This window comes from Adiantum capillus-veneris, chromosome 5 (genome assembly GCF_014529385.1).
Source record: "Adiantum capillus-veneris isolate H3 chromosome 5, ASM1452938v2, whole genome shotgun sequence".
Lineage (NCBI taxonomy): Eukaryota > Viridiplantae > Streptophyta > Polypodiopsida > Polypodiales > Pteridaceae > Adiantum > Adiantum capillus-veneris.
In genome coordinates this window covers 16,666,149-16,810,327 of record NC_140935.1, presented here as the reverse complement: position 1 = coordinate 16,810,327, position 144,179 = coordinate 16,666,149, and the positions used below count along the sequence as shown (strand labels likewise).

At 42.3% G+C, this 144,179-nt stretch overlaps 2 protein-coding genes across 3 annotated transcripts; both read right to left on the bottom strand.

Moving 5' to 3' along the window:
- Positions 1–63,643: 63,643 nt before the first annotated feature.
- Positions 63,644–135,999, bottom strand: LOC147456936 (uncharacterized). 2 transcript variants are annotated; one of them, XM_086512010.1, is made up of 8 exons: positions 135,649–135,999; positions 113,139–113,294; positions 112,823–113,005; positions 112,518–112,597; positions 112,373–112,437; positions 112,198–112,300; positions 64,101–64,208; positions 63,644–63,945 (listed from the first exon to the last, which is right to left on the bottom strand). In XM_086512010.1, exons 1-8 carry the CDS (start codon positions 135,731–135,733, stop codon positions 63,817–63,819), a joined length of 909 nt encoding a protein of 302 aa, XP_086368136.1. In that variant the 5' UTR covers positions 135,734–135,999; the 3' UTR covers positions 63,644–63,816. The 2 variants fall into 2 exon arrangements, with proteins under 2 accessions (XP_086368136.1, XP_086368135.1); XM_086512009.1 differs by having other exon boundaries at positions 112,518–112,606; positions 135,649–135,996.
- LOC147456937 (uncharacterized) lies at positions 97,208–98,963 on the bottom strand. The gene has a single exon (XM_086513481.1). It carries the CDS (start codon positions 98,851–98,853, stop codon positions 97,657–97,659), a length of 1,197 nt encoding a protein of 398 aa, XP_086369607.1. The 5' UTR covers positions 98,854–98,963; the 3' UTR covers positions 97,208–97,656.
- Positions 136,000–144,179: the final 8,180 nt, after the last annotated feature.

Sequence of the window (144,179 nt, the reverse complement as noted above, 5' to 3'; positions counted from 1 at the left end):
TAGGGGGCTTTTCCCATATCTTCTTAAAAACCCTCAGCTAGCTAGTCACTGGGCTAGGTGAGCCAAAAAAAATAAAAAAATAAAAAAATAAAAGTATATTATGGCCTCTTTGTGTGTAAATATTTCATTGTATATATGGCCTAAATATAGGGATTTTTTATAATTATTTTGGTATTTTATTTAAAATATTTCTACTTAGGTGTGTGTTTTATTAAACCTATGTACACCTTCTTTCATCCTCTTACACCATAATTATATTTTTTGCCAATATGTACATACTCTAACCTCATATTTTTCCTTTATACAAATCACTCCCACATTTTCACCCTCACCCTCGTGAAAACAAAAAATTGATTTCTACTCATTGGTTACTTTTATTATATTATTTACTTGCATACCTTTTCCTCTTTCACCCAAAATAATTCAAGGAGGGACCATATCATATGATTCCAATATCTTTCCATATCCATAACTCCTCCATATTTTTATTATTATTTTTACTCATTATTCTAACACCATGTGCTCATTGAGCTAAAGTCCATGAATAGTCCATACACTAGTCCCACCATGTATATATTTCTTATTTCACCAATAATCCTCCTCCATGCATGGGTCAAGGGCCACTTGACTGCTTTGTATTATAATATGACAAAGGAGGGGCTCACTCTTGGATGCATTGTATAAATTCAACAAAGGAGGGGGCCACTAAAAGACTTTTGCAGGCATAAAAAACAGGCTTTTTGGTGAGAATTTTGGCACCTATCTCCACTCCGAATTTGGAGAGGTGGCCAAAAGAGAAAATGTAGCCCACGCTCTGATTAATCACCTCAAATTTTTTTATTATTTTTGGAGGTACCAGCGGTGAGCTATGATTTTTTGAGTGGACCCCAGTCTGCCCACTTTTCTCACAAGTAGCCCTTAGTCTTCTCTCACCCTTCCACACACCTACTCACTCTTACACATCCCTCCCTCTCCTTCCCTCACTCAAACCTGCAATTTCCATGGCTTCTCCCACCCTCTTCACCATTACCCTTCTCTCTCATCCCTATAGTTCTTTTATGAACCTCTACATACATACACCCTCTCCATGTCTCTCTCTATTGCTTCTATGTTACAATTTCATTTACCTCTCCTAAAAATATCTAAAATTCAGCATCTTAACCATGATAACTTCTGCAAATTGAGGATTTTTCATCAACAAATCCTCTTTTCATCGTGGTGATCAACCATGGCGGCGGTGGCATAAAGAAGAGAAGACGAAGAAGAAGATCGATAGTCATTTTGAGAACCTACACAAGTGAGTTCAAGCTTCTTCAAAGCTTCACTATCTCAATGATTCTCTTTTAATTCACCCGTCTTCCTTCATCAAATCAACTCACTCTACCCATTGTAAATGTAACATTAACTTTCTAGTGATTACTAACGACTAACATACTAACACAAAATAGCATTGACCTAACCATAAAAGACACCTCACCTCAAGACATGTATAGTAACTCTAACTCTCTCTCTCTCTCTCTCTCTCTCTCTCTCTCTCTCTCTCTCTCTCTCTCTCTCTCTCTCTCTCCCCTTCTTTAAAACTTACTTTCACCTTATCTACCATCAATAATGCTTTCTTTTGAGCCCACACCCATGACTCAAGCAGACAAAGAAGGCCCGCAATGTTTTGATATTAAAAAAAAATCATAATCCTGATTTGTTAGCTTGTAAATTAGGATTTCCAATAATCTTAATGAGGGGTCTTCAACCTATAAATAGACCCCTCTCCTTCTTGTAAAACAACCTCCAACATCTCACATAGCACCCCAACACTCTATGCGTGAGGAGAGACTTAGGTGTAACAACCACTTGTGAGCTTCACTCTTGGTGTGAGAGAAGCCTTCAAGCTACACATTGCAAGTGAGAGAGCGTGAGTTCCACAAATCTCAAAACCACTATTGTACATGCTCCTTCATCATCAATAAATCAAGGTTTGGTGCATCAAAGGCGTGATTCGACGTTCAAATCTTCGTCCTTCCATTTGTGTAATACGGTTTGGTGAATTCAAGGTGACTTGTGTATTTTGAGTTTCTATCGGTTGATCTTGATTTTAGAAAGCGTTTTAGTGTGTTTTTTCATTGCCAGTTTTGTGTCCATTGTAAGAGGGTATTGTGGTGAGAGGTCTCCCACACCCTAAGACAGTGTGTGTGTGTTTTGGCAATGATTAGCAATCACTAAGCATTGAGTTTTGTACAAGTTCTACGATAGCATCATAACGAACCATCTCCATTTGCAAGTCACAAATAAGGTATTACGCAAGATCCTTTCCTCTCTCTCTCCCCTTTGCTCTAGCTCTCTTTGTTCCATTTCATGTGTGTCTTGGTGTGAGGTTGCTTGTGTGTGTTGTGTGGTGCATCTTCTTGGTTGTGCCAAAATCTCTCTTGCGTCCTAGTTCGCATACCATAACTAGGTGGTGCCCCTATCTTGTTTGGGTTTGGCTGTGGGTTCGTTTTTTTGTTGTGCTTGTGGTTGCCCCAGCCCCAATTGAGCAGCACGGGAGCCTTGAGGGGTGTTTAGAGGTCGCCTCTCTTGTTGCCCGCCCCGGACCGCCTCAATTTTGGTGCCCCCACGGAGGACGGCTTGTGTATTTTTGTGTAGAATCAACCTTTAGCATAGTCAAGTAGTTTGCATGAATCACGAAGATTTGTATGATCCCTTCATTCCTATTGCAAGGCAAAAGGTACACATAATTGTTAGTACTAAGTTGCAATTTCAATGTGTCATTCGTAGAATTTTAGGTCCTCTTAGGTTGGCCGAGATAAACGCTTCAGTAAATCCTTTTATTTTTCCTCTCATTAGGTACGACCTTAGTTTGGACGTCTATATTTTTGTTTTGTTTTACGCATTAGGACATGCATAGGCCATCGATAATGGCCCAGGAATAGAGGTTTTTCCCTTTCATTCTACTCCACACATTAGAATAAACGTTGCAATTAGTAGAAAGATCCATTTTCAACAACGAATGGTGTTCATGTTTGGTGCCCAAAGAGCAGGAGAAATTCTTGCATCACCAAACCCTGTCATTTTACCTCTCATCAACTACCACACTTCTTTTGATGTACATGTGTTCATTTTATTTTAAAATGAAGTGCAGCCCGGCAAAATAGTGTGTATGTTTGTTTTTTCTTTGTCCAAGTTGTTACAAGAAACAAAAAAACGATCATTTGTTCTAACTGGGAATGTGTGTGCAGTGAAAGTTCAATCCTTAGAGATCTAGCTCTATTACCAATTGAGTTGCAGGAGCAAGTAGTAAGGCGTCTCCCTCATAGCAAGAGGGTGGTGAAGTTAAGACGAAAGGTCCTACGCGTGGATTCCATTTTCCTCTTGTTGTTGGGCACTAAGGAAGACCGCGCATTCATCCAACTAGTGTGTGCCCTAAGATTGGTAAATAGAGTAAAATTTGGCGTTTGGCGAGTGCATTTCACCATTGAGGAAGACTCTTCAGGAAACTTGCGGCCAGAGTTCATGCTTCATAGACTCACATTTGGTGAATTTTTCCCTCATTTGCGTCTTATTAATAGTCTTCCTTTCGCTTTCAACAAAGGAGATAGGGAGCTATTCAGAGCTTGTCTTAATAAAGAGAGCATAGAGAAGATTGCAAATTTGTATAAATTCTCATCCTTCTCTACTTTCTATGACACTTTGTTCATAGAGACATTGTAAATCTCTTTATGCTTTTGAATGATTTAACCATAATCCTAAGGAGTTTTTGTCCAGGAATTTTGTAGCACAAGTGGAGTCTTTAAATCTTGCAAACTTGATTGGACTTGATGAGGATGTTCTTTATGAAATTGTGAGAAGGTTGCCTCACTCCGACTGTGTGGAACTCGAAGGAAAGGAGCTCCTAGTCAATTGCTACTTTCTCACGGCCTTCGACGAGCATGAAGATCTAGTTTTTATACAAACCGCTTGTGCATTGGGAATTGTAGAGCAAGTGCAATTTATCACTTGGGACGTGGTTGCTCTTTTGGATCCAGAAAATGAAGTTCTAGAGATTTCTGTTTATCGCCTTAGCTTTGAAGAATTTCAACCCTTCTTAGAGCTCATCAATAGTCTACCCTTTTGTTTTGATCAAACAAATCGAGACCTTATTGAAGCTTGGATAGCTGAAGAAGAAAACCTAGAGTGGTATTTTCTCACTTCTTCATTTGCAGGCGAGTGGTTCTAAATCTCTATTGTATCCCTTATTGTAACTCGTGTTGTAATCTTTCATAGTAATGGAGAGCCAACGCCAAATGTCTGGATATCCTCTTTTCTTTGGAGAGCCTGGAGAGGATGCAGAATTATTTTTAGCAAATTTCAAGATGTCTTGCCGTATCAAGAGGATAGTAACCGATCAAGAACGTGTAGAAATGTTTGAGGTGGTCCTTAGGAAAGATGCTAGTACTTGGTTTGACTCTTTGCCTGAGGAAGTTAAGGGGAATTACACAGAAGTTTTGAATCGTTTTAAGAGATACTTCTTTGATCCCCAAAACACTCAAAAACTATGGCAAGACATTGTTTCTCATAAGCAAAAAGACTTAGATGACTACTACTTGTACGAGCAAGAGTTTCTACGTCTTTGGGCTCTATGGATACGAAATGTTGCTAACCCTGGTGATGGTGCAGAATTTTTAAAGAAGGAGAGGTTCATAGCCGGACTCTTTCCTGACCTTAAGGTAAAAGTTGAGGCGGGTGCACCTGCTACTTTTGATGCAGCTGAAACTAGGGCTGCTGAGAAGTATAGGAAACTCAAGTGCTTAAGGGGAGAGGTTCCAATAGAAGGTCTTAGACCCAAAGGTAAGTCACAAGCATCAACATCGAGGGAGCTTCCTGAGGTAACGGCGAAAGTAATTGAGAAGTTAAACGAATCTTTAAGCAGCCTGTCAATTCACCTTGCACAAGCTATAGGTCCAAAGGGACAAGCAAAGAAGTCTGAAGAGCGAGATCCACGACCTAGGAGAGTCTTGCAATGTTGGAATTGCGGAGAGTCTGGACATGGGATGTATAATTGTCCTTGGCCCCGTGGAGAGCCAGGGAGACCTAACTTGAATTACCCATTGATGAATGCAGGTGAAGGAACTGGTCAACAACCAAGGCTTCTACAAAGGCCAAATGGACCAAGACCGCCTCCACAAGGGGTAGAAGGAGTTCCACCTTTGCCAGATCCAAATGTGCATGTGGTAGAGGTGACAAATTCAAATGAGGTTGACATGGAAGCCAATGGAATTAAGCGTGGCCGAGGAAAAGGTAAAGAGAAAGAAGGAGTCACATCACAGAGTGACCATGGACGAGGCAAGAAGGCAAAGGAAACCAAGGAAACCAAGAGGACTCGACGTCATATCAACCTCCAAGACTTCCCTCTTGGACATGGTATGGCTCCGTACAACTTGTTGGAAGACATGAGAGGTAAGGGTCCTGATATTTCATGGCCTCAATTTCTTGCATTATTTCCACAAGTTAGGAGGGATTTAACAAGGGCAGTTCGCACTAGGAGAAAGGTAAAAGAGAGTGTGCCTGTTGTAAAAATTGCACAAGCTGAAATGAATGAGGACATTACACCGGTGCTAGACTGTTACATCAAAGGAAGATTGGTTAGGAAAGGTCTAGTGGATGGGGGTGCACAAATTTGCATCATGACAGAGGGACTCATGCAAAGACTAGGCATGCACATCCAGGAGACACCTGAAATCAAAGTCAAGATGGCAAACAATAGCAAGGCTAGGTGTGTAGGCATTTGTAAAAATGTCTTTGTAGAGGCCTTTGGCATTAAGAAAGCGGTGGATTTTTATGTTATGTCGACCAAGGGAAGTGGTTATCCATTTATCCTAGGAAGACCATGGCTAATGAAAATGCGAGCTTTACAGGATTGGGAGAGTGGGAAATTAATTTGCAGGAATGACAATCATAAGAAGGTTGTATTTGACATGAAGGAGCAACGCCAAGAGGAGCTCCATGAAGAATCATCTCAAAGTGAGACGGAAGAAGGTTGGACCGATAGCACTTCAGAAGAAGAAAGTAGCGGCAGCATTACTGAAGAGGAGTCTTCCATCGAAGTCATGGGGGTAAGGTTTAAGCCAAGAAACCAAGAGACCTCTTGTCAAGGCTTGGAGGAGGTAGGTCCTCAAGAGAACGAAGGTGTTCAAGATGAAGGGATGCTGGAAGGTATGCTATCAACAACACTTACAAAGGATGAAAGAGAGGAGTTCAAATGTGTGCTAAGGAAGTTTCCTAGGCTTTTTGCTAAAGACTACACCGATGTGCGTGGAGTAGATGCTGTTCAACACAAAATTGAGTTGAAGCCAGAGGCCACACCTAAGGCTCAGAAGCTACGAAGGCCAGGAGTCATCAAGGAGCAGGCTTTACTCAAGGAGGTAAGAAAGCTTCTAGCAGCAGGTTTCATTTATCCAGTGGAGAATTCAGAGTGGGTCTCTCCCGTTGTTGTCACTCCTAAGAAAAACGGCAAGTGGAGGGTGTGTGTGGATTATCGTCCACTTAATGAGGCAACAAAAAGAGATCACTTTCCCCTCCCATTCCAGGATGAGATACTAAATGAGGTAGCTGGTCATGAGAAGTACACTGTGTGCGATGGTTACTCAGGTTACTTTCAAATAGGGATTGCACTGGAGGATCAATTGAAAACAACCTTTATCACTCCTTGGGGATGTTATGCTTTTAGAGTCATGCCATTTGGTCTGACAAATGCTCCTGCAACATTCCAATGTTTCATGAATATGGTGTTTCAAGCATTCTTTGGAAAGTCAATTAGGGTGTTCATTGATGATTTCTGTATTTATAGCTCAAAATCATTGCATCTACAAAGGGTAGAAGAAGGTTTAAAGAAGCTCTACGACATGGGAGGTCAACTCAACCCCGACAAGTGCCATATAGGTGAGGATGAAGTAATCTTGCTTGGTCATAAAGTTTCTTACAAAGACATTGAAGTGGATCCTTCGAAGGCAAAGGCTCTTATTGAGCTACCATCACCCAAGAGTCTTAAGGAGGTCATCTCATTCATTCAAAAGGTAAAGTATATGTCACGCTTCATTCACTTAGCCTCGGAGTTACTTCACCCTTTGCAAAAGTTGACACAACAAGTAGAATTTGCATGGTCTGATGAGCTTGAAGAGTACTTTTGTAACATTAAAGTCATTTTTTCAGAGCTACCAACACTCATGCCTCCTTGTTGGGAGTACACAATCTTTGTTAGCTCTAGTGCTGGGAAAGAAACAATTGGTGCTGTGTTGCTACAACAAGATCCCCACAGTACAAGGATGCGACCCATCTACTTTGCTAGTAGGGTCATGAATGCTTTGGAGAGAGACTACACAGAAGCAGAACTCATGATGCTTTCTCTCATGTTTGCGGTGAGAAAGTTTAGATCCTACCTGCTACCAAAACCTTTTGTAATTCTCACTGCAGAAAATTTGTTCCCTTGGGTGTCATCTCAAATGAATCTTAGTACTAGGATCTCAATGTGGATTATGGAGTTGCAAGAGTTTCAATACTCTTTCAAGGTAGAAGATAGTGTGCGTGCACAATTGGCAGGGATTCTCACTTATAGGGTGCACGAAAAGGAGATTAAGGTGCCTGAAGTAAAGACCTACCATTGCCACCACCAAAAAGTATTCCTAATGCTTTTACCTTGTTCTTTGATGGAGCTTTTCGTCGAGCCACAGGAAAAGCAGGGGGAGGGCTAGTGTTGCTCAACCCAAGTGGAGAGGTGGTCATGAAAGAGAAGTTCAATCTACCAAGTTCAGCTAGCAACAATGAAGCAGAATATGACACTCTACTTCATGGTTTGAAGATGTGCATTGGCCAAGGGATACAACGTCTCATGGTAAAAGGAGATGCACTTCTCATTGTTAAACAGATTTTAGGCATTTGGGCATGCAAGAATGAAAGCTTAAGGACAAAAGTTCATACCATCCGTAGGCTATTTAATCAATTTGAGGAGGTGCAATTATATCATATTCCTAGGAAACAAAATGATGATGCTGATTTACTTGCACAACAAGCCGTTGCATGTGTAAATAAAGAAGTGCAAGTCATCATGGTGGCAGCAACTGTCAAGCAACCGAGATACCAGGGATTGGAGTCATTGACTCCCATTATTAGCTACATTTTGGAGGGCGAGTTTCCACAAGACTTCACGAAGGCTCAGAAGAGGAGACTCATGAAGAAGGCAAGCACATATCTCTTCCTAGAAGGCTCCCTCTATCAAAGAGGGAGGGATCAAGTATGCAGAAGAGTACCAACTATTGAGGAAATTCCAGCCATTCTAAAAGGTTTGCATGAAGAAGCATGTGGTGGTCATTTTGCCCAAGAATTAACTGTGAAGAAGATTTTGCTTGCGGGGTATGTTTGGCCAAGTCTGCATGTGGATGTCCAACATTGGTGTAAAAGTTGTCACAATTGTCAGGAAAATGGGAATAGAAGATTGGTTTATGGTCCAAGGCAAATCGTGCTTGCAAATGGACCGTTTGAAAAGTGGGGCATTGATGCTATGGGTCCTCTGCCTAGGACAAAAAATGGTAAACTCTACATTCTAGAGGCTGTAGACTATATGACTAGGTGGGTGGAAGCACAAAGTGTGGCAAAGTTAAATGAGAGGACAGTGAGCAAATTCGTCTACACTCACATTTGTTGTAGATTTGTCACGCCTTTGGAGATTGTTTCTGATAATGGTCCAGGGTTTAGAAAGGGATTTCTCACAGAAGTCTGTGAAGAACTTCACATTCTGCATCGTCATAGCACACCATACTACCCACAGTCAAATGGTTTGGTGGAGAAGGCTAATGGTGTCATTGCAGGAATCATTAGAAAGATGGTGCAAAACAAGACAAAATTATGGGATGACTTCTTGGATGGTGCCTTGTGGGCATATCGAACCACATATAGGGAAGCCACGGAGTTCACACCATTTCACTTGGTCTATGGTCAAGAGGCTTTGCAGCCTATCGAACTAAACATTCCAACAATGCGACTTCATGGCAAATCAGCACAAGATGATCAAGAAGCATGGATGGATCGACTTCTTACCTTAGCTGAGCTTGAGTGGAAAAGAGAAGCAGCATACGAGTGCTACAAGAGGAAAGCTACGCAGGCGAAGGAGAAGCTTGACAAGAAACTAAAGGACAAAGGCATCAATGAAGGAGATCTGGTGCTAAGGTATGACAATCGACTCGATAATCGTTTTGATGCCAAGTTTGAAACTAGATGGCAAGGGCCATACATAGTCAAGAAGTTTTTCAATTCAAGTTACTATCAGCTTATGGACTTGAATGGTAAAGAGCACTCCAGGAAAGTAAACGGGTATCGCTTGAAGCCCTATTTGAGTCGCCTTCTACCAAAGGATCTACCAAGGATCTGTCCAAAGGCCGTTGTCTCATGTAAGTATTGTTACATGAAGCATGAGTGTAACTCTAGCCAAACTTCTGAGGGGCCAAACAATGAAGATCTTGTCAAGGACTCTGAAGCACTCTCTTTGGAAAAGATGCTCTATGATGGTACATGAATATACCATCATCCAGGGGGAGGGCTAATGATAGCCGTTTTTCGGCTCTTTGTAATTACCACAGTGAGTTACCTCACCCTACCAAATTCACCCAAACGCTATGGCTATCCCTAACATTTCACTGTACATAGGCGTGTGTGAGTTAGGGGGCTTTTCCCATATCTTCTTAAAAACCCTCAGCTAGCTAGTCACTGGGCTAGGTGAGCCAAAAAAAATAAAAAAATAAAAAAATAAAAGTATATTATGGCCTCTTTGTGTGTAAATATTTCATTGTATATATGGCCTAAATATAGGGATTTTTTATAATTATTTTGGTATTTTATTTAAAATATTTCTACTTAGGTGTGTGTTTTATTAAACCTATGTACACCTTCTTTCATCCTCTTACACCATAATTATATTTTTTGCCAATATGTACATACTCTAACCTCATATTTTTCCTTTATACAAATCACTCCCACATTTTCACCCTCACTCTCGTGAAAACAAAAAATTGATTTCTATTCATTGGTTACTTTTATTATATTATTTACTTGCATACCTTTTCCTCTTTCACCCAAAATAATTCAAGGAGGGACCATATCATATGATTCCAATATCTTTCCATATCCATAACTCCTCCATATTTTTATTATTATTTTTACTCATTATTCTAACACCATGTGCTCATTGAGCTAAAGTCCATGAATAGTCCATACACTAGTCCCACCATGTATATATTTCTTATTTCACCAATAATCCTCCTCCATGCATGGGTCAAGGGCAACTTGAATGCTTTATATTATAATATGACAAAGGAGGGGCTCACTCTTGGATGCATTGTATAAATTCAACAAAGGAGGGGGCCACTAAAAGACTTTTGCAGGCATAAAAAACAGGCTTTTTGGTGAGAATTTTGGCACCTATCTCCACTCCGAATTTGGAGAGGTGGCCAAAAGAGAAAATGTAGCCCACGCTCTGATTAATCACCTCAAATTTTTTTATTATTTTTGGAGCTACCAGCGGTGAGCTATGATTTTTTGAGTGGACCCCAGTCTGCCCACTTTTCTCACAAGTAGCCCTTAGTCTTCTCTCACCCTTCCACACACCTACTCACTCTTACACATCCCTCCCTCTCCTTCCCTCACTCAAACCTGAAATTTCCATGGCTTCTCCCACCCTCTTCACCATTACCCTTCTCTCTCATCCCTATAGTTCTTTTATGAACCTCTACATACATACACCCTCTCCATGTCTCTCTCTATTGCTTCTATGTTACAATTTCATTTACCTCTCCTAAAAATATCTAAAATTCAGCATCTTAACCATGATAACTTCTGCAAATTGAGGATTTTTCATCAACAAATCCTCTTTTCATCGTGGTGATCAACCATGGCGGCGGTGGCATAAAGAAGAGAAGACGAAGAAGAAGATCGATAGTCATTTTGAGAACCTACACAAGTGAGTTCAAGCTTCTTCAAAGCTTCACTATCTCAATGATTCTCTTTTAATTCACCCCTCTTCCTTCATCAAATCAACTCACTCTACCCATTGTAAATGTAACATTAACTTTCTAGTGATTACTAACGACTAACATACTAACACAAAATAGCATTGACCTAACCATAAAAGACACCTCACCTCAAGACATGTATAGTAACTCTAACTCTCTCTCTCTCTCTCTCTCTCTCTCTCTCTCTCTCTCTCTCTCTCCCCTTCTTTAAAACTTACTTTCACCTTATCTACCATCAATAATGCTTTCTTTTGAGCCCACACCCATGACTCAAGCAGACAAAGAAGGCCCGCAATGTTTTGATATTAAAAAAAAATCATAATCCTGATTTGTTAGCTTGTAAATTAGGATTTCCAATAATCTTAATGAGGGGTCTCCAACCTATAAATAGACCCCTCTCCTTCTTGTAAAACAACCTCCAACATCTCACATAGCACCCCAACACTCTATGCGTGAGGAGAGACTTAGGTGTAGCAACCACTTGTGAGCTTCACTCTTGGTGTGAGAGAAGCCTTCAAGCTACACATTGCAAGTGAGAGAGCGTGAGTTCCACAAATCTCAAAACCACTATTGTACATGCTCCTTCATCATCAATAAATCGAGGTTTGGTGCATCAAAGGCGTGATTCGACGTTCAAATCTTCGTCCTTCCATTTGTGTAATACGGTTTGGTGAATTCAAGGTGACTTGTGTATTTTGAGTTTTTATCGGTTGATCTGGATTTTAGAAAGTGTTTTAGTGTGTTTTTTCATTGCCACTTTTGTGTCCATTGTAAGAGGGTATTGTGGTGAGAGGTCTCCCACACCCTAAGACAGTGTGTGTGTGTTTTGGCAATGATTAGCAATCACTAAGCATTGAGTTTTGTACAAGTTCTACGATAGCATCATAACGAACCATCTCCATTTGCAAGTCACAAATAAGGTATTACGCAAGATCCTTTCCTCTCTCTCTCCCCTTTGCTCTAGCTCTCTTTGGTCCATTTCATGTGTGTCTTGGTGTGAGGTTGCTTGTGTGTGTTGTGTGGTGCATCTTCTTGGTTGTGCCAAAATCTCTCTTGCGTCCTAGTTCGCCTACCATAACTAGGTGGTGCCCCTATCTTGTTTGGGTTTGGTTGTGGGTTCGTTGTTTTGTTGTGCTTGTGGTTGCCCCAGCCCCAATTGAGCAGCACGGGAGCCTTGAGGGGTGTTTAGAGGTCGCCTCTCTTGTTGCCCGCCCCGGACCGCCTCAGCGTATGTGAGACTTTCCAAGTGTGCTATTTATATATGTGTTTTTATATATGTGGTTTTATACCCACCTATGTATGTGGACTCCAATAAGACCGCTTGTGCGTACTTATGGCCATGACCAACCCTGTTTTACATTTCTAGTTGTGTTAGCCTTGATGGTGGTTCATATCTTTTATCTGTTTTTCTTCCTATATGTGTTCCTATGTTTTTGAAACTACATCCTTGTACTGCCCAACCGTGTGTGTGATTATTAGAGCTTTTGTCACCAATCTATATGCACAATAAATGGAAATAACCTATCCCTATTGTGTGTGTGACTGCGTATACAGATGCCTTATGTGTTCTACTCATTTGCGCATGTGCTTTATTTTAAAAAAACACAGTTAATTATGCATGCAGAAAAAACCAAAACCGTATTACTATCTATGTTTGTCCATTTTTCGAGTACTCGAAGGTATCCGGGGTTGGTGTTTCCAACATTCGCAGGGCTTGAGTGTTTGCGCAATAGGTATCAAACCTGTGGCAGTGTGTAGAGTGCGCAGATGATGGAGAAGGTAGGAAAGAAGACTACACACACACACACTAACACACATCGAGACACACACACACACACACACAATCGTTACCCTGCAGCAGCAGCCATTCAACTTGCCTCTTCTCTTTTAACTATTATCCATAGCTGACTCCCATTCTAATTTTTCAATTGCCTCTTGAAAACATATAGGCTCTTCATGTTGCACACGTGAAACCATGTATGCATAATGTGTACGCATGTAACCATTGTATGTCAATCTATCAACTGGATAATGCATCCTCTCTAATCTTCTCAACTGTGATGCACTCTTCTCTTCAACTCTTGCATATGGGGGTACATATTTCTCAATATGCTTACTACCAGGTCTCCTCAAATGTGGTAAACCATGCTCTTCATCGAAGCTTTCATCTCAAGAACTCTCTTCAACCACTTTCTTCTTGCCTTTCTCATCTTGCTTCTTATCTCACAAACGACCACTCCATGGGTTGACACTTCCTGTACTCTCCTCTGCCATATGTGGTCCTGAAATAGTTCTTGTTGATGGTCCTGGCTTATCAACAACATGACGCACATTCTCTTGCTCTTCATAATCATCTTCTATCATCACTGGCTTTGGTTTATACCATGGTTCATGCTCACAAAATCTGACATCTCTATTGACATAAACTTGTCTTGTCATAGGATCATAGCACTTGTAACCTTTCTTTTCAACTGGGTAGCCCAAGAGTATACACATCACTGCCTTTGGCTCCATCTTCTTTCTTGCTTCATTTGGCACATGAACATAGCAAACACATCCAAAAACTTTCATGTAGGAAACTGTTGGCTTGATCCCATAAAGTCTCTCATAAGGTGAAATTTCATGAATGGCAGCTGTTGGTGTTCGATTCATAATGTGTACTGCTGTATGAACTGCTTCAGCCCAATATGTTAATGGTATATTCATCTCATTCATCATGGCTCTTGCAATCTCTGCTATGACTCTATTCTTTCTCTCAGCAACTCCATTTTGTTGTGGTGTGTCTCTGCAAGTAATCTGTCTTCTTATGCCTTGTTCATGTAAGTAATCATCAAAAGTATGTGACATGTACTCTCCCCCTCCATCTGTACATAGGCATTTAATTTGACAACCATTCTCTTTCTCAACCATAACTTTGAACTTCAAGAATACCTCAAATGCCTCTGACTTTGCCTTTAGAAAGTAAACCCATGTCATTCTACTGTAATCATCCGTGAATGTGATAAAATATTGACAACCATTTGGTGTAGCATGATCACAAGGTCCCCAAATATCTGAATGAACAATTTCCAAAGGACTTTGGTTAATTCTCCCCCTCTTTGAAAATGGCAAACGAGATTTCTTTCCAAATTGACAAGCTTCACAAACATTATCAAAATTCAATCTGCCAAACTTTGGTAATCCACGTACAATTTGATTTGATTGCATATGCTTTAGTCTTCTAAAATTGACATGACCAATCCTCTTATGCCATAACTCTGCCCAATCATCTTGAGTGGCTGATTTGTTTGCATACATACCACTGTGTTGAAACATGGATCTCCAGCTTCCAATGAGAACAAGCGACCTTTCTTTCTTCCACGTGCAAATATCTTGCCTGGTCTGCCTTTGTGAAACTCCTCTATGAAGCAGCCATAACGATTAAACCGGACTTGCAACCCTTGATCTGTCATCTGTCCAACTGATGCTAAATTCTTTGTGATTGAAGGCACATATAGAACATCTCCCAATGTGTTGTATGTCCCGTCTTTTTCTAGCAATGGAACTGAACCAACATGAGTAATCCGATGCATAGTATCATCACCTGTAGCGACAAACTCATCCTCTTCTAATTTCTCTTTTCTGTCAAACCATTCACCATGATATGTCATATGATTTGTGTCACCACTATCTAAATACCAATCATCTGTATGATGTGGCTCCACCATGCTTCCAACAACATGCTACATAGGAAATAAATGTCCACTCGATCTATTGTCATATATATTTTGATCTCATGAGTATTGTATCCAACAAAGTTTCCTCCATGTCTGCCATAACCTCGGCCTCTTCCACCACGATCACGATTTTGATTTAGCCTTGTGTAACATTCTCTTTCAAAGTGACCATAAATGCCACATCTATTACAATATCCATCTCTTTGAGGATGTACAAATCCTCCACCTCCACGTCCACGAGGTCGGGCTCTCCCCCTGCCTCTTTGGGTGTAATCATTGTAACTTTGACTTTGTTGGTTTTGTCATTGACCTCTTTCAGCATTGTTTCCACGACCATAGTTTCCTCTTCCACCTGTATTGTTTCCACGACCTCTAGAGTAAAAAACCTGATCTCTGGAATTGTTATTTGATGTAGAAGGACCTGACTTGCCTAACTTCACCTCTTCTTGCAAACAAAGGTTTACTAACTCTCAAAATCAAGCATGTGTCCTCGAACAGATATAGATGTATCCAATGACTTGTATTCCGTCCCAAACCATTCAATGTCACTGAAACTAAGTCATCATCTGGAACTTCAACATTAATGCTCGCAAGATCTTCCTGTATTTGCTTTATCTCTGTCACATAATCTGATATGGATCTACTTCCTCACCATACACAATGTATCCTTTGCTTCAAGTGAACTTTTTGTGGTTCTGTATTGGAGTTGTTCATTCTTGCTAGTATCTCCCATGCTTCCTTTGGAGATTGAGCCTTCTTCGCATGTGGTATAAAGAAGTCACTAATGCATAGTGAAATCCAATGCATCACTTTCCTTGAATTCTCGATCCACTTCTTGTAAGCTTCTACTCCTGCTTGCCATGTTTTATGTGCTTCAACATTCTCTCCGTTTGGTTCCAAACCAACCTCAGGACATTCTTGTTCACCTGTAATGTAATCCCATAAACCTTTGTCCATGATAAAGTTCTCCATCATGTAAGACCATATGTTGTAGTTCTCTCTGGTTAGCTTCTCTCTAACAATTTGTGTGACTTGAGTTGAACTTTTTGCCATCTTCACTCTCTCAATTTCTTCCAAAGGATTTTGATAAAATTTCGGCAGAGTTTCGTTTGTATTTGGACAATATCTCAAGTGACAATCTCAACCAGAGTGCTCATAAACACTAACAGAAAATCTCTCACTGCCAAGGGAAAACCCACTGACTCACTTTGCCACAGACTGACTCAATACTATGCATAAATACTCTAAAAGAATGTCCACATGGACATCTATGCAAATGCAATCCATACGCTGTCATGTACCACATATCCATACATCCACCTTCTTCCCATAGTCGTAAACGACATATGAGGTCTTTCGCAGGGCCAGTCCATGGTTCACTCTAGTACCTAATCCACCTTGCCAAGGTACCAAAGCTCCCAGGCAAGGCTTCAAAAAAACCTCACTTGACCCTCACAAAGGCTGCAGTTTTCCAAAATATATTAACTGCATATCCATACATAACCACAAAGTACTCAATCTAACAATATAACCGGCTCAACTTCTTCCCACAACCTTTCTTACATAGGCGGCTGTCCATAACGGACCCACAACAACCAAACATAATCTTCGATAACACAATATCATGATGCAAAAGCTCTATGTTGCTCTCCAAAACCTGTGTAAATGCTGAATTCTTCACCTATAACCTGTAAATCTACTGCCGAGTGCAAAACTGTAAATCTCCTATGCTTGTGTGAGTTGGCTTCGGAATGCCCAAAAACATAAAGATAGACTCCTGGATCACTGTATTCCGAGTTCGGGTGAGGGAGTTATGACAAAAAAACCTCTCTTTTTGGCTGTTTTCCAGAGCTGCGGAAATCTGTGTATTGACTGTAGCTCCTTAAACTGAGCTCTGATACCACTTTGTAGAGTGCGCAGGTGATGGAGAAGGTAGGAAAAAAGACCACACACACACTAACACACATCCAGACACACAGACACAATCGTTACCCTGCAGGCAGCCATTCAACGTGCCTCTTCTCTTCTTCTCTTTTAACTATTATCCAAAGTATATTTACAACATAGTATAGTCAGTGTCCGGCCACCCATAGCACAATGGACATATTCTTTAGCATCATATTCTTTAACACAGTGGTGTATGTCGTAGATGATTTAATGGCGCTGCTTGCCTCTTGTTGCATGTTAGAGCTATTGCTCAGAATATTATTACAACTCAGTAATGTATTGCTTATCAGCAACGTGCAGTGTAGTGTTGTAACTTGCGATAATAGCATGCGCCGTCTGTGAAATCTATTGTATGCGCTACAAAAATGTGGCCTTTGTGCTTCAAACGCCTCTACGTAGGCTATTTTATAGCCTCTTCTGGGTTTGGGTCTTGTATTGCTCGCATGCTGGTTGCTTTGATTTATTCCAGGCAAGTGGCACCACCTACTGTCATGCTTTAAATGGTGGCTTGACCATGCTAGAGTATCACCTTAAAAAAGCTATTATATCTTTGAAAATTGTAACATGGTATTTACCTTTACCATTTATCCCTACTTTTGGTAATGATATCTTATCGTCTTTTTTTAGAAAGACGCATATTGTGCTTTTAACTTGAAATTTTTCCCTATTTGGGCAATTATCTCTGTTGAGTGAAAAAACCAATTATTAAAAAAACCCAATTGCCATTGAAAATGAGGGATTTGTTTGTCTTCTACTCTACACAATTTTTGCTATGCTTGTAATAATAACTTTTGCATGCTTTTCCAAAAAGCCAACACATGGCAAGGGTTGCATTATGCAGTGCATATACAGTTTGTGTTCGAGGCATTTATAAGACTTTGAATTCGGTGTCTTAAGTGGCCATGTGATCATAACTTCCTTAGTGTAAGCATGGCCACTCATTGGCTTGCTAAAAATAACACCTTATTTTTTTAGGGTCATCCCTTTTCCGCTAATTCAAAGCCAGATGAGATAATATCTCTAATATTGAGATTTTGCTTTATTAAAAAAAGGGGGGTTTGTACATATTTTCCATAGAACCTTGTTCCGTGCAAGAATTTATTATACAAAAAACGTATGGCTTTATTAGCAAACTTGATGTACTGCTTGGAGTCTCCATCCACTTCCGGTCACTGTTTGTCATTCGTCTGCCAATGAATAATTGCATGTTGTCAAGCTAGCTGATTAATAAAATTGTGGTATCCTGTCCTCAACCTATGTGTCATTTTATGTATTAGTTGTATATCTTTACTAGTATAGTATGTATGCATAAGCGTGTGTGTGTGTGTGTGTGTGTGTGTGTGTGTGTGTGTGTGTGTGTGTGTGTGTGTGTGTGTGTGTGTGTGTGTGTGTGTGTGTGTGTGGCCCTCCCCCATCTTTACTAGTATATCTTTACTAGTATGCATAAGCGTGTGTGTGTGTGTGTGTGTGTGTGTGTGTGTGTGTGTGTGTGTGTGTGTGTGTGTGTGTGTGTGTGTGTGTGTGTGTGTGTGTGTGTGTGTGTGGCCCTCTCCCATCCGTGAGGAAAGGTACACTTGGTGGAGGATAGGCCACCAAGTGGACCTATCCTCTACCAATTCTATGTTTTAAGGTATTGATGGTAAATCTAATGCCGGAAAATTTGTTTTCTTCAATGAATTTGGTAATACATGGAACAATCTTTTCTTTTTTGAAACCATTCTCTACAAACATAGAAATAAGTTTATTTAAATCCGTTATAGCATATGATTCTTGACATGCATTGTACAGTATGGGAAGATCTTGAGATATGCATACATTATACGCCATTCTTTTTGGCCGATTACTAGTAGCTGCATGAATAAATGAAACATTAGGACATTGTAATTTGTCTTTTTTCCATGCGATGTATGTAACATATTCTTCTTCTATTGGTTCACATAATTGGACAAATGTATTTAAATATGTAGCTTGGTTTTGCTTGTGTGTGGATTTTATCCCAATAATTTCTAAAGAGTAAATTGTAAAGGGTACCTCATGGGACAAGGGATTTTTGTGGTCAAGACATTGCACAATAAAGGGATTATTGGCAAATAACAGATCATCCATACATCTCCATGAATATAAGAAGGCTTTTAATATATCATATCATGCAAGGCACAATAACTTTTTATGTATTAAATTGCAAACCACGCCAACTATAAATTACACCATAATGGAGATCAATTATAACCCATTGGTATACCTTTTTCTTGGCAATAAATATGTTCTCCTAATTTAGTAAAGCAATTGTCAAAGACAAATTCATCAATATTGTGTAAGTATTCAAATGTCCATATTACTTCATTTTTCTTTTTGATAAGTACAATTTGCTTTTGGCATATTTTAGAGTTTATATGAGCTTAATAATGTTGTCAATTACATTAAGTGATCCATGATGCGTGCCTTTATGAGGGATATCTTCATAACAAGATGTTACGTCAAATGAATGATTGTTTGTGATATGTTTTGGTAGATTAATCAAAAAATCATATTGATTATTGATCGTCCAATACCCATTGGTTTGTGTACCAGAAATAGTGTGCAGCTTTTTATGTATGATTTCGGTGTACTCAATAAATCCTTGCATTACTCCTTTGAGTAATTTAGTGATTATAGTTGTAGCAGGAGTAAATACACAAAAATATGCATTACTGATCCATTTAAAATCCATTTTGTGAATTTTAAAATTTCCCATCAGATATGGGAGAGAGTACTCCAATGGTGTGTCTAACCCAATTTCTTGGGTATAGGACCCTATGGCTTGACAAATTTCTTCTTCATGGGAGGAAAGAAGGAAAAATTCAGGTGTTTCTAATCTTCTTCTTGCTGCTAGTTGAATAAGTTTTTTACATATGAACACCGGAGTTTGTGTGGATTTATCTAGTCCACAAATAAATAAATATTGTAAAATATATTGAATTCCATTCATTAAGTCTGTGTTTTTGTACCATGGAGTTTGGTTTTGCCTGTGATAAGGAAGTTTTTGGGAAAAGGTCTCATTAACTAAAATATGGATATAATTGTGGTGAGCTTTGCTATCCTCACATCCCAAGATGGTACATAAGGCCTTCCATACTTTGTTAAGTTCTCTGACTATTGAGGTAGGGTTGACAGGTACTAATGGAATGTGGTTTAATCCTTTTCTGATAAATTCCTGCAAAGTTTTATGTCTAGCTATGATAGGGTCTGTGGTGATTACATGTTTTCCAAATGGTTCTAAGTCAATTAAAGAATTAGAGAACCATTTATGAGTTAAGCACCCACAAGGTTGTGTTTCATCAAACTCATTGGCAAATACTGAAGTTGATTTATAAAACGTATGGTTCAGGTTATTGGTATATTTCCAACCAAAACAAATCCTTATCTTAGACAAATCCTTATTTATGTGAAAATCGTTTATCATTGTTTGAAAAAAAACCTTAGGGTTGATAAAATCCATATATTTGTTACAAAAGAAAATGTGAATAAATCTCCCATGCATCTTAATATTGCACTCAAGATGTAACAAACCATTATTTCTTGTATTAAGTGAGCGTACATGGTCTTTAGAATTTGAGTATTCAAGTGCCTTGGGAGTGTCTCCGTAGTCCTCGGATCCTTTGAACTGCCTTGGTTTCTCACTTGTTGATGCCATGATGCTTGGTGTATGTGTGATCTTATTTAATTGCTCCTTACCTTTGGGAGGTTTGAGTAATGTTCCAATTGTGTTGGATACTGGTGTGTTGTGTAGCTTTTGAAGCAGTGGAGTCCCTGGTGTGTATAGGAAAATTCCTTTAGCTGCTTCCATTATGTGCTCATGAAACTGATAATAAATGATCACAACATGCCTTAATTCTGTGGGAAATGAGGCTACCCAAGCTATAAAGGCGTACACTTGTGCCGATCCTGACAAAAATTGAAGAAACCTTGGTAAATTCACGAATACATACCACAAAAATTGGTCAAACCAAATGATAGAAGAGGAACAGTTGGAATTTGCATCACCCTTTTACATTGGCACTTGAGGAAAGGTCTATAGGAATTCCAATGGTTTCTCAGAAACCGTTTTTTATCCTTTGCCCAGTCCATAAGAGAAAGTCCCTTGGTGCGAGCAATGATTGAGGATCTTGGACATTTTTTACCATCCACATCAGATAATTTGACCTGCTTAAGCTCAAAGAGAACATATTGTGATAAAAGATGTTTAGAATGTAAAGCAAGGGATTTACATTTCTCTACAATGTTCGTGGGTATCAATCCTAGAGAGGAAATTGTGAAAGGTGCTCGATGGTTCAAGATTTCATAATCCAAGAGCTTGTGTTCAAGTCAAATAGCATCCAAATCCACTTGCCTGGGTGGTAGTAGTGGGATAACTTCTGAAAAGAGCTTAAAAATTGCTCTCTCTGGGGATACACTGTTTGCATCTGCTAAAAAGTTGAGTGCTTCTTTCTTCTCTTCTCCAAGAAGGTCTAGGTCTAAAAGAGGATTGATAACTTTTTTTGAGTGCTTGATTTCTATAGGGACAGCAGGGAGGTTATTGATAAAATACAACTTGTTTACAATAGTGGGTAGAGAAGTGAAATAAAAATCAAGACCTGAGCTATCTTGTGCATCAATAATGGTAGTTTAGCTAGGAAGGCGGTAAATGCTTCCAAAAGCTTATCTTTCTCTTTTTTGGAGAGAATCATTAAATAAAGAGAGCCAGTCATTGACAGAAGTTGTGTTTAAGACAGATATAGAGTGGGTGATAATAGCTTGTTTCTCAAAATCAAGCAATTTTTTGTGGAATTCCACTCCTTTGAAACAAGAAATTATACATTGGGTACCAATTGGTGGAACAGGAATGCCTTCTTCTATACCATATCCCAACTGAGTGAGAGATGGAATCCATAAAGCCTACATCAATCACCATGCATGTATTAAACAAACCATTTGAATTGTTATCATACCAGTATTAAGTATCCTCACTATATGATGGATACCTGACCAAAGGTATCCCTGGAAATTTTATGTGTGCTTGAATTTAAAATCCCATCATTTAGAATCATATACTGAAAGACTTGAATACTATTTGAAAAAACTTTTTGTGTAAAGAACAACACAAAGAAGAATTTCTTGATGTAAAATTCATTACAAAATACTCTGATACATGACAAAGTAGGAGCTTAAGCCGTAACTTCTATCAAATGAGAGTTGGGATCTTTACCTGCCAACCAACCACAAGTACAATTAATTAGAATTAATTTGCACTAAATGAGTGACAGGTATATCAAGCAATCCCCACTGCTTGTTATTGATGTCACACCCCAGACCCCAACCTTACTCCTAGACATATCTTATGTTTTCTTTTTCTCGTCTATGTAAGTAAGGTCTATTGCGGTCTCTAAAAAGTTTTTATGGGTTTACACGGCTTGGAGATAGTGTCCCTATTGGCTTGGTTTTCTTTTTCCCATTATGTGTCGCCATGAGCTTGTCCTGAATCTCCTGTAGCTTAAATATGTCCCAAGTGATGCTCATTCTAGCCGTCTGCCTGTATCCCTGTTTTCCAGCAATATTTACACACATATGGTTAATATTTTTATGTACTATACCTAATTTTTTCCCAATTATTAGTGTATGACTCCCACCTTCTATGGTATATACAAATTAATTGTCTTTATAAGTGGTTTTATTTTTAAATTTCAGCAGCATTTTGTTCGTAATACCACTCATTTTTCAAAAAAAAAACTTCTTCACTTTTGACTTATGCCCTCACAGGAGGTTGTCATAAAAACTCTTTCATATCTTGACCCATATTAAAAACCCTTTGTTACACTTAAAGGGAGTTCTTTTCTCTTCAAGAAATACTTTAAAGGAACTTCATATCCTAACACCCTTTTTTTACTACTTTCAAAAAGGTAACTCGTAAGCAATTTTTATGTATTAATTTACTTGGTTACTGTTTGTTGTCGCCATTTGTGTTACTCTTCTTGTATAGGCTTATTATCGAAGGGAATGTACACCTCCCCTGCTATTCCCTTCAAGTGACACACTTTGTTAGCAGCCTTATGATGCTACTTTTTTATCACTTATGATGTTTCTTTTTATCATGTACGCTATATATTCTTAATGATATACTATTTGTATTCCCTTTTTCATATGCGTATGTGAGACTTTCCAAGTGTGCTATTTATATATGTTTTTTTATATGTGTTCTTTTATATATGTGGTTTTATACCCACCTATGTATGTGACTCCAATAACACCGCCTGTGCGTACTTATGGCCATGACCAACCCTGTTTTTACATTTCTAGTTGTGTTAGCCTTGATGGTGGTTCATATCCTTTATCTGTTTTTCTTCCTATGTGTGTGCCTATGTTTTTGAAACTACATCCTTGTACTTCCCAACTGTGTGTGTGATTATTAGAGCTTTTGTCACCAATCTATATGCGTAGTAAATGGAAATAACCTATGCATATTGTGTGTGTGACTACCTATACAGATGCCTTATGTGTTCTATCCATTTGTGCATGCACTTTATTTGAAAAAAAACACAGTTAATTATGCATGCAGAAAAAACCAAAACCATATTACTGTCTGTGTTTGTCCGTTTTTCGAGTACTCGAAGGTACCAGAGGTTGGTGTTTCCACCGTTCACAGGGCTTGAGTGTTTGCACAATAGGTATCAAACCTTCGGTAGTGGTGTATGCCATAGACGCTTTATTGGTGCTGCTTGCCTCCTGTTGCATGCTAGCGCTATTGCTCAGAATATTACCACAACTCAATAATGTATTGCTTATCAGTAACGTGTAGTGTAGTGTTTTAACTTGCGATAATAGCATGCGCCCTCTGTGAAACCTATTGTATGCGCTACAGAAATGTGGCCTTTGTGCTTCAAATACCTCTGCGTAGGCTATTTTATAACCTCTTCTGGGTTAGGTGCTTTTATTGCTCGCATGCTGGTTGCTTTGGTTTATTCCGGGCAAGTGGCACCACCTACTGATATGTTTTAATTGGTGGCTTGACCTTGCCAGAGTATCACCTTTAAAAAGCTATTATATCTTTGAAAATTTTAACATGGTAATTACCTTTACCATTTATCCTGGCTTTTGGTAATGATATCTTATCGTCTTGTTTTAGAAAGACGCATGCTGTGCTTTTAACTTGAAATTTTTCCCTATTTGGGCAATTATGTCTGCTAAGCGAAAAACCAGTTATTATAAAAACTTAATTACCACTAAAAATGAGGATTTTTTTTGCCTTCTACTCTACACAGTTTTTGTTATGCTTGTAATAATAACTTTTGCATGCTTTTCCAAAAAGCCAACACATGGCAAGGGTTGCGTTATGCAGTGCATATACAGTTTGTGTTCCAGGCATTTATAAGACTTTGAATTCGGTGTCTTAACTGTCCATGTGCTCGTACTTCCTTAGTGTAAGCGTGGCCACTCATTGGCTTGCTAAAAATAACACCTTATTTTTTTAGGGTCATCCCCTTTCCACTAATTCAAAGCCAGATGAGATAATATCTCTAATATTGAGATCTTGGTTTATGAAAAAAGGGGGGTTCGAACATATTTTCCATATAACATTGTTCCATGCAAGAATTTATTATACAAAAAAACATATGGCTTTATTAACAAGCTTGAGGTACTGCTTGGAGTCTCCATCCACTTCCGGTCACTGTTTGTCATTCATCTGCCAATGAAGTAATTGCATGTTGTCAAGTTAGTTGATTAATAAAATTGTGGTATCATGTCCTCAACCTATGTGCCATTTTATTTATTATGTGTATATGTTACTGGTATATTATGTATGCATAAGCGTGTGTCCATGTGTGTGTGTGTGTGTGTGTGATTGACAAAGAGTGATATATGTACACTATATTGTGTGTGTGTGTGTGTGTGTGTGTGTGTGTGTGATTGACAAAGAGTAATATCTGTACACTATTTTATGTGTGTGTGTGTGTGTGTGCGTGTGTGTGTGTGCTCCTTTTCTCACATGAAGATTGCCCTTCATTGTGGCATAGCTCCTCCATAGGCCAAGAAGCTCACCTCATAGAGTTAACCATTCGTGTTGCCATGATTAGCTCACTAATTATGTGAGTGTTTCCATGCCCTAGCCGGGTAGCCCATCCCTCCGGATTGATAATTTTGTTGGTCATTGGAGCTATGCAACAATGAAACCCCCAACATTTGGTGTCGCTCCTGAGGACGATGGCCTACGCTAGTGTAATTGTGGCATAATCAGATGTGTTTCCTCACTCATAAAATTAAAAATTAAAACCCTCATAAAAATTTCATTGGAAAAAAATTTCCCAGACAAATCCCTAAAAATTGTAGAAAAAACACAAAAGCACAACAAACACTGAAAACTTTATAAATTGCCCAAAAAATTCACAGATAGAACAAAGAAAAATTGTTAAAAAATCATAGAAACTCAAAACAAATCCATAAAAAATCAAAAAGTGATCGAGAAAAATCCCAATAAATCAAAAAATTCATAAAACCTTCAAAAATTTGATAAAATTTGTAAAACTCACAGAAAGAAAAAACCAAAAAAATCTTTAAAAATCAAAACTTTTCAAAAAAATCATAAAAATACCAAAAAAGTCATAGATATAGACGAGAGTCTAGCATCTCTAATGCCTTGGGTCATGAAACCACAGAAGCTCATGTCATAGGAGACCCCTCAGATAGACAATATCAGGGCAAATATAAACATATCTATACAACTTGACATGGGGAATAATTTGTCATGTTTCACGGAGATACATAGGAAACTATGGAGAAAGTTCACAAATGCCAAACATCAACAATGCTACCCAAAGTGTGCCTTCACAGTCCCAAAAGGTGAGACTAAGCCAGAGCAAAACAATGTTGCACTCTTACAATGAAGCAGGCTATAGCAGGCTATAGGAAGGGTGGAGTTGTAAATCCATCAAGCTCAACTTATGTACCAGGAAATACTACACCAGTTAGAAGCCCTAGAGCCTCTAGTCAACAGATCCCTTCAAGTTAGAAAACTTTGAAAGATCATATGGTTGTCGGAAGTTTCCAATTGACCCAACCACAAATCTCACGAGGATACATAACAAAGATAAATCTCAAAGAATCTTCCTCTTAGACAAGGATTCTACACAGATGTGGCTACCAATCAACCACAAGACAACTGCAACTACACCATACCTGCATGAAGATACTAAAAAATCATCAAGACCCAAAGTGAAGCAAAGTCAATAATGAAGATACAAAGGTCATCAAGAAATTTGGATTCCTAAGTCTTCCAATGCTCCTAGTCAAAAGCCAAATGCCGACAATGAAAAAAGGCCTACAACAACATGAAAGACTCCTATCAACATGCCTAATTGGAGAATCAAATAGATAATGGAGTCTTCACAGTCAAAGAAGGACAACCCAACCAATGCAATTGCAGATTCAAAGATGATAAAATAGGTAGGGCAAAAGAAACCTTCAATGCCAACTTGGTCCTTCACTAATCCTCTTTTTGAGAATTTAAGCTTACTTTTTACCTGAAGAAATGTTTGTAGTAAGCACAAGAATGTAAGAAGTCAAGTCGCCAGGGTGCAAAAAACACTCGTTGGCATAGTCAGAGTCCGTAGTCAGTGTCCGGTTGCTGGGCCATTAAATGAGCAAAGCACTAGTCCCAAAGCTTCAAGTCATATTAAACTTTGTGCTCAGAGTCATAGTTATTAGGCTTACACTCAAAGTGGAAGATTTGAGCATATCTAAGTCATGTCGCTCATGTTGGATGAGATGAGCATAAGAGTCGAAGTCTATTAACTTACAAATGGTGGAGTGTCATAGAGTCCAACACTCACGCACAATGCACAGTAAGGTGAGATCACATATCCTTGTCAACGAAACCATTCTAAAAGGGGTGCTAGCTTGCAAATCCATGTCATATGCTTTTATAGCTACACCATCTTTTTGAACAACCCCTCAAAATCTTTCTTGCACAATATATTGTTTTCCATGCATTTTTGTGTATGCATATATATGATGTCCCACCATTGGACATATGCATTACTCTTTTTTGCTTCCACCTATGCACCTTGAGTGGACTACAATGGGCAAACCAGTGTTCCATCATGCTACCCTCTCATATTTGTTGTCTCTTTAATTCCATATCCATCAACAAATAAACCCTTGAGTACTTTATTAATATTTTCAATGCTAATAAGTACCCCAATAATGCGTGTATCCCAAAGGCACTTTTTTCCCACTGGGTTTTTTTCCTTTGGTCATCCAAGTATTAGACCCTAATTTAGAACCCCATCATTCTACTTCCCTTGTGCATACTTATCATAAATAAACAAAAGCCTCATCATTATGCTATTACAACAGACAAATGCAACATCATCTCTCATATTTGACATATTCAAACCAATGAAGATGCTGCAGCAAATTGAACCTCATCAACAAATTCAACGACAAATGAAGACAATCAGCCCATCAACAACCAATCAAAAACCTTCCACAGCCTCCACGGACATTTTCAACAGTGCCCGACGAGGACGGGCACTAAAATTGGAAGGGGGAATGTTAACTAAGTCAACGCCAGTTAACAAAATCTGCTAAAGACCAAAGACATCACAATGCACATCGAGGATGAATACAAAGAAGCAGTAAAGATTGGAGTTACACATTTTTCATGTTTTCCCAAAATGGTCACGTACAATGTAAATTCCCAATTTATTTCAAGCCATTGTAATATTTTAATGTGTTACGGGCTCAATGGGAGTTCCAAGCTGTAAAGAACAGGTCAATTAGTGTGCCTAGGTTGTAGATTCAGTAAATGGTGGAGCCCTAAAGGCCTTGGGCGCTCGGACATTGTATATTTTTACCCTAGGTATATAAGACAATGTGTAAAAGAAATTAGGTTTCTCAATCTCATTTGTTGAGAGCACTCTTTGGTGAGAGCTCTTGAGGTGTGTGGCTATGGATTCCTTGAGCTTCTCCTTGCTCATGTGACTTGGTTAATACTAATCAATGCTTAATTCGCTTTCACTATGCCTCTCGCATGCTTCTTATGATTGTCTCTGATTCTTTGATTAGCTAGATCGTAAGTAATTAGTGGTTAATACCCCTCTAATCTTGTGTCACTGCCCTCTCTTGCTTGTGTGTGCATGGAGGTTTGATTGTAGTGTGGTGCTTGATAGATCTATGTGTGTGTGCTTGTGATTAGTGTGTTGCATGATAGGATTAGTGTTGTGTGCGTCTTGCAATTGTTAGTGTGTGTGATTGGGTTGATTAGAGGTGAAGAGAAGTGGATGTGGAGATTGCCCGTCACTGTGGCTTGGCTCCTCCATATGCCAAGAAGCTCACCTCATAGAGTTAACCATTCATGGTGCCATGATTAGCTCACTAATCGTGTGAGTGTTTCCATGCCCCCTCCGGGTAGCTCATCCCTTAGGATTGATAATTTTGTTGGTCATTGGAGCTATGTAATGATGAAAACCCCAACACTCCTACACCTCTCATTGTTTCAACAACCTATGCTCCACAACCACAACATCCAAGCTCTTATTTCAATGGAACGATACAGGCTAGCATTAGCATGTCACATCCAACGTCTACTATGCCTAGGGGCACACATATGAACTTTGGGCCACCACATGGCACAACACCTACCAAACTTGGAACCCAAGGGCTTCCTATGTGCCAAGCCCAACGCCAATACCTACTCCACATGTAGTCTCTGGAGCACCTTCACCCATGGTGCCTGCTCACTTAGGTAACTTGGCAACATTTACTCAAGCTATCGATCGATCTATTGCTGAGAATATGAGTAACATGCCTGATAGAGAGCCTAGAAGTAAGGAAGTACAAATAGCCAAGCTCACACAAAACTTTAATGGAGATGGGGATGTGAGAAATCATATCAGAGTGTTGGAACAAATATGTGATTCCCTAGGAGAACACAATGACCTACATAAGAGTAATGTTGTGGGATGGGTGTCTAACCTCACTCCTATCTTATTGCAGACATAGCGAGAACCACAAATATAATTGTCAATTCATGGGAAGAAGCTGATTCGACTAGTCTATAGAGGCTACAAAGAGGTTGTCAATCTCTTAGAAAACAACAAACAACTTGCATCTAACTCAAGCTACACTCAAATGACAGAAATCACCAAAAGCTAATCACTCATCAGCAAACAAATCACATCTATTACAACATCCAAACGTCATGAAACTTCTAGAACATTTTTTTCAAGACCTAAGAACACATGATTATCGTCTCAAATCTCACTTTAAGTCGTGCAAAAATTGTGATTATTAACAGCAATGAGTTTTTGACCTAGTCATTTTTGACCCAGAATGCATCAAAATGCTTAGCAATGATGCCCCAATACCGAGCTTATACTTAGTTTTGATTTTAAGGTGTAAATTCCTAATTATGATGAAATTAGGTTGCGGGTCGGTGACGCCAAAAGCTACAAAATGTCGTAAAATTCTTACGTCAATGCGTAGAGCTCTTACCTGTGGTTGCAACGCAACAGACACAACTGCAATGTGACAACCAAGGAGGGATCCCGTAGGAAGCACGAAAAGGAGAGAAGTGAGCGTCGTTAGCTCACACTGTGTTTCATTATCCAAAAACTTATAGAAAACTTACAAAAATTTGCTTTTATACCTTAGCCAAGGTTTTTGGTGCTCAAAACTAATAATCTGAGAGCTCTAACTAAAGACAGCAGTCTGATACAATCTGGAAGCTTGTAGTCCCGGCTCATCAGTTACAAAGTTTATCTGGAAAGTAGGAGTTACAATATTCTCGATTAATCAAAATAATAAATGTTTTTACAATGAGAGCTCCAAAAAATGGTATCTGGGTTAGCTTGCTGCTAACATTCCCCCCCTCCTCACATGTGTCGTCCTTGACACAACTTTATGGGTTGAAGTAATCTTCGGGTTGAAGGCTGATGAGGCGGTCTTTCAGTGCATGTAAGGCTTTCTCATATATCTGATGTTTCTTTCTTTGTCTGGAACCTGCAAGAATTGCATGGTGACCCTGTTCTTGAGCTCAATGGCTGAGTAGCCAACAAATCTGGAGGTTAGGTTGTTGATCACTAGCCCAAATATCTTCGTTTTCCAAGTGAATAAACCTGTGTAAAATGCTTCCTCAAACGCCAACATATTGCTAGAAGGTAAGAACATGCATCGGGCGTAGAAGCCATAAAGGACTGCTTCAGAAGGTTGGCCGCATAGGTCGTAGCAAAGACCCTTATTGCCCTCGAGGAATGACATCCACGGTGCTCCTGCTTGCTCTGGCTCGTGAAAATCTTCAGTGCATGTGAGTAGCATTCGGCAAATTTTGTAAAGCATGGCGCATGAGAGATCAGGGAGACTTTTGAAGATTGTCATGGTGCCCGTCAGGGTTTTCACCATGTATTCCTCTGTCGGTGTTCCCTGCTGTAGAACTGGCAATCTTGGATAGTTGAGCCATGTAGGCCGCTTCTTATTCAGTGCTTCATGTGCTTGCCATGTCCTTACCCGTGGTGGTATAGGACAAAAGGTTGGGTCTTTCTGAAGGGTTGCAGGTGCTATTGTGATCAAAATCAAATATCTAGGATTCTTATTCAACCAAGCTCTTTCTCCACTTGGGGTGGACTACCTCTATGCCTTCTTCCTGCATATCTTTATATAGTCGTTCTTTTGCCTGTAAAAGCTCTACCTTGATCAAAGGATATGGCAATGATTGTTGATGCCATTGTGCATTGATTTGGTTGGGAGTGAGTTGAGTGACGTTGACTGAATGGAGAACCCTCAACTCCCAATCCATTGCTGCTTTCCATTGCTCATCTGTCTCCTGAGCAACCTACTCCTTGAGTGCATCTTCTTCAGCTTTAGACAGTTGGACCATTGGCACTTGCCAGCATCTATTATTGGTACCTGGAAATTTTTCTCTCCTCCTAGCCCTTTTGCCGGCTGTGTTTTCATCTCAACCAAAGAGAATGATGGAATTTCAACATTTGGTTACTCTGAGGTACCAGCTTCTTCTTGAGTCTCTAGTTGTCCCTCTCTCAGCAGTTGATTGGCCCTCTTTAGCTCGGCTATCTCCTTGAGCAGTTTTTCTTCTCTTTGTACCCGCATTAGTGCAAGGTCTCTTCATTGTGACTGCTCTAGCTTTAGCTTGAGTTTAAGATCTTTTATTTTCTTTTCTAAAACCTTGTATACTTCATCTATACCTTTGATCAAGGCAAATGCAGGATTTTTTCTTATCTGTCTCAAAAAGGTTGCCTGATCATTGATCCTTTGCTCTGAATATTGTAGTAAAGCATTCACTACGTCGAGCTGCACTTGGATCTTTTGTACTGACATAGTTGTGGTTAAGGGTTCATTGGTTACCTCTGTCAGTTGTTGGTCTTTGGTCTTGCAGACATCTGTTAACTTGTTGAGAAGTTCACCATGTTCCTCCATTTCCTTTTGTTGCTTCTTTTTTGCTAGCTGGTGTTGTTTAGCTTCAGCTCTCAGCTCTTGGATTTGTCTCTGTAGATATGTGATGACATTCATCTTGTCCTCTAGCTCTCCTTGGAGAGCGTCAATGACCATCTCCAACTCTCTAGCCTTAGCACTGTGACTAAGTGCTGATGTTTGCATTTTCTCTATCATCTCTTGCATCTGCTTGTTATATTCATTAACTTGCAGAATGACTTCGCCATTTGTCTGCCAATCTTCATGCTCTGTGGGCTACCTAGATGTTTCAGTAGTGTCTGTGTGTGGCTCCTTGGGTGGGGTTGTGGTTGCTTATGGTTGCGTCAGGGTCTCTACCTCTCCTTGAGGCTGTGTGGTTGCCTCGGCTATTTTGTCTTCTTGAGGCTCATGGATGCCTCGGCCATCTCTTTTTGGGTGGTTGTAGAAGGAGTGGTTTCTGTTTCTGTTGACTTGGGTTGCTCAAACTTTGTAGCCTCCTCTAGTTCAAGCTCAGGCTCCTTTTCTTTGGCTTGCTCACCCTCAGTGGGTCTAACTGTTGGTGAACGTATAGGGCTTGGTATCGGGTGGTCTTTTTGATGGTCTAGGAGACATCTCTCCTTGTTCGTGCTGGGTTTCACTATGTTGGGCCACTTCAGCTTGTCTCTACTGCTCCATCACATCTTCCCTTGCTTTTCTTTCTTCTTCTTGAGCGTCTTTTTTCTTTAAGGCTTCTGCTTTCTCATACATGCATTCAAGAGAATTCTTGGGATCTTCTGGTTTGGGGGCCTCTAATATCTCTTGGAATCCACCTTGCCAGGTTCTCACCTGGGCTTGGTGTCTTCTTTTGTAAGTATTTTTTTCTCATTCAAACCTCACTTTATTTTGTTGAGGTTATTCCTTATGTGAAGCCACTACTTTCTTCTTCATTTCCTCTATTCTAGCTCTTCTCTCTTCATTATCTGAGCTTTCACTGCTATGCGCTTCATGAGAGCTCTCAGTAGACTCTTCATCTGACTTGTAAACTCTCTTTGACGATCGTGTGGTTCTTAATGATGGCTGTGCAGACACAATCCATGTGTTCTGATATGGGGCACGTGGAAAATTTTTTGTCATGCCAATAGCATGGTATGATATTTTTGTAATACTTCAGGTGCACCCAAATACGTGATCTTACCCTCCTTCTTGGTGCCCTTTAGTGTTGATAGCACATATTGAGCGTGGTCAATTGGTTTCCTGGTTGTCGATTTCAACACTAGGTAAATATAGTCGTAACTGCATGATTAAGTGTTATGTACCTTGGTGGTCTCTTTGCTAGGAAATGGAAGTGTTGATGATACAATCGTGCTGGTTCTTCCACTTGCTTTTGGATGGGGTCGGCAAAGGTTGCCGCAGCACTCTCCTTGGTGAAGGTGCCTGTTGTCCTCATTGTCATCCCTTCTGTTGGCACTTCAAAGCCTTGGCCACAATTTCCTTTGTGATCACTACTTCGACTTTCTGCCCTTGTTGGTCAGTAATTTGGGTTGATCTATCTTTTCTTAGTTGTAGACAAGAGCTCATAGGCTTTCTAGAAGTCTACACCATACTGTTCTTGGTCGTAGAATTCTCTGAGGCTGGGCCTTTTGTTGGCCTCCTTTGTGTCTGGCTTTACCGCGACATCATAGATTTCTTTTGATAGTAGTTGCAGCTCTACTTGATGTCCTTCTTCACTTTTAAACCTGCCTGTGAAAACAGTGGTGTTGTTCTCTTCAAGCTGTTCTCTGGACAGATATGTTTCTTTGGCCGTCTTCACTGAACTGGGTTCCAGTTGGTATGGTGGCAACTCTTGCAGCTTCTCTTTTTGGGAGACCCTCTTCTTGGCCTTCTCCGCACCTTGCATTGCTCCTATTAAGTGAATAGAGTGCCAAAGTTAGAAAATTTTTGCAATTTTCACTTTGAAATGCTCTTCGGTCTGAATTGCTGACAAATTGAGTCCAATTTGCTTCAAATCAATTTTGGAACATGCATAGAGGCATAAAAACATGTAAAGGTCAAATTCATAAAGTCCAAACAAAAATTTGCAACAAAAGTAAATAGTCACGATTATTTACAGCTAGGAATTTTTTCAACTTTTTGCATTTTTGGCATCATAGGCCTGAAATAATTAGCAATTAGATACTCTGAGTGAAGTGTGGGCTCATTTGAGTGCACAGGGTGGAAATGGTGACAGATTTAGGCTTTCCGTCTCTAAAACAGTAGATATAAAGGGATTTTGAGATTTTGATCGAGATCCAAATTTTCTCAAACTTGGTCATTGGGCTTGGGACATCATTTTCTTTGGTCCCATAAGGTCAAAGTTGTAATTTTCCCCCATCTTGGCAAAATAGTAAATAATCACGATTATTAACTTTTTCATCAAATTGTGCATTTTTTGGTGCAACTTGGTTCTACGCATGATGTAGACCATGTGTATGAGATATGGTGTGATTTGGATCAAAAATTGTGACAGATAACTCAAAATTTGGATTGGAAGAACTTCTTTGTATTTTTTGATAATTTTCCAAGTTATCATTGATCATTTTGGCTCATACATGTGGCATGTAATAGGTGTGTACAAATGATAGGTGAAGTGATGGTACCATTTTCAAACCAAAAAATTCAAAAGTAAATAATCGTAATTATTTACAACAGTCAACGTTTTTTGCTAAACTTGACAAATTTTGACCTAAACATATTCAATGCACCTAAGACAAGTCCTAAATTGAATTTGGAAAATATGTTTTTCATGTCGGCATCACCTCTTGCTTTGTCCACTCTGAAATCATTGTTTTTTGTGACTACATGGCTTGTGGAGTTTGTTAGTCACTTTTGAAGCTATGAACTTGTCCGCTTCATAGTCCTGAAGCAACTCATTCAATTTTGGCCCATTTGGAGTCAATTTGACTTCATATGTCAAATTTGACGTTTTATAGCCTTCAAACTGTTTTCTGCTTTTTGAGAGCTTGCCTTGATTGTTTTTATGAAACCAACCATATACATTGTGTATAGACCCATTCTACAAGTTGTCTGTGGTGTCAGAATCCAATTCTGGCATCTGCCAAAAACCTAGCTTTTCTACTTCATACCCCCCTTGACCCCTGTCGAATGGTCAACTGTTGATATAGAAGTGTTCTATTATATAGGGTCATGCTATAGTTCAAGTCTCGTCCGATTTGGTTGAGCTGACAGGCCACTATGGTAAATTTTTGGTCGTAGGACTTCGTGCACTGCTTGGATTCTAGGGTTTTTTCCAGGGGTTTATACTAGCTACTGGCCATACAAGATGGATCATTGATAAGTATACAACTTACCCCTCATGTCTTGTGTGAGATGGTGCTATAAACGGGTGACTGTGAACTTTGGCAATCGTGCACGAAGAAGGTCGAAAGCTCTCTCTCCAAAGGCGACAAGTGGAAATGAGGTAATTTTAGGCTACCTTGAGTATCTATACTCGGGCTTCCCGAATTACTTTTCCCCAAATTCCCCTGTTAGTATTACTAGGTCATGAAATCTCTGTTAGACTCAAAAATTTCTTGAATCGGATTCTTGTAGCTCATTCTGCAAGAATTCTGCAAAAGTAAGTCTTGGTCGCCTAATTTAGGCTTCCCGCTTCCATCTGCCGATTTGAATGAAATTTTTTGTGTCTGTCTGCCTTGTCCTTTTGATCATCAATGTACGTTCAATTTTTCTATCTGAGCTCATTTGCTATTTATTATTACTTTTTGACCTGTTTATTGAAAAAATAAAGAAAATAACAAAATACGCTAAAAAAGCAAAGTGAAAATCCAATAATTAAGAAATCCATTGAAAAACATAGTTTTATTGTTTTCTGTTGGATTTCTCCATTTTTAAGTCCCAATATCAAGAAAAATAATGAAAAATAACCAAAAAAACTATTTTTTATGCTTTTCTCATAGTATATACACTATTTACACTCATCGGGGAGATGTTATCAATTAAATTTTCCTTGTTGATGACTTGTAAGGGCATTACTAGGTAATTTTGCAAAAAATCGCATGTTAACATCAAAGTTTTTCCTCCCTCTTCAAACATTGCCCCTAATTACTTAGTTCCCTTCCACCCCTCCTAGATGGCGTACTCCGGGACGACTGTGTGCATGGGTTGAACGATCATGTCTATGATAGCCTTGGTTGGCTCTACCATGCTTTGAAGATCAATGCAGTTAAAACCATTATGTTGTGCAAGAGTTGGGTCTTGAGTAATTAACTCAAGGGTCTCTCATGTCGAGGTTTTCTTTTGTTGCCTTCCAAAGAGCAAATCTTGTAGCTTGTGTGCTCTTTGCTTCATTGTCCCATCAAGATGCTTTGGTATGCTGATTTCCTAAGTTATGGGTATTAATATTGGCTGTTGTTGAGCTTTTACCGGCCATTGGTATCTTGGTTTGCTTTGGTCATAATGTCATGGTTGAGTCTTTTGAGTCTTAACTCTCCATTGCTTGATTTGTTTTACAGATTTCGGAGAAGATAAGTGCTCCTTTTTCTTCCAAATTCATTTCGTATTAGGTTCCTTGTTTGGAGATGCTCCTCTTGTGTTTTGAACCCTGGAACCGTCTTTGGTAAAGTAGGTGATGTTTTGGGCACCCATATTTGAATCAGCTTGTCCTTAAGTTGTGCTTTTCGTACCCAAATTTGCCTGACTCCTTGCATGCTACTTGTAGCATGACAGAAAAGATTGATTGCTTTGTGGTTTTCTCTGCTGGTAACCTCCTTTCCATTCCTCTTTGCTTAGTGCAATTGGAACAATGATTTGTCCACCTTTAGGTGATAGCTTGAGCTAATTGGTATCCTAATCCAGTACTGCCTTGTACGTCCGCATCCATGAGATTCCAAGAATCATTGTTTTATTCATGTGTTCATCTGGTAAGCATAAAAATCGATGAGAGCATGAACATCCGTGTACTATCACATTTAAGTGTTGCTGTTGGGTTCTTGTTGCATCATTTAATAGTCGATATTCCTGTTGTCAAAGACTGACTTGTTGCTTTCTTGTATGTGGAATAACTCATTGCATTTACTCAAGCCCCTGTGTCGATCAATGCATTCGTGCTATGATTGTTTAGTTGTACTTTGATGTGAAGGTTCATTCCATCTAACCATTCATCGTCTGCTGACACTGCATCCTTCTATAATTCCCATAGTCGGTCATCTGGTTCTAGAGTGTTGATGGGAATAGGTATTTGTTGATTTTTGAGTGCAGCTTTCCCTTTGAGTACTCAAAGCCGAGCTTCTTCTTGGGCTTCATCAATAACCTGCTGTCGTTTTATCTTTCATTGTTTAGCTGCATGCATTCTTTCTAGCAATTCATTGGTTAGTGGCAAATTGTACTTCTTTAAACAACATCCAGTAATCCAGTTAGCCATAGGTTCACCATCTAGGGTCGACAACTTAACTTCTCTACTTGGAGATACAACTTCAATAATAACGGTCCGTTTTCCTTTTTCTTAAACTTGGGAATGTGTTGCTTAAGGGAGTAGACTAACACTAAGTCCTCTTTCTTGAAGATTTTTGTTATGAGATGAGAATCAAAAAACTATTTTTTTTTTCTCTTTTGTGCATAGATGTGAGCTACACCAATTAGCCTTTTCTCATCAAGGTTTTCTAAATCTTCAAGTCTCTCTAACAGTTTATGTTCAGTCCACTCAAGATCCTTAGCTACCCTTAGTATCGGCAATAGAAATTCTATCGGCGCCATGGCATCAAGGTTAAAGGGTGTAGCATTTAAAGCTATTTTGAATGAAACTCTATAAGCCCATAGAGCAGCATGGAGATTCATTTCCCAATCTGTCCTTCCTGAACTAACCACTTTAGTCAATACCAAGCTAAGAATTTTATTCGTATGCTTATCTTGGCCATTTGCTTGTGGATGATAGGGAGTCCATTTGTTATGGATGACCATAAATTCATTAAGCAAATACTCAATTACCTCATTGAGGAAATGCATTCCCCTATCATGACAATTTATATTGGTAGTCCATATCTTGTGAACACGTACTCATACAAGAATGCGGCTGTGGTTGTGGCATCATTCTTTTGAGTTGCTTTAGCCTCGGCCCACTTGGTCAAATAGTCTGTAGCTACAATGATATATTGAGCTTGGGTTCTATAAGCAGGTCCATCATTGGTCTTAGAGGCATGCTATCCACGTGGGTTGGCATTTTAGCTCGTCGACAAGAATCACACCTTCAAACATATTCCTTGGCATCTCCAAAAAGTTTTGGCCACCATATGCCTGCCATTAAGATTGCTCTTGTGGTGGTCTCACTAGAGGAGTGACCTCCAGCTAATCCAGCATGTGCTTGTTCTATAATGGAAATATATTTGTCTTCATTTGCACAAAGATGCAATTGTTGATCCTTACCTCTCCGATACAATTGGTTTCCAATAAGAGCATAGTCTCTTGCTTCAGTTTCAATTGCTCTTTGATGGAGTTTGCTCATATCCTCAGGAAATGCTCGGCTTGATAAGTAAGTAACTAGATAGGTACTCCAATTAGGAACAAGTGATATTTGGAACAATGTCACATGAGGTATGGGTGCTTGTTTTTTAATTGAGGATAATTTTTTACAAATGAATGAACATCCCTCCTCATATTCGGCCAAAATACTCCAAGTCTCAAGATCCATCGTATAGTTTGGTCTTCCTCAAAGTGAAGTCCTACTATAGTAATATGTGCTTGACTTGTGTATTGGGTTTTCTCCTCAGGATTAATGCATAAAAGCAATATTCCATCTCGATTTGTTTTGTACAACCTTCCATCTATTAATTGATACACAACCGATTGCTCAATTAGTCCGATTGTAATAGGAAGTGGTATTTGCCAATCCACTTGAGATATGGTCATCAAGGATACCATGTTTTCCAACCATCGAGGTATCATTTCAATGGATAACAGATACGCATCTGGTAGATCATCGTCTACTCCCCTAAGTGGTCTTCTAAAACAATCCTTGACAAATGATCTGCTCTTTGATGAATGGTGCCTTTTTTCACAACTACAGTGAAATCAAATTCCAGAAGAATGATGAACCATCTTACTATTCTTCCTATATTGCATGGCTTATTGACCAAGTACAATAAGGCTTGGTGGTCCACAAAGAACACAAATTTGTTAGCCAATAGGTAATTTCTAAACTTTTTCACGGCATAGATCATTCCTAGTCCTTCGCTTTTGGTGGTGGTGTAGTTTTTCTCTGCCTTATGCAAATGTCGGCTAGCATAAGAAATAGAAAAATCAATTTTGTCGTCTCTTGGTTGAGCTAGTATACACCCGATGGCAAAATTGGAAGCATCTACATGTATGTGGAATATCTTAGTCCAATCTGGAGCTTTCAATATTAGAGCTGAAGTGAGAGCTTGCTTAAGCTTCATGAAGGATTCTTCACACTCATCAGTCCATTCAAAGTGTGTAATCAAGATGTACATGGGTTTTAAAATTATAGCGTACATGTAAATGAACCGTCGGTAACAATGTCCCATGAATGCTTGAACCCTTTTGACTGGAGTCGATCTAGGCAAGTCAGCAATAACATGAATTTTATCCATGTCAGTAATGTCATTTTTAGACACTATATGTCCAAGAATTTTTCCTTGTCTACCCATGAATGTACAATTTTCAGGATTTAGGCCAATCCTATAATGTCTACATTTTTCAAATACCTTTTTGAGGTGTTCAAAATGATCAACCCGGATTGATGAATATATATTAGATCATCCATATATACTTCCAAGAAATTCCAAGGATATTCTTTAAAAGCATGGCTCATTAATCTTTGAAAGGTGGTTGAAGCATTAGTTAACCCAAAAGGCATAAAGCAATAGGCAAAAATACCCCATTCAGTTGCAAAAGCAGTTTTATGATGATCTTTGGGATCAACCAAAAGTTGATTGTATCCCAAAAATCCATCTAAAAAGATGTAAACCTCTTTTCCTGCAACTCGTTCTAAAACATGCTTAGTGATTGCAAGAGGAAAGTTGTCTCTAATGGTAGTTGCATTCACTTTCTTGCGATTGACGCACACTTGTAATTTTCCATTTTTCTTGGGTACTAACACAATTGGAGACACCAAATTCGTGTGTTCAATTTCATAAATGAATTTGGCTTCTTGTAGCTTTTCTATCTCTTCTTTGATCTTCCTGGCAAATGTCTCATTATACGTGTATGGCCTTTTTCTACTTGGTTTCGTATCATCTCTCTTGGGTATGGTATGTTGACAGATTTTTAGATCAACATCCTTGAGATCCTTATAAGACCAAGCAAAGATATCTCGGTACTCTTTCAGTAAGCTTAACAAAAGCTCTTCTTTTTCTTCTGCTAGGTCGTTTGCAATGTAGGTAGGTCTAGGCTCTTCTCCTGGTTTGGCAAGATCTATCTTTTTTGCATTTTCAGGTCCTTCATAGGACTCACCTTGTTCTAGGGTCGTATGCTTCTTACTATACAATAAAGCATGAAGTTCTTTGTTTAAGAGTTCCTTTAGAAATAATGATACTAGTCTTTCTTCTGCAGGTATCTCTAGCTCAGGGCATCTTGCAATGTATTGCTTCATTCGAGTTGCACAATCCCTACCAGACTCACCTTGTTTCTATTTGAAGCTATAGATTTGAGCTATTGTATTGTGTTTGATCTCCATTTTGGAACATGCAGCTACAAATCCTTGGGCTAATGTGTTTTAAGTCCATGATCGACCTTGGTGGAATGTTTTGGAACCATGTCAGTGCTTTTCCTTCTAATGCCATTCCAAATCCCTCAAATTGGGTATGGAAATCAAAAATGTGTTCTACTTTTAGCACTTGCTTAAAGCTTGCTAAGTGGTCATATAGATCCCCAGATCCACTGTATTTTTTGACCCATTTCTAAAAATCAGCTGGTCTGACACGTCTATTTGGTTCAACTCTCGATCTCCTGGCAGTTGGTCATGTTCCAAGTCCTTCAAACCAGCCTATTGGAAATAGTGACTCATGTAGCCCTGGACTGGCTTTAGTGTCACCCGGTTTTCTTTGTGATGAGGTGGTTTCTGGTTTCTGGTTTCTTAACATTACTCTCAAAAGATCTCTTGTGGAGTTCTTCTCGTGGAATAGTTTTTGGTCCTTGGCCCAATATTCAATCCCTTATGGAATACCCTTGGTATTTGGTTTGTTCCACCTCCTCAGGAGTCATCATAGCAAAGTTATTGTTATAAAAATCCCTAAACAGGTATCTTAGTAGATCTGTTGATCCCTTGTCTTTGATTTTGAAGATGTAAATGATCTTCATGGGCGTTAGCTGTCCTGATTTGGTATGAGGAGTCCATAGGAGATCTTTGACGTTTCTATTCTCCCGACCATAGACTCCGATTCTAGGATTATCCGTACTAAGCCGTTTCAAAGGATTCAAATCAACTTGATTGTATCCTTTGAATTTTAAATTTGGTGGTCCCTCTTTTGCTGCCATATCTAGAATTATGGTATTTACTTCTAACCCCCATTTGTCTATCACGTCAGGGTTTTTGACTTGTCAATACTGAGTTCCATTTCTATCCATGTACATTTTTCCTTGTTTGTTTTCCCTGATTTCCTCTTAAAACTCTATGTCATGGTCATCAATGCAAATGGCATACTCTTCATTAGGATTCAGGTAAACCTAAGCTCCATGGCAATTAGTCTTATAAAAAGAGAGTATGTGCTTATATCGCACTATCGTTCTGGTTTTTGAGTGAGTCGAATAGGAAGACATTTCATATGTTAACTCTAAAAAAGTGTCTGAGACTTCTTAAGGATAGTGTGCAAGGGATCGCCTTGATTCACACTTTCTTCGGTGGATACTCTACTAGCGATATCTCCAAATATGCCTTGATTTGCTAGTATACAACTAGATCTAAGGTCCATATAGACTTGTGAAGCCCTAGATAGAGTACTTACCGTTGGATCGACTTGTTGTCAATTTCTATCAAGCTTTCAATTCCTTGTCGGCAACCTAATTCCCATATCAGTTTTAATCAAGTTAGCTGTTCTTTCACAACAACTATACATTCTTACTAACTATTGTGACTGGTCTATGTGTATCACTTCAAATCAAGCTAAGTGAGTCAGCAATTGAGAATTTCAGATTCTACTTTTGCAAAAAGTCAAAGGACTAATCTGCAACCTGGAAACTCAGTGAACATGTACTAATTTGGATCCTATTGAACCCAAAATTTCCCGATGGCCTTGTATTATGTTGGCGTAACACTGTACAAGTTCAAAAGTCAAAAATGGTGTCTCTTTGTAGCACTAGTAAATAATTGTGATTATTTTCTTTTCTCAGTTTCTTGCACTTTTTGGCTTGATTTGCCAAGTATGCAACTTGTTAAGGTCTCTGGACAAGTTTTATTAAGTTTGAACAAAATTTGTTCAAGTTATCAACTGTTTTGTGTCCGCAGACTTGGTTTTCAAAATCTGGTTTAAGTCTCACTTTTGTGATCCAAATTTCACCAAGATTGATTTGTGTGGTCTACTTGATATGCTTGACCTTGTGGTATGCTCAAATGTGCAAGAATATCAATTTTTGCTGCAAATATAAATAATTGCGATTATTTACTCTAGCTATTTTTTGCAAGTTTTTGCAACAATCTTGACACAAATCTGTTAAGCAGCTTAACTTAAACTCCCTAGCCAAGTTTTATCAAGTTTGAAAAACTTTGTTCAAATGGTCAACAGTTTGGTTTCTGGAGACTGACTCTACAATTCTTATCAAATTTGGTTTGTGGGCTTAATACAACATGCTAAAGCTAGTGGTATGATGACTTGGTCAAAAAAGTTGTAAATGGGACAAAAGTAAATAATCGCGATTATTTACTTCTGATAAATTTTTGTATCTTTTTGGTCAACTGAGCATGTACACTTGTCTATCACATCAATATAAGCCTATAAGTCCAGTTTCATTGAGTTTGAACAAAATTTTCTCAATTTACACTAAGTTCTCGTAAGTCAGTATAGAGTCTAGTTTTTTTCCAGTTTTTAGTCAATTTGGTGATTGAAATTCTATGAGCCTTTACAAAAGTTGTTTGTACACATGCGTAGAGTCTTTGGTATCAACCTTGGTCAGCTTTGAGCTGAAAGTAAATAATCATGATTATTTACTTTAAGCCTAAAATGAACAATTTTTTAAACTTTTTCACTAGACAATCTTTTCATGAGCTATTTTAAGCGTTTGAGTCAAGTCAAAACTTAATTTGGCCTAAAATGTCAAGATAAAGGAAATAATCTGAGTTTTTGCAAACTCTTGAAATTTTTACCTCAATGTGTCCTTGAGCTTACCCACTGGTTCATACAACGTTTAAGCATACTCTCCCGTCCGATTGGGTGGTTGACAGTCTTCTGGTGCTATTTCTAGCCGTAGACCTAAAATTTTGCAACTTCACATAAACACTCACAATTGATTTTTTTGGAGAGAGCAATGTTATGAAATCCACCTTGGATTCTACTTACCCTACTCCTAGGTTCTACTGCAATGGGGTTGTGGAAAGTGTCCACAAACACTTGTTTTCTTGTTTTTTATGGTTTTTTGAGCCTTGATCTTAAGACTTGTCTTGTCCATCAATCATTCTCAAAATCCTAATCTAATTCTACAATCCTACAATCCTAAAGGTACTTAGCAAGTACACTTACTTCCAAGCTACCTCTAGACAGCTACAGATGACAATCTTAAGCTATGAGATTTAAAAAGAGAGTTTTTACTCTATGAGATCCTAAAGGAAGTTAAAGGATAACTTCACAAGACGCTCATGTTTTTCCCTAGTTTAGGTCTCTTCGATCCCCGGCAACGGCGCCAAATGTGGGATAGGTGTCTAACCTCGCTCATATCTTATTTTGCAGACATAGCAAGAACCAAAAATATAATTGTCAATCCATGGAACGAAGCTGACTCAACTAGTGCATAGAGGCTACAAGAGGTTTTCAATCTCTTGGAAAACAAAAAACAATTAGCATCTAACTCAAGCTACTCTCAAATGACAGAAATCACCAAAAGCTAATCGCTCATCAGCAAACAAATCACATCCGTTATAGCACCAAACGACATCCAAACGTCACGAAACTTCTAGGACATGTGTATAAGAACTAAGCACACATGCTTATGGTCTCAAATCTCATTTTAGGTCAAGTGCAAAATATCACGATTATTAACAGCAGTGTTGATTTTGACCTAGTTGTTTTCGACCAAGAATGCATCAAAATACTTCGCAATGATGTCCCAATACCCCGCCTATACTTAGTTTTTGATTTTGAAGTGTAAATTCCTACTTATGATGAAATTAGGACGCGGGTGGTCGACGATGCCAAAAGCTACAAAATATCCTGAAATGCTTACGTCAATGCGTAGAGCTCTTACCTGCGATTGCAACGTAACAGACGTGACTGCAATGTGACAACCGGAGAGGGAGTAGGAAGCGCGAGAAGGAGAAAAGTGAGTGTTGTTAGCTCATGTTGTGTTTCATTATCCAAAAACTTACAAAAATTGGCTTTTATAGCTTAGCCGAGGTTTTTGGTGGTCAAAACTAATAATCTGGGAGCTCTAACTAGAGACAAGTTGATACAATCTGGAAGCTTGTAGCCCTAGCTCATCAATTACAAACTTTATCTGGAAAGTAGGAGTTACAATATTCGTGATTAATCAAAATAATAAATGTTTTTACAATGAGACCTCCGAAAAATAATATCCGGGTTAGCTTGATGTGCTAACAAATGCTTTAAGTCTGACCTTAAGTGGGAAGGCTGGGGATTGGTATAGAACCCTAAGATTGGAAGAAAAAAAGATTTACCCAACTCTTAGGAGACTGTTCTTGAAAGAATATATACAAGAGGCAGTGCTTTGGGGTGTAGCATCTCAGCTCCAGAAAGCCCAACAAGAGGAAGGAGAGTCCGTGAGAGACTTTATTAGTCGCTTGAAGCATTTATATTCTCGTTGTTATCCAAACGAACGCTTCAATAATAACCAATTGCTTGATAGATTCATTAGGGGATTACAACATGAGGATATCTACAATGGCCTAGTCATTAGAGATATCACCACTTGGGAAGCAATCACCATCAATGCGATCCAATTGGAGGATAACTTAACGATTCAAGGAGAAAGGGTTTCTGTTGAGCCCAAATCTACTAGCACGCAAGCATCACGGCATTAGCCAATGACCCTAAAGCCTATTCCTAAGGAGACAAAGATATACGATATGACTTTATCAGATCTCGCCAAGGCCATTCAAGAGAGTCTTAGAGACAATCGTGCTCCACAAACCAATCATATGTATCCAAGAAGGGAGCAACAATGGTGTTCAGTTTTCTATGATCCGCATAGTACCAGTGAATACCCTACTTTTAGAGTGAAATTTAATGGTAATTTCAATGCATGTGGGAGGTATGGTCATCAAGCTAAGGATTGCATAGTATTTAAGTGTGCGATGGCCAATAGACCAACATTAGCATGGATGTACACACCTCGAGTGCCTACATTGATGCCAACCCCACCTCTTGAACAAACGTCACAACACACTACATGGAGGAATATTGGGGACAAGTCAAACATGCCTATCAAGTATCTACTCTTGCTACAAGAGGCAAAAATATCGATTACATTTCCAAGAGGCCACCTCTTCAATGCTATGAAAGTGGAGGTCCACATCGTGTAGCCACACGTCGTATTAGGCTACAAAAGAAGCTACACTAATGCAAACCAATCAAGCCAACATGTCTACAATTTTGATACTCATGTGTAATCAATGTGGCATAGATTATTTGATTGCCCAATGTTCGAATAATCCAAATGCCTCGAAGAGCGTGCCATTAAACTTGATTGAGGTTACCGAGGAGCCATCACAAAGTACACCAGTGGTACCAGTAAATGTACTCACACGATCGATGCTCCAAAAACAAAATTGTATTCTTGAGGAAAGAGACATGGCATCAATTGCCCAATTGCAGAAGAAGAAGAAAACACGAAGGAAGAGATCACAAAAAGCAGCGAAGTCAGACCCCATTTCAAAGACCAATATAGGGACTCGTGACGACCCCGTTTATATGAACGACGTTGAAGAGGATTCTGATTCAGGTGAAACCATGGAGACCAAAATTAACACTAGGAAAGAAACCAACAATGGAGATCGTCATGAGCCACAATGGCCAGGACCTAAGAAGAAGATAGGAACTTACCCAAAACCCTACAGAGGAGATCGAGCGAGTCAAGCAATTAAGGAGTTTGGTAGAAGATACCCAAAGGGATCTAGAGCCAACAACTAGGCAAATCCATATTACAGACACAGTGTTCCCTACTCAACAACAACCTCACAAATTCCATAGATCCCTAGCCATACCTAGTGTCATCCAAGAAGAAAGTGACTTAAAGTCATGGGAAAGTGGGTGTACTCATTTCTTGTTGGAAAGAATGTTTATAGAGGGACTACCTGACCCTATCGAAGAAATGGAGATCCCATATTCCCCAGGTCAAGGGACTGAAGCCCAAAAGGTGACGTTAAATATTGCCAAATTGATGGATTTCATGGCTTCAGAAGTTAGAACCACCATCATGTCCAAACTATATAAAGACCCCGAGCTATTCTTAGCTCTTTAAGGTTTCCTCAATGAAGAACTGAAAGTTGGGCTACCACAATTTGCACAAATGGATGGAGCTAGGGAGATGCCAATAGAGGAGAAACACTTAGATCCACAACCCAACCTAGATGAGAACTCTATTATAGAAATACTTGTTAGCAAGTTGGGACAATACTTGAAGGCGATGAATCCAATGCGACCATATCAATCACTAACAAGGGATTATCTATGAAGGTAATCCTTGATGGTGGAACTGGAGTTAGCATTGTGACTAAAAAATGTTGGGAAACTCTGGGAAGATCTCATCTTGGGACCACAACCATAATAGTAAATATGGCCAATGGGTCTATTATTAAACCTATTGGGATGCTAGAAGATCTCAAGATCAAGGTCTTTGGACACAAAATAAGAAATACCTTCATTGCTATGGATTTCTCCAAGCACGCTATGACATATGAGATGATCTTAGGACGTCCTTTTATGAGGGAAGCAAAAATGGTGCATGACTGGTCTAAAAACCATGTCTACTTGCAATTCCAAGATTCTGTCATTCAAGTGGATCTTGTAACTGGTCGAGCACATCCTCTATGAAACGGGTTTATAATTGATCATAGATCTGACACCACAATTCACTCGGCTTCATTGCAGTATTGTTACACATGTAAAGTGGACACTGATGTTGGGGAATATTCTCTCTATATGAATGCTAGACTACCTGGGATGACTAATCTGACAATGTGGACTGGATCCACCTAGCATTAACCATAGACACTTGGGGAAATAGGGACGACCTGGGTAACACGTGAGGGGGATGAAATGCCACAACTCGTACCCTTAAATATGCTAGAAGCAATGCATATAGCTTTTGATGACCTATAGGATGAAGGATTGACTGACATTGGAACCAGTAGCATCTCACAAGACTATAGCCCACATGATTCAAAGTCAGAATTGAAATTGACTTTGAGGACAAAGAATATGAGCTAAATCTTAATGCAAATGTGGGGACAAACCATTCAGTAGTGGTACCCTAGATGACAATCTAGTAGGACAGTAGAAGACATAATTAGCTTCACTAGATATCAGTCGTAATCAAAAATTAGACAAGAAGAGAGAGATATAAGAGGCAAAGTTATCGAGAAAATGTGCGTGCTAGAATAAATAAAAAGAAATCTACCATAGACTGGCTTAATTATATAGGGGCATGTGATGCTCATCGAAAGTTGGTAGATAACTAGGGTGAATACCTTCAAAGAATTATGTGGTGTAGTCCATAACCCATTGACATCACACAGCTAGAGGATATAGAGAAGCCAAAGTTGAGTCGTACCGTAAGGAGACAACAAAATTGAGAGTTATCTCAACAACAAAAGGAACCAGAAGTGAAATCACAGTCCACAGCACAACAAGATCCCACAGACTTACACCCTCCACCTGATCATTTCAAATCCTATGCCACGGAGGAGCGTAAGTTTGTGTATACAAAGGCTCAAAGAAAACCTATCGATGGAAGCAATGGATTTTATGATGGTCTAGCAATAGTTAAGGAAATAGAGTTAGCATACCTAGGAGACGAGTCCAAACATGTTTTCAGTGCCTAAGATCTGACAAAGACTGAGGAGTATGTACTTAAAGGACTTCTCAAGGAGTTCAAGGATATATTTTATTGAACATATCATGATATGAAAGGTGTTCCACCTTTTGTGGTGCAACACATGATTCCCATGAATAGCATGGCAAAACCAGTCCACCAATGACCCTACCCAATGAATCCTAAGTATGCAAAGGTTTTTCAAGAAGAGAGTGAAAAGCTTATCAAATGTGGATTCATATACGCTGATGAGCACTCATAATGGGTTTCTCTAATAGTGATTGTGTCAAAAAGAATGGGAAAATCAAAGTGTGCGTGGATCTCAAGAAGGTCAATGCTACCACTAGGAGAGACCATTACCCCTTGCCATATTCAGAACATGTTCTTGAAAGAGTTGCAAGAAAGAAAGCTTATATTTAGATGGGTACTCTGGATGCAATCAAATCACAACTGCACTAGAGGACCAAGCTAAAATGGCTTTTATAACCAAATTTGGAGTGTTCACATTTTGTGTTATGGCTTTTGGCTTAACCAATGTTCCTGCTACCTTCCAAAGATCAATAAACGCCGCTTTTAGAGAATATTTGAGGGAGTTTTGTGAAGCTTTTTTAGATGACCTTTATGTTTATTCTTCTTGGAAAGAATATCTATCATGTTTATGAAAAGTGTTTGAGAAGTGCAAATTATATTGCATCTCCTTAAACCCTTTCAAATGCCAATTTTGGGTTAAACATGGAGTCATTTTAAGGCATATAGTGTCCAAAAATGGGATTTCCACGGATGAGGGCAAAATTAAAGCCATTGCTGAATTACCACCACCTACAAACTATAAAGGAGTTCAAAGATTCATGGACCATGTTGGTTATTACCGACGGTTTATTTTAAACTTTGTCGAGATAGCTCGTCCTTTGTACAAGCTTCTTATTGAGTTCCACTGGACCGCGGAGTGTGACCATGCTTATGAGCCATTGAAAAAAACCTTGACAAGCGCTCCCATTCTATGAGTGCCCGATTGGAACGTAATCCCATGTGCATATTGATGCATCGAACTTTGCTATTGGGTGTGTTCTAGCTCAAACAGGCAAACATAAATTGAACTACCCCATTAGCTTTGCAAGTCGTGAATTGAATGATGCCGAGAGAAACTACACCACTACAGAACGGGAAGGTTTAGCTATGATATATGCAGGGAAGAAATTGTTTTACTACCTTATTGCCAACAAATTTGTTTTCTATGTGGATCATCTAGCCTTGTTGTATCTAGTAAATAAACCTTGTTCCATGCGAAGAATTACACGATGGTTGTTAATTCTCCTTGAGTTTGATTTTACCATTGTTGTGAGACTTGGTAAAATACATATCATGGCGGATCATTTGTATCACATACCCAATGGTGAATCCCCTACTAGAGTTGATGATGAATTTTTTGATACTTCCCTATTCCTAGTCGAGACCATGCTTGAATGGAGTGAGAAGATTGTGAACTTTCTAGTTGATGGTTTTCCACCCAAGGAGTTGTGTAAGGATATAGCTCAAAAACTGTTAAAAGAATATGAACCTTATTCTCTCATTGCAAGAACTCTCTACAAGCTAGGGAAGGACAATATTCTTGGATGTTGTGCCCATGAGGATGAGTATTTATACATACTGCAAGAAGCCCACATGGGTATAGCCGAAGGACATTCTCAGGGGAACTAACTGCTACAAAGGTGTGTCAATCAGGCTATTGGTGGCCTACCTTATTCAAGGATGCATCACTTTTTGCAAAAGGATGTGATGAATTCCAATGTTACATGATCACACAATGAAAGAATAAGATGTCCTTACATCCTGTTAAAGTGACTCAACCATTTGAAAAATGGGGTTTAGACTTTGTAGGCCTGGCAACTCGTAGCACTCAATCTTGATATATTATCGTTGCCACTGAACATGTGACAAAGTGGGTGGAAGCAAGGGTGACAGGCCGAGGCTGATGCAAGGTCAACTGCCAAGTTTCTCTTTGAGCACATTATTACAAGATTTGGTTGTCCCTTTGAAATTGTGAGTGACAATGGTACTCATTTATAAATGGAGTGATAAAAGAACTCACAACAAACTTCATGATGGCTCAACAACCATAAGTCTACACTGTATTACCCACAAGCAAATGGCCAAGTTGAGAGCACTAACAAGACCTTAATTTCTATCTTGGCCAAAACAGTCGAAGCTCATTGCACAGATTGGGATTTGAAGCTGACATTAGCTCTATGAACTTACTTCTCTTACAAAGTTTCTATTAATTGTATACCATTCAAAATGGTATATGGCCAAGAAGCAGTTATGCCATGGGAGTTTATAATGCCTAGTCTGCGCGTAGCTTCACAACAAGGTTGGGATGGTAACCCTTAGTTGAGCGTTTATATATCCTTGAGAGATTGGATGAAGAAAGACAATTGGCTTTGCAAAATGCACTTGTGGAGAAAGATAGGAAGAAGAAATGGTTAACCGTCATCTAAAGAACAAAGATATCAATGTTGGTGATAAAGTCCTTATGTATGGAGTGCAAAACGAGAAGAAAAAGTTAAAATAGGACCATATAGAGTATGCGAAATCGCCCCACAAGATACCATTCATGTGGATAATCTTAATGGAGTTGAAACCATTAGATTCCTCAATGGGAGCATATTTAAAAGATACTATGATCCTTTAAGTCAAGAGGAGCTACGTGCCATCCATTCAAAAAAGGCAACCAAGACACAAATAGAATTGAAGAAGATACAAGTGCAAGCTAAGGCTAAGGAGCAACAACAATGCATAAGACGCCAACAACAGGCCAACCTTGGAGTTACACATGCATTCCACATTGAAACACAGGATGATTGGTTGGACTCTGACACACCTCTAAGATACCCTATTGAACTAAATAGCGCCTATGGGAAAGTTCTATATAACGCCTTGTTAGACACCGGTGCTAAATATAATCTGTTTTCAGGGCTAGTCTAGCAGGTATTCTTACTCATCGTCACTACGAGAAGAAGAAACACAGAAGGTAAAGAAGTGACACTAATGGTAGAAATTCCTAAGCTAGAAAGAGCTCATTCTCTTTTCTTTGATGGATCTTACAAAAGAACAGTGGACCAGTCAGCAGAGCAGGCATTATCATTTTTAATGAGAAAAAGGAGAAGGTCTTCTCTATTGGACAGTTGCTACACTCCCACTCCAACAAACAAGTAGAGTACGCGGCCCTAATTCTTGGATTAGAACAATGTGTTTTGCAAGGGATTCAACACCTAAATGTGTTTGGTGATGCCATGCTCTTGATAAAGCAGGTAAATTGCACTTGGATTTGTAAATATCAGGTTTTGCTTGGCCAATTACACCAAGTTAACGATCTTTTAAGGAAGTTTGAAGCAGTGTAGTTATTTCATGTCCCTAGGGCAGAAAATCAAGAAGCTGATGCTCTAGCCAAGGAAAGAATACAAGATGTTCCCATAGGAGCAATCAAACTGAAGCTGCCCCTCTCTCAGGGTAGTGATGCTATGCCTGATATTATCAGCTTCTTAGATACAGGAGAATGTCTTGAAGGGCATACCAAGGGCCAAAAACAATGGCTTGTCTGAAAGGCAACAAGATACCGCCTTATCAACAGCACCTTATGCTACAAGGGCAAAGACCAGATCCTCATGCGAGTGCCAATCTCCAATGAAATCACGAAGGTAATCTCAAGTTGCCATGATGGTGTTTGCGGTGGCCACTTTGCTCTAGATATTACCAGTAGAAAGATTCTACAGGCAGGATTTTCTTGGCCTTAGTCTGAACAGGGATGTGCATCATTTGTGTAAAACATGCAGAGCTTGTCAAGTATCCAGTGATCGAACACTAACCTATGAGCCACAGAATCCTATCATCTCATATGGCCCATTTGAGAAGTGGGGAATGGATGCAGTTCGTCCTTTACCAAGGGCCCAATCAGGTAAACGTATATTCTAGTTGGTGTAAACTACATGACATGATGAGCGGAAGCAGCAGACACACCACATGCATTACAACCCAAGAAGTGGCAAAGTTCATATTTGAGCACATTTGTTGCCGCTTTGGCACACCTTTGGAGATAATATTTGATGGAGGACCAGATTTCAGAGGCGACTTGGTGGGAGAACTGATGAAAAAGTTAAGCATCACACACCGACACTCCACCCCATACTATCCATAGTGCAATGGTCTAGTGGAAAAGGTAAACGGCATGATCTGAAAGATCATTACAAAGCAGGTGAATAACCAAAGAAGTGATTGGGATAAGCATATCATGGCCGCTCTTTGGGCCTACCGCACGACATTCTGAACATCACTAGGTTTCACCCCTTTTCATCTAGTATATGGAAAGGAAGCCATTCTACCCATTGAGGTACAGATAGCCACTTTGTGAGTCATGGCTAGTCAGTTACCAATTGCCCATCTCCGCAACCACGTCTTGGATCGAGAAAGGCTTCAGCTAAATAGGGAAGATGCGATCAACCACTATGCAACCGAAGCAGAATGGCGTCAACTCACATTCAATCAAGGGCTTAAGGAAAAGGGTATGAAGAAAGGCATGTTAATGTTGAGATACGACAATAGATTCGACACTAGGAAAGATAAAAAGTTTCAGCCCAGATGGGAAGGGCCATTCATCGTCAAAAAGCGATACACCAATGGCATTTACAAATTGATGCAAGCAGATGGGCGAATTCACAAGACCACAGTCAATGGATGGAGGCTAAAAAGGTACTTCTTAATGTTTGATCCAGAGTTCGTGCTAGATATTCCAGAGGAGGGAGAACCCTCCAACTCTACTGCTAGGGAATCAGAAGCAGAGATAGAGGCATGAATAACTCTAGCCATAAGGGGAGGGCTAATGATGGCCGGCTTTCACAAGCCGTGGCTGCTCTGCAAGAACCAACCCCAAAAAGGGAGCTTGGTAATATAAGAAAATATGCATGCGCCCACAGGACCGCCTCCCTTGGCATCACCTTCCACCCCTCTCCTCCATTATTCTCCCCTCTCCCTCCTTCATTATCACATGCAGCCAAAAACCCTCTCTCTCCCTCTCGTTCATCAACCCACAGGGGGCCGCCATGCATGGGACAACTCTCTCTCTCTCTCTCTCTCTCTCTCTCTCTCTCTCTCTCTCTCTCTCTGTGTGTGTGTGTGTGTGTGTGTGTGTGTGTGTGTGTGTGTGTGTGTGTGTGTGTGTGTGTGTGTGTGTGTGTGTGTGTGTGTGTGTGTGTGTGTGTGTGTGTGTGTGTGTGTGTGTGTGTGTGTGTTCAGCCATGAAAGAAAAAGAAATTATCTCTTTTCTCTCCTTCCCACACACACACACACTTGCCGACACACACACACACACCCTCAGCACAACTCTCACCATCTCTCGCTCTCTCTCCCCCTTTCTTTCAGTTTAAAAAATAAATTAATTAAATTATATATATATATATATATATACACACACACACATATATATATATCGCTCTCTTCCATACACACACGTACACTACACGCATGAGAGCACGTACATACACAAACAAACACATGCACGCCAATACGCACGCACAAGAAGGAAAAACGAAAGAACTCGACATCGACACCTAAAGCGACAAAAGCAGAAACACCAAATCACGCAAGGCAACAATAAATCAAACAAAGACGCCAAAGGCATACCCCGACCGGCCCTGAAAGTGATGAACTCGCTACACCGACACACTAGCAAATCCCGTCATTCAGCGGTATCTCCTCCACGACGCATCTCCACAATAAATATCCGTAGGGTAACCTATTTTTCTGTTTTCAAGCCAAAACCTTGTATAAAAAACAATCATATATTGCCACCTCTCTCTAGGTGATGGTCACAAAGGCCCACCTAGGAGATATCATTTTAAAGTTTTCCTAAAACAAAGCTAGGGTCAACCATCTGGGACCCGGCTCCTTGCTTTGTGTCTCTTGATTAGGTCCATTACCTAACCAAATTATCCTAAACTAATGCAGCCTGCACCTATAAAAGAACACTGAGAGGTCACTATCAAGGGGGGAGCATTTTAGAGCACTTGGAGGCAGCATTTTGGGAGAGCACTGTAGGAGAGAACTGTAGCATTTTGGGCAACACTCGAGCACTTGGGGGTGGAGCACTTGAGAGTTAGCACTTGAGAAGAAATCCATGCACACACACTGACTCCAAGGGTCTCCACACACAAGAGTATAATCTCCCTACATATGGAATTCTCCCTAGAGAATGCATTATAAGCTCTCTCTCTCTCTCTCTCTCTCTCTCTCTCTCTCTCTCTCTCTCTCCATCACCACAATCGCCATCTTGCCAAAAGCTAAGATTTCTGTAAATACCACTTGAATCAAGATTTCCCTCACATCACGATGGGTTTCATATCTCTCTCTCTCTCTCTCTCTCTCTCTCTCTCTCTCTCTCTCTCTCTCTCTCTCTCTCTCTCTCTCTCTCTCTCTCTCTCTACGGTATATTTGTGCTATTTTAAATCACCGCCGTTGTCCGTGTCCTAGCCGCTCAAAGCTAGGTGGTGCCCCCTATTCACTTCTTGCGATGAGTTCGGCGTGCACGGTCCTGGCTTTGAGGCCGTCGGGGTCCGTTTCGTGCTTTGCACTTGTCACTGCCAAGATCAAGTTTTCTTCATTGGAAAATAAGGTTCTATGTTGTGTCTCTTCCCTAATTGACTACCCAATGGAATGTGTGAATAGGATGCGAATATGGCCAGATCTATCTTGACGAGGAGCTAGTATAAAAGGCAACCAAAAGTTGTAAATTGAGATGGGATTACCCTCCTTATGCATGCAAGCCCACCAGCCACACACTCTATAGAATAGATGAAGCACCTCAATGTACCTATCCAATTATAGTCGCCTCTCTCTCAGCCATCCTCTATCTCACTCCCTTGCCAATGTCATACTTTCTCTACCATTTGATGTGGTAGTAGTAGTCCAAAATCACACCAAGAAATCATAGACGTTGTTGGTCTAGAATCCTAGATGGCCCAGTCAATGAATTTCCTCTCCCCCAATGGTCTACACTCATAACCAAATACATGGGAGTTCCATAAAAGGGATGTCTCTCTATCTCCCCCTACATGAGATCACTCTCTACACTTGGTAGGATTATAGTAGACCATAAGACCCACGCTTTGGTATCATAAGTGCCATTTTAACTGCTCTAAAGAAAGCTCCTAACCAGGCATCTAAGCTAAGATGTGACTTTTGCATCAAGCATCCAACACGAAGCAATGGACCAAATAAAAGTACGAAGGACCTAGTTCATGATTGAGGCTCTACCAACTAACATCTTATGCTAAGAGGACCACAATAGAACATGAGAGAATCAGGTTGATGGCCAAAGGATAGAATGTGTCAAGCATCCATTGCATGTATAGCTAGCAAGAACCGCTTCCACACATCTTGCTCATGTGGAGCTCTAGAAGACAAAGCTCAAGGGTCAGAGGCCTACCAATTATCTATCAAGTCAATCTTGTTGAAGTGTCCTCTAATTACCTAATTATCCACAATAGGCAATGCATGTGATAGATCTATCTAGAAAGTAGCTTGTTCTAGTGGATAAGTAGTACATACAGACATGAAAACAAACCAAAGCATGACCTTTATCTATATAGGAATAAAAATGTGTTTGTTACGAACCAATATATTATGATAATGGATAGATGTATGAGGCCTAGGATCAAGATCCCACATGCTCCACCCAACCATCCTCCACTATTTGTAGTAGAGAAGCCCCCGTGTTGATTCCCATTGGGTCGTGCCTTCCCCCTTGGAGAAGTGATTTCTTCCTTGGAGCAAAAAGTGGAATAATTCTTTTAAAAACAATAATGTTTTCCCAAGTCGTAGCTACTTCTATCTTTTTGCTTAACCAATGCTTGTTGACGTACATGATGATGAGTACGTAAATTATGATACTCAAGAAGACGCTCAAGTTCATGCGATTGGGTGGGAGGTTCAACAGAACTTGTTGATCAACTACATTGTCATCCCTATACAAGTGTTTACATTTCAGATGAATACAAGAGCGTGCAAGTAAAGAAAATATGTACGCAATATCTCCAACCCACTTAAGTATTTTGAATGGGCCACAATATCTAGGACATAACTAAGGTGTAGGGCCATTTTTTAGACTTCTCAAATTTTTTCGACTTTTCTCGTCAGCATACTCCTTGTATATGTTGTGTGCTTGTTTGACAAGCGATCTTTAGCATATCCATATGATCTTGGATAAAGTCTTTGACTTGTTTTTTTTCCCCAACCAGTCCCACTATAACTCGTGATCTAAGTTGAAATCCATACATAAGCATGAAGGGACTGAACCAGGTGGCAACATGCTTTGCACTATTATAAGAAAACTCTAGAATAGGAATATAATCTTTCCAATCTGACTGCTTTCTACTAAGATATGCGCGTAACATATCCTCTAGCATCTAGTTAACTTGTTCAGTTTGATCATTCATGTCTAGATAATCAACAAATAACTTGGCTACCTTATGATTTTTAAGGTGCAATTGGTTGGAATAAACTTACAGAGCTTAGTCAACCTCTCTATAATCACCGATATTGAGTCATTATCTTGTACAATGGTTCGTAGAGTCACAATCAAATCTATAGATATACTTTTCCATTTGCTATTGGAAATCTCCAAAGGATATAAGATATTGTAAAATCTATAGAGATACTTTCCCATTTGCTATTGGCATTACAAGACATAGTCTTAAAAATATCCATGTAAACCTGACCAATAAAACTGTCTTCATAGAAGTGTATAATTCTTCTTTATGTTTAGGTGTCCTGCACTTGGATTGTCATGGCATTCATAAAGCATTGGGTTCCAAATGTCTATGTCCATCTGTACACAAACTCTCCCCTTGTTGAGTAGGTATCCATCTTTGATGGAAAAATTCTTCCATCTAGTCAATTCATCACTTGAAAAAGGAGGAAACAGACACACTACCAATATGAGAGTGAAAAGGATCCCTCTTTTTGCCATGACTCCGCACATGTTTCTTCCTTTTTTATCACTTGAAAAAGGAGAAAATGGACACATAGCCAGCATGAGAGTGAAAAGGATCCCTCTTTTTTCCATGACTTCACACCTTAGATTATGCATCATCATGCTCACATTTTCCCTAAAGAGACGCTAAGAACTCACTTTAAAGAACTATGAACAAAGAAGAGTTGATCTCAGGCATACAACTAAGAGCATCAACATATACCATTGTATTGTCCTTTATGATATTGGAGCTTTGCATCATATTCTTGAAGAATATCAACCCATTTGGCCTTTTGGCCCTTCAAATCAAATTGTTGTGTACACTATTTGAGACTTTCATGGTCAAATACTATTTTGAAATGGGCACCATACATATAGTATCGCTATTTTTTCAAAGTGTACACTATGGAATATAGTTCTTCCTCATGTGCAAAATAATTCTATTGGGTGGAATTGACTTTTTTGCTTTCAAAAGAAATTGGCCTTTCCTCTTGAAGAAAAACTACTCCAATGGTTTGATTGTTGGCCATCATACGAATGGAAATTTTCGTATAAACCTACAAAATCCTAAGAATTTTTGGAGCTCTATCAATTTTTTAAGAGGATGTCATTCACAAATGGTTTGCACTTTGGGCCAATCCATATAAAGGAATATAGTACAAATTATCTAACTATCATGCTCATATTTTCTCTTAAGAGACTCTAAAAACTCATTTTTAAGCTTTGTAAACAAAAAAGACTTGATCTCAAGCATACGACTAAGAGCATCAGCTACCACATTATATCTCCTTTACGGTATTGGAGCACGCATCATCATGCTCATATTTTCCCTATAGAGACTCCAAGAAATCACTTTTAAGCTTTGTGAACAAAAGAGAGTTGATCTCAGGCGTACAACTACGAGCATCAACTACCACATTGTATTGTCTTTTATGATACTAGAGCTTTGCATCATAATCCTGAAAAATCTCAGCCCACCTAAACTTTTGATCCTTCAAATCAGATAGTTGTGTAAATTGTTTGAAAATTTCATGGTCAAATACTATTTCAAACTCAGCACCATACAAATAGTGTTGCTATTTTTACAAAGTGTATAATATGGCATATAGTTCTCTCTCATATGCAAAATAATTCTATCGGGTGGTTTTTTCTCTCAAAAGCAATTGGCCTTTCATTTGGAGAAGAAAAACTAATCCAATGGCTTGATTGTTGGTATTTGTCTCGAGCATAAAGAATTTCATTGGATCCACAAAGCTAGGGCGGCCTTAAGTTCTTCAAAACTTTTCTCTTGATCCTCTTCCCAATGAAATGCTTTGCCCTTGGCTTTCAATTGGTTTGTTATAGGAATGCAAATTTTTGCATAGTTTTTAACATTGCAAAAAAAACCTGCAAATTGTAAGAAAACTTGACGCTCTTTCAAATTTTTAAGAGGCCATTTACAGAGTTTCAACTTTGAGTTGATCCATATAGGGCCTGTATCAAAAATTATATATCCCAAATAGTGAATCTTTTCTTCAAAAATTATAGTGGGACTATTTTACATATAATTTGTGTAGTCTAAGAAGATCAAACACCTACTTGAGATATTGTAAGTGCTTATCCTTAGATGGACTATAGACTAAAATTTCATCGAGAAAAACAAAAAAAAAACTTGCCCAGATATGGTTTCAAAACACTATCCACCCATGAGTGTGATGAAAGTAGATGGAGCATTGGTTAAACCAAAAGGCATAACCAAAAATTCATAATCTCTAAACCTTGTTTGAAAGCAGTTTTAGGTATATCAACAAGTCTATTTGTACTTGACGATACCTTGATCGTAGATCTATTTTTGTTAAAATGCATGCATATAAAGTTTATCAAACAACCCATCTACACTCGGAAATCAATACCTATGCTTAATTATAATCACTTTAAGACCACGATAGTTTACACACATGTGTATACCACTATCTTTTCTCTTCACCAATAAAATGGGAGAAGCCCATGATGAAGAGTCGGGTCTAATAAACTTGCAAGTGAGTTCGTTCCATCGTAATAGCTTCATAATGACTTAATATGTAAGGCGGTTTGCTAACACGCATACTACCTGTAACCACATATATGTCATGTTACACAAAATGTGTCAGTAGTAACCTAGATCCTATATCTTGTCAAAAAACATCATGGTATTCCACTAAGAGTTCCTTCAATTTATGAGCAACGTATGCTCATTGTGATGATTGAGAAATAGAGAGAGAAGGAGAAGTGGGAACAGAAGCATGAGGCATTAAAGAATTCTCATATAGAACAGAATAGTTATCAAAATTGGATAACAACTAACATAAAAAGTAACACAAAAAGAGTTATTTTATTTTCTTGTTGGAAGAGAGATTCATAAGATCTACTTTACAGATGAGGGGTGAGGGAGGTACATCTTTTTTCCTCAACAACAACACATGCATGCCATTGGATTCAAGCATGAGGCATTAGGGAATTCTCATATAGAATAGAATCATTATCAAAATTTGATAACAATTGACATAAAAAGTAACACAAAAAGAGTTATTTTATTTTCTTGGTGGAAGAGAGTTTTATAAGATCTACTTTACAAATGAGGGGTGAGGGAGGTACATATTTTTTTCTCAACAACAACACATGCATGCCATTGGATTCAAACATGATACTTTTATTCTCATAGCTATGATATAATGATGAACCTAACCCATGCAACTCTTCTTGACTTAACACTACATCTACTCTATCCATGTTCATCACCTAGTATCCTTGGATCTTATGAGGTACACTTTGACTTGAGTATCCCATACTTCACTATCATGGTCACTGATCATAGCTACCTTATAGCTATGGGAACTAGATGTTTGAAACATATTGAGACGTTTCACTAATTTATAGTTAATGAAATAAAGGGCCATCATCTACAAAGATTCTCACCTTATAACCTTGAATGTAGCCATGCATTCTCACAATCTCATGCCAGTTGTCACATAGAGGCATTTATATAGCACTCATGAATTACTTATGTACTTGTTACCTCCACATTAGACTAACAAAAGAGGATTCAAGAGGAAGCAATTGCACCACCTTACCTTAGGCGAGAGACATTTCCTTGGGACGTTCCTTTTTTCCATGACCACTTTCTATACAATCAAAACATAATTTCTCTTTCTTTGCCGTTTCAATTTCCTCAGCTGAGAGATGGCCTCTAGGCCCCTTGGGCTTCGTAGACGCATTAGATGAAGCAAGAAAAAACTTTATTTTAAAATGTGCATGATTGTTACTATGAGATATACGTGCATACGCACTATCAAACATGTGTGTGTTATGCAATGATTTATCATCAGGATCATCGAGAATATATATTTGTAATATGGATTCCTCAAGTGTTTTAGGGTCCTAGGTTACACATGCTTTTTAAGCTCAAGATGTCAGGCCTAGGGTAAGACCAGGCAAGCCAAGGGTCAGCACAAGCATGCGATCAAGGGGGGCCTATTGTCAGCGAGGCAGAGCCTATATGAGGCATGGTTGGGTGGAGAGTTGCATGGTCCAATCCTTATGTCTTACATTGGTATTAGAGCCCAGGGGAGGGGGAGCTATGGAGGAGGGGAGGAAAGTATTGCATGACTATGCATGTTAATTTTCTCTCTCTCACACACACACACACATACACACACATTTTCATGAGAGATTCCATGGAGGGGCCAGTTGAGGACGGAGCGGCAGGAGTAACCCCTTATATGGAGATTTTCATGGCCGACTCAAGAAGACGATACATAGCGTTGGACTGGCGGTTTGTACAAAGGGGAAGGTCGAAGGCGACCTGCACAAAATCACATGTAACGAGGTTGGATGGAGGCGCCTCAGGCCACTAAGACAACTCGGCACAAGCTCGGTGCCATCCGACTTCCTCACGACCGCCATGAAGCCAGTTCTCTTGCCTTCTGCTTGATGCTGCACATGAAACTCAAAAAACAAAATCATATTGGGTGAGTCGTTCGGCGCCCTAGGGTGCCAAGGCTACCCAAGGGGTAGCATCACTTGCACCTTCAAAGGGCCGTGAAGTTGGCACGATCCTCTCACCTCAGGCTGCATGCAAGCAATTAAGGGCAGTAACCCATGGTCAAGGTTGGCCACTGTTTGCCACAGCTTTGATCAAGAGTCTAGCTTGTTTTACCAGATGCACAGCATGCAAGGAACATGAATGGGAGATTCTTGACGGCATGCGTCTTATCAACGTCATGGGATGCAAAGCAAGAGGATATAGAGGAGGAGATGACATTCTTGAAGTCGAATGGATGATTCATAAAGCACTGCTTTGGTGTCGTGTGAGCCTATCCGTAGCGGTAGCCTTCAAGCATGAAAAGAAAGCAAGGTAATTGCAAGGTAAACACAAAGCTATATGAGCAAGGCTCCGTCTATCGTTGCCAAAAGGAAATTTCATCTCCAATTGGGCCATACAGGCTTCAAGATTGGAAAGATCGATCGGCCATATGTCTAACGTAAACAAGGTGATTTTTTTAAATTTTTTTATCAGTTGCTTGGTTATCATTGATGCAAGTATGCAAGGTTGCCTAATAGTCAGGAAAGTTTAGGCATGGTCTATGACTTGTAAAGGAATTAGGCACGGTCGACCCGTGATAAAAATTCATAGTTTTATGTATAAGATTGTATTGCAAGAGCATGTCATTATATTAATCTTGGCCATGGTGCCATGAGAGACTGTCTACACTCAGGTGTGGCCATGGTCAATTCATTACTTCCAATTCAAGTGGTCGTTAACACAATTTGAACAAAGGAGCAAGGCCCTAACAAGGGTAATCCATACAAAGGTATCTATGGTGCTCCAACGAGGTAAGGTTGCCCAATAGAACATGCAACTCAGGCATGGATTGTGCCTTATCTGGCAAAGTATTCGGCACGGCCAACCATTAATTATCATTCCAAGAGGTCGACAGGCATCTTTCTTTCATTTGCTAGGACATGGTGCTCCTAGGCAAATTTTCCACACTCGATGCGGTCATGATCAAACCAATATCGACAAGCCAAATCCGATCGGTTTTTTCAAAAGTAATTAATAACAAGTACATGCAATCAATATTGACCACCTCACTTATGCTTTGTCTATGCAATTCTTGTAGGTAATTTCGTGCTTCGAGTACAATATCCTACTTGACAAGGTTGACTCTCGAAGGGGCACATCAATGATGTTTTGCCGAAAGAGCAAGGCTACGTGCATGATTGTAGTGCCCTAAATTCTTAAATGTCGAGCAATTCTATCTAGTCGTCCGTGCTAGTTGTTGTGCAAGTATTCTCCATGATAGTATCTTGCTATTGGAGCAAGAGTAGGCTTAATGAGCGACATAACTCAAAAGAATGATGCATTTTAACGTTTGAATCCATGGTGCAAGTGCAACTTTTAATGGAAAATGACCTTGTATGTGGATTTTGATGATACACCAATCCATAGAGCACTTTGCTGAATAACCTCGCAAAGAGTACGCCTTGCAAAATACTAAGCTCATTGTTGACAGCTTGGAAATCCCTTGGATAATAGCTTCAAATCTTTGGAGGGCTAATTGCAGTAGACCATTGTATAGAGGCATCAAAAGGTGCAAATTTTTGAGTTGTCAAGGCCACAAAATTTTGAAATTTATGTTGTGGTTTTTAGAACTCCGTACAATAAGAAGCAACACCCTTGCAACCCACTTCTCTAGGCAAGAAAAAAGGTTTGGACATTTACTTGTCGATCCTGGGGTCAATTGCTTCATATTGCCGATACTTTTGAGGCCTTGCGAAACCTTGGATTGCTTCACCGATGTGCGAGACTGCATATGCCCCCTCCTTGTGTGCCTTCCGCGTAACCTTTGTGTGTGAAAACAAAGGAGCTTCAATGGCGGTTTGGAATCGGGCAGCATAGGCGACGTGAGAAGATTACAGAAGAAAAGATGGCGCCCTCTCGCTGCAGAGATGAGATTTGATGGTCTCTCCCTCACACTTCCAGAAAGCCTACACGCGTGCCATGTGGTGTTGCTCCGGTACCAGTAATAGGCCTAGGATCTAGAAGCCACATGCTCTACCCAGCCTTCTCCTCTATTTGTAGTAGAGAAACCCCCATGTCGATTCCCATTGGGCCTCACGAGATGAAACATATCATACACCAGACATGTCTCCTACAACAAGCTTCCAAAAGGTGTGAGATCCCACATACACAAGATTACCAACTGGTCTTTCCATCTTATGCTCTTTGAATTAATAAAATTTTCACATCTCCAACTACATGTCTGTGCAAATCCTTCTCAAGCAAAGGCTTCCTAGAGCCCTTCACTCCAGACGACTATGATTTAATAGTATTCCAAGGTAGTACATGAAGCTCCATGATACTTGAGAAGGAATAAACCACAGGTTTTATCCAAAGCACAAGCAACGAGCATCACTAGTAGAGTGGCATAAAACCAAGACAGCACAATTGGCACATCATCTAAGAAAGTCTCAGTACCATACTAACTCCGACAAGCGCACACATAATCTGAAGCGAAGGTGTCTAGCATCCATTCCACAATCTCATACATACAATCTGCATAGGTATACATCTCATGACCAGTCACTGCAATGCAAGATAGATCTAAAATGTCAAGCACCATCAATGGTGGCATGACTACAAATCTGTACATGTCTAACCCACAATGGAGAACATCTTTATATCTATTGGCTCTCATGGTGCTGCCTCTTTGAAGAGGCTCTGTACAAAATCGATCAAAGAGGAAGAAGGGTGACTCATTTTTCATGTGCAAAATAGAGCACCTCCCCATACCAAGCTTTGACTAGGTGCAAGAAGTATATTGAAGGCCTCTTTGACCCCCCAAGATATCATAGAAGTGAGAATGAAAAAACTTGTGGGCAAGAACATAACCAATGGAAGGCAATAAAATAGAGAGGTATCATACAAAATGTTTACATATATATCTATATTTATATTTTATAAACTTATTTATTACTTTTATTATCGAGAGAAAATAGCTTATACTCTTATCTCTCTCCCTCCCTCTCTTTCTCTTGTTACCTTGCACGCACCCACCCCCCCTTCCCCTACATAGTACATATACATATACATATGTGTGTGTGTACACTGTATACACACATACCTATATGCATATACATATACATGTGTGTATATACACACATACCTATATATACATATATACAAACAATATGTACACACACACACACACACACACATATGTATATGTATATATAGGTGTGTGCGCGAGCGTGCGTGTGCAACAAGAGAGAGAGAGAGAGAGAGAGAGAGAGAGAGAGAGAGAGATATTCTCGCTTGATATACATATGGTTGTATTCTAGAGGAAATGAGCTTCCTTGAATTTTGAAAGAGCTAGAATGGCATTCAACAAAAGAGGTATAATCACAGGACCATGACAATCAAGTACTTGAATATGACGAGGCATGTTCATACAAGTAATTGGCCACCTTTTCACACCATGCTGTCCAAAACGTGTGTCAACTTGTTTAGGACCTTCATGTTATCTCCCACTCTAATTGATAGAGAACGGGTATGAGAGTTAACACTTTCCTCACAAACTACATTCTGTCCAAAAAAAACCTGTCAAAAGTAAAAGCTGAGAAAATCAGTGCTTTGCATAAAACTTTGCATTTTTAAGGCAGCCAAGGACCTGTATGACAGAAAACGAGCTTCTCTCTGCCCCTCAAATCATTAGAAACTAGATCACATGCAATGCTTGAAGATGTGAACCATACCTTTCCTTTGGCTTTAGAAAGCGACATATTCCCTCCAGCACGAAAAGACTGTAACGTTTTTAAAGGCTCAGAACCCTGTTCTGTTGTCTCGGGGTCTATTGTTGTAACCTGGAACATAGCTAGTTCTCACAACCATGCAAGGTGGATAGAGACATTCAATACAATATGTGAAGTACGAAATACGTTGGTGTATGGAACCATATATGTGTGACGTGTATGTGACTCTATATGTCTGTGTGTATGTGTGTGTGTGTGTTTTAATGTGTGTTGCATGTTTGCTGATAAAGGATTCTTGAAAACATCACTCACACATGAAATCAAAATTAGAAGTCAGAATTTTCGCAATAAAAAGTTCTTGAAGAAGATGCAACATCAGCAGCTTGAAACTCAAGCATTAAAAAGAAACAACCAGAACATTAGAACCAATACATATCTAAACGAGAAACTTAAATCTTGAACGATAAATTCACAGAACTTGCTCAGAAGAAGCAACACACCAGGCCAAAGAATATCCTGTTAGTGGGCTATATAATCTGATAAGGCCACAAATAAGCATGCAATCCTTGACACTCAGGTAAATAACTTTAATTTATGAAAATTGACATGCAAGCCAATCACAATGCGCTGGTCTCTTTGCCTTCTAACACGCACTCCAAGTATATGTTCAGCTGCCCCAAGGTTTTTCGTTGAAAATGCAGATTTCAGCTTCCCTTTAAGAGCATCAATAGTGCTTCTTTTCTTTGCAGCTATCAACATATCATCCACATAGAGCACAAGAATGATAGGGCTGCCATCCTCATCATGTTTGGTATACAAACAATGGTCTGCATGGCTTCTTTTGTAACCATGTTTGAGCATGAAGCGGTCAAACTTCTTGTACCATTGTCTACATGATTGTTTCAGCCCATACAAGCTTCTATTGAGCATACATACCAAATGTTCCTTGCAAGGAATAACAAAACCCTCAGGTTGCTTCATGTAAAACTCTTCCTCTGCATCACCATGCAAGAAAGTGGTATGCACATCCATTTGGTCCATTTCCAAATCAAGAGCAGCCACTATGGCAAACAATACACGCAAAGTGGTCATCTTCACTACAAGAGAGAACACTTCCTGAAAGTCTATGCCCTTGGTTTGAACATATCCCTTTGCAACTAGCCTTGCCTTACACTTGGGTTTTGCATCAACTGTCTTGATTTTATACACCCATTTGTTAGGAATAGCCTTCCTTCCTTTGGGAAATTCCACCAAATCCCAAGTATGATTAGCATGCAAAGCTTTAATCTCTTCCTGCATAGCAAGCTCCCACTTGTCGCTGTGCTCTCACGTCGTTGCCTCTTTATACGTAAGAGGCTCTCCCTCATCTGTCAACATAATGTAATGCAAAGAGGGATCATATTTGCTCACAGGCCGTCTTTGACGAGTAGACCGCCTCACCCAATGATCCACATTATCCGACAATGGGTTTACATCAGGTGGCATGAAGATGGGCTGCTGTACATCATTTTCAGCATTGTTTCCTGGCTGCAAATGCCCTTCAAGAGCCTCAATTTGCTGCCCAACATCATCTGGCTCAAACACCACTGGATCATCTACCATATGTGGTGCATCTTGAGGGTCAAAAATAGGCCTAACAGGTGGCTGGTCATGCTGAAATTTGATCCTTTTATGGTCATGCTTTCAGGCACATGTGTTTTGAAGCAGCCTTGCCTCATTAAAAACAACATCCCAGCTGCATATAACCCTTTTGAGCTGAGGTAACCAAATCCTGTAACCCATTTCGCCTTCTTCACCATATCCCATGAAAAGGCCTTTAATGGATTTGGCATCTAGTTTACTCCTCAAGTCAGGTCTAACATGCACAAAAGCCTCGCAACCAAAAATGCGTAAGGGATCATATGAAGCAGGCTTGTCAGACCAAACCTCTTTAGGGATGTCACCTTTCAAAGACATGTGAGGGGATCGATTGCATATATGGACTGCAATTTTCAAAGCTTCTCCCCAAAATCCATGAGAGAGATTAGCTATGAACAGCATGCATCTCACCCTCTCACAAAGTGTCCTATTGAATCTTTCAGCCACACCATTAGAAGAGGGATTGTATGGCACAGTAAGCTCCCTCTTAAAGCCCAAATTTTCACAAAATTTGTTAAATTCAGCACTTGTGAACTCCCCCCGTTGTCCGTACGCAAGCATTTTAGTTTTCTACCTGTTTGGGTGGTTACAAATGCATGAAATTTCTTAAACGCAGTAAAGACTTCATCCTTGGTCTTAAGCAAATAAACCCAAATTTTCCTAGAATGATCATCAACAAAGGAGACAAAATGGCATGCACCTCCCATAGACTTAGTAGGCATGCTACATACATCAGAATGTACAAGATCAAGCACACAAGATTTACGAGAGACACCAGAGTAATAAGAACGCTTTACTTGCTTGCCATATTGACATTCATTACAAAAGTCAAGCTTTGTGCCTTTAGCATCAAGCTTGTTCAAAGTACAAAGCTTAGAAAGGCCCTTTTGGCTCATATCGCCAAGCCTCTTGTGCCACAACTCCATGTGAGAGTTAATTTCAGCCAATGCAATAAACTTGCCCAACACGGCCTTTCCATGCATGCAGTAAAGTGTCCCTTTCTTTGTGCCCTTTACAATCAGCCTTCAGCCTTTAGTCATTTTCCATGATCCTCTCTCAAACAAGATGCTGTGACCATGCATATCCATATGACCAACAGAAAGCAGACTATTCTTGATTCCCGGCACATATCTAACATCATGCAAGACAAGCTCATTTGTGCCATCTATGGAGAGATGCACAGTGCCAATACCCTCAATGGAACATGCATGATTGTAATTTGTTTCCAAGGTATACATTGCCGTGCTTGCCTGCATCAAAAGTAGAGAAACGCTCCTTGATAGGAGTCACATGAAATGAAGCACCGGAATCAACTATCCAAGTCTGGGATAATGCATCATTGACAGTCAACAAAGCATTTATAAGATCACTCTTGGTGATCTGCATGTCTTGTGAATGAACATTAAGAGAGGCATCAAGGTCATAAGCATCATCATCTGACAAAGTGGCACACAAGATGTCCTCTACATCTGACAGCTCCTCAATCACAACACTAGAAGCCACATTGGGCTTCTCTTTGTCCTTTGAGCTATCCTGTGCATCTGTCTTGACTTCCTTCTTCTCTTTCTTTTTGTCTCCACCATTCTTTTTCCGTTCTAACACGGCTTTATAGTACCTGCAATCGGGTTTCTTGTGACCTTTCCTGCCACACTGATAGCAAGTCACATCACCCTTGCCTTTGCTGGCATTTCCCCTTTCCTTACTCTTACTTACTCCTTTGTGCATAGACATTCTTCTTCTCTGTCCTGCCTCTAACCATGTTGGCAGAGCTGCCTCCCTCTCCACTGGCTTTCCTCCTGATTTCCTCATTCAAGATAGAACCCCTAACACCATCAAAGGTCAAATTGGGGTTATTGGACAATAAAACCACCAATGTTTCCCATGACTCGGGTAAGGTCATAAGCAAGAAGATAGCTTTCAGCTTATCATCAAAAGGAGGCAAGCCTGAATCCTGTAACTGCGACAAAGTACCTGCGAACAACAAGTGCTCTGCAGCGCTCTTGGACTCATCTAGTTGCATGCCAACAAGTTTTCGCATCAAATGCACTTGGTTGACAGGCGGCGTATTCTCATACATTCCTAACTTCTCTCACACATCAAAAGCACTTGTGAGACCTTTCACATCAATGACTGTCTCATCGGTCATGGCCATTTTAATGTATGTAGCAGCCTGCATGTTCAGGCTAACCCATGCTTCATCCGTCATATTCTGTGGCTTTACATGTTCCAAGTGCCCCTTCACAATCCTTAAGAAATAGGATTCCTTGAATCCTGTCTTTCCAAAGGTCGAAACCTGTTCCATCAAACCTCCTAATCTCGAAGAGAATCTTTACATCCGAAGAAGATGAGGCCATAGTTGCACAAATAAGAGGGCTAATACGCTGAATTTTTGGGCAAAATGCACAAAACCCGGAGTATAGCCTCAGAGAGATGTGCACTACAACTCCAAATGGTCACAAGAGCAATTTGGGGCAAAATAGGTGATTTAGGGGAAAAAACAAAAAAAAAAATTATACGTAGGAAATTTCAGCGAGTGAATTTGTACTCAAAAACAACAATTTAAGTTGTTTTTAGCCTCACAGAACATACATAAGGCTAATGCATAGCCTTTAAAAGCATGTATGAGCAAAAGCCCCAATTTGTAGCATCAAATTGCACAAAAATGAGCCACAAATGGTCATACATAGCCAAAACTTGTCAAATGTGCATAGATTGCATCAATTTGCACTTTCCCCAATGTAGTCGCATCATAAAAACACTTGCAAAAACCTGCGTAAATCTGAAATTTGCTGAAAACACCTGTTTTTCGGCAATTTCAGTGTTTTCGGGTAGCGAGGACTTAGCAAAAATGTTCCCACACCTTAATACATGATTTGCAAAACCTGTATTTTGCTGTCATAATCTGTAATTTGCTGATTTTGACCTAATTTCAGCCTGTTTTAGGTCAATTTGGCTTGCCGGGAGCTCTCTAGTGTCCGGCAACGAGTCCTTTGCGGATGAAATTGCAAATTCTCGCGTGAAAGTTGACCTCCTTAGCTGAAAATCAGTGTTTACAGATTTAGCTCTGATACCAGTTGATGAGCGCGGAGCGGTGTGTGCAAGTGATAGAGCACGCGAAGAAGTGCGGGGCTTGTGCTTTGGAGAGGGGCGAAGGCTTGCAGAGTAGGGGACGCTACAGATCGAAGAAGGAGAGAGAGAGAGAGAGAGAGAGAGAGAGAGAGAGAGAGAGAGAGAGAGAGAGAGAGAGCGCTACACGATAGTTGAGGGGAATGACTTAGTGAGTAAAATGACTCACCTTCCCTTTATTAAAAGTATAGGACCAATTTTATAGTTAGTGGCCAAGTTCACATTAGTTGATGAGCGCGGAGCGGTGTGTGCAAGTGATAGAGCACGCGAAGAAGTGCAGGGCTTGTGCTTTGGAGAGGGGCGAAGGCTTGCAGAGTAGGGGACGCTACAGATCGAAGAAGGAGAGAGAGAGAGAGAGAGAGAGAGAGAGAGAGCTACACGATAGTTGAGGGGAACGACTTAGTGAGTAAAATGACTCACCTTCCCTTTATTAAAAGTATAGGACCAATTTTATAGTTAGTGGCCAAGTTCAATGTGAACTTGGCCAAAGGTTGATAACCTTTAAACTATACACAAAAGGGGGCCATTTGGGCCTTTAACCCAACAAGCTTAACTAGTAACACTTCATGATTAGGGAGAGGGATTATTAAGAAAGTTAATGCAAAAGAAGATTATTTGGATATGATTAAGGCTTGAACTTTGAAAGGAGCTCGCTGCTGCTGCGCACCCTACTACCTGCCATCACCATCGCCCTCTCTACCCTTCGACTTGCTCTTTTTCTAGAAGAGCAAGCAAGCTTGATGGCCGAGGTGGAACGCTTGCAAGCCTCCTCGGTTATCTGCAAGATCATTGGCACTCGACCAACCATGGTGAGGTTCGGGACTTACTCCAGCCTCCAGGCCCGACTCCTCTCCAATGTGGTTAAGATTATCGATGTCCAGATCCTCAAGAGAGGGTACTATCAAATAGAGTTCGAGTCTCTAGAGATGACGGCCAAGGTGATTTCAATGAGCCCACTCGGTATCCGAGCAGCTCGAGCCTACTTCAGACAAAGTGTGGAGTGTTCGTTTCTCCCGAATCAGTGCTTCATTTGCAGACAGATGGGCCACTTGGCAAAGGTTTGTCCTCACAAGAGATCTCGACCCACAGCACATGTGCAGCCTCCCAAGGTTGAGCATGCCTAGCAGCCACAGACTCAGGATACACAGGCTGGTACCTCGACAGAGGCCAACGATCAGATAGCTGACGGTTGGCAACAGGTGACTGGCCGGCGCAGACGGGGACGGGCTCGCCACACTACTCCCCTTGGTGGCCGACCTCCTGCAGCTTAGCAACATTGGGTTCCGATAGGGAATTGTTTTGACCCTCTTCAGCAAGACACCCCAGAGGAGACTCCGTCCTCTTCAGCTCCGCCACCTCCTCCCTCACGCGACTATAACTTCACGCGATTTCTCGGCGACTCTTCTCCCGACTTGGAGGAGGCTTGCTTTGGAGTCCACATCCTATTTTTAGCATCTCGAGGCATTGAGGCTCTGAATACAACGGTAGGTTTCTCCTTTCTGCTGTGCGGCAGGGACCCTACAGAGTGAACCCTACACACAGTTCTTGAATGGCTCCAGATCCAAGCCACTGAGTTCTCACACCAGGGGTGACAGATCTGGTACAGACACTTTGGCCATTAGCCAAGTTCAACGTGACGCTGCCGGATGCAGCAGGTTGTGTGGTGCATTTGTTTGCTAACACTCAAAGCCCTTCCATGCTATGTATTTGTACATGAGGATTCTTGGACAGAGGATGTAGCCCTACGGCCTGCATGTTCGGCCTAGGCCTGGGTGGGACAGTCACTCCAGACGCGCTTGTCTAGAGGTCGCTCGGATGCGAATTACTCCCCATCCAAGCCGGCCTCAAAGAGAGCGCGGTTGGCAGTTGTTCCAACATCTGTTTTCTCTCCCTGACCCCATGAGGATTGTCTCATGGAGTGTGTAGGGATTGGTTGGACCCGAGTTTCAGCGTCAGAGGGGTCGATTGCGTTAGGAGCTTCAACGATGCATGGTGGGTGGTGAGATTGATATTCTTATGCTACAAGAGCATCATCTGTGTGAGAGCCGCATTGAACACGTCGGTCAGATTTTGTGTGGTCGCTACGAGACGTTTTGGTCAGCTGCATTTGGACCTGGAGGTATCCACGGAGGGGTATGTATGACTATTGCGGATTCTTGGCAGCAGGCTATTGTGGGCGGAGGTATTATTGTGCCAGGCAGAGGCAATGGATTACTATGCAGATTCTAGGTTGCCTCATGGGTTTTCTGAACATATATGCACCCAATGTGGCCAAGTGCACGTGCTGAGTTTTGGTCTCATGTTGTTGAGTCTCTGCTGCCTGCAGATCAATGGTGGGTTGGGGGGACTTCAACATGTTGGAGGACCCCTCTGACAAGATAGGAGGTGGCCATGCTACGATGCATGAGGCTGAGTTGGCAGCTTAGCAACGGCTATGTATGACTATGAGGGTTTCTGATGTTTGGCAGCACTCAGGTTTTGTGAGACCCCCAGACAGCTTGTCTTTCTCTTGCTCTCATCGCAGGGTAGGAGGAGTGAATCTATCTAGGATAGATCGCTTCTACGCGAGTGACCACTTATGTGACATGGGGGATCTGTTTGCATCCTTGCAAGGACGACTTTTTCCGACCATGCGTCAGTGATTCCCACAGTGACAGACAGACAGAGGAGGAGGGGTGTGATGCTACGCATCCCTGAGCGGATCTTGCTGGATCCAAATCTTAGAGAGGGAGTGGAGGCACTTTGGACAGAGATGTTGGACTCGCAAGACACCCCTGCTGGTAGAGTGGCCTCTCGACTGGCAGAGCTTAGTCGCTTCTTCCTTCAGGAGTCTGCAGCTCGTTTGGCTGCAACGAGGGAGGATGAGAAGCGACTTTGACAGGGCACTTCTTTCTTATAGAGCATGCAGGAGCATGGTTGGAGGAGGAGCTGCAGCAAGCTAGGCAAGAGTTGACTAGCATTAAGGAGCGATGCCATGAGTTTGCCTTCCATCGTCACGCTTCTCAGTGGTCCCAGGTAGATGACCGAGTTACTAGGGATTTTTTTGAGACAGTGGGGCCAGGCCATGCGCACACCAGTGTTGATCAAATGAGGAGACCAAAAACGGATCAGTTGCTTCAGAGCCCAAGGATATGCGTGCAGTTGCTACTAAATTCTACCGCGATCTATTGTTAGTAGAGCCTCAGTCACAGCCCCAAGATGCATGCAAGGAGCAGGTTTGGGCACAGATGCCTTGCCTTGTTACGAGGAGATGCGACAGAGACTTGAGATTCCTCTCCAACTAGAGGAGCTCCGTGAGGCCCTCAAAGCACTCTCCCGTAGTAGTTGTCCAAGGGAGGATGGTTTAACACCCAACTTCTTCTTGGAGTACTAGGACTTGCTATGTTCTGATCATTTACACCGTATTCCATTACGTTTTGCACACTGGCGAGATGCCCGACAACATGAGTGAGGGCTTGATTTACCTGATTCCCAAGGAGGGAGGCTCCTTGGATGAGATTCGACAGTGGCGACCCATTATCATCCTCAATTCATCCTACAAAATCCTAGCAAAGGCTCTGAGCTTGAGGATAGATCCACTACTAGAGAGCATTATACATGGGACTCAAACAGGTTTTGTCAAGGAGCGTAGTATCCTTGACAACATCTTCACTTTCTGGGAGGCATCTGCCCTTGCCAGTCTCTGAGAAGAGGATTTGGTGATAGTCCTTTTCGACTTTGAGAAGGCCTTCGAAAGAGTTGACTGGGACTTCCTGAAGGGCACTCCATGCAAGATGGGTTTCATAGATGCTTGGATCAGAGGTGTGTCAGCTCTTTACAGACACGCGCACAGTCACGTGCTCTTGGCAAGGGGCCAAGGGGGCGTTTCTTGCTTACACGCTCGGTCAGATAGGGCTGCCCTCTTGCCCCCTTCTTTTTTCTGTTCTATGAGGAGGCGGTGAGCAGATTCTTGACTTCTCAGCAGGTTGGCCTGCGTGGTCTAGAGCTCCCTATCAGAGCAGATGAGCTTCTTGACGCTGAGTTTGCCAAGGACTCAGCCTTATACTTGAAGGGCCAAGAGACCAATCTGCATAGGTGTGAGCAAGCTCTTGGGGTGTTTTGTAGTGCATTAGGCGCACTGATCAACTAGAGAAAGACAGTTGCTTTCTGGGTTGGCGGGGCTCCTACACCTTCTTAGTCGCCAAGTGAGAGTTTCAGATAGATTCCCCCATGGACTGCAGTTCACTACTTGGGCTGTCAGGTTGACCTGGACTTATCTCTTGAGCAGTAGTCTGCTCCCCTCGTCCTGTCCATCAGGAGGAAGTTGCTACATTGGAGCTCGGCACGGCTCTCTTTGGCAGGCAGAGTTATAGTGGCCAACCAGGTTTTGTTGGCTGCTATGTGATACATTACATCTTGCTGGATCTTTTTGAGCTCGCGTATCAGCCAGTTAGAGAGGCTGATAAGGAATTTTCTTGGGTCAGGGCGCGACACTCAGTCAGCCCAGGCCAAAGTAGCCTGACAGGTCATCACTCTACCGTGCTCTCAAGGGGGGTTGGGGATCATAGACCCAACACAACATAGAGAGCCCTTGTTGAGAAGTTTGTTGTCAGAGGATTGCTTCCAGGGAAGGAGCCCTGGAAGGAGTTGTTGCTTCAGCGGCTTAGAGCTTGAGTGCCTCATGCAAGAGGCCCTTGCAGCCCTTCCATCAAGTGGATCTTTACAGAGATGCGCAAAGTTGGTATGAGCAGGAGACTAGAGGATCGTTTTGTTGTGAGCCTGCTTCGCTCTTGGGAGCAGCTGCGGAGTGGCCTGGAGCAACACCAACCCACTTGCACGGAGGAGCGCTTGAGACAGCCCCTTGTGTGGAACCCCATGGTTAGCACTCAAAGAGGCCACTTGGTTGGTAGTAGGACTCATGTTTCCTAGGGTCCCATGGCAGAGGGTCCAGCACGCACTCTAGGTGACTGGCCGTAGTTCTCAAGTTTGCCAGAGGAGATACAGAGCATCCAGCTGCAAGGCATGAGAGCAAAGCATGTGCCAGGACATCACAGAGGCTTTACCAGCTGAGTGGCTCACTCCTCTAGCGCCAGCAGCTCCCACAGCCTTCACGCGACTGGAGATCCTCATTGCAGTTCGCGCTTGCTCAGAGACAGTACCCGACATGTTCTTCGAGATCTAGGGCGAGGGTCAACTACACAGTCTCGGTAGAGGCTCCACAAGTTGCAGAGTGTTGTTTTCAGAGCATGCAAGTAGTGGGCATCTATGGGAGGACTTGTGTCATAGATCCTCACCCAGCAGCTCTTGAGACAGGCCATTGGAGGCTTTGGGCTTGGGAGAGCTGCCCTCTGGCACAAGTGCAATGGGATCCTGGAGAGTGGTTTTGGAGAGACCCTTTCTCTTCAGCCAACCACCCGAGGATCCCTTTCTTTCAGTACACTGTTCGACTAGGACGTCACATATTGGCAGCACAGAGAGAGGCTCGTCCTGCTGCAACACTTCATTGGCAGGAGAAGGGTCTCACAACTGAGTTCTTGTCAGGCTTTTGGGTGAGGTTGTAGGACTCCAGACAGCCACGACAAGCCACTTTGTTCCACTGGTTAAATGCACACAGAGCTACAACAGTGGGGAATTGGCTGGTACATAGTGGCCTCTTGACAGCCTGTGCAGCTTGCGACTGTCCTTTGGAGAGTCAACGTCACTGTCTGTGGGACTGCCCCATGGCACAGTAGGTTTAGCTTCGGGTTCTTCAGCTGATGCCAACTCTCTCCACAGCGCGAGAGTACACTTGGGGTGCAACTGCTTGGTCCACCCTCACGGGCCCTGTGCTACAGTTTGAGGTATCTTCCACCAGCAGGATGATAGTGATCCAAGGGGGTCGACCTACACTGCAGCCTGCTACAAAGCTTACCCCCCAGAAGTGGTGCAGAGTGAGAGAGGTGTGTTGGGAGCTCGATTGTGGCCTCACACTCTCGTTCATTTGGCAGGCCCGCCTCTCTCCCTTTTATCTCTCTCTTCCTCCCTCTCTCTTTCTCTCTATTCTCTCTCTCTCTCTCTCTCTCTCTCTCTCTCTCTCTCTCTCTCTCTCTCTCTCTCTCTCTCTCTCTCTCTACCCTCTCTTTCTCTTTCTTTATCCCTCTCTCTTTCTCTATCCCTCTCTACCTCTACTCCCTCTCTATCTATCTCTATCTCTGCCCCTCTAACCCCCTCTCTCTCTATTTCTCTATCCCTCTCTCTCTTTCTCTCCCTCTTCTCTCTCTCTCTCTCTCTCTCTCTCTCTCTCTCTCTCTCTCTCTCTCTCTCTCTCTCTCTCTTTCTCTTTCCCCCCCCCCCTCCCCCCCCCCCCCCCCCCCCCCCCCCCCTCTCTCTCTCTCTCCCCCCTTCTATCTACTCCCTCTTCCCTCTCTACTTTTCATTTTTACTTTCTATTGTTATGTCTCTACTCTCTATGTCTCCACTATATCTATTTACACCTACTTTTTCCTCTTTTTTAAATTCCTCTCTCTCTCTCTCTCTCTCTCTCTCTCTCTCTCTCTCTCTCTCTTTGATATCTCTCTCTTTACTTTCCTCTCTCTATTCTACTCTTTTTACCTCTTCTATTCTTTTTTCTATAAACAAACTTAATCTACAAGCATATTCATTTACAAACAAAGCGCATTTTCAAATTGCAAAACGATTGCGGAGACACTAATCTACTCTACCCAAACAACCTACAACAAAAAACCATGAACCCTAATCTTAATTTAATTATACAAGCAAATGGACGAAGTACGTGCATTTTCTTTCTCTCTTTTTGTTTTAATCTTTGTGTGTGTGTGTGTGTGTGTAGTATAATACAATAGAGACAGAGAAGAGGGGGGGGGGGAAGAGAGAGAGAGAGAGTTATCTGTTTACCTTGACTTGTAGATTAAGTTGATCATCCTAAGCAGTTCGCAGTTAGCCCCCCTCTACAAAAACTTCTTCAAACAAAATCCAAAATAGTTTGCGTGTGTGTGTGTAAGAGAGAGAAAGAGAGGAGAGATGGGGGGAGAGAGAGAGAGATGAGGGAGAAGCTTGAGGACGCAGGTGCATTGGTAGGGGAGAGTTTGAGTAGAGTATGCTTCAAAAAGCGGCATACTTTACTCCCTCTTTCTTTTTTAGGCGTAAGTTATTACCGCAATTATTATTGTGCTAATTACCCCGCGTACATTACCACACACAGTTTTCAAACGGATACAAAAGTATTTGAGATAGCGGGAGGGGGAAGAAACCACCTCTCTCCACCCTTAAATTGTATCATAATCTAAGTAAAATCTTTTAATTTTCTGAAGTACACCTTCTCAGCAAGACTAGCAAGGAGACATAGCATTTTCAGCCACCCAAGATCCTGATGAAAAAGCCGCAAAAGGAATTATAGGAGGATACATAACGGCGGAAGAACAAGTCATTTATGCTAAGGAAGGTCGTTGTTATCAATGTCACGTCAAGGGTCACATTAAAGCGGCTTGTGAAACCGGCCCGTGGGGCAGTAGGCTTTGGCTTTCACCCGAAATTCTTTACTTTAGACACACACACAGAGAACGTGCAAAAGGAACCTGCGACGGGAATTAACACTTAAGCACACACTGCTCGGAAGCTAGAATGCCCCGAGCAGACGCCGACAACATGTAGGCCCCAAAATTGCCACTCCTTTCGGTATTTCTTTATACTTCGAGAGGGTAAATTACAAAGTAGAGTCCTAGGAATTCTTCACCTGTATCCAGCCAGATACCACCTGTTTTGGCCAGATTTCGGTAGCATAACAGCCCCAAAACTTGCGTGAAACGAATCCCCCTGCTAGAACTCACTTCCACTGGCATAAACCCTCTGATTCGTGCCCAAAAACAGTAAATTCAGCACGCTGTATTTACTGGTTTTTGCCCTATTTTCAGCCCTAAACAGTCCCTGAACTGTCCTCTGTCAATGGGGCACTGTTCCCATGGTTCTGGCATCCGTATGGCTGAAAAACAGTCAAATTACATCGCATACACATCGCTGAAAACGCACCTGTTTGGTGAGGTTATGACCCTCACCGGTGCCTGCTTTGGAGTAGCAATTAGCTACTCTTGTTCCTGCTCAAGGAGGCTCTTGCCTCAGTACAAAAGCATGAAACCACACAAGTGTACATCAATCAAATGAAGAGCCCTCTTGTGGGGCATCACATAACTGCACGTAGGGGAGGGAGAGAGAGAGAGAGAGAGAGAGAGAGAGAGAGAGAGAGAGATCAGTGTGTAGTGTGCGTGTCATCACTCCTCACTGTACATAGAGAGGAAAGAAAGCACTCCATAGCTCTTAACCTATGACAGGTTCTCAATGAAGCATCCCCCCAACATAAATCGAGCACCCCCTCTTCTGCCCTTGACCTGTAATGCATCTGTAAACTAATAGATGCAAAAGGGGAAGATTTCCATGGCTGCCAAAACCTGCGTATCGCTGAAAACGCAGAAAAACAGCCCTGTAAACACACATTTGATGCCTTCCAATGCTGAAAATGAGCTCCTTGGTCCTAGGTAAAGTCATGGGAAGCTCAAAGATGGAGAGAAATGGCTGAAAATCAGAGTTATCAGCCTCCAAAACTGCTCCAAAAAGTCAGTTACGAGTTCTACTCTCCCAAACTTGGTAAATTGGCCAAAAAGTGCCACTTGGCACTCATACATGCAATTTCCCCGCATTGGGCTTCTTGCTTAAAAATCTCTCAACCGGTGCATCAGTTGACTTTGCAGCGAAGTTGTAAAATGTTCCCCTTGTCATTCCGAAGGTAGTGACGCGAATAGATTTCATTGCCCGAAATAGCAGTTCCCTAATTTTTAGGAGATGCTTTCGTTGGGTTCCCACTCGTCTTCTGACCATCTATCCCCATTGGGACCGCGTCCAAAAATGCAATGTGGCCTAACTATCAGGTATTTTCTTTTGGTGATTCCACCTCGACTTTATGCCTTTATTGAGTTCACTTCGTATTGGTGCATCAGTTGACTTTGCAGCGAAGTTGTAAAATGTTCCCCTTGTCATTCCGAAGGTAATGACGCGAACAGATTTCATTGCCCGAAATAGCAATTCCCTAATTTTTAGGAGATGCTTCCGTTGGGTTTCCACTGGTCTTCTCACCATCTATCCCCATTGGGACCGCATCCAAAAATGTAATGTGGCCTAACTGTCGGGTATTTTCTTTTGGTGGTCCCACCTCGACATTTTGCCTTTATTGAGTTCACTTCCTAGTATCCACCAACTTGCTAAGTGCGACATGGAGACCTACATGATCTTGCATTGAGCCTAGACATCCTCTTATTATACGAATTCCAATGCCGACCAACTTCCAGTCTGCGGGTGAAACTACCGTTCACATTGGCCATACAATGTCCAACCATTTGCAACTTCCAAAAGAGGGTCTCAAAAATAAAACAAAAATCATTGGAAAGAAACCAACAACTAAGGTTAGCAGTTGCCACGTCCTTGTGACATACCCCCCTTTTGAGATCGCAAACGTATACCATAAATACATGCCACTGATGATCTTGTGTTGTTAGCACTCTTTTATCATTGCATGTATCCGCAAGAAAGGTCGCAACACAGATACAAATGACTTAATGAGACCTTCATACTTTTGTCATTTATCTATTACATTGAATTCACATGTACATATGATGTGCTAGCTCTATCATTATCCCTCCTTTGCACACGTTGGGTTGGGGCATAAGTAGCCTGTAACCCAAAGGCTTCAAGGTAAAGCTACAATACATTTGGTGACTCTGACAGTTCATGCTCTTGCATCCACTTTCCATCCATAGGTGGATATTCTTGAACTTCACCACATAGCATCTTGCAACCTGTCCCTTAACTTTTTACATGTGTAAGAGGCTCTTGCCTCTGCAAACGAGCATAATTCCGCAACACTGTAGCATACTACCCACGACCAAGGAACCTCAAATTTCAAGATGATTTACCAATGCGTCAAAGAATCCAAGCAATCGCCTCAGAAAATCGGCGAGCAGCATGCCACCTGGAAGACACACATCACTCCCGCAGGAGATCTAGTGGCCAATCTACCATCGTGAGACCTCTCCCTATCTCATCTTGGTTCATACTTCCAAACCCTAAAAATGCAGCAGAAAATCAACCCTAATTTGACCACTTTTTGACAGGGCGAACATGCGGAATTTCCTGTCTGTCCTGTGAAGAGGAACCCCCTTCCATAATGCCCTTCCCTTTGTCGGCCATAGTGTAATCCAGCGTTCATGTACTCTGTGTCTTTACCCAAAACAACCGAGGCTCACTCTTTGAGGAAAAAAAGATTGATGTCTTGGCAACGGAACCATGAAACTGGCCCCTAGGGCGGTTGACGTTAGCTTTCACCCGAAATTCTTTACTTTAGACACACACACACAGAACATGCAAAAGGACCCTGCGACGGGAATTAACACTTAAGCACACACACTGCTCAGAAGCTAGAATCCCCGAGCAGACGCCGACAACCTGTAGGCCCCAAAATTGGCGCCCCTTTCGGTATTTCTTTATACTTTGAGAGGGTAAATTACAAAGTAGAGTCCTCGGAATTCTCACCTGTATCCAGCTAGATACCACTTGTTTTGGCCAAATTTCGGTAGCATAACAGCCCCAAAACTTGCGCGAAACCAATTCCCCTACTGGAACTCACTTCCACTAGCATAAACCCTCTGATTCCTACCCAAAAACAGTAAATTCAGCACGCTGTATTTACTGGTTTTTGCCTTGTTTTCAGCCCTAAACAGTCCCCGAACTATCCTCTGTCAATGGGGCACTGTTCCCAATGGTTCTAGCGTCCGTATGGCTGAAAAACAGTCAAATTACATCGCATACACAGCGCTGAAAGCGCACCTGTTTGGTGAGGTTATGACCCTCACCGGTGCCTGCTTTGGAGTAGCAATTAGCTACTCCTGTTCTTGCTCAAGGAGGCTCTTGCCTCAGCACACAAGCATGAAACCACAGCATTGTACATCAGTCGACTGAAGAGCCCTCTCGTGGGGCATCACATAACTGCACGTAGGGGAGAGAGAGAGCAGTGTGTAGTGTGCATGTCATCACTCTTAGCAACACACTGTACATAGAGAGGAAAGGAAGCACTCCATAGCTCTTAACCTGTGATGACAGGTTCTCAATGAAGCATCCCCCCATCATAAATCGAGCGCCCCCTCTTCTGCCCTTGACCTATAATGCATCTGTGAACAAATAGATGCAAAAGGGGAAGATTTCCATGGCTGCCAAAACCTGCGTATCGCTGAAAACGCAGAAAAACAGCCCTGTAAACACGCATCTGATGCCTTCCAATGCTAAAAATGAGCTCCTTGGTCCTAGGTAAAGTCATGGGAAGCTCAAAAATGGAGAGAAATGGCTGAAAGTCAGAGTTATCAGCCTCCAAAACTGCTCCAAAAAGTCAGTTATGAGTTCTGTTCTCCCAGACTTGGTAAATTTGTCAAAAAGTGCCACTTGGTACTCATACATGCAATTTCTCCGCATTGGGCTTAAAAATCTCTCAACTGGTGCATCAGTTGTCTTTGCAGCAGAGTTGTAAAATGTTCCCCTTGTCATTTCGAAGGTAATGACGCGAACAGATTTCATGGCCCAAAATAGCAGTTCACTAATTTTTAGGAGATACTTCTGTTGGGCTCTCGCTGGTCTTCTGACCATCTATCCCCATTGGGACCGCATCCAACAATGCAATGTCGCCTAACTGTCGGGTATTTTCCTTCGGTGATCCCACCTCAACTTTATGCCTTTATTGAGTTCACTTCCTAGTATCCACCAACTTGCTAAGTGCGACGGGGGGACCTACATGATCTTGCACTGAGCCTAGACATCCTCTTACTATACAAATTCCAATGCCGACTAGCTTCCCGTCTACGGGTGAAACTACCGTTCACGTTGGCCATACAATGTCCGACCATTTGCAACTTCAAAAAGAGGGTCTCAAAAATAAAACAAAAATCATTGGAAAGAAACCAACAACTAAGGTTAGTAGTTGCCACGTCCTTGTGACAGCTTGTCCTAAGACAGCCCCACCTAAAGAAACTAAGGCACCAGCAGCAACCACAAGCACTTTAATGAACCAAGTTAAATCTTCTCATGTTTCTGAGACACACATTGATGAGTCTCTCATGAAGTGTTATGGTCATGTGAAGGGTCAACGTTTTGTTATATTTGTTTGATCCAGACAGTATGCATGATGTGATTAGTGTCTCTCTTGTAGAGAGAGCCCACCTAGAGGTTAATCAGATATCTCCTCTCGAGGTGTCTGGCTCCACTGCCGGTACGGACTCTCTCATCACGTAAGAGTGCCTTGATGTGTTGTTTACAGATCAACAAGCTGCTTTCCGTAGGAAATTTGTCGTGTCTCCTCTCTCAGGAAGTGATATGCTTTTGGGCATCAGATGGTTTCGCGAGCATAACCCTTTGTAAGGTGCAGCGGAAGTGAATGTTGAACTTTGCTCAAGATGAGTGCTCCAAACTGTGCTCAAGGTTCCTTTTACTTACGGAAGGGAGAGCCTTCCGTCCCTTTAGTGAGAGAGTGCAAGTGATCACAAACAAAGAGGAAAAACATTGTGAATGAAGGTGCTAAAACTAAGAGATAGAGAGAGAAGAATACGACACCAAAATGTTGTCAAACCCTCCTCCGACGGCCCCACTCTCTATGGCGACAGCGGTCTACTGTTGATTGCACAAATCTCTACAATGCTTTGGACTTGCCGACGATGTCAACGACGATGAGGCCGATGACGAGACGGGCTGAAATCTGAAAAAGCTAAGGGCTGAAATCTGCAAATCTTTATCTGCTGAATTCTGACTATGTCGATGACGACGATGCGATGACGACGCGCTGAAAACGCAGATGCTGAACTCTGTGTTTTCCGGGCTGAAATTACAAACTGCGCTAGCTCTGACCATGCGGCGAGGATCCCTAGCGTTTTTGCCTCACAATAGCTACACTAGTGTTTTTGCATCAGTAGACCAGCCTTGGCGGTTCTATTCAGCAAATCAGCCTGGCGTCATCACGACACAGCAGATCAGCCAAGCGTTTTGCATTTGCAAAACAACCGGCAACAGCAGGACCAATTTCAGCCCTAGCATTTTTGGGACAGCAGAGCACCTAGCATTTTGCAATTCCTCCGCAACGGAATCAGCAGAAGCATTAGCGTTTTCAGTTCTCAGCCTTTAGCACTTGCAGAAGAACCCCCGAACCTCGCAGATCTCACCTTCCCGCAGTAGATCCTCGCCACATGTCAGATTCCGCAAGGTTTACATATTCAGCCCGAAAAACGCAGATTTTAGCATCTACTTTCCAGCGCGTCGCCGTCGCATCGTCGCCATCGACATAGAGTCAAAATTCAGCAGATAAACATTTGCAGATTTCAGCCCTTAGCGTTTTCAGTTTTCAGCCCGTCTCGTCGTCCTCCTCATCGTCGTCGACATCGTCGGCAAGTCCAAGCATTGTAGAGATTTGTGCAATCATAAGTAGACCGCTCTTGCCATAAAGAGTGGGGCCTTCGCAGGAGGGTTTTACAACGTCTCTGGTGTCGTATTCTCTTCTCTCTCTATCTCTCAGTCTCATGCACTTCCATTCACTGTGTCCATTCACTTTGTTTGTGTCCATTGCACTCTCTCACGAAAGGAACGGAAGGCTCTCCCTTCCGTAAATAAAAGGAACCCTTGAGCACAGTTCGGAGCACTCATCCTGAGTAAAGTTCAAACATTCATTCCGCTGCACCTTACATTGGTATCAAAGCTTTGGCAATGTTCTATATCACTCAAGGAAAGAACCACAAGAACCACATAATTTTTTTTGCTTGTTGAGGTCGCACGAACGTAAGTTCACTTCGGCGTGTCGATTCCTGATCGTGTTTTTGAAGAGTGACAAGGATCCCAGGAAAGAAGGGCTTGTCCAGCCTCGCCTTGTGCCTCTTTTCACTCATTGAGAGTGGACCGTGCACTTAGCGGCCGGCCAATCAACGTGAGGTGGGAAAAAGCAACCTTGGTGTGAGCGCAAGGCCGCCAAGGGATGCGCTCGCGGAAAAAAGCAGACCTCAGGTGAAGAGAAGATCCTTCTCAAACACAGATTGCAAGCGAAAGAAGAACCTCAAGAACCCCAAGAACCCAAGTTCCTCGTGAACTTAAGAACCCAAGACCACAAGAACCCACGACTTCAGTGGATGGTCATCAATCCAAGCGGAATGGATACTTCGCTTGGAGGTGATGAGCATGAGAGAGGCGAAGAAGAATTTTCCCCACCAGGAGGTTTTTCTGACCCTCCCCCTTCCCCATCTACGCCAAGGATTGCACTAACTCCTATATGGAGGCTTTCAACAAGAGGATGATGGACAGGAAGTTAGAAAGCGAAGAAAGAATAGCAACCATAGAGCGCAAATACCAAGGAAGAATGTGTTAGGTGCAGCGGAATGAATGTTTGCGCATTGCTTAAGATGAGTGCTCCGAACTCTGCTCAAAGTTCCTTTTGTTCTTATGGCAGGTAGAGCCTTCCGTTCTTAATGAGAGAGTGCTATGATCACAAACAAAATGAATGGACACTGTGCGTGCAAGTGTATGAGACTGAGAGATAGAGAGAGAAGAGAGATACGACACCAGAGACGTTGTAAAACCCTCCTCTGAAGGCCCCACTCTCGTCGGCGAGAGTGGTCTACTTATGATTGCACAAACTGGTACAAACTGAATGCATGTGATTGATGCAAGTCTAGGCTATGTTGGCAATGACGACGGGGATGACGAGACCGACCTAAGGGCTGAAATCTGCAATCCTTTATCTGCTGTCCAAAAATGCTATGGGCTGAAATCTGTTGTTGCCGAAAAACGCTGATTTTGGGGGCTGTTTTCTGATGATCTTTGTCGCTGAAAATCTGCAGGTTTAGGGCTGAAAACTGAGGTTCTTACGGGCTGAAGCTGCTACTCTTTAGGGGCTGAAAACTGAAGGTTCTTCATGGCTGAAAAACGTTGCATGCTGAGGTTGCAAAGGCTACAAATCTGCAAACGCTGTGGTCTGCAAAAACGCTAGGTTGATGTGTCTCCAAAAACGCTAGCTTGCTGGCCTTTCCGGGCTGATACAAAACGCTAGGGCAAGGGGGTACCGTGGCTTGTGTCTGATGAAAAACGCCAAGGCTGATGCACTCCAGAAACGCTAGGTGGGGGTTGGTCTTTGCTTGGAGGAAATCCACCAAGTTCTTGTTGGAAAAGTTGCATGCTGAGCTTGGCTCCTGTTGCCTCTTCTGCCATTTAGTGCTAGCCTAGGTTTGCTTATATACAAACTTACTCAATTTGCCCTACCTACTTTCCAACAAAAGTCACTTAAAAATAATAAGTGAAAAATGTCAAAAATAGGTAAAATAGGCTAAATGCACTGGAAATTTCCCCTGAAGGATTCTGATGGATTCTGATGGGAATGCTTATGATCATGCTATGTGCAACCAAACGATATGCATCTACATTAAGTGACTGGACATGCACGGTCTACGAATAGACTCACAAAAGTGCCAGATCACTTCTAATCTAGACTGACTGGATTGATTGAACCCTTGTCGTGTTGTAGCTTGTCCACGGACACAAAAGGTTGGATGTGTCACGTGACAAAATGGCAGCCATTAACGCGTGAGAGCGAGCAAGCACGCTTGGAAGCCAAAGAAAGACGAGCCAAATTTCATCGCGAGAACAACGAAAGACAAGCAGAATATGACCGCGAGAACAAAGCAAGACAAGAGAAGAGCGATCAACACATGCAAGAGTTGTGGCGACTTTTTTCTCAAGTGCAGGCGCACTTTGCACAGAATCAGGAAAAGGAGACTCTCTCAGTCTCTACTTCTCCAAAGCAAGACACACATGATTTGCATGATGATTTGAATGACATTGATTTGCCTGATGATTTGAATGATAATGATGAGCATGATGATTTGGGTGACAACGACAAGCATGATAATTTGCATGATCAAGATGTGATTTCTCACAAGCATGAAGAAGATGTGATTGTTCACAAGAAGGATGAGTTAGTGGATACTTTTTCTAGCGAATCTAACCTCATTGCAGATTCGATCAATCACGAAGAGCCGATCTTGGCTCTCGAGCCTAGGTCCAAAGAACCCTCATAGGAAGTATTATGTGTTCGCATGATTAGTACGCACGCATTGTACCAGTGTTTCATTCGTGATCGTTTCCTGTATTTTAGTCAACATCTTTATGTGATCCCTTTTCCTAGGCATGACATATTGTACGTTGAGCACGTTTCACTCATGAATGAGCACGAATGTATGCGGATTTTTCATGAAAAGCTGAAAAGCATGCATTCAAAGAAGTCACATTCCATGTCTCTTCCTTGGCATGACACATTCATAGAACGAGCACATGAAAGTATGAGCACCAAGCATGGGCATTTCCGTTGTGAATTGCGACAGTTGGTTGCTTTAGGTCAGAAGAGAAAGATTGGATCTCATTGTTTGCGTGTGTGTGGTGAACGGTTTGGCACTCCATCTCTTTGTTCATCTACATTTCATGCTCGGTCTTTGAGGAAGACTAGATTTTTTCCAGTCACTTTACATGGAATAGGTATGTTCATGTTTTTGTGTTAGAAGTGGTTTCAAGAATTTTCAACCATGGAGATTCTTGAAGAAGAAAGAAGCATGACTCTAGTCGAAGTTGAAGCATTGAAGGAGCCACAGAAGACTTTGTCTCGCTTTTGGCGCGGCCCAAAGAAGCAAGCGTTGCAGACCTTCATGAAGTTCAAGTATTCACGACTCACACATCAGAGTGGGCCGGCAAAGAGTCCTTTCCAAGATTCCGGATGCTTTTGGCTATCTCCCTCGACGCCATACAGTTCGGTACCAGTACCTCACTTTGAAAAGGAGGGGATATCACGTGACACATCCAACCCCATGTGTCCGTGGACAAGCTACAACATGACCAGGATCAGTTCAGTCAAGTCAATCTAGAATAGGAAGTGATCTGGCACTTTTGTGAGTCTGTTCGCAGACCGTGCATGTCCAGACACTTAGATTAGATGCATATCCTCTAATTGCACACAGCATGATCATCAGATTTCCATCAAAACCCATCAGGAGCATTTCTACAGTGCATAGACCTATTTTCCCTATTTTTGACATTTTTCACTTATTATTTTTAAGTGACTTTTGTTGGGAAACTGGGTAGGGCAAATTCAGTGAGATGATATATAAGAAAACCTAGCGCTAGCACTTTCTGGCAGAAGAGGCAGTAAGAGCACTCGCTCAACAGGTAACTTCTCAGCAGAACCCGCAAGATCTCTAGCGTTTTTGCCTCACAGCAGCTAGACTAGCGTTTTTGCATCAGTAGACCAGCCTTGGCGGTTTTGTTCAACAAATCAGCCCGGCGTCATCACGACACAGCAGATCAGCCAAGCGTTTTGCATTTGCAAAACAACCGGCAACAACAGGACCAATTTCAGCCCTAGCATTTTCGGGACACCAGAGCACCTAGCGTTTTGCAATTCCTCCGCGACGGAATCAATAGAAGCATCAGCGTTTTCAGTTTTCAGCCTTTAGCACACGCAGAAGAACCCCCGAACCTCGTAGATCTCACCTTCCCGCAGTAGATCCTCGCCGCACGGTCAGATTCCGCAAGGTTTGCAGATTCAGCCCGGAAAACGCGGATTTCAGCATCTGCGTTTCCAGCGCGTCGTCGTCACATCGTTGCCATCGACATAAGAGTCAAAATTCAGTAGATAAAGATTTGCAGATTTCAGCCCTTAGCGTTTTCAGTTTTCAGCCCGTCTCGTCGTCCTCCTCATCGTCGTCGACATCGTCGGCAAGTCCAAGCATTGTAGAGATTTGTGCAATCATAAGTAGACCGCTCTCGCCATAGAGAGTGGGGCCTGCGGAGGAGGGTTTTACAACGTCTCTAGTGTCGAATTCTCTTCTCTCTCTATCTCTCAGTCTCATGCACTTCCATTCACTGTGTCCATTCACTTTGTTTGTGTCCATTGCACTCTCTCACTAAAGGAACGGAAGGCTCTCCCTTCCGTAAGTAAAAGGAGCCTTTGAGCACAGTTCGGAGCACTCATCTTGAGTAAAGTTCAAACATTCATTCCGCTGCACCTTACATTGGTATCAGAGCTTTGGCAGTGTTCTGTATCACTCAAGGAAAGAACCACAAGAACCACATAATTTTTTTTGCTTGTTGAGGTCGCACGAACCTAAGTTCACTTGGGCGTGTCGATTCCTAATCGTGTTTTTGAAGAGTGACAGGAATCCCAGGAAAGAAGGGCTTGTCCAACCTCCCCTTGTGCCTCTTTTCACTCATTGAGAGCGGATCGTGCACTTAGCGGCCGGCCAATCGACGTGAAGTGGGAAAAAGCAACCTTGGTGTGAGCACAAGGCCGTCAATGGGTGCGCCCGCGGAAAAGAGCAGAACTCGGGTGAAGAGAAGATCCTTCTTAAACACAGATTGCAAGTGAAAGAAGAACCTCAAGAACCCAAGATCCCCAAGATCCCCAAGAACCCAAGTTCCTCGTGAACTTAAGAACCCAAGACCACAAGAACCCACGACTTTAGTGGATGGTCATCACTCGAAGCGGAATGGATACTTTTCTTAGAGGTGATGAGCATGAGAGAGGCGAAGAAGAATTTTCCCCACCAGGAGGTTTTTCTGACCCTCCCCCTTCTCCATCTACGCCGAGGATTGCACTAACTCCTATGGAGGCTTTCGACAAGAGGATGATGGACAGGAAGTTAGAAAGCGAAGAAAGAATAGCAACCATAGAGCACAAATACCAAGAAAGAATGGCAGCCACAACGCGTGAGAGCGAGCAAGCACGCTTGGAAGCCAAAGAAAGACAAGCCAAATTTGATCGCAAGAACAACGAAAGACAAGCAGAATATGACCGCGAGAACAAAGCAAGACAAGAGAAGAGCGATCAACACATGAAAGAGTTGTAGCGACTTTTTTCTCAAGTGCAAGCGCACTTTGCACAGAATCAGGAAAAGGAGACTCTCTCAGTCTCTACTTCTCCAAAGCAAGACACACATGATGTGCATGATGATTTGCATGATGATTTGAATGACAATGATTTGCCTGATGATTTGAATGATAATGATGAGCATGATGATTTGGGTGACAATGACAAGCATGATAATTTGCATGATCAAATGTGATTTCTCACAAGCATGATGATTTGCATGAAGAAGATGTGATTGTTCACAAGAAGGATGAGTTAGTGGATACTTTTTCTAGCGAAGCTAACCTCATTGCAAATTCCATCAATCACGAAGAGCCGATCTTGGCTCTCGAGCCTAGGTCCAAAGAACCCTCACAGGAAGTATTATGTGTTCGCATGATTAGTACGCACGCATTGTACGAGTGTTTCATTCATGATCGTTTCCTGCATTTTAGTCAGCATCTTTATGTGATCCCTTTTCCTAGGCATGACATATTGTACGTTGAGCACGTTTCACTCATGACAAGTCTAGCTACAAATCTCAACTCCTTGAACCCTCAAGGAGGTGTTCCAAAAGCCCACTAGCCTACCAAGGCGACAGCTAACCCCTCTCAACCCAGGCTATCAGTTTAGGGCCTTGACCAAACGATCCAAGGTGATCCCCCTCAACTACCAAAATACCTGTCTGGAGCTTGAATGCTCTGGGTAACTGGAGAGTAATAGATGAATGCCGCTTGTGCTCCTCATTGTAATTCACGTTGTACCTGCACATGAGAAATGAGAGGCAAAAAACGTAGACCCTCCTCACGAATGATCATGGAAGAGTCAATCTCGGCATTTAATGTGAGAGTGTTGTCCTCCCAATCAATGGGAGGGTGTCACGTGACACATCTAACCCTATGTGTACGTGGACAAGCTACTTCATGACAAGGGTTCAGTTCAGTTCAGTCACTCTAGAATAGGAAGTGTTCTGGCACTTTTGTGAGTCTGTTTGCAGACCGTGCATGTCCAGACACTTAGATTAGATGCATATCCTTTGGTTGCACACAGCAAGATCATCAGATTACAGTCAGAACCCATCAGGAGCATTTTTACAGTGCATAGACCTGTTTTTTCTATTTTAGCCATTTTTCACTTATTATTAATAAGTGACTTTTGTTGGGAACTGGGTAGGGCAAATTCAGTAAGAATATATATAAGAAAACTCAACGCTAGCTGTAAGGTGCAGCGGAATGAATGTTTGAACTTTGCTCAAGATGAGTGCTCCCAACTGTGCTCAAGGTTCCTTTTACTTACAAAAGGGAGAGCCTTCCGTTCCTTTAGTGAGAGAGTGCAATGGACACAAACAAAGTGAATGGACACAATGAATGGAAGTGCATGAGACTGAGAGAGAGAGAGAGAGAGAAGAGAATACGACACTAGAGACGTTGTAAAGTTTACCGAGTTTAAGCATCTCTTTTTGCAAGATAATCCTCCACCCCGTCTCCCACCCGAGCAGCCAGAGGACCATCGCATCAAGCTTACGGAGGGGGCACAGCCTATCAGTAAGGCTCCCTACCATTTGAACAAGACACAGGAAGAAGAGTTAGAGGGGCAACTCATGAAGTTGGTGGCTAGAGAATTTATACGTCCTAGTGTAAGTCCTTTTGCTGCTCCTAATTTGTTTGTTCGCAAGAAAGATGGTTCGTCTCGTTTGTGTGTTGATTACAGGGCATTGAACAAGATGACCGTCAAGATCAAGTTTCCGATGCCTCACATTGAGTATATTCTTGATAGGCTCAATGGGGCAAAGGTCTTCAGCAAGGTCGATCTCAAAAGTGGGTACCATCAGGTAAGGATATTCAAAGGTGACATTTTCAAAACCGCTTTTCGCACAGAGCGAGGACAATGGGAGTATGTGGTTATGCCTTTTGGATTGACAGCTGCCGTGGGTACATTTAACCGTCATGGTAGACTGTTTTGGGGATATGGTTGGTGTATGTGTGTTCATCTTTCTTGATGGTATTCTCATTTCTTTAGCATCGTAGGAACAACATGAAAAGGATGTAGAAAGGGTATTGACCCGTTTGAATGAGTGTCAGTTGTCATTGCAGCTAAGAAATCTGAGTTTTTTCTCACTAAAGTTACTTATCTGGGTTATGTCATTTCTGCAGAAGGCATCAAGCTAGACCCCATGAAGGTGGAACACGTACGTAATTGGGATTTGCCCAAAACTGCATATGATGTGCGTTCTTTTCTTGGTTTATGTCAAGCATAAAGTTCGCACATAGAGAATTTTGCACGCATTGCTGCACCTATGACTGATGTTTTGAAAGGGGTAAAGACTCATCGTCAGCGCATGGATTTACCCGAGGCAGCCATTGAGGCTTTCGTAGCTCTCAAGGTTGCGGTGACAAAAGCGCCGTGTCTTATCCTTGCCTCTTGGGATGACCCCTTTGAGGTATGGACGAATGCGAGCAATGTCGCCATAGGCGCTGTGCTTCAGCAGCATGGTCGTCCAGTAGCTTTCCTTAGTCGGAAGCTCAATAGTGCTGAAAAGAACTACTCATTTTATGATAAAGAACTTTTGTCTGTCGTTCACTCTCTTAAACATTGGAAACATTTTCTTTATGGTAGAGAGTTTACAGTTCGCACAGATCGCCAAGCCCTCAAGTCTATGCCTAGTGCACATTTGGAGTGATCGCCAAGCACAGTGGTCACAATTTTTTGAGCGATTGGAGGTTTGATTGAGTATATGCCTGGAAAACCTAACCCTATTGCAGAAGCGTTAAGTCGGAAAGGATAGATCCTGGCTATTGAGTCAAGATCCACAGTTTCTCTTCCGGGTGTGTCTTACGACAGCATGAAGAACCAGTATGCGGATTCCAAGTTTGGTAAGCAATGGTTGCAAGCTCTTGCTTCTCACGGGCCAAGCAACTATCTCATTCGTGATGCTTTGTTGTATTCTCGTCAACGTCTATGTGTGTTGCCCTTTCTCAGGCCAACCATATTGCATAATGCACATGACTCTCTCACGGGTGGGCAAAGGGGAATGAACACCACTCTGGAAAAAATAGAAAGATTCTTTTATTGGCGTAAAATGCGAAAAGATGTGTTTCGTTATGTCACACAGTGCACTATTTGTCAAAAGGTAAAAGCTCCTCAGGGTAAGCAGCAAGGCCTCTTGCTTCCGCTGCCTATTCCTAATGGACCTTTACAAGATATTTCCATGGATTTTGTGACTAACCTTCCACCTAGTTTGCATTCAAGGAACACTCAATGTTTGACAATTGTTGATCGTTTTAGCAAGTTTTGCATGTTGCTTCCTTGTAAGGCCACAGTCACCGCACAAGATGTAGCACGGTTGTTCATCAAGCATTGGTACCCCCTCTGTGGTTTGCCAAAATCGATGTTCAATGTAAGGTGTAGCGGAAGTGAATGTTGAACTTTGCTCAAGATGAGTGCTCTAAACTGTGCTCAAGGTTCCTTTTACTTACGGAAGGGAGAGCCTTTCGTTCCTTTAGTGAGAGTGAAAATGATCACAAACAAAGTGGTAAACACTGTGAATGAAGGTGCTGAGACTGAGAGATAGAGAGAAGAATACGACACCAGAATGTTGTCAAACCCTCCTCCGAAGGCCCCACTCTCTATGGCGAGGGCGGTCTTCTATTGATTGCACAAATCTCTACAATGCAATGGATTTGCCGACAATGTCGACGACGATGAGGACAGAAACGAGACGGGCTGAAATCTGAAAACACTAATGGCTGAAATTTGCAAAGCTTGTATCTGCTGAATTCTGACTCTATGTTGATGACGACGGCGATGGCGACGATGCGACGACGACGCGCTGAAAACGCAGATTGTGCGTTTTCCGGGCTGAAACTGCAAACGCTGGCTGATCTGACCGTGCGGCGAGGATTTGCTACGGAAAGGTGAGATCTGTGACATTCGGGACTTGATCTGTGGTGTCTAGATACTGAAAACTGAAAACGCTAATGCAAAGAAGGTTATGACGCCGGAAATCTGTAAAAACGCTAGGCTGAAATTCTGGTCCAAAAACGCTAGGGCTGAATCTGTATCTGGAGCAAAAACGTTGTGAAGTCTGTTGTCGCCAGGCTGATCTGCAACTGCTGAAAACGTTAGGCTTCTTCTGTTGTTGATGAAAAACGTTGGTTGATCTTGGGTGGCTGACAACGATGTCTCCTTGCCGGTCTTGTTGAGAAGGTGCACTTCAGTTGTGGTCTGATGCCTCTTCTACCAGAAATCCCTAGCACTAGCTTTTCTTATATACTGGCTTAGTCAAATTGCCCTACCCAGTTTCCCAACAAAGTCACTTATTAATAATAAGTGAAAAATGGCTAAAATAGGGAGATTAGGTTTTCTGCACTGTAAAATGCTCCTGATGGAATCTGATGGTAATGGTGATGATCATGCTGTGTGCAACCAGAGGATATGCATCTACTCTAAGTGTTCGGACATGCACGGTCTGCGAACAGACTCACAAAAGTGCTAGAACACTTCCTAAGCTAGGCTGACTGAACCCTTGTAATGAAGTAGCTTGTCCACATGCACATAGGTTAGATGTGCACGTGACAATTATGGCCCTTTCCAGATCAAAGAAAAGATAAATTAAATATCCTTCAGACTTAAGTTGCCAAATACTTGAAAGATTCACAATGTATTTTATTTGAGTCTCTTAAAGCTGTTTAAGGGTGAGGTGCCAGTTGATGGGGAGCCTGATGAGCACCCCAAAGTGGAAGAAAGCGAGGAGATACTCGTTCCAGAACAGATTTTGGCACACAAGGAAAGAAAAGTGAAAGGTAAAGTGATTCGGCGGTTCTTAGTGAAAATTTAAGGACTATGCGGCATTGAATGCGAAGTGGATGGAGGAGGAGTACCTAGCAGATACTCCTCAGATTTTGGAACTTTACCTTGAGGCTTTCGGTTTAGTTGTGTCTACTCCAAAAGATCCCGTGGATCAGCAAGGTTGAATCTAGTGCAGACGGGAATACACAAGAGGGGAGTTACTCTGCTCCTTTGTCACAGATTGCCTAGATGGAATAGAGTCATTGATTTTCCTTTGGATTTCAGAGATATTGTTGTACTGACATTATTCCGCTATATGACTTTATGAAATGGAATTCTCGAAATTGAACATGAATGATTTGTACTCTCTCATGCGACTTGTTTGAGTGTGGAACTGAAAGACGAAGAGACTGCAGCATTTCGGTCTTAAAAATCTCTATACACATGATCGCAATAAGGATTAGTTAATCCAACATCAGTGAGGTCCGGGATGGATCTAAATGCAGTTACTAAATACGTTGCTGGCAATCATGGTCTGAGATTTGGAATGAATTTTTCTATGATTGATTTGTCATGTGATGTCGTGTGAAGTGATATGATCGTCTTTGTACAAGTGCTAGATGTGTCTTGTCTAGTGCGTCGGTACTTAGAGTCAGTGTCTGCTCAACTAGTTTGTGGCCTTTGTCTGTTTTGCAGGCGTAATCAAGGGCGAGTACAATTCTTTCAAGAGGGGGGTATGTCACAAAATGGTGACCTGGCAAGCGTTGGCAGGCTGCTAACATGGCAAAAAAGAGTACAGACAGGCTGACGTGACAAGCACTATACGGATTCCCGTAAATCACGCTGACAGGCTGACATGGCACAGCGTACAGAATTCCACTTTTTTGCGCTGACATGCTGATGTGGCTTGCTGTACAGAACTCCGAAATTGACGTTGGCTGCTTTGGCAAATTTTAGCGCCAATTGCTTTTAGGACTCACTATTTTTTAGTTTATTGCTTTTGGGGGCTCTGCTTTTGGCATCCCTTTGTAAGAATAAAAAAAGCCCAAGAGCCTCACTTCTCAAAGCATCTAGACGCAGAGTCTGAGGGCTGAGGACCAGCGGGAGTTGTACTTTGCTCAAAGATTAATACAAAAAGAAATACCGAAAGGGGCGCCCTTTCGGGCTAATCTCTCTTGGCACAGAACTACGTCTCTCTTGGCACGAAACTACGTCGGGCCGTGTCGACTCAATAAATTGTGAAGAGTTTTAAGCGAATCTCTCGTGTCACAACAGAACCTTAAACTTAGGGTGCCCAAGTTTGTTACACAGTGGCTAGTTGCGCACAGAGCTACAGCAGTGGGGAGTTCGCTCGTACATAGTGCCCTTTCGGCAGCGTATGCAACTTGTGACCATCCTTTGGAGAGCCAACGTCACGATCTGTGGGACTGCCCCATGGCACAACAGGTTTGGCTTCGGGTTCTTCGGATGATGCCAGCTCTTTCCACAGCACAACAGTTCACTTGGGGTGTTGCTGCCTAGTCCACCCTCACAGGCCCTGTGCTCCAGTTTGAGCTATCTTCCACCAGCATGATGATAGTGATCCAAGGGAGTCGACCTACACTTCCGCCTGCTACAGAGCTTACCCCCCCCCCCAAGGAGTGGTGCAATGAGAGAGAGGTATGTTGGGAGCTCGTCTGTGGCCTGACACTTTGGTTCATTTGGCTGGCGAGCACGATGCTTCTGCATATTCGAGGCTTGCCTTGTCCCACCGGCGAAGACTGTTCGTGACTTTTGGCTGGAGTTGATCCATACTCTCAGGGGTCAATTTGAGAGACTTCACGGCAGCTCCGACCGCATGCAAGAGCACAAAGAGGCTTTCCTGCGACTCTGGAGCCCAGGGCCCTTCTTCACCATGTTCCAGGGTGCCCAGATGGCACTACCGGCCACTTGTGTGGCTCTTTCCCCATCCCATTTTGTGATTTAGCTCCATTGTATATATTTTCTTTTCTCACTCAAAGAGTCTCCCTATGTTTTTGATGTAGCCCTCTCTAGAAGAGGTAGTTTGTAGCCCCATGGGCAGTTTTTTTCTTAACTAATGGAAGGATTTTTTTTCCGGAAAAAAAGTCGACTCTTTAACCAAGTTGGTTTTTCACAATCTGTATAGATTATATAAATTATATCGCAACCATGTTTACCAGTCATTTCCAAAAGATTGTCTGTAAACAGTTAGGAAACGCACCTCAATCTTGCCAATCATCCAAAGACGGGGGACAGCTTACAAGTGTTAATCTAGTGCTAGAGGATATGCTAAGAGCCTACGTTAGCAAGAAGCAATCCAATTGGAAACATAATCCCTCTAATTTGGAATTTCTTTATTCTGATGCAAAGCATGTTGCGACTAGGTTTAGTCCCTTCGTGTTTATGTCAGGCTTTCAACCTCAGTCACTAGTTATGGTGGGGTTGACTACTGATCAGGAAGGAAAACAAGTCAAGGACTTAATATATGTTGATGAGATATGTCGCATGTCACTTACATGGAAAGTTGAGAAGAGGTATTCCTACATGTTCCAACACCTTCCAAAAGTCTAAAAACTGAGCATTCATCTCTTAGTTGTAATAACTTATTTAAAATACTCCAGTGAGTTATAAATTGTCACGAGCACATCTAACCCTATGTGTACGTGTACAAGCTACCTCATGTCTAGGGTTCGGTTCAATTAGCTTAGGAAGTGTTATGGCACTTTTGTGAGTCTGTTCGCAGACCATGCATGTTCGGGCACTTATAGTAGATGCATATCCTCTGGTTGCACACAGCATGATCATCAGATTACCACCAGAACCCATCAGGAGCATTTTTACAGTGCACAGACCCATTTTTTCTATTTTAGCCATTTTTCACTTATTATTATTAAGTGACTTTGTTGGGAAACTGGGTAGGGCAATTTAGCCAAGCCAGTATATAAGAAAACCTAGCGCTAGCACTTTCTGGCAGAAGAGGCAGCAGATACCATTTGGCAGTGCACCTTCTCAGCAAGACCGGCAAGGGAACATAGCGTTTTCAGCCACCAAAGACCAGCCAGCGCTTTTCAGCAAATGCAGATCAGCTTTAGCGTTTTGCAGTTGCAGATCAGCCTGGCGTTAGCAGATTCTCAACAGTTTCTCTAGCGTTTCCAGATTTGCTGCATCACCTAGCGTTTTGCAGTTTCTTGGCGGCAGTTTAGCCCATAGCATCAGCGTTTTGCATTTTCAGCGACTACACTCCGTACCGCAGCCCCCAAACCTCGCAGATCTCACCTTCCCGCAGCAGATCCTCGATGCACGATCAGATCAGCCAGAGTTTGCACATTCAAACCGCTATTCGTAGATTTCAGCATCTGCGTTTCCAGCGCATCGTCGTCGCGTCATCATCATCACCATCGTCACCAACACAGAGGCAGAATTCAGCAGATACAAGATTTGCAGATTTCAGCCCTTAGCGTTTTCAGTTTTCAACCCGTCCTCGTCATCGTCGGCAAGTCCATAGCATTGTAGAGATTTGTGCAATCAATAATAGACCGCTCTCGCCATAGAGATTGGGGCCTTCGAAGGAGGGTTTGACAACATTCTGGTGTCGTATTCTTCTCTCTCTATCTCTCAATCTCAGCACCTTCATTCACAGTGTTTATCCACTGTTTGTGATCATTTGCACTCTCTCACTAAAGGAACGGAAGGCTCTCCCTTCCGTAAGTAAAAGGAACCTTTGAGCACAGTTCGGAGCACTCATCTTGAGCAAAGTTCAACATTCACATCCGCTGCACTTTACATTGGTATCACAGCTTTGGCAGTGTTCTACACGGTCAGATCAGCCAGAGTTTGCAGACTCAGACCGCTATTCGCAGATTTCAGCATCTGCATTTCCAACGCAATGACGTCGCGTCGTCATCATCACCATCGTCACCAACATAGAGTCAGAATTCAACAGGTACAAGATTTACAGATTTCAACCCTTAGCGTTTTCAGTTTTCAGCCCGTCTCATCACTGTCCTCATCGTCGTCGACATCGTCAGCAAGTCCATAGCATTGTAGAGATTTGTGCAATCAATAATAGACCGCTCTCACCATAAAGTGTCACAAATGGTGACGTGGCTGCCCATCACACACACTGTCTGCCCTGCATGGACCAGCCCCGGAAATTGTAGGCTGACGTGGCTGCCCATCACACACACTCTCTGCCTTGCATGGACCAGCCCCGGAAATTGTAGGCTGACGTGGCTGGCAGTACGGACAGGCCCGCATTTCACGGAAGGCATGCCACGTGGCAGCGTGTACGGATCTCCGCGTTTTACGGCGCACACTGCGGCAGTTTTTGGCAGCTTTTGGGCGATGCTTTTCCTACGCAAAGGATGGGGGGGGGGGGGGGGGGGGGGGGGGGGGGGGGGGGGGGGGGAGGGGAGGGGGAGAGAGAGAGAGAGAGAGAGAGAGAAAGAAAGATTTTTTAACGTCTATAAAGAGGCCGAAATCGGCCTATGAGACAAATCAAAGTACGTGAGGTGGGTGTCCTCTGTGTATCCATAAAGGATAAAAGGGTACAAAAGTAAAAGTAAACTATCCTGTGTAATGTCTGGTGGGAGGTGATACAAAGAGGGTGGGGCTGGAGCTCCAAAAACGGGGGGAGAGATGCAATCCTATATGCTGGGGTAAATACAATCATGAGATGCTATCCTATCTCTAACTCCATCCAGTCCCATAATCAGGGTGTAATACATGATGCATGGATGGGTAGGGTGCGAACAATCCGCGTAAGATGGCGGCTGGATCTGCAAAAGCCCGAGTACGTCGCTCCTCCAAGGATCTGTAGTAGTGCTCCTGGATCTCCTGGATCTCTCTCTGGTGTAGGCGGGGTGCCCTACGTCCATGTGTGCGTGGGCGTCTGCGAGCTCGGACCTCCTCGGCCTACTGTAGAGTCACTCCTCTCTGGGTGGTCGAAAGTGATGGTGCAGCTATGGTCCTCTGGAAAAAGTCCGTGAGCTGTGTCTGGCGCTAGTCTCTCATCCCTAGTGCTGCCTGGAGGAGGGAGTCCCGATGCTGCTGTGCCTCTATGAGGAAGCGGCCGAGCTATCGCTGGTCTCTGGACTCAAAGATCTGATGTAGAGTGGGCTGATCTGCAAACAAGGTCAGATATCTGCCTCTAATCTCCTCATATGCTCTACATCTGCATACGTAATGCTCCTCGCTCTCAACCTCTGCTGTGCAAAGTCTGCATATCCTCTCTGCTCTGGGGACATGTGCCGCTCTCCCTGCCTCAATCTCTAGCTGGTGTGATGATACTCTGAGCTGTCCGATGGCGACCCGTGCTCTATGTGGCATATAGACATCCATGTATCTCGGTCTCTGGATGAAACCATCTGCTACAATAGTGAGGAAGTGGTCTCTGTAGTACTGCCTCTTCGTGGGAAGAGGCTCTCTAGGTGTGATCCATGTCTCCCTGATGTATAGCTGCCAGAGATCCGGTCTGAGAACTCGATTCCTCTCGGTGTGTGAGAGGCGTATGTGAGGGGAGTCGGGATCATAATGAAAAGGGGGCAGATCCGTGATGTCCAAGCCATGGGATGTAAACCACTCTATGACCTGTGAGTACCATGCCCTCGTGTCCCCCTCCTGATGCAGCTGTATCGATGCCTCAAAAGCTCTGCGGGTGAGTCTGTCTAGTGGGAGCTCTCGCATGCGCTGTATGAAACAAACTGTCTGAAAGAGAGCCTCTACTAGCATCGGTGGGGTAGCTAGCTCTGCTCTGATGATATCATGTGGTACTGAGGGTTTGCTATGGAGCAAACGGGAGATCATGATGATCTGTGGGCGCTCTATCTGTGTCCATAGGGAAGCAGATAGCCCTGGAGCCCATACAGCGGTTGCATACATCATGGCAGGTGTGACTAGAGTGTGAAAAAGCCACCCCTTGGTGCGGGGCTCCTGGAAGTGGGCCTGATGGCATCTGCGCTCCAAGGTGGCCAGCGCTGCATATCCTCGTGCAAGCCGGTCTCGGGCTGCCTCTGCCATGGAAAATCTACCAGTGGTGCCAGTGAAAGTCACCCGCAGGTATACATATGAATCAACCACATCGAACTGCCCGCTTGTTGCTATGAGTACTGCTCGGCTCCGCACTGTCCTGGAGGTGTGAAAGATCATGACCTTGGTCTTGCCAAGGTTCACTGTGAGCCCTCGATGTGTGCGGAAATCATCCAAGGCTCGTAGGTGGCTCTGTAGTCCCTCCCGTGTCTCAGAAACTAGGATGATATCATCAGCATAAAGCATAATATGTACTGGTATTTGTGAACTGTGAATTGTTTTGAAGTGGTTATTTGTGTTGTCGCGGTAGATTCTCGACTTGTAGTGTCCAAGTCTGTTACAGTGGTATCAGAGCACGGCCGATTTCTCTTCTACGGGAAATCAGATCCCTAATTTTTTATCGGCGGCACCTATGGCTTCAGGCAAAGATCAGTCGACTCCTTCTGCATTTGAAGATGCGGGAAGGGATCACAACGAAGATTCCGACAAGGAGAATGGCCCACCTTGGCCTACTCAAGCGGAGCGTCAAGAGATGGAGCGCCGACAATTGATCGGCGATGCAACAAAGATGATGCTTAATTTTGCCAAGGACCTTAAATTGGCTAAATATATGAGCAAGACTTCTTTCAAAGAGATGCACACGTAGTGGCAGAAAACCACAAAACCACCCCCAAAACCCACTATCAAGAAACCTCCTACTCCCAAGAAGTATACAAAGAAGGAATTAGAAGAGGTGGTTGATGCACGAATTGCTCAACTTTTTGAGGCGCAGTACAAAGCTAAAAAGCACAACAAAAAGCAGAAGAAAGGCACTGACTTCCCCGATTATTTGGGTCGTCAGTCTACTTTTGAAAAAGCAAGAAAGCAAAAGAAGCGTGTTCGATTTGAAGGAGTACCCAATTCTTCTTCTTCTTCTGATAAATATGGATGATCGACACTTCATCATCTTAATCTCAGACATATCAAATCATCAACATCCTTCAAAGTTTCCCTTCCTGCATACATGGCTAGAGCCACAAAAAACAAACCTACTACATGCATCGACAAATAGTTACTTGCGAGCTGATCTGGCATTTGATTTTTCTCTCTTTGAACATGCTTGAAAGAGATTGCTTTCAAACAAATTTAAATTTTTTAAATCAAACATAACCAATATTTGAGAGAATCCCTTGTTAGGATTTGTGCCTAAGCCCACACCATGGAGCTCTCCCCTTACTCTACCTTGTCTATTCAATGTATTTGCCTACTAGACTTGCCTACTACTTTTAGTTGATGCTTGCATTGACTCCACATGCTACACATACTCACACACACACCCATGGAGAGGTATGCATGACCAAGAGGAGATTTAGACTGATCTTCAAGCCTACCATCACTTATGATGTCATCCAAAGATTTCCCAACAAGCCTATATAATGACCCACTATGTACTAGCACTCTAGTTGAATAATCCATCCAATTTGTCCCTATTCTCTTTGTACATTGAGTCTCCTAATTGTGCTTAGTGTGGCTGCACATGATGCTTTCACCATTTTCAAACTTCGGTTGCATTGTCAGGGGTATTTGGGGCATGAGGACTTTTACATAATGCCTTTGGAAGGATGTGATGTTCCCTTGGGAATTCCCTGGTAGCAGAAGAACAACGTCGTGGTCGACTATCGGGCGAGGAAAGCGACATTGACTACAGAGAAGGGCAGAACCATTGTACTTGATATTAAACTTAAGGGCCAAGATTTTCTCCACTCTCATGCCGATTGCTTGTCAGAGGGCCTGCCAGGCGAGTTACCACCTGCTCGTCCCGAAGATCATACTATTGATCTGATACCTGGAAGCACACCACCGAACCGGCCACCTTACCGTGTGAGCCGAGCCCAGAACAAAGAGATTATGAACCGAGTGAAAGACCTCTTAAAAAAAGGGTCTTGTCAAGCCTAGTATTTCATCGTATTGCTCTCCGATGTTGTTGGTTTTAAAGAAAGACGGATCTTGGAGAATGTGCTCAATTATAGAGCTCTCAACAAAATCACCATCAAGAACAGATTTCCGATTCCTAGGATCGATGATATACTCGACAGATTACAGGGATCCTCATGTTTTAGCAGGATTGATTTGAAGAGTGGATATCATCAGATCCGAATCGCGCCGGGAGACGTCTACAAGACAGCCTTTCGGACGACTTTTGGGTTATGTGAGTTTTTGGTGATGCCTTTTGGCTTAACCAATGCTCTTGAGACATTATCCAGATGATGGACAGGATTTTTCGAGAGTACAGGCTATTTGTTGGCACTTTCTTTGACGATATCATTGTCTTCTCCAAGAATGAGGTAGAACAAAGAGATCTTCTGCTTCATGTCTTTCAGGCATTACGAGATCACAAGTTGGTGATTAATGCAAAGAAAAAGTGAATTTTTCCTTCCAGAGATACACTTTTTGGGACACATTGTGTCAGTAGCAGGAGTGCAAAAGGATCCGGCCAAGATAGAGACTATCCGTGGTTGGCCCGATTTGAAGAATGTCCATGAAGTTAGAAGCTTCTTGGGACTGTGTTCGTACTATAGGCGGTTCATTAGAAAATTTGCAGAGGTTGCTTCCCCTTGACACAGAAAGGAGTCCCTTTCTCGTGGGGACCCACAGAGGTGACTGCCTTTCAAACTTTGAAAGTGAAATTGACTACAGGACCAGTTTTGCCTTTGTCGGACTTGCAAAAGTCATTTGAAGTATATTGTGATGCTTGTGGTCGTAGTCTGGGTGCGGTCTTAATGCAAGAAGGCCATGTCATTGCTTACGAGAGAGATTGTTCTCAAGGCCGGAATTGACAACACAGATTTATGAGAAAGAGCTTTTGGCAGTTATCCATGCTCTTACTCAGTGGCGGCACTACCTACTCGGAGCGGATTTTATTGTCTTTACATACCATCAGAGTTTACGCTACTTCTTGTCACAAAAGAAGCTATCGGAAAAGCAGATGCAGTGGGCGAACATCTTGTCACAGTTTCACTTCCAGATTGTCCATGTTCAGGGATAGAAGAATTTGGTGGCAGATGCTTTGTCTCGGAAGCCGTTGGTTCTGGCTAGTTCCGCCGATACATCATAGGAGCTTCGAGGATATGGTCGACTAGTATGCCACAGATCCGGATTTTGCAGACGTTTTCACACGGATATGGGATGGGGAGACAGTAGCGGGAATTCGATTCAGGATGGCTACTTGATGAGGAAAACCATGTTGTGCGTTACACAACCGTTGAGGGAAAAGGTTATGACCGAATGCCACTGTCCGCCTTTTACGTGTCACCGCGGCATTGCTACCACCATGAAAGGGGTAGAGAGAGACTTCTTTTGACCAAGACTCAAGAAGGATGTGGACGAGTTTGTGTGCAGTTGCTTGGTATGCCAGAAGGTCAAGTTTTACAGGCATAAGCACAGGGATTGTTACAGCCTTTGCCCATACCCACCCGCCCCTGGGAAAGTGTTGCAATGGATTTCATTTTTTATCTCCCGAGAACATAGAGTGGTCACGATGGTATCTGGACTATTATTAGCAGATTTAGCAAGCAGACTCATTTCATTCCAGTGAAGAAACAGTCAAGCCAGATCACTTAGCGAGATTGTTTGTGGCCCAGATTTTCAGATTACATGGCATGCCTGAGACGATTGTCTCCAACAGGGACCCCAAATTTACAAGTTTGTTTTGGAAGGCAATTTGGGAGAACATTGGAACGCGGTTGCAGTTCTCGTCATCTTTCCACCCACAGACTGACGCGCAACCAGAGATTGCCAATTCAGTGGTTTTAGATTTATTGAAGTCTTATATCTCGAATTAAAAGACTCAATGGGAAAAGTATCTACCTTTGGTGGAATTTGCCTTCAACAATATGATACACTCTTCGACGGGGAAGGCACCATTTGAGATTGTTGAAGGTGCTGCAAAGGTTCCACCCTTCCTAAGCACGAAAGATAAGATTTTTGAAGCTGATGAGTATACGTGCGACTTAGACACGGCTTTTGCCAAGGTCCGCGAGGCTTTGCAGAAGTCTCAAGAAAGACAGAAAAAGGCAACGGATCGCCATCGTCGCGATTTGAAATTGAAGGAGAATGATTGGGTGCTCTTACATTTTGAGAAGGCACGCCTGAGAAAGAAAAAGGGAAAGGAGAGGCTTTTTTCAAAGCTTAGTATGAGATACTATGGACCTTTCCAGATCTCCGAAAAGATCAATGATGTCTCCTTCCGATTGAAACTGCCTGACACTTCGAGGATTCCAATGCATTTCATGTGAGTCTCTTGAAACCTTTTAAAGGTGATGTGCCCGAAGATGGGGAGCCTGATGAGCAACCCGAAGTGGAAGAAAAAGAGTAGATCCTTCTTCCAGAACAGATTTTGGCACATAAGGACACAAAGAATAAGGGTAAAGTAAGAAGGCGGTTCTTGGTTAAATTCAAGAACTATCCTGCATTAGATGCGAAGTGGATGGAGGAGGAGGACCTAGCAGATAGTTCTTGGTTAAATTCAAGAACTATCCTGCATTAGATGCGAAGTGGATGGAGGAGGAGGACCTAGCAGATACTCCTCAGATTGTGAACCTTTACCTTGAAGCTTTTGGTTTAGCATAGTCTATTCCAAATGGAACACAGAATTCAGCTTGGCCGCAGATCTGGTGCAGTGGGATGCACAAGAGGGGAATTACTTCGCTCCTTTGTCAACAGAAGCCTTGATTTTAGAATACTAGAGTCACTAATGTCTCTTTGAGCTTCAAGAATACTTAGAGCTGACAGTATTCTACTGTATAACTTTATGAAATGGAATTCCTGAATATGAAACTGATTTGTTCTTGCCTTGTTTTTAAGTGCAGGAACTGAAAGACGAAATGACTGCAGCATTTTGGTCTGAATGATCTCAAATAGACATTGTTGCAATAGGGGTTAGTCAATTGGGCATCTATGAGGTCCTGAGTGGATTTAGATGCGATTGCTAACTGCATTGCCGATAAATCATGGTCTAAGATCCGAATGAATGTTGAATGTGATTTGTCATGTGATGTTCTGTGATGTCTAGTGATGTCTTGTGATGTCGTGTAATGTGACTGTCGATTGGTACATGTGCTAGATGTGTGCTCCTAGTGCGTCGGTACTAACAGTCAGTGTTTGCTAAGACAGTTTATGGCCTCTCTGTTTTGCAGGCGTAATCGAGAGCGATTACAATGCTTTCAAGAGGGGGTATGTCACAAATGGTGACGTGGCTGCCCATCACACACACTCTCTGCCCTGCATGGACCACCCCGGAAATTGCAGGCTGACGAGGCTGGCAGTACGGACAGGCCCGCATTTCACGGCAGGTATGCCACGTGGCAACGTGTATGAATCTCCGCGTTTTACGGCGCACACTGCGGCAGTTTTTGGCAGCTTTTGGGCGATGCTTTTCCTACACAAAGGATGAGAGAGAGAGAGAGAGAGAGAGAGAGAGAGAGAGAGAGAGAGAGAGAGAGAGAGAGAGAGAGAGAGAAGCTTTTGCTTTATTTTCTATTGGCTCAAGAGAGAGCTTGTGAGAGAAAGAACCTTTGCTTTATTTTTAGGCTTTTGATTTTCAGCTTTTGGGGCTCTGCTTTTAGCATCCCTTGTAACCTTTAAATATGTGAGCAGGCCAATTAACTCAAGGCATATGGACGCATAGTCTGAGTGTGAGCGCCTACCCGCACTCTTGTACTTTGAACTCAGATGAAATACCGAAAGGGGCACCCGACTTTGGGGCCAATAACTCTAGGCACGGAACTCCCCCTGGTCAGTGTCGAATCAATTGTGAACTGTGAATTGTTTTGAAGTGGTTATTTGTGTTGTCGCGGTAGATTCTCGACTTGGAGTATCCAAGTCTGTTACAGAGAGTGGGGTTTGCGTTTGACAACATTCTGGTGTCGTATTCTTCTCTATCTATCTCTCAATCTCAACACCTGTAACTAAGTCAGACTTTGTAAATAACTAATTTATTTACGAGAAAAGAATTATCTAATTAGTTGTGTGCACACCAAAATAGACCTAGCAGTTCTAAGGCCTCAGGTGAGCCTAAATGCGGGCTAGAACACCTCAGAGGGACCTTAGCAGAAATTACCCTGAAGCCCTAGTGATTGGGAAATCGGGTCTTCAGAAAGGGGTAAGCAGTAGCCTCAGATTTTAGGCTCAGAAAAATACGCGCGTCAATACAAGCACATGAATGAGATGGGGTGCTTAGAACAGTGACCCTAAGGCTAATAAAGCTACTAAAGCCTTAGGGTAAGTTTCGTGAAATTAAATTTAACGGTCCGTGCCCGGGCGGGCGGCCGGACAAGTGTGAACAGGTAAAGGCGGTGCAGTGCCCGTGCAGCATTGCGCCGGCAGACCTTTGGTGTTCTCATAAAAGAATCATTGGTAGCAGTTGTTAGTTAGTTGCACATTTTTTTTTATGAGCTAGAAGTTTTTTAAGTCAAAAGTTGAATGGTTTTTAAGTTTTTAAAGTAAGTGTGCCAAGTGGCACACTTACCAATGCAAACTAACTCTCTCTTACTCTCACTCTTACCCTCTCTCTCTTCCTAGCGCCCCCTCTCCCTGATGGCTATTTAGGAGCCCCCCCTCCCCCATTTTCAGGGCTGGCAGTGCACCTACCCCCCCTAATGTGAGCGTGCTCTACGCGGTGGAGCCCTCCATTGAAGCTTGAGAGCAGCCCCTTGCGACATATGTGGTAGCCTTGTGCTCCCATTGTCAAGAACAAGGGATCTCACAGTCATAGACACCTTCTGGTGAAGTTTCATCGCGAGAAGCTGCTGTAGACGCTCTCTTAGCAGAGTGCGGCTACTGAAATTCTCTGTTTTCAGCCCCTAATCACCTCGATTAGGGCTGTTTTCAGCAGATCAGCCATAGAAATTCTCTTCTCTCTCCTTATCCTAAGTCTACATCAAGTTTGGCGCGATTCCATCGCGAAGAAGACCTCTGTTTCGGCGTAGGGGTGTGCACAGGTAAGAATTTCAGGTTATGTGCAGAAAATTACAGCAAGCATGTGCGTGTGCATTTTGCTTGTTTCTCTTTTGTGTTCGATGCATGAATGAATGAGCATGAAGGCAACACATAACGGAAGATGGACTCTCCTCTATGAGAGCTTCCGATGAGCTGTTTGGGAAGATAGACTCTCTTTTCGAGAGCTTCCAACCAGTCTCGCAGAAGAGGGGGAATCCCCTAAGCAGTAAGAAAGTGGAAACACTTTCTAAGTCAGTAGTCAGAATAGAACAGAAGAAAGAATAGAGGACGGGCGTATGCCCCGTTCCTGTGCTTGTAAAGATTCTCCCTTAGTAATAAAGATATTCTCTTTATGGGGGGGGACTAGCCCATCTTCTGGTCCCCAATGAAGTGTCAAGTTTTCTCGCTCCATCTAATTCTCTTGAGTATTTGAAGTGCAATTAAACGTCAGTTTACGCTTCCGTATTTTTGTGACAGTGGTATCAGAGCAAGGTCCTCTCTCTCTTCTTGAAGGGATTGACGACTCTTGGCAGACTGCAGAAATGGAAGGACGGGAGATAGAGTTCTCTCTCCTTCAACAGCAGGTGGAAGAGTTGCAGAAAGCTCTCTCCCATCGAGAAGTCCAAAAGATTCTCCATACTCTTGAAAAAGGGAAGGAGAAAATGCAGATGGGGTCGGGAGAAATTCCGCAGAACCCAAAGGCGCCACAACCAAGAAAAGATCCTTTGATTGGAACTTCCCGCATGCACGAGAGGCAGAAGAAATCTCCAGAACGTCATGTGCGGTTTAATCCAAAAGTTCAAGAGCAGGATCCCCTTGATTCCCCTCAGTTCTCTTTCATGAAGGATCTGGAAGACAGTTTCTCCGGAAGACATGTTTCTCGACGATCCGTCGCAGCAAGAAGTACATTCAAGGGAAAGGACTCCTGTCCCCAAGGAGTCTAAGCATCGAAAGAAGGAGCACCATAAGAAGAAGCACCACAGGCAGAAAACATTCAAGTCGGGAGATAAAGATGTGAAATTCGACACCTACAATGGACGGCGTGATAATGACAAAGCTTTGGCTTTCATCCGCCAATTTGAAGTTGCATTTGCTGAAGGGAATTTTAAAGAAAGATCCAAGCTTCGCCATGTTAGTTTGTACCTGAAAGGCACCGCCAGCAATTGGTGGTTAACCCTTATCCTGGAAGATCGCAAACCCCAAGATTGGACCGCTTTCAAGAAGGAGTTCTACGCACAGTTCCTTCCTCCAGACTATGAGGAAGAGGTAAAGAAAGAATGGGATCGACTTTCACAGTCAGAGAACGAAACTGTTCCACGCTATGTGGATAGGTTTTGGGACGTTCTCTTGAAAGTCACTCCATTCAAGAAGATTGACGATTCGGAGAAGATGCGTAAGTTTGAAGCACGTTTGCATGAAGCCTTGCAAAAGGCTATGAAGCTTTACCCTCGAGGTAACTTGCAGATACTTATGGAATCAGCCCGCATAGCTGATGGAATACATGACAAGGGTACTCCCAGGAAGATGGAGCAAAGCACTTACCATGCTAAGCAGAAGGCTCTCCATGAGCAGCCTACCTCTTCTACTTCTTCTCAAAAAAAGAAAAGAACCGCCTCCGAAGCAAAAGCAAAGCCAAATCAGCCCAAGAAAGGGAGATATCTCTCTCCTACTGAGTTGCGAACATACATTAGTGAAAGTTGTTCATATGAAGGGTGACTGTCCTACCAAACCTCCACAACCACCCTCTTCCAATGCAGTCCCAGATGTACAAGGAAATACAACCAAGGATGGAAAAGAAAGAGCTCTTCTCAAAGCATGGGGTAGTATCAACAACCAGCGGGCTCTTATTTTGTTTGACCCTGGTAGTACAGACAACTTCATCTCTACCAAGCTAGCTGACGACCTGAACTTGCAGCCCAATCGTTTCGGAGTCTCTATTCAAGCGCAATCTGCTTTCAAAGGGCAGAACTCAAACTCTACTCCAATCATAGGGAAGTTGAATCTAAAGGTCGACGACTACAAGGATCAAGAGTTTTTCTTACTAGCTTCACTTGAAGGATGCGATGTTATCTTGGGAATGCCTTGGCACTACAAGATGCATCCCATTCCTGACTATGTTCAGAAAACCTTATCTTTTGCTCATAAAGGAAAGGAGTATCTTGTACTTGCAGATGCAGGTGATTGGCGTATTCCTATCGCCAACCACATTGCCATCAAGAAAGAAATGAAAAAGTGTGTTTCAGCGTACTTGATTTTTGCAAGAGAGAGAGATGTGTCTGTTTCACAACTTTCTTCCTCTTTAGAGCAAAAAAGACTTAAGTTAATAGAAAGATATAAAGATTTTTTTGCAGATGAACTTCCAAATGAACTCCCACCTTCGCGACCTGAGGATCATACCATTGATTTGATCCCAGGAAGTTCTCCTCCAAATCAGCCCCCTTATCGAGTTAGTCTAATGCAGCAAGAGGAAATTCTCAAGCAGGTTAACGAACTTTTGGAGAAGAGCTTAATAAGGCCTAGTACTTCTCCATATTGTTCACCTGTCTTGCTAGTACAGAAAAAAGATGGCACATTCCGCATGTGCATAGACTATAGATCTCTAAACAAGATCACAATCAAGAATCGATTTCCAATCCCTCGGATTGACGACATTCTTGATAAGTTACAAGGAGCCAGTGTCTTTAGTCGTATAGACTTGAAGAGCGGTTATCATCAAATCCGCATAGCTCCTCAGGATGTGCATAAAACTTCATTTAGAACAACCTTCGAGTTGTATGAATTCTTAGTGATGCCTTTTGGACTCACTAATGCACCAGCTACATTCAACAGAATGATGGATAGAATCTTCCACTCATACAGAAGCTTTACAGGCGTTTTCTTTGATGACGTCTTAATCTTCTCAGAGACGGAAGACGAACACTATAAGCATCTCGCCTTAGTGTTTGAAGAATTACGCAAACACAAATTATTTGTGAATGCTAAGAAGAGTGAGTTCTTTCTAAAAGAAATCCACTATTTGGGCCATATAGTATCTCACAACCAGGTGAGAATGGACCCTGATAAGATTCAAGCAGTTGTAGAATGGCCTACGCCAACTATAGTACATGATGTACGAAGTTTCCTTGGCCTCTGTTCTTATTATCGGCGTTTCATTCGAGCTTTTGCCGCGATAGCAGGTCCCCTCCATGACCTGACAAAGAAGCGGATTCCATTCCATTGGGGGTCTGGACAAAAACAAGCTTTCGAAAAGCTTAAGTATCTACTCAGTCACAAACCTGTTCTCACCGTCCCTGATCTTCGCAAACCTTTCGAGGTATACTGCAATGCATCTGGAGATTGTGTAGGAGCAGTTTTGAACATGCCTCCATATACGAAAAAGAGCTAATGGCAATAATTCATGCTCTTTCCATTTGGAAACACTATCTATTAGGAGCTAATTTTATTATCAAGACAGATCATCAAAGTCTTCGCTACTTTCTCACACGAGAAAGTTATCAGAAAAGCAGATGAGATGGGCCAACTTTCTTTCAATGTTTCATTTTCAGATTTTACACACTTTTGGAACAAAGAACGCAGTCGCAGATGCTCTCTCCAGGCGTCCAAAGATCAATGCACTAACAACAATTTATCATGAGGAACTAGAATCTCTCAGCGAGATGTATCCTCAAGATCCAGACTTTGCCACAATTTGGGCAGATCTTCAAGCTGGTCACTCAAAGCCACCTTATTCTATCAGGGATAATACACTCTATCGTCAACAAGCAATATGCATAGCTCAGCCCTGCTTCGGTTTGAGAAAGCTAGATTGAAAAAGCGGGTCGGCAAAGGAAAAGTTGTCAAACTTTCCCATAGATTCTACGGCCCTTTCAAAATTACAGATAAAGTCAATGATGTGACTTTCAGATTGGATTTGCCTTCTAACTGGCGCATCCACAATGCTTTTCATGTCAGTCTCCTCCGACCATATGTTGGACCTCCTCCAATGGCGCCCGTACAAGAAGATCCTCTAGAAGTCGAAGAGACTGAGGAAATCCTTCAACCTGAACAGATAATACACCACTCGGAGAGACAACTCAAGTCGGGGAGTCTACATCGAAAGTATTTAGTCAAGTTCAAAAATTACCCTCCTTTAGATGCAAAGTGGATGACTGAGTCCGATCTTAAGGACTACCCTGACATCTTGCACAGTTATGTTGACGCTCTACAGTTGAGGTCAACTGTTTAGAACCAAGAGGGATGTAACTAAGTCAGACTTTGTAAATAATTAATTTATTTACGAGAAAAGAATTATCTAATTAGTTGTGTGCACACCAAAATAGACCTAGCAGTTCTAAGGCCTCAGGTGAGCCTAAATGCGGGCTAGAACACCTCAGAGGGACCTTAGCAGAAATTACCCTGAAGCCCTAGTGATTGGGAAATCGGGTCTTCAGAAAGGGGTAAGCAGTAGCCTCAGATTTTAGGCTCAGAAAAATACGCGCGTCAATACAAGCACATGAATGAGATGGGGTGCTTAGAACAGTGACCCTAAGGCTAATAAAGCTACTAAAGCCTTAGGGTAAGTTTCGTGAAATTAAATTTAACGGTCCGTGCCCGGGCGGGCGGCCGGACAAGTGTGAACAGGTAAAGGTGGTGCAGTGCCCGTACGGCATTGCACCGGCAGACCTTTGGTGTTCTCATAAAAGAATCATTGGTAGCAGTTGTTAGTTAGTTGCACTTTTTTTTTTTATGAGCTAGAAGTTTTGTAAGTCAAAAGTTGAATGGTTTTTAAGTTTTTAAAGTAAGTGTGCCAAGTGGCACACTTACCAATGCAAACTAACTCTCTCTTACTCTCACTCTTACCCTCTCTCTCTTCCTAGCGCCCCCTCTCCCTGATGGCTATTTAGGAGCCCCCCCTCCCCCATTTTCAGGGCTGGCAGTGCACCTACCCCCCCTAATGTGAGCGTGCTCTACGCGGTGGAGCCCTCCATTGAAGCTTGAGAGCAACCCCTTGCGACATATGTGGTAGCCTTGTGCTCCCATTGTCAAGAACAAGGGATCTCACAGTCATAGACACCTTCTGGTGAAGTTTCATCGCGAGAAGCTGCTGTAGACGCTCTCTTAGCAGAGTGCGGCTGCTGAAATTCTCTGTTTTCAGCCCCTAATCACCTCGATTAGGGCTTTTTTCAGCAGATCAGCCATAGAAATTCTCTTCTCTCTCCTTATCCTAAGTCTACATCAAGTTTGGCGCGATTCCATCGCGAAGAAGACCTCTGTTTCGGCGTAGGGGTGTGCACAGGTAAGAATTTCAGGTTATGTGCAGAAAATTACAGCAAGCATGTGCGTGTGCATTTTGCTTGTTTCTCTTTTGTGTTCGATGCATGAATGAATGAGCATGAAGGCAACACATAACGGAAGATGGACTCTCCTCTATGAGAGCTTCCGATGAGCTGTTTGGGAAGATAGATTCTCTTTTCGAGAGCTTCCAACCAGTCTCGCAGAAGAGGGGGAATCCCCTAAGCAGTAAGAAAGTGGAAACACTTTCTCAGTCAGTAGTCAGAACAGAACAGAAGAAAGAATAGAGGACGGGCGTATGCCCCGTTCCTGTGCTTGTAAAGATTCTCCCTTAGTAATAAAGATATTCTCTTTATGGGGGGGGACTAGCCCATCTTCTGGTCCCCAATGAAGTGTCAAGTTTTCTCGCTCCATCTAATTCTCTTGAGTATTTGAAGTGCAATTAAACGTCAGTTAACGCTTCCGTTTTTTTGTGACACCTTCATTCACAGTGTTTAACCACTTGTTTGTGATCATTTGCACTCTCTCACTAAAGGAACGGAAGGCTCTCCCTTCCGTAAGTAAAAGAACCCTTGAGCACAGTTCGAAGAACTCATCTTGAGCAAAGTTCAACATTCACATCCGCTGCACTTTACATAAATAGAGTCTACACATTGTTGTATTCATCCAGTTTTGGATATAAGCCATTACAAAAGCGCTTACAAAAGGACAACAATGTGGATAATCAAGATGCTTTTCTTGGTTTCACTGAACCTCCTATTGAACCGTGTATCGGTCAAATGGACTGTTGGACCCGAGGGAGGTGTCACTGTAGAAAAAATTAGTGATCTTGAGAGTATACACCAATTTTGTTTTTGAGGACAAAAATGCTTCTCCAATGGTGGGAGTAATGTTAGGCCTAAGGTAGGACTGGCGGGGCATGGCCCTAATCTACGCATGCATGGTCCAGGGGGCTCCTAAAATAGGGACCAGGGATCTATATAGGAGCAAGGATCGGTGGAGATTAGCATGTAGTAGTTCCTCAGTCCTCACATTCGAGAAAGCTCAACTCTGGTAAAGTAGGTAAGCCTATTTGTCAAGCTGAGGCCATTTGAAGTGGAAGTTTTTCCCTTCACCCTTTTAGGGAACTTTTTGCATTAAGTTGAAGAGAAAAGGCTCAATTCGATGAGGCCCTTTTTATCAGAAGAAAGTTTATGCATGCATGCGTGCATGTGCGTGCGTGCGCGTGTGTGTGACTTCAAAATGTCGACATAGTGTAAGCTTTAGGCACTAGAAGAGGGGCTAAAACACTCGCACAAAATCAATTTTGTAGGTAAGCAATGGCAACAAATTGATCGTTCTAACCTTGCATCGGGAACATAGCTTCACACCATGGAACTTAAGATTGGAAATTGTAAAAGTCTCCCAGAGATCCTCAGCAAAAGGTTCACAACCCTGCACAAGAATGCTGAAGCACAAAACAATTAGAGATAAGCTTGAGAATGCCAGCTAGTTTAGAAAAAACAATATGCTACCGCACTTTGGTCTGAATCGATTAATTGATAATGGGTCAGGTAGCTTCTCATTCAGTGCATCCAACGAGGGCTGCAAAATTATCACAAAACAAGATGAGGTTGGGCCATTGGCTACAATGAAAACTACAAAATAGGTCTGATATTGTATACCTGAGAGATGAGAAGGAGAGGAAACCCATCCGTAAAAGTTGTATTATAGCCGACAACATAGTCAGGATCAACCGACCTTACTGCATTTTCTGTAAAAACAGTTGCTTACAGGATGATGATATGAGAGCCCAGATATAAGCACTACTTTTGGCAAAACAGTTGCAGCATGCATACATGAGTACAATACCATACTAGCAATTAAATCACAGAAACTCGTTAAAAATACAGACATCTGTATGAATGCATACAATCTCACGCAAAACACAAGAAAAGTGTGTAAGTTAAGAGTAGGAAAGAAAGCCAGCCTGAGTCAAAGCGTACAAGACGGCAAGCTTTGCCAAGATATCTAGTGAACCAGTCTGCTGCATCAGGACCTTCGTCTAGTGCTGAACCAGTCCATTCCCAAACTGAAGCATTTTCAACTATACTGGATCGTATAGCGCTAACAAGTGGAACTTGAAGAAGCTCCATACCCGGAGCACGCAAACCTGTCAATATATGACAACAATTAAGCTTCTAGGAAATTACACTTAGGTAAGACTTGAGTCTAACTGTGCAAGCTTGCATATTAAGGATATGTACCTGCTCAGATCAATGGATAGAAGTCAAAAATGCACTTACTAAAAGCAGAGTCAGAGGGCAGAGAAGAATGCCACTGCCCATTAAGAGCTTCTTCAGGTAGATGCACCTCTACAAGTGCAAGCCTTGGTTCCACGCGTTGTGTCAGCATTCTCCCGTTTGAGTTTACAACCATCCATGCTCTGTCCCATTTGAACCCTAACATCAACGCAATCACAATTACTTCGGCTCTTGGTTGTTGCTTGGCCTGCTCTTGGATAAAACAAAGAGAATATCTGATCTGAGGGTAAACTTTGAAGCATAAGACCTAAGTTTTTCGTTATCCTTCCCACCCAAAGGAAAGCTTTTTGCACGGGTTTGGGAAAGTGCCCCTCTCTTATTTCAATTAACAAAAAAAGGTCCAGAATTGAAAATTCACAATTAAGCAAACCAACAACAAAGAAACAAGGGGCATCATAGATGGATCTTGGGAAGATAGATTACAGGGGCATCATAGATGGATCTTGGGAAGATAGATTACAAGTTTATGAAAGGCACTATCATTGCCAACCACTGCATCACACCAAAAGAAAGTAACCAATAAAGTGTGACCCATATCCTCAATAAACACAGACCAAACATGAGACCAGACCTCCTGTCTCAACAGCAAAATAGCATCAACCATCTGCTCGGCAATGGACAATACCTCATAGTAGTCAGAAGCTATGCCAAGGACCTCATCTGGATCTGTGTAGCTGAGTCATGCAATACTTGAACAGAAGTCCCACAAGAACGCTCTCTAGAAGAACTCAGATTTCTCCATCTGAATGTGGCTGAGAGTCTCTCTGGTATCAATGTCTCACTATCCTAAGAAAGCATCACCTGGAAAAACCTCAAGCTGTCTGCATATGCATTCCAATCCATCCTGTAACTCCCTGTCCCAGCGAAAAAGGGCGAAAAAGAGCACGATGTTGCATCCCAGTTGCATGTCTGCAAGCCTCAAAAACGCAGTAATGCACGTAGCAAGGTGAATTGTTGGATCCATAGAGCGGGTAAGTAACCAAATCTCCCGTACTGTTTGAGCCAAAGTGACATCCTACAACACCAAGTCAGGAACCTGTGATCCGTGTCTAGGCATAGAGGAGATCAGGAATCTCAGATGCAATGAAACTGGTGCATTGTGTCCAGTGCACATGGATTTGTGTGCCACGTAGACATGCTCAATTAACTTCCAGAGCCAATTTTCAATCTATCCCTAGATAGAACTATCTAGAATCCTAGGAGAATTAGTACCGGCAATTCTGTGAGCCTGTTCGCAAGACCTGCATGTCTGGATCGGTCCATTAGATTAGGTTGTCCAATTTTGGAACAATCAGTTGCTAAATGGACTATTTTCTTATTTTTTTGAGTAGATTCTATATTAGGATATGTGGAGCGCAAGAACAGGACAGTAGTAGAGATGGCACGGACCATGCTTGAGCATCGAGATTTACCTAAGTCCTTATGGGTTCAGGCAATTGCGACGGCTGTCCACACCATAAACCGATCTCCAACCTCTTCAGTTCCAAATATGACACCATTAGAAGCCTACTTTGGTAAGAAGCCCGATGTCTCCCATTTCATGATTTTTGGGAGTGATACCATTGTCCATGTACCGAAGGAGCAAAGGGGAAAGTTTGACCCCAAAACCCGAAGAATGTTTTTTGTCGGCTACAACTCTCTTTCAATAGGATATCGACTTTATGATCCACAGAAGAAGGAGATTGTTCTAAGCCGTGATGTTGTCTTCATCGAGACCTTACCTTCAGAGGGGGCTTCCGCTCCCAAGCCTTCCACGAGGACTCCCGATTTACCGATTCTTGGAGACTTTGATTTTGATTTGTGTTCCTCCACTTGATCGTTGTAAAGGACGTGATTTTTCTCAAGATCGGCATTCCAATACTCAGCAAGGCTCTTCGTCAAATGCATCTTCGACTTCAAAGAAGAAAGGATTATGTACAATTTGCGGTGGTGACCATAGATGGTATCTCGTCGTCCCCGGCTTAGTTCGCCAGCACACGTGCTCACTTTCTCAAATTTCAATGAGCTTTGGTGAGCGTCAACAGGTCGACAAATACTTTGGGAGATCTCATAGAGCTTGGTCTCCTCAAAATTTTCATTTGGGCTCATTTCAATCTTTGTTTTCACTATAGATAGTACTAACATGCAATTTCATCCTTTTGTGCAGAATTTTTGTCAGTGCCATTTTTTGCATAATAGGTCCCTTACAGTCTTCTTTGGGTTGTGCTATATAGCACGTGCTGGTCTCGCTTGGTTTCTCCTCTTTTTGGGCAATTTTCACATCAGATGCAGGCACTCGCCATGGCTGACAACAACACAGATGTGTTCAAGATGTTTGTTGTTGAGGATAAATTGGATGGGGACAATTACCCAATGTGGGTTTACGATGCAACATGTTCTTGTGTCAGAGGGCATTTGGAATGTTGTGCAAGGAATTGATGTACGTCCTCGTTATGTGGATACAAGTGATGTTGAGGATGTTGCAGATTTTGTTGGCAGGGTTGCTGTTGCCAGAGCTATTTTGCCTACGGCTAAGCAATCTCGTTGGGATGAGAGAGATCTGCAAGCTCATGCATTGATTGTGTTATCTGTGAAGCGCACTATTACTCCTCACATTTGTTCAGCCAAATTTGCATTACAGGCTTGGGATATTATCGTTGGTCTTTATGTAAGTCGTAATGACGCTGAAATTGCATTACTGCGTAAAGAGCTGGAGTCAAAGATTATGCATGAAGAAGATGTAATGGACATTTTCGTTGTTGGTATCAAGGATATTAATGAGCACTTATTTCTACAAGCGAAGTCATTTTTAATAGTTCCCTCGTGCATACCATTCTTGATGCTTTGCCAAATTCTTACCAAACTTTTGCTAGTACTTGGAGAATTATTCAATTATGACCCAAGGAAATCCTGACATTGCCAAGCTTGATGCCTTATACACATTGCCATTGCAAGGGTCACCTTCAAGGAAAAACAAGGCTAAATAGCATGCAGTTGATTAGGCCTTTATGGGCTGCTCAAAGAAAAAGTGGTAACAGCAAAGTATCCACTTCTCATGGTTCTTCGGCGAGTGGCAAATCACCAATTCTTTTGCTGGTAACACCTTGTCTAGGAATTTTGGCAGAAAGAAGATGCATTGCCATTATTGTAAAACTAATGATCACTTGATCAAGCAGTGTCCAAAATTGAAGGCAAAACAGGCTAAGAAGAAAGAGGCTGGTTTCATTGCAAGTGCAGCAATTGTAGAAACTTTTGTGAAAGGAGATTGTGTTGATGATGTAGATATAGAGTGGGCATTTAGTGCAGAGTGCACTTATGGTCTTTTTATCCATGATACATCTATGTCAGTTGCTACAGATTCAAATGTCTGGTACTTTGATAATGGTGCTACAAAGCACATTACCTCTCATCTTGACTTGTTTACTCTCTCGAGGATGTGCCTCATGAAAATACAATCACTTATGCCAACAATGCCTCTTATCGGCCGATCAAGGGAGTTGGAAAGATTGTGCTGACTGTTGCGAATGGCAGTTCTCACACACTTGTTGATGCACTTTATCTACCTGGGATAAAAAAGAATCCCTTTTATGTATTTGCACTTGCTATACTTGGCCTTATTGTGAAATTTGTGGATGAAAAATGTACAGTTTATAATCTCAATTTTGGTGATGAAATCGTTGCATCTGGCAGTTTATTTCGTGGGCTGTATAAGCTCACTTTGTATGACAAGTGTAGGCAAAATTTTGCAAATGTAGTTGTGGATTTGGAGATTGTTTCAGATGCAAAACTATGGCATCCACGTTTTGGGCATCTGAATTTTGCCAGTTTGGTGCATTTGCAGAAATATGATATGGTTGATTCCTTGCCGCCTCTCGAAGCACTTGTAAAGCATGTTTAAAAAGGCTGTATTTTGGGTAAAATACAGTGTTCGAAGTTTCCAAAGGATGGTTCAATAAGGGCTACATGCAAATTGCAACTTGTGCATAATGATGTTTGTGGACCTATGCAAACTCTGTCCTTGGACAATTACCTTTACTTCGTGACTTTCATTGATGAATACTCTAGGCATGCATGGGTGTATCTGCTTAAAGCTAAGTCCGAAGTGTTTATGTGCTTCAAGCAATTTTTGGAAGCACGGCATGATAAAAAGCCATCTATTGATTACATGTGCGTTTTTGGCTATTTAACTTATGCTTTGGTGCCGCAAGTGCAACATGGAAAATTAGTTGATAAGGCTATTAAATGCATTTTGTTGGTTATAGTTCTAAAAGCAATGTCCAAAGAGACTAAATCTGTCTAATTTGAAAAGAAGATTCCAACACGGAAACATCATTGAATTTTGAACAACCAGATTTTGCTAAGGTTAAAGGCAAATCTGTAGTCAATACGATTCGTATCTTAGAGGATAGGACTATTCTTATAAAGCATGCTCAGTGCAATTCTTCAGTTTTAGAGCCTCTTTCAAAGCAAGTTTTGAGTCTTCTTAGAACTTTCAATGGTCGCTCCATCAACATTTTTGTGGACAGCGGATGCTCGAAGAATTTCGTCAGCACTCTGATAGTTCAACGGCTTGGTTTGCCAACTCAGAAGACGTCTCACTTATATAATGTAGAGTTAGCAGATGAATCAATTTTGACTTGTGATCAGACAGTTCGACAGTTGCAGTTTGAGATTCAAAGTTATGCAAATCAAGTGGATTTTGAAGTCATGTCTTTATCTTATTATGACATGATTCTTGGTCAGCATTACTTATTTCAATATGATCCAGCCATTAGCTTTCGAGGACATACTATCAATCTGTTCAAAGATGGACGTGAATTGATTTTACATGGGCTTTATCATGCAGAACGAGTGATTCAAACCTCAAGTGTACAAGTCAAACAGCATGATACAGTGGATTATGAAACAAATATGATCTCCGATGCAAATGCAAAAATTTTGATTGATGAATTTTTGAATTCATTAACTTCTCTTGAATCAATTGTTGAAGACAAAGATGATTTCAAGCAAGAAGGTTTTCCAAGTGATACTTCGTTACCAGACAAAGATAATGACATAGTTGCAGATTCTGAGTCTGAAGACGACTATGCTTTCTTTAATTCTTTGTTGGATGATGATATGTCAATTGCAAGTCATGAAGTGACAGTTTCTTAAGATGATTCTGAAGAATTTTGGGATTCATTATTGGAAGATTACAATCTCAAGCCAAAATCCTCTCCAGTGATTACTAAAGTTGAAGTTATCCCATCTGGAGAGTGCCTTGAGAAGATTTCCTCTTCACCAAATATTTCACAGTTATTAAAAGATTTGAACCAAAGATCTTACATCGCATGAAGAATTTTGAAGATCAACCTCTTGTTGCAGTTAACTTGATTAAGCCAGATTCTTCTAAAAAGTCTTTGAATAATGCAATGATATGGGATTTAGTAGTCAAAGAAAAAAGGTTTCACAAGAAGCAAAGGTTCAAGACAAAGGTTTCCGATAACTCAAAGATAGAAGATTTTTGAAGATTCAATGCTTTCCAAAGTTCTATCAACATCAGAGGTCATTTCTTTGACACGGGCTCTCATTTTAAATGGGAGGGAATGTCACGATTGTGACTATTAACAGTATTACATCTACTCCTAGTTGCAGATACGCGAAGTGCCATGCCAAGGAGGACCCCCACGCTTGGATGGTCACACCCCTTTGCCCAAAAGACGTCTCTTTGCCAAAAGCCACACTCCTTCAACGACTGGTCACACCCCTTCGCTCTACGGGTGCGACTCTTCGCCCAATGGTTACAGCTCTTCACCGAAAGGATGTGTCTTTACGTCTCAAGTCATGTCTCTTCACCAGGAGACGTGTCTTTTCATTTGTGTCTCTTCGTTTCCTATATAAGGAGCCCTTGTATCACACTTTCAATCAGTCAACATAGAGTCTTCTAAGTCTTGTTTCTGAGTACAGTTCAAGTTTCTTAAGTCTTAATCATGAGTTTAAGTACTTAATTAAAAATTAGTACCTAGAATCCTTACACCCTAGCCAAATGCATGACCTGAGAGTCGAGCGTAACCGCGTACTCCTACATGGCTAATAGAACCCCCAAGACTATGGTATTTCATACCGCCTTATTGGCCAAGCCAACAGTGTACTAATGATTGCTTGCGATCTCGGGCAACCTTAACTTCTTAGCCAACAAGTAGTTTAAGAAGTTATGGCTAGCTCCGTCATCTATGAAAACGGTAACTCTACAGCCACCTATGGTGCCATACATGCACACCATGTCATGAAAAAGTTGACAATGCAGAAGCTTAGAGACCAAGGGGAGAAAGCACGAGAGAGAGAGAGAGAGAGAGAGAGAGAGAGAGAGAGAGAGAGAGTCTCCTGAACCAATCAACCTTTGCAATGAATAACTGATACAATGTACAATGGGGGCAAGGGGTCACATATATACCCACCTCAGTAAATTGCCCTACCCAAACTTTGACAAATAAGTAAAGCAAAGACCTAAAAGCCAAAATAAATAATGGGATCACTTTGGGCAGTTCACTTGAGATGCCTAAACTCTAACACCCTCTATGTAGCTCAAAAGTAGACATAAATAGTGAGACCAAGTCAATGAAGAAGTTACCATGGACACCCAGTAGTTGTACACTCCACTGGATACACCTCGGATTTGCTACCCTCAACGTTGTTCCTTAGAAAAATGCCATCTTAAGCATCGATTGCCTTTTAGCAAATTGAACTGTAAATCACACTACGTCAAAGAATCTCCATTCATGAACTATGACAACATCACGTCTAAACTTTCCAGACAATGAATTTTGAAACACATCCTATCCATAATCCGACCAACAACAATGGATTGGTGCACTCATCCATAGTGTTTTAGATACGTCTCATTGGTTCCCTGCTAGATGCATATGCCTTGAACTCTGACCCACGGGTTCAAACACCGATAACTTGAACTCCAACATAAGGATCCAAATTAATTAAATGGAACACTGTTTGCCCCCCTCTGCCACTCAGAAGCCTCTCTCTGGCTGAAGCTAGTGGCGGCAACTGCCCTTTGACATGAAATTTGTTGTCGTGGCCACTGTGGTCGCCACCACGTGTGCCATGCCGATCTCCTCTGTCAAATCTTTATTACTGTTATCTCTGTTCAGCTTGCCTTTAACTTTGTCTCTTTGTGAGTTCCTACTTTTGTCTTTGGCTTCAAACTCCCGAGCCAAACAAAGCGTCGTGTCACATGTATGACAACTGCGGTCGAACCTCGTGGGTACCGAGGCAGCTAGCTACGTACTGGTACTGCCATCCTTGTCAAGCTTGCCTTTGCCTCTATCCTCTAGCAAACTCGTGCATTTGCTTTTGGCTTCACAATCTCGATCCAAACAATTTGCCGGTTTCCTTGAGAATTGAGTCGGTGCATAGGCACTAACTGGATAATGGTTGATCTATTGTCCATAGCCATTTGTTAGTTTGGTCGATGTTGTTGGCGCTCGAGCAAGGGGGGTCTTTGTTGAAGTTGCAAGACCTGGACTTGATACCTTCTCGCACTCCACAGGCCGCATAGTCTCCTAGTGGTCCACCAAAACAATGCTCTCCGAAAATTTGAGCCTTGAGGTCCTCTCCGTCCAAGTCGGTCCATAACTTTCCAAGTCCTTGCACAAAAGTGGCTTCAAAGGTGGCCGCAAGGTTTGCACCGAGCCGCTCCAAACACACTGCACAAAGGGCTCTACAATCCCACCTTCCAAGACACTCCTCAAGGCTCGGCACGCATAGTAATAGGGAATGGCCATTTTCAGATCCCCGTTCCCATCCCAATTTCCCGTTCCGAATCCTCGTTCCGTGTTTCAAACGTGAGGATACAAAACAGGGAATGGCATTTCTTGCATGTTGCCGTTCCCCGTTCCGATTTGCCGTTCCTGGTAACTATATGACGGCACGGCCCTTTTATGGGCTCTTGCGAGTCGCCTTCCCAAGGCCGCTCCAGAACAGGTTGTTTTCCCAAAGTAGGTCTAGAATGAGTTGCCCTCTCAAACCGTTTACTTTGCTCCCAAAGCCGAGCAACAAGAAAACTCCTCCAATGCCCTTCACGAACTTCAAATACCCCTCCCAAAGCCGATCTACGATTTGATACCCTTGGCAAGCCCCTACCACGCCTCCCAAAGCCGATCACGAATAAGCATGGTCCCTTAGTGCCCTTCTCTAAGGTTCACCCTCAAAGAAAGTCAGCTTTCTCGAAACTCTGCAAGGGGGAGGACTTTGCAGGTTTGCATTCCAAAGAAAACACCCAAGACTGTGTTGAGGGATGAGAGTCCACAACAATGCCAAGGGTGCCCACACACTTCAGCTATGAGCGTTTTAAAACGCTATGGCACCATATGAGGGGGCGGTGAGTCGCCAGCAGCAAAGGGACAGTCGTCGTCAAGGAAAAGTGTAGCTTTGTAGAACGCAAGGCCGACACCGACAAGAAGACCTGTTGTGTGCATGTCAAAACGCTGCCGGAGGCGCGAGGTGCTTTGCAATTGCGTCGCGTGGAGTACCAAAATCGACAAGCATTTTAAAACACAGTGGCGGGGGAGGCAGTGGATGACGGCGCGGTGGGTTCAGTGTTGAGCATTTCACCGCAAGGCCTGTGGGAGAGAAGCTCCACGAGGCTTGAGAGGCAACGTTTTTCCCATCATTTTAAAACATCAGTAGAGGAGGAATGAGGAAGATGAGGTCACCGGCAAGATGGGAGAGGACTAGGAGTGATGCCAATATAGGGTAGTTGGAGATGATTGCACCGGCAACAAGGGAAAGTAAACTCTTCACGGCTTCTTCTCAACAAAACGCCTTGCTCCACCAAGGCTCTGATACCATGTCAAAGTCGACGATGCGGAAGCGTAAAGACCAAGGGGAGAAAGCATGAGAGAGAGAGAGAGAGAGAGAGAGAGAGAGTCTCATGAACCAATCAACCTTGGCAATAAATAACTAATACAATGTACAATGGGGACAAGGGGTCACATATATACCACTCATTAATTGCCCTACCCATACTTTGACAAATAAGTAAAACAAATACCTAAAAGCCAAAAATAAATAATGTAATCACTTTGGGCAATTCACTTGAGATGCCTAACATGTCATGCAGACCTACGCTAGGCTACCACATAGCTGGTGTCGCCGAACAAGTATGGTGCTCATCACAGTGGCACATTGTCACCTCCCTGAACTCTTCGGAACTGAGAGGAAGTATTTGTACTGTGTGCAACTAACCGCCTAGACCATCTCTCTTAGGCTCACTGTCATTCGTGCTAGCTTTGAGCTGTCCTACCTCAATTGCAGCTAAAGCAACAATTTTGCTTTCGCGCTTTAACATAGCTATATCTTTTCTACAATTCGGACTCTCGTTTCTTTTTAAAACGTTGCGGGTTTTTTAGTCCAACGACCAACCTGGTCAGTTCTCTCCCCCTGCCTCTCACTACAAAACCCCTTTCTTTTAAACCCTGACCATTTTTTCTCTTTTTCCCCGGCCCTACCTGCCCCATCTCACGCACCACAACGTTTGATGTTATCATAAATCTGTGCATACTTGAACCCCTAATATAAATCCTTCGCCTCAAGAGGCTCAACATACTAAAGATAGTTATTTGTGAGGCCCCTCTTGAAGCCCCGCAAAGCCTGAAATGCATTGATTCCCTTTAAATTGAGTAATATCTCTCTATAGTCTGAGATGTATTGAGTTAGGGGCTTGTTCTACATCGAGCACTTGTCCCATCCTCCCAGTTTCACTCTTCCTCATTGCCTGACAAGAACTCTTTTTGAAACATTGTTTTAAACTCTGCCCAAGTGGCACGAGTGGTCAAACTCATCCACCACTTGTACACCTTGCCAGCCAATAGGAAACTAGCCTCTATGAGCTACACACGACCACAGCACATGAATATCCGACCACTTCGCTAGGAACATGTTCACAAACTTTTCGTTCCCCTTCCTTCCCTCGCCTCCAAAACTAGGCAATTGAAATCCTTGAGTAGAGCCGGCGCCGTCTCTACGGACGGCCCCGCAAGCGTATCGGCCTGGACTCTCATAACCATGGGTGAGGCTACGCTCACTCATGCTATGCGTGCCCGTCTACTCCGAAGAAGAGATGCAACTGAAGCGGATGTCACTGCGTCTAAGCATTTGGAGATGCTCTACAGCATCGTGACTGGTCAACTTGGCATAAAAATATTTGAATATCTCGCTAGAGAGCTCCGTCTCTGTAAGGATATCGGTAGGATCGGCCAAGTCATAGTCATCATCATCATCCAAGGGTTCTTTGTCGTCCCCCGGCAATGTCAGTCTCCATAACTTGCTTATCATCTAGAAATGGGTCAACAGGGTCGACGGCCTCTACGGGCACACCGGGTCCAATGGCAAGGTCTATGGCCGTGGAGGACGTTGGTGGATCACGTGAAGTGATCGGGACGTGCTCCAGAGCGCGAAAAAACCTGGCATCTAGTCAAATAGTTCGGTTGGGGTCAAGGTTGGGGTCAAGCCCACAACCATCAACAAGCCCGAAAAACCTAGAGAGCTAGTAGGCAGTGGGGACACACTACGGGTTGCTAACAAAAAAAAAAATTATGTTTTAGCAAATAAATGCACTAAACTCAAAAATCAATGGAGATTTGCACAAAATGCTAAGAAAATGAGCAAGAATGAAATAGTCAACCCCCGTCAGCATAGAAGTTAGCGGCCCAAAATCGATGGAGCACAAAAGTTAGCGACGCTCAAAAATGGCGAAATCCGATGAGACTTGTAATCAAATTCGATATAGCCGAAACCGCTCCGGTTTGCTCATAGCCAAATCCAATGAGGCCTCAAACATTCTCCTTCCTCGCAAATGAAGTCTCTATGTTTTTTCCTTGTCGCTACCCTGCGTGAACCACCTCCAGAAGTGAATGCCCTGTCGGAACCGCCTCCCCTTAAAGGTCACCTTTTTTTTTTGTAAATCAAAAATCAATTTGTATTTTTATTTCTGTGGACGACTATGGCGAAAGGCTTTCACAGCCACGGCGGCTACAAAGAAGGCGGGTTGAGATGCAGCAAGGGCAATGTCGGGGCGGTAGTGGGGACAGCGATGTTGCTACGTAAGGTCCTTTTGTGAGCTCACGAGGAATGGCAGATTCTATCTCCTGCCTCACGGGGGTGATGCAATAGTGGCTACACAGTGTTGCTACTGAAAGGGGTGATGAATGTGAGTGTTAAAAGGCGGCAGAGGTTGCTACCGTGACGATGACGTGTTGGCAACTGGATGGCGCAGGGGCAGGTTCAAGCCTTACTGGTCGGTGGCGAACAGGAGGCACATTGCGGCGTTTTCGGCATGGCTGGCGACATCAGCAACGTAGTTGGCACTCGCCTACCCCTATGGAACCTAAGAGAGAGAACAAGCAGATGCTCTTCCCCCTTTTTTGCCGACCAGCGAGCAAAAGAGAGCGAGAGCGGTGGTTGCATGCCACCTTTCCCTTTGCCTAGGCGCTGCTGCTCATTTTCACCTCCACTTGCCAACGAGAGAGAACGCGAGAGAGAGAGAGAGAGAGAGAGAGAGAGAGAGAGAGATTTTGGGTGAGAGGACACAACGAGAATGTGGGTGGGAGAAGGAGTGAGCTAGAGAATGTGTACTCTCGTCCCGCCTCTCCATAGCTCCCCTCTGAGCGCTATCTTTCTTCCTCATTGAGGCAAGATTCTCCTTATCTTCTCAGCTCCACACAATACTAGTTTATCCACATACTCCTCAAGATAATAATAAAATTTAACAATTAGGCCCTCTTCACATGTCTGGCCGCCCCAAAATCGAGACAGGCTCTAATACCAATGTTACTCTAAGGTAATATCGCTACAGGTATGCTTTCCAGAGGGTCAGGTCTCCTGTTCACCACCCAGCCATGAGAATGAATTGCCATCATCCCCGTACCTCTACTTATTGTGTAGCCTGTAGGTCCACATTGGTCCAACTGCCCAGGCACTCCGGACGGGCGGTCCCCCCCCTGAATCCACCTTTCCGACTCAACGGTCAGAAAGCAATAGACCTAGCATAACCGCTACACGCTATGTGCTAAGAATCCATGTGCAAATCACCAAAAGAAAAAAAAAGACTTACCATAGATTCTCACCATCAGCTTGCATGTGCCCCCTTGCTCTCTTCTTGCTACTAGCAGCGTCCCATGGAGAGCCTTTCAAGCTAGGCCACCGCAGCCTCATGAGCTCTAATGGTTTTTTGCACATTGCCATGACATATGTACGAGTAGAAAGAGGCTCTCATACCAATGTTAGTCCCTCGCCAAATCCTTCCTGCACACGACATGACACAAGCCATACTCACACAAAGACGAGCATAGAGAGCGTTTTTTTTATGACTCACCTCCCAGCCATAGAGCCAATACAGGCTCACTCCCGAGCCTGGGCGGCTACAACCAACGGGCTAGCCTCTACCACAAGGGCTAATGTCCCATACCACCAAGCCCACACCAAGCGGATATGTGGGTAGAGCTGCCAAGAGATGGCTCACAAATGAGAGCTTAGTCCTATTTATACGACTTCTTCACAGCCCTTCTTAAAATCTCTTCAACTAAAGGTGTGTTTACATGTAGGTTTGGTTCACACTAGCTAGACATAGCTCAAGCGCCTATCCTGATGTGTAGGGACGTAACTCTTGGCCTAAAAGCAACATGCCATGAAAAGCTAACTTTCCCAAAAAGCATCGGAGCCAAAATCTCTCTCTCTCTCTCTCTCTCTCTCTCTCTCTCTCTCTCTCTCTCTCTCTCTCTCTCTCTCTCTCTCTCTCTCTCTCTCTCTCTCTCTCCGTGTGTGTGTGCAATACTAAGTAGAATGCATTAGTCTTCGACTCTTGATGTGATAACAGATGGTTGATTGCTATGAAGTAAACTTTGAACGGTCAAGGATATAAATGCAAAGTGTTGAAAGTTTTCAATACACTCTGCAGCTAATCAGTGTAAGGGATCAGGCGGAACGCAGCCCAAACGTTCCGAACCGATGTTCTAAACAAGTCCCGCTCCCGAAATGGAGTTAGGAATGGAACGCCGTTCCGGAACAGGGTGTAGCCGGAACGGTGCTCCAGAACAAGAGGCGAAACGGGTAGAAGTAGGCATTTGGGCGCAGATTTTGGGGGACATATTTGGGGCACGTTTGAGGTTGTTTAGGAGTAGATTTGGGACTTAGTTGAATGGAGGTAATTCAAGCCTTAGTTTAGTCAACCGTTCCGGACCCGTTCCCATTCCGACCCCCCTCCTTCTCCCCGGTCCCGTTCCGTTCTGGACCCTCCCCTTCCCGTTGCCCGTTCCCGTTCCGGATGACTTTGCAATTAACATCTATTTATGATATACTATCTAGTATGTTTATATGAATTTATCTATATAGTATATTTCCATTTCCCATTTCTTCAATTTCTCTCAAGCCCGAAACTCCGTTCCTCTCATTTCCCAACTGTTTCTGTTTCTCCGCTTCCAAAACCCCTTGCAACTATGGCTCCATCCTCATCTAGCTTACTCTCCCACGGTTATTGTATACCCGTTCTGTTCTTTTTACGTTTTGAATACCAAGGGTGTAAGACAAATGCACACTGATTTGTCTCATAGGCCGAGTTTGGCCTCTAGAAGATGTTAATTTCTTTCTTTCTTTCTCCCCCACAATGGACAAGGACTTAAGTAGAAGTGTTTGTGAGCTTTGTGATCTCTGATCTTGGCCGTGTTCATTACCGGCTATGTTGCTAATTGAACTATTCTTTTTCTTTTGATGATTAATTTCTTTTTTAGGATATTTTATTGTGTACACTAAGAACTATTAAAAGATTGTAGCTATAAGAAGTGCCATCAAGAACGGACAACTCTGATGTGTCACTTGATGGGTGACGGTAAACATCGCAAAGGAGTTTCCGTAAGTTCGGTGGAAAGGGCCGGGTTACGAGTGCCCCTGATGCGTCACATGATGGGTGACGGGTGCATCAATAAGGGGGCATTCCGTAGGCTAAGGAGGAAATCCGAACTGAGTAAGAAAATACGCGTAAGAACACAAGCACAAGAATAAAGATGGGTTCAATGAAGCTTTTTACGAAAAGCAGGAACATTCGCGGGAGGGCAGATGCTTTCACGCAAGAGTCTGTGTCTGCATTGCATCTGTGCCGTGTTCTGCACCCGGGGACACCTGGAATGTGTTTGTGTAGCATTATTTTCACTAACTGAGTGAGTTTTTAAAGTTTGAACAGGTTCACACTTTATTTTATAAAGTGGCCGGTCACTTTTAAGTGACCACCCTTTTATTAATAAAATAAAGCATCCCCAAAAAGCTTACGTAAAAAACCTACGCAAACTGTAGGGAGGGGCTGAAAACAGCAAGCTCTCTCTCTCTCCTCTCTCTAGAAAGCGCCACATTCAACGATCCCTCTCTCTCCTCTCTCTAGGGGCACCAAGGTTCTGCTTTTTCGGCTCCTATTCCCGCCGGGTGCAAGGGCCTATAAAAGGGCAGCAAGCGTTCCAGTTCTAGACACGCCGGAAGTAGCAAAAGAAGCCAGTGCTGGGATTCTGGAGCAAGTGTTGGCGACGGAAATTGCAAGTGTTTGTGTGACGACTGAGTACGAGGGTCGCTTTTCCGAGCAAGGAGCGACAGGTATAAGGTGTTGATACGCATTGAGAATTATTGCTTTGTGTGGTTTGTTTTGCAGGAACCTCCCGTCTTACGGGAAAGCCCTTCACGGGAAGTACGGCTTCACGCCTAAGTCCCTTACGGGAAAGTACGGCTTCGCGCCTAAGTCCCTCACGGGAAGGAACGGCCTTGTGCCCAAGCCCTTTACGGGAAAGCACGACCTTCGGATCTAAGATTACAGAACGGAGAGGTTTCCTCGGGTTCTCGTGCTTGTATAAGAATTCTCCCTGAATAAAGAATACTTTTGACAGGGGGGGGGACCAGCCCATCTTCTGGTCCCCAATACTGTGTCGATCTTCTCCCTTCTCTCACCTTTGCAAAGTATTTTATTTTTCAGATTTCTAAGTGCTCGTGTACGCTCCCGTTTTGTGACAGTGGTATCAGAGCTCGGACTCCTCTCTTTCTCTGCAAAGAAGGACGATTCCAGGAAGAACGGGAAGAACCATGTCGGGCCAAGGGAGAAGCGTTGAAGAGGAGCTTCAACAAGTGCAAGCTGAGCTTGCGGATTTGCAACAAATCTTACTATTGCCAGATGTCCAAAAGCTCTTGGGCGGAATGAAGAAAACGAATAGAACCGATGCAGCCAGGCATCCAAACCACACTGTTGGCGTGAGACCACAAGAGGAAAGAGAAGAAGAACGTGCCGAGGTGCACAAAGGATCTTCGGATCGGAATGAACGGCCTACTCCAAGGAAAGGCCAGGAAAAAGCGCTCTCTTTGCTAGACGAGAGCAAGGACATCTATATCTCATCTCCATCCTATTCTCCTGATTATACTTCTACTTCTCGATCATCTCATCAGAAGAAGGAAGCCGCTACTACTACTACCCTACATCAACCTAAAGATAAGCCTCGATTCAAGAAGCATGGTCGCAAGTCTCAACATCGCATGAGAGTCTTCAAATCGGGCGACAAGGACATCAAGTTCGAAACCTACAACAGACGGAGAGACATCTCCAAAGCACTGTCCTTCATAAGACAGTTTGAAGTCGCCTTTACCAATGGGCACTTCACAGAAAGATCCAAATTACGCCATGTGGGGATGCACCTCAAGGAAACGGCAAGTAATTGGTGGTTAGCCAAGATTCTGGAAGGTTCTCAGGCCAAAACTTGGGAGAGCTTCAAATCTGAATTTTATGAACAATTTCTTCCACCTGACTTCGAGCAGGACATACGGAAGGAATGGGACTGGCTTGCCCAGAAGGAACGTGAAAGAGTAACGACTTATGTGGACAAGTATTGGTCGGTTCTTCTGAAGGTCACTCCCTTCATGAAGATTGCCGACGAGGAAAAGAAACGAAAGTTCGAAGCGGGTCTTCAACCGCAGCTTCGAAAGAGTATGAAAGAGTATCCGCATGACCCCTTCAGAGGATGATGGAGTCAGCAATCATTGCTGAGGATTTGCACTCAACTCGGACGCCCAGAAAAATGGAGCATAGCACTTACCGTGCAAGAAAAAGAGGGGTCTACGATGACCAAGGGGGCCAAGGAAGAAAACGTCCTTCATCTAGGGACCATGATCATTCTAAGAAGCCAGAGGGCAATGGCAAGCGAACTAAGTATCTCTCTCCTAGTCAACTCCAAACCTTCAGAGAGGAAGGAAGATGCTTCTACTGTGGAGAGAAAGGCCATATGAAGCCGGACTGCCCTCTAAAGCAGCAATGGCAAGAACAAGCCTCTACGAGGCAAGATAAAGCAAGGAAGGAACCCGCTCCACCAAGCTCGAACTCAATTCCAGATGTTCAAGGAAACACGGCAACGGAGAAAGGGAAGCGTCAGCTTCTGAAGGGCTGGGGGTCTCTGAACAACCAGCGAGTACTGATTCTTTATGATCCAGGATCCACGGATAACTTCATCTCCCTGGATACTGCGGAACGTTTGTGCCTCACACCGGCTCAGCTTGGCACACCGGTTACATCCGGATCGGCATTCGAGGGGTTGACAACCAATGCAACTCCCGTGCAAGGACAGTTCAATCTTCGGATTGGCGAGTACAAGGACCGCGAATCATTTTTGATGGCACCCATCGAGGGATGTGATATCGTCTTGGGTATGCCATGGCACTTCCACATGACACCTATTCCCGATTATGTGGAAAAGACCCTCACTTTTGATCATGGGGGTAAGAAAATAAAGATTCATGCTGATGTAGGAGATTGGCAATTCCCAATTGTAAGCCATATCTCCATTAAGAAAGAAATGAAGTGTGTTTCTGCTTGCTTGATTTTTGCAAGTGAGAAGGATAAAACTAGTGGGGATTCACTCTCTAGTCTGGACATTAAACGTTTTCAATTTATTAACAAGTACAAAGATTGTTTCACGGAAACACTCCCTTATGAACTACCTCCGATACGTCCGGAAGATCACCGCATAGATCTCATACCGGGTAGCTCGCCTCCCAATCAACCCCCTTATCAGGTGAGTCTTGCTCAGCAAGAGGAAATTTTGAAGCAAGTCAACGAGCTTCTAGAGAAAGGGTTAGTACGGCTAAGTGCTTCACCCTACTGCTCTCCAGTTCTACTGGTGCAGAAGAAAGATGGCACGTTTCGAATGTGCATAGACTATAGGTCTTTAAACAAGATCACGGTCAAGAATCGCTTTCCGATCCCTCGGATTGATGATATACTTGATAAGTTGCAGGGTGCAAGTGTCTTTAGTCGCATAGACTTAAAGAGTAGGTATCATCAGATACAGATCGCCCCTGAGGATGTCCATAAGACTGCTTCCCGCACAACCTTTGGACTGTATGAATTTTTGGTAATGCCTTTCGGCTTGACCAATGCTCCTGCGACGTTCAATCGCATGATGGACCGCATTTTCAGCCCGTATCGAGCTTTTACGGGAGTATTCTTTGACAACATACTCATCTTCTCTAAGTCAGAAGAGGAACATCGAAAGCACTTGGACCTAGTGTTTCAAGAATTGCGGAAGCATGAGTTGCATGTGAATGCAAAGAAGAGCGAGTTCTTTCTCTCAGAGATACACTATCTCGGCCATATAGTCTCTCATAATCAAGTGAGTATGGATCCTGCCAAGATCCGAGTGGTAGAAGATTGGCCTATTCCCACTACGGTACATGATGTACGTAGCTTCCTGGGATTATGTTCGTATTATCGAATGTTTGTCCGAGGATTTGCTCATGTAACAGGACCACTTCATGACTTGACAAAGAAGAAGATTCCTTTCAGATGGGGATCGAGAAAACAAGGAGCTTTTGATCGGCTCAAGTACTTGCTAAGCCATGGACCTATTTTGATAGTGCCTGACTTAAGAAAACCATTTGAGGTTCCCTGCGATGCTTCAGGCAATTGCATCGGGGCAGTGTTCAACCAAGAAGGCCATGCAGTGGCCTACGAAAGCAGACGGCTTAAGGATGCAGAGTTGCATGCATCAATCAACGAAAAGGAACTCACGACTGTGATTCACGCCTTATCCAATTGGAAGCACTATCTTCTAGGAGCGGATTTTGTGATCAAGACTGATCACCAGAGTTTGCGGTATTTCCTTACGCAAAGGAAACTATCTGAGAAGCAGATGAGATGGGCAAACTTTTTGTCTATGTTTCACTTCCAGATCCTTCACACAGCTGGGAGTAAGAATGTGGTCGCAGACGCATTGACTAGGCGGCCAAGGGTGAACGCTATCACTTCGGTGTATCACCGAGAATTAGAAGCACTACCAGATTTGTATCCGAATGATCCAGATTTCTCCGCCATTTGGGGAAAGCTACATCGTGGAGAGAATGAGTTTCCCTATTCCATTCGGGACGGTTATCTCTACCACCATCAGGCCATATGTGTGGCGGAACCATTAAGAAGGAAGATCATGGATGAAGCACACGCTTCGCCTTATGCGGGTCATCGGGGTATTCTCCCTACAACCTTAGCAATGGAAAGATATTTCTTTTGGCCTAGCCTTAAAGCAGACATTGATAAGTATGTCAGGGAATGCTTGGTTTGCCAAAAAGTGAAGTATGATCGGCATAAGACGCCTGGGTTCCTACAACCTTTGCCTGTGCCTAATGAACCTTGGGAAAGTATTGCCATGGACTTCATCATGGACCTCCCTAGAACTCAGACTGGAAATGACGCGATTTGGACCATTGTGGACAGGTTTAGCAAGCAAGCACACTTTATACCAGTCAAGAAAACGATCAAAGTTGATCATATGGCTAGGGTCTTCCTGGCACAGATCCTTAAGCATCATGGAATGCCTAAGTCTATTGTGAGTGATCGAGATCCTCGCATGACAGGAAATTTTTGGCGTGCCTTGCTGGATAATCTTGGTACGAAGTTGAATTTTTCATCTGCCTACCATCCTCAAACAGACGGGCAAAGTGAGATAGCCAATTCCACAGTATTGGATATGTTAAAATCTTATGTGTCAGACCGGCAATCTGACTGGGAGAAATATTTGCCCCTTGTCGAGTATGCGTATAACAATACCATACACTCATCAACGGGGAAAGCACCTTTTGAGATTCTCTATGGTAAGCCTTTGCTTCAACCGATCCTTTTAACCAAGGATAAGATCTTTGCAGCAGATGAATTTGTCCGGGATTTGGACACAGCCTACGGGCAAGTTAGGAGAGCTATTCTACGCTCTCAGGAAAAGCATAAGAAAGCTACAGACAAGCACAGGAGGAATCTAGACTTACCAGTCGGACAGTTAGTCTTACTCAAGTTTGAGAAGGCAAGACTTAAGAAACAAGCGTCTCATAAGGGGAAGGTGGTAAAACTTTCTACCCGTTATTATGGGCCGTTTAAGATCACTAAGCAAGTGAATGATGTCACCTTCCGATTAGAGCTACCGCCTAATTGGAGGATCCATAATGCTTTCCATGTCAGTTTACTCCGGCCATATGTGGGACCGCCTCTCCGAGTCAGCCTAGTACTGAGGAACCTCCTGAGGTTGAGGAAACAGAAGAAATACTCCAACCGGAGCAGATAGTAAGTCATCAGGAGCGGCCCCTCAAGTCCGGAAAAATAACACGGAAGTATTTGGTTAAGTTTAAGAACTAATCGAATCTAGATGCTCAGTGGATGACGCAGGAGGAATTAGCAGCTTATCCCGAGATACTGGAGGTATATGTCCAAGCGCTACAGTTGAGGTCAACTGTTTAGAAGCCAGAGGGATGTTGCTAATTGAACTATTCTTTTTCTTTTAATGATTAATTTCTTTTTTAGGATATTTTATTGTGTACACTAAGAACTGTTAAAAGATTGTAGCTATAAGAAGTGCCATCAAGAACGGACAACTCTGATGTGTCACTTGATGGGTGACGGTAAACATCGCAAAGGAGTTTCCGTAAGTTCGGTGGAAAGGGCCGGGTTACGAGTGCCCCTGATGCGTCACATGATGGGTGACGGGTGCATCAATAAGGGGGCATTCCGTAGGCTAAGGAGGAAATACGAACTGAGTAAGAAAATACGCGTAAGAACGCAAGCACAAGAATAAAGATGGGTTCAATGAAGTTTTTTACAAAAAGCAGGAACATTCGCAGGAGGGCAGATGCTTTCCTGCGAGGAGTCTGTGTCTGCACTGCATCTGTGCCGTGTTCTGCACCCGGGGACGCCTGGAATGTGTTCGTGTAGCATTATTTTCACTAACTGAGTGAGTTTTTAAAGTTTGAACAGGTTCACACTTTATTTTATAAAGTGGCCGGTCACTTTTAAGTGACCAGTCCTTTTATTAATAAAATAAAGCATCCCCAAAAAGCTTACGTAAAAAACCTACGCAAACTGTAGGGAGGGGCTGAAAACAGCAAGCTCTCTCTCTCCTCTCTCTAGAAAGCGCCACATTCAACGATCCCTCTCTCTCCTCTCTCTAGGGGCGCCAAGGTTCTGCTTTTTCGACTTCTATTCCCGCCGGGTGCAAGGGCCTATAAAAGGGCAGCAAGCGTTCCAGTTCTAGACACGCCGGAAGCAGCAGAAGAAGCCAGCGCTGGGATTCTGGAGCAAGTGTTGGCGACGGAAATTGCAAGTGTTTGTGTGACGACTAAGTACGAGGGTCGCTTTTTTGAGCAAGGAGCGACAAGTATAAGGTGTTGATACGCATTGAGAATTATTGCTTTGTGTGGTTTGTTTTGCAGGAACCTCCCGTCTTACGGGAAAGCCCTTCACGGGAAGTACGGCTTCACGCCTAAGTCCCTTACGGGAAAGTACGGCTTCGCGCCTAAGTCCCTCACGGGAAGGAACGGCCTTGTGCCCAAGCCCTTTACGGGAAAGCACGACCTTCGGATCTAAGATTACAGAACGGAGAGGTTTCCTCGAGTTCTCGTGCTTGTATAAGAATTCTCCCTGAATAAAGAATACTTTTGACAGGGGGGGGACCAGCCCATCTTCTGGTCCCCAATACTGTGTCGATCTTCTCCCTTCTCTCACCTTTGCAAAGTATTTTATTTTTCAGATTTCTAAGTGCTCGTGTACGCTCCCATTTTGTGACAGGCTATGCGTAACCTTACAGCAAGTAAACAAACCTATCCGCATTGAAAAGAAGCTAATTAGAACTATTAGTGAATCCTATGATAGCTAATCATATTGGAGAGAGATTTGTCTCTCTCCAATATGATTAGCTTTTAGAGAGCCAAAAAGGGATCTTTTTGTCTCTGAAAAACAACCAGATTGTGAACAATGCGGCTGATTATGATAATAGTGTTCTTGATTTTTCAACAGAGGATTCCTCAAAAGATTGGGTGTGCAATCTCATGTTGATTGAATAATAGCTTCTCTATCCCTAAGATGAGAAAGCAGCAAAAGATAAGATAAGTATATATGCCTCTCATTTGCACAATTATAATGAAAAAGCATTTATACTAACATGGAGCTGGAACCATGAATTGCTGATATATGGGAGAACTCTTTCAATCTTGGATAAACCTATCTTTTGGTGGTGAAATGTCTCTCTAGGTTGTTGAAGAGTCATCCATCCCTCAAAGAAGGGTGTTTGCATGGAGATGATGCTTGGCTTGGGTTCAACCTCCAGTGGTGTTGCAGCCGCTTCTTGTGTTTTACACTTAGCTCCTGAGTCCTGAGGAGAATTTCCTATGATTTTGTAAGTCCTTTCAACCTTGGCTTCAACATGTTTCTTGTCAGGTATTTGCATGTTGGGTGAGCTATCCATGCCTCGGTGCTATGAACTATTTGGATTCAACAAAGTACATTAAGTTCCATAAGTGTCACTGAGAGCCTTTTGCCTCATTTTGCATATGTGTACAACATATATTACAGTTTTCCCTTCCCTCCGAAGAGATCCCTTTATCTTGAATGGTTTTACTCGTTTGTGTCTATCTACCGTTTCTGTCCAACACCTCTTGGGTGCTATTGTCTTTACCATCCTTAGGGCATGATTATTTCTGCACTTCGAAGGCTGAATCCAGGAAAATACCAAATTCAGCTGTAAAAAAAAAGTGCAAGTTATAGACTCATGGTAGTCATCCACGGGACATATAACCATCAGCAGCATAACTAGACTAAGCATCTCCACTAACAAGCTAATGGGTATAAAGCTATAAAGCATTCAAAAAATGTGTGTGTGTGACCTGTCAACACAGCCTCAACATTATCGAACTCAGAATGCGAAGCAATGCCAACTATACCGACTTCGAATTCCACCAATTCACCAGCCATTACTTTATCAAGTTGGGCGATTTTGTCTCCCACTTGAAGTATAGTACCAATGTTAACTACTTGTGTGTGTGTGTGTGTGTGTGTGTGTGTGTGTGTGTGTGTGTGTGTGCGCGTCCCCCCCCCCCCCCCCCCCTCAAGGTGCATTGCTTTTTTTTTTTGGGGGGGGGGGGGGGGGGGGGGGGGGGGGGGGGGGTTAATTGAGTTGGGTTTTGGAGGGTTTACCTGTAGGACTGAGATAAGCAACATCCACAGATATTCCTCTGCAGGCCTTGATAGGGTAAATGTACAAAGACTTGACAGAGGTCATGCTGCCAACCAACTCGGGAGCCAGGCACTAACAAGGAGTAGCTTTCAGAGTCTGGACTCTGGCACTCTTTAGCAAGCGGAGTCTGAACAGTGTCCGTCCTACTGTTTGGCCCCTTCTCTAAGCAGTACTGATGAGTAGACTATGAGAGCTGCCTGTTCTGTTGTGGCCCCGCGGGGGACTGCAATGTGCAATGCAAAATTTGAGAACAACGCAAGATCGAACCCTGTGGCACCTTCCTAAGTCTTTCAAATTCAAGAAGCACGGATAAGAGGATGAGAAATATCTGGCCCACTGCTCAATGCTCCTCTTTGCATAAATGGGAGAACGAATTGTGAACTACCTCTCACATCTCACAGTGCCGTACATACTATTTAATGCCTCTCATATAATAAATATGAAGAAATTAAGTTTGCCATCATTAACTTGCCATGGCACTAATTAACAAGCTTTATCCAAAAATCCACAATTGCTCCCAAGAGTTTAATGCTTTACAAAGGCTTTATGTAGGCCAAAAACAAGGTTGAAAGGTATTCTTACGAGCGCTTTTGCTCTCTCCCTCTCTCTCTCTCTCTCTCTCTCTCCCCCCCCCCCCCCCCCCCCCCCAAGTTGGATATTTCAAATTATTGTACTGTAAATTGTTGCCATGTTTGATGATATGAGTTCTCTACATAGGTTCAACAGTGTTATTCTCATGTTCTTCTAGCGAGTACATCGATTGTTATGAGCAACATCAAGGAAATAGCTACAAGAGACACCAGCATTAAACCTTTATCTTGATTTAAGAAGCTTTCTAAATTTCTCTCACCTTTTTGGTATGCCCCAAAGGGGTAAGGCCTTAGTGATGCCTCCCCTTTTTGCTAATGAAAAAGGAGAGGTTATTTTTCAAAAAATGCACAGGTTATACTACTATTTTATTGGTGAATAGAGGTAGTGAATATTTATTACGCATTGAGAATATCTTAAGAATCCATGAACTTTGGGGCTTGTGAGTTCATCACTTGTTAGCTTAAATTCAAAACTTCTTTAATTCCAATGGCAAAAGATCCAAAACTTGAGTGTCATCATGGATTGGCTTGTCGATCCAAATTATTAGGAAGAAAGATTTGAAACATGATTGCAATGTACATACACTAGCTTCATTACCACTTCCTTCGAGGCATGCAAGCCTTGTAAAAACGGAATCATAGTTCCAATGACCTCAACGGTGCTATCTCCGCACAACTCGTCAGCATGTGCAAGCAGGAGATCTCTTCCATGAACAACAATCCGCTTCATGGGGCATGCCCTCCTTCGTCCTAGGCAAATGGCCCTACCCTCCTTTGTCCAACAACAGTGCCATGGGCAGCAATCTGGTTCATGGGGAATGCCCTCCTTCATCCTAGGTGGATGGCCATGTCCTCCTTCGTCTTGCAACAACAACTCTCCTACATGAATTGGAGCCTCTCTTTTTTTGAGTTGCAATGTCCCTTTTTCTACTCACTTCATTTATCTGCTTCCACTTTTCTACCATATCATCACTATGGAGGCTTTAATATTTCTATCCCACTTGCCACATTTTTGTACCTCTACACATCTATCACGTGTTCTGCTCTATTCTTTCTTGATGGAAACATAGCTAGAAATTCTTTTAGGATTGCGAGGCTATGGGAGATCCTTTTAACAAAGAGCTCCCTGGAACCATGATAACTTGTACAAGCCCCTTGTGGGTAAAACATTTTGGTGGCAATGGCCTAGCTTTGCTACCCACATCTTAGCTTGTTGAAGCAGATCATGGCATTGATGCTTTCCTTCATACGGTATACCATTTATTACAACACTGTTCTTGATCATTGTGCTCATTTAGAGAAAAGATAAGACCATTGCATTTGCACCTTGTCTTGAGATTGCAAGGGATTGAGGTCATTCCATATCTCTTCCTATTCATACCAATTTCACAAATCAAAATCATTGGAAGAAAATCAAGTTCCATAATTGTGTCCCTTTAGTCAAATTTTTCCTTATTGCATGCATGACCATGTTTATATTGACAACTTCAAAGATAAAATTAATCACATCCCCATCACATCAAAGGTTGTTGAATTATTTGTTTGGTGATAAGGACGATACAAGGGCCTCTACATATCCAAGAAACTAATCTTGTCCTCGAACTCTCAAAATAAAGATTGTTATTGGCTTCATTCAAGATGGGTTTTGTAAGTCTTGCCCATCATAGCTTGGAGATTGTTTATCAAATGATGAGGGCCAAAAAGCAAAACAGTGGCCAAAGCCATGTTATTACATTTTTATCCCCACATCGTTTTATGGATATATGCAAGGAGAATGATGCCACTTGGAAATATTATATTGGTTGAATTGAAGAAAGAAAATAGCAAAAAGAATTGATTAAATTTGTGTTTGCTTAGGAAAGCAAAACAAGATCTCTCCTTAGCTAGTCTTCCTAGCAGCTCTCAATTGGTATTGCAATCACAACAAGACACACTTCTAGTTAGAGGCCCTATTTATGGGTGCATGCTTTATGATGAGCAATGCTCGTTAGTGGGTTTGCTTCATAAAAAGTTGCATCCTTTTCACTTGTCGTGATTGGTTTTGAGATCATGGTTCGCTTTCTTTTAGCCTTGAAGACTTTTTTTAATGCTTATAAGCTTCTTTTGTTTATTGAATTTAAAATGGTCTTTAAATGCTCCTTAGGGAAATTGCGGTATTTATGATGTAAGATTAAGTGTTGTGTAAAAGGTGCATTTATTGACTCCTTTTTAAGCCTTGCCCATTTTGACGTTAGCCAATTGTTTTATAAATGTAGTGAGTAACCACTTACTACTTTGCATAAGCCTTGCTCATGCCTTTTTTGGCACCAAAGTCATAATGTCTCATATTGCTCCTTGTGTTTGGGTGGTGATGCTAGCTACAAAATTCTTACACTTTTTGTGCTTACATCTTATCAATGTGCCTTATAACGCACTCCAACAGTACTACTAGTGGCATGCCTCGTGATTTCATCATTTGTTTCACTTGGTATGTATATTCATATGTTGCTAGCCTTTTTGTAGCTTAGACTCTAATCAGCTATGTGATGGCAAAGTCTCAACAAGCTTCAATGTTGCTATGTCTTCATTTGCTAACTTCAAGGACACTCTTGATACAAAGTAAAATTCTTCATAGCACAATTGGCACAATGCATAGCCATGTGGGGGCATTGCTTCCCTTGCATACGACAACGGTTTTGAGGATGTCCCCTCATTTTTTTGAGGAGGCAAACAATTTTGGTAAGGTCTTCATAGCCTTATATCCAGTGTTTGGGAAGAGTGTGTCTCAACTTAGCCTTGGTCTACTTAGAAATTCAAGACAGGCGGCTGAGAAGAGGGTGAAAATAAAAAATTCCATGTGGATTTTGCAAGAAAATAGTGTAATTATAGCCAAAATTTTAGTTTAACTCGCAAAATTCTCACTTGAGGATTGGCTTAAGGGGATTTGTGTATGTTTGGGATAAATGGTTTCCCTGCACAATTGCTTATATAATCATTGCCATTATTTGCTTCCTTCCAAGGAAGCAAATGATGCTTCTTTTTTGACTATGTAAGTCCATACATATCAATTTATATATTTACATATTGCAAAGCTTGCACAAACAAATCTTGATAAAGTTGAGATAGCTCACCCAAAGAATAGTCTTCACTTGATAATGTGAGAATCACTCTACTTTGAACATAATTGCAAAGCATTTTATTCAAATTGGGTTGTTAGGTTTGGTTCCATGATAGAGATTTTTTCATTCAAAGAAAGCCCAAATTCTAAGGGTATAATACTCATTTTTCCAGCCTTCTAGAAACATAAGGTGGCTAAAGGCCAATCAATCCATCAACTAGAGAGACCAAAACTAATTTTCATGTACATCAAAATCAAAGTTTTGATTGGGCCATTCATATGAAGTTTGACTCCTACCAACACCTCTAACAAACATGCAAATGGACAACTTGTTCAAGGTGATTCCAAAAAACAAAGTCTCTAGTTAAAACTTCAGCTATCGGGTTTGGGACTTTGGTAGTGCATACAACCAAGGTCTTGAAGGTTATGTTGTGTCCCTTAAGGTCTCATGTAGAGGGATGTGAGAAGAAGCACGAGTAGAGAAGAAAGAGAGCTCAACAAATCAAAATAAGCGAGAGAGAGATTTTATTAACTCAACACACTTACATATAGAGGGAAGCTAATAGCTTCACGCAAAAGAAAATCTAGGTTTAAACTAATGGTTCCTATTTTGCATGTTTTAAGGGGTGATCTCCATAGGTAGTGGATAATACCTTGGTTTATTCCAACAATCCCCCCTACCAAGTGCAATCCACTTTTGATTTAGTGGCTTCATATCCACTTTTAATGGCTTCCACAAGTTTTAGGTATATTGCAGGCTCTTCAAGATTTGTGAAGGCTTATCTAGGCTTTGGAGATTATGCATTAGAGAAGGTTTTAGCTTATGTATGGATACATGTGTAATCAATATGTCATGAAGGGAGTCTTCACTCCCATTGAGTCCATGTCTAACCCTTTTTACAATTCTATTGTGCAAAAATAATCAATATAAAAATTATAAATTTCATAACTCTGCATCAACATCCTCTACTCCAGTTGTAGAAGCTTCTGGCTCACCATCTTCGTTAGATACGCAATTTGATTTGTGTTTGTTCTTGTAGAAATAGCTATTCAAAACATGATTAGTAGAACTACAAATTAAACACTTAATCATATGTTTTTCATTATTGTCTTTGACGTTATTTCTTGTAAAACTTGGTCGCCTTGTATTCTATTAAACATAATACAAGAGAGTAAATCTATTCTTCTAACTGTGAAGTTCTAGTTTGAATTGGCACTTCTTCTTATAAAGAATTGAATGCACTTTCAAGAGTCGAAATGAGATCTTTTTCCTTTTAAATTGCACAATGATTTGATCAAATAAAGTGAAAAAACTCTTTAACATAACAATAATAAGATCCTCATTGAGAATAGGAACTTGAACTTGTATAGCAACTGTGGATTTAAGCTTTTCAAATAATAAATTTACCAAACTTGAAATAGTTCCATCAGCATGCATAAGAAGAGAATACAATCCATTTTCAACTCACTTTGAATGCTTTGCTATTGGACTAAAAATTGTCTCCAATGTTGTCCATGCAGTAGATGCAGACTAAACATCGTCTAAACAATGAAGGAAATTATCATCCAAAGTAGTTAAGATATATAATACCAATGGCTTGCTTATCTTTCTGTTGTTGTTCCACATACATAGCTCAAGTAACAATTATAGACACTCTGATCTCATCTATTTCGATAGGCTTTACAACACTCCATAAATTATTTCTTATAAAATAACCTTTAATCTTCACTTGCCAAATATAAAAGCTGCTCCCAATAAACTTGTTAACTTTCAAAGTCATCTCAAAGTACCATCAAGCTTTGAAGCCAATTTGTCCCTCACCAAAGGTTTGATAAAGATTGATGACGGTTTTCATAAGTCATACATCACCAAATTAATGCATGTCGTATTAGAAATAATGCACGTTCTTGAGAGCTCGATGCATGAAAGTCCTCTTGAAGATAGAGAAAGGAAACTTTGAAGTCAAAAAATCATATGGATACTTTTAACTTCTCTGTATCAAATTAATGCACAACAAACACTATCTATTTACTTTGTGAACCTATCTGAGTTCCTAATAGAACATAGTAGTGCTTCTAGGAATAATTGGAGCAACCTCGATGAGCATCGTAGTTCTCAAGAAAGCTGCTAGTAGTGCTGCGTGCATGTCAATTCGGGATGACATAGTATTACTCATTTCAATGGACTGATTTGTGGGCTGATCTATAACGAAAGCATGAGAATGATTGGATTAGGGAGGATGAGAGAGAGAACCATTCATGGTAATAGAATGCTAATAAAAACCTAATGACACAAGAGTTACACAATAGAATTGAGATGGAGTGTAGACACAAAAATGCTTAGTTTCTTGCTTGAAAATGACTACAATAAGGCTCTTTATATAGAGCTAGGCATAGAATCTCATCTAACATCATTTTTTACCCTCATACAAAGCTTCCAAATCAACCAAGACCACTTGCAAACTCGTATCCTTAGTTTTAGGGGGGTTTTCTAGGCTCATAACTCTTCCAAAATGCTTTGACTATGTCTAGGAAGACACCTCATGGGGTATACTATGACTTGGGCTACTTTTGGCCATGCTACACATGCCTTAGGCCACCTAGGATGCCTAGTAGAGTAGAGGAAATTCTCATGGATACAAATATCCATACTTCCAAGGAAAGGTTCACAAAGAAGGCCGGGATCATAGGCCAAAGCCCATTCCCAACAACCCTCCCTTAGGCTTAGGGCTATGACAGACACACTCATTTATTCATATGCCACACATGCTCTATGCCACTCACGCTCTATTCGTTCATATGCCACGTAGGCTAAAGGCTCGTATGCATAGAGGCTCATTAATCATTCATTCATTCATGTGCCACAAAGCCTCTAAGAAACCTCCCCTTAAATGGGAAATCATTCATCATAGTTGTGTCTTTTCAGCTCCTTCATCTTCGGCTAATTCTTCTTCCTCTGATACTTTGTCTTCATTTTCATGTCCTCCCCTTGAGCAAGTGCCTTTATCATCATCTTCATTATCATTGTCGTGGCTGAACTTCATCATGTCATATCCACAGTTGTTGATGTCTTCTTTCTCTTGGTCTTCATGGTCTTGATCATCGTCAACTTTCTTATGCCTCTTCATCTCGTAGTGCTTGGTCTCTATCATCTTCATGTATGCTCAAAGCGAAAATTTCTTGAATTCTTTGGTAATTTTTGAAGCCTTAAAACCCTTTTGCAAGCTCGAGAGTATTCTTGAACTTTGTGAAGCTCTTGAACACTTGAAGCTCCTAGTTGAAGTTGCCTTGAAAAATTGTTGCTTCTCTGCCTGTAGGAACTGCTCCCTTTGGAGCTTGGAGCCGGCATGTGGGACTGCCCCCTTGTCTTGGGTGTTAAAGAGCTTCAAGGCCACAAGATAGTGCCCCTTGTAATGGGTGGTGGGAGACTTATGATGTGTGGGAAATAGCTTCTGGCTATGGAGGACATGAAAGGTGCAAGAGGTGGGATTGGAATTGCTCATCACATCCGACTACTATGCCTGTTGGAATTAGGGTTGCAGAGAAACACACACAGCTTGGAGAAGACGAAGGAAGCTCAAGGCACACAATAGTGAGAGTGTTACTTAGTGTGCAATGGAAAGATAGATAGCCCTAGAGTGATGGGCGTATATACAATGCACGGGGGAAAAAACCTCCTAAAGAGGGAAAAAATGCCACGACGGTCCTAGTGTGTTCACACACATCACTACCACATGTATATGGTAACAAATCCCCCCTGGAGTGATGCGGTGAACGAGAGCTGGCACATGAGTAAAGGGAAGTGCCATGCCCTGAGGACAGGATCAGTCCACAAAGGGGAGTAAGCCCAAAGCTTTGCGGAAAGCTTCAAGCTTCTCAGGAGACAATGCCTTTGTGAAAAGATCTGCAAGGTTGTCCTGTGTTGGCACATAAGCCAAGCTGATCTCTCCTGCTGAGAGCCTCTCCCTGACATAGTGGTAATGCACCTCTATGTGCTTTGTGCGAGCATGACAAACCGGGTTCCTCGCAACTGCCAATGCGCTCTGACTGTCAGTGTAGATAGTGTTGGCAGTGTCCTTTCCAACACCCAAATCAGCCATAAGGCGTCTGAGCCATACACACTCAACTGTAGCTGTGAAGACTGCCCTTTACTCAGCCTCACAACTCGAAGTGGCCATAGTAGGTTGCTTCTTGCTCAACCATGATATGCATGAAACAAAAACCACTTGTGGACACTCGCGTGTCAAAACAACCAGCCCAATCTGAGTCCGAAAAAGCATGTAAGTCTGGCGGCAATGATCCCCCCTTGGGATAAAACAAGCCAAGATGTAAAGTGCCACTAAGGTAGCGGAAAATTCTCTTGACAGCCTACCAATGCTTAGACCTTGGGCTATGCATAAATCTGATGAACTATGAGACTGCAAACTGAATATCCGGCCTCATGTTGCATACATAAATGAGGCAGCCAACAGTAGTTTGGTAAAGAGTGACATCAGCAGGATCGCCAACATCATGTAGACTCAACTTCAAACGTGTTTCCATGGGAGTGGCAATAGGTTTGCAATCCTCAAGTCCAAACTTACATAGCAATGTCTCTATGTAACTTTTCCGACACAAGGCAATACCACCATCACACTGCTTAAACTGTATACCCAAGTAATGATGCAACAGCCCCAAATCTTTCATCTTGAAAGTAGCATTCAAATCAGCCTTAAATTCAGCAATATGTCTCTCATTTGGTCCAGTGATCAGCAAATCATCAACATAAAGAACCACAATGAGAAATACATCACCCTCACGCTTT

Coding starts and splice junctions, on each gene's coding strand:
- LOC147456937 (XM_086513481.1), bottom strand. CDS start 98,853: ATGCTTTATGCTGATGATATCATCCTAGTTTCTGAGACACGGGAGGGA.
- LOC147456936 (XM_086512009.1), bottom strand. CDS start 135,733: ATGACCTCTGTCAAGTCTTTGTACATTTACCCTATCAAGGCCTGCAGA. Junction 113,295..135,648: donor TGCTTATCTCAGTCCTACAG/GTAAACCCTCCA, acceptor CGTTGATGTTAG/GGTTCAAATGGGACAGAGCA. Junction 63,946..64,100: donor TTTCTAAAGCCAAAGGAAAG/GTATGGTTCACA, acceptor TACTTTTGACAG/GTTTTTTTTGGACAGAATGT.